This window comes from Pocillopora verrucosa, chromosome 11 (assembly GCF_036669915.1).
Source record: "Pocillopora verrucosa isolate sample1 chromosome 11, ASM3666991v2, whole genome shotgun sequence".
NCBI classification, from domain to species: domain Eukaryota; kingdom Metazoa; phylum Cnidaria; class Anthozoa; order Scleractinia; family Pocilloporidae; genus Pocillopora; species Pocillopora verrucosa.
Window position 1 is genome coordinate 9636089 of NC_089322.1, and position 144179 is coordinate 9780267.

The 144179-nt window shown below is 37.2% G+C and overlaps 6 protein-coding genes, 1 long non-coding RNA gene and 3 pseudogenes across 17 annotated transcripts in view; 7 read left to right on the plus strand and 3 right to left on the minus strand.

Moving 5' to 3' along the window:
* Window positions 1-19722: 19722 nt before the first annotated feature.
* LOC136284318 (uncharacterized) lies at window positions 19723-23986 on the plus strand. Its single transcript, XM_066174481.1, has 3 exons — window positions 19723-20095; window positions 22676-22897; window positions 23703-23986. Exons 1-3 carry the CDS (start codon window positions 20038-20040, stop codon window positions 23873-23875), a joined length of 453 nt encoding a protein of 150 aa, XP_066030578.1. The 5' UTR covers window positions 19723-20037; the 3' UTR covers window positions 23876-23986.
* Window positions 23987-24929: 943 nt separating this feature from the next.
* On the minus strand, window positions 24930-29165 carry LOC131780059 (uncharacterized). The gene is made up of 3 exons (XM_066174480.1): window positions 29008-29165; window positions 27387-27605; window positions 24930-26391 (listed from the first exon to the last, which is right to left on the minus strand). Exons 1-3 carry the CDS (start codon window positions 29066-29068, stop codon window positions 26132-26134), a joined length of 540 nt encoding a protein of 179 aa, XP_066030577.1. The 5' UTR covers window positions 29069-29165; the 3' UTR covers window positions 24930-26131.
* A 3861-nt stretch (window positions 29166-33026) lies between these two features.
* Window positions 33027-34050, minus strand: LOC131796959 (uncharacterized; annotated as a pseudogene).
* Window positions 34051-38026: 3976 nt separating this feature from the next.
* Window positions 38027-47663, plus strand: LOC136276975 (uncharacterized). Its single transcript, XM_066158507.1, has 2 exons — window positions 38027-38276; window positions 46044-47663. Exon 2 carries the CDS (start codon window positions 46081-46083, stop codon window positions 47083-47085), a length of 1005 nt encoding a protein of 334 aa, XP_066014604.1. The 5' UTR covers window positions 38027-38276; window positions 46044-46080; the 3' UTR covers window positions 47086-47663.
* LOC136284430 (uncharacterized) lies at window positions 40296-41815 on the plus strand (annotated as a pseudogene).
* LOC136284431 (ATP-dependent DNA helicase pif1-like) lies at window positions 43552-45731 on the plus strand. Its single transcript, XM_066174769.1, has one exon. It carries the CDS (start codon window positions 43572-43574, stop codon window positions 45729-45731), a length of 2160 nt encoding a protein of 719 aa, XP_066030866.1. The 5' UTR covers window positions 43552-43571.
* Window positions 47664-49302: 1639 nt separating the features above from the next.
* On the plus strand, window positions 49303-79436 carry LOC131769221 (uncharacterized). Of its 5 annotated transcripts, none has more exons than XR_010719154.1 (7): window positions 49303-49437; window positions 55822-55905; window positions 65154-65197; window positions 65495-65535; window positions 69607-69670; window positions 70651-70761; window positions 77022-79436. It is a non-coding gene; the product is annotated as an uncharacterized lncRNA (long non-coding RNA). The 5 variants fall into 5 exon arrangements; XR_010719153.1 differs by lacking the exon at window positions 77022-79436 and adding an exon at window positions 71039-74046; XR_010719156.1 differs by lacking the exons at window positions 55822-55905; window positions 77022-79436 and adding an exon at window positions 71039-74046 and having other exon boundaries at window positions 49325-49437.
* Window positions 79437-110307: 30871 nt separating this feature from the next.
* LOC131789195 (fibroblast growth factor receptor 3-like) lies at window positions 110308-128756 on the plus strand. Of its 3 annotated transcripts, XM_066158539.1 has the most exons (25): window positions 110308-110700; window positions 111078-111119; window positions 111494-111736; window positions 111845-112093; window positions 112383-112628; window positions 115925-116197; window positions 116381-116662; window positions 117073-117318; window positions 118228-118500; window positions 118684-118965; window positions 119376-119621; window positions 120530-120802; window positions 121400-121681; window positions 122288-122410; window positions 122815-122824; window positions 123382-123572; window positions 124343-124459; window positions 124820-125004; window positions 125826-125945; window positions 126378-126454; window positions 126584-126624; window positions 127394-127490; window positions 127873-127969; window positions 128435-128488; window positions 128543-128756. In XM_066158539.1, exons 1-25 carry the CDS (start codon window positions 110640-110642, stop codon window positions 128639-128641), a joined length of 4209 nt encoding a protein of 1402 aa, XP_066014636.1. In that variant the 5' UTR covers window positions 110308-110639; the 3' UTR covers window positions 128642-128756. The 3 variants fall into 3 exon arrangements, with proteins under 3 accessions (XP_066014636.1, XP_066014635.1, XP_066014637.1); XM_066158538.1 differs by having other exon boundaries at window positions 128435-128756; XM_066158540.1 differs by lacking the exons at window positions 112383-112628; window positions 115925-116197; window positions 116381-116662 and having other exon boundaries at window positions 110309-110700; window positions 128435-128756.
* Window positions 128757-132373: 3617 nt separating this feature from the next.
* LOC136284146 (QRFP-like peptide receptor) lies at window positions 132374-133125 on the plus strand (annotated as a pseudogene).
* A 692-nt stretch (window positions 133126-133817) lies between these two features.
* The window catches only part of LOC131793279 (ATP-dependent RNA helicase DDX24), a 12359-nt gene continuing 1997 nt past the window's right edge, over window positions 133818-144179 (minus strand). Inside the window, exons 2-16 of one of the 5 annotated variants that reach the window (XM_066174411.1) lie at window positions 143604-143787; window positions 142910-143070; window positions 141982-142230; window positions 140924-141034; window positions 140451-140575; window positions 140149-140282; window positions 139761-139882; window positions 139358-139527; window positions 138740-138851; window positions 138015-138132; window positions 136794-136890; window positions 136421-136498; window positions 136095-136159; window positions 135703-135801; window positions 133823-135275 (exon numbers count right to left, since the gene is read on the minus strand). In XM_066174411.1, the coding sequence (XP_066030508.1) occupies window positions 135193-135275; window positions 135703-135801; window positions 136095-136159; window positions 136421-136498; window positions 136794-136890; window positions 138015-138132; window positions 138740-138851; window positions 139358-139527; window positions 139761-139882; window positions 140149-140282; window positions 140451-140575; window positions 140924-141034; window positions 141982-142230; window positions 142910-143070; window positions 143604-143787 (1908 nt within the window). In that variant the 3' untranslated portion in view covers window positions 133823-135192. Of the gene's footprint in view, window positions 135276-135702; window positions 135802-136094; window positions 136160-136420; window positions 136499-136793; window positions 136891-137455; window positions 137532-138014; window positions 138133-138739; window positions 138852-139357; window positions 139528-139760; window positions 139883-140148; window positions 140283-140450; window positions 140576-140923; window positions 141035-141981; window positions 142231-142909; window positions 143071-143603; window positions 143789-144179 lie in introns of those variants that run through there. The other 4 variants (XM_066174410.1, XR_010719123.1, XR_010719124.1 and 1 more) reach the window with 4 other exon arrangements.

Consider the following 144179-nt stretch of genomic DNA (forward strand, 5'->3'; position numbering starts at 1 on the left):
CTGCTAGCAAATTACTGGAAAAAATGGGTCAAATCCAAGGGGATGAGAAATTGGGTCTATGTGCAGCAGTAAGTGGGGGGTTTCGAGTTCGCCGGGTTCGAGTTACGGGGTTTCTAGTGACAGGATCTATTCACACCACCATGCAAAATTAGCAGAATTAGGGAAATATGCCGTTAGCCGAGAGCAACTCTAGCTTCTTGAGTGCTCTTCAAACTTAACCACTGGCTTCATCCGCGATGAACCACAGCTGACGTATCAATGTTTATAGTTAATATTTTTCAACCCAATGGAAAAATTTTTTTTCTCGAGCGATTTTGCGACGCTCGCTGCAATTGAATTTGATTAGGACAAATTTTACCAGCGATGTTATAATGAACACACGAAAGATCGTTCATAAACGATGTTGAATAAATAAGGGGCCGAGGATTAGATCCATTGTTACATCATTAGATATAGATGTGCCAATTCGAAAGTGTGTCCCTCACTGTCACTCTTTGGAATCGATTTGGATAAAGTGGTCTTTCAAATAAGAGTAGCTGTTGCTTCGTCAGCCCCTTATTCCCTCAAAGCAATCAGTTCGTGAGGTAAGTTTCAAAACGCCTTCGACAAGTCCAATAGAGACCAGTCCGATCGTTTCTGTGGTTATGCAATTTCTTTTTTCCGTTGTTCAGTTAAAGGATAAGAAGTGCCTATACAACAGTGATATTTCCTAAGCAAACACAAATAAATGGTCTTATTCGCAATGACTAAGGTTTTTCGCAAACTTTTTGATAAAGGTGGCTAACATAGCTGATTTATTTTTTAAGGAATATATACAAGGATTTTCTACGAATTTTACTGAAAAAAAAAGGTAACTCCAAAAAGTGTTCCACCTATTCGGAGTCAATTACCGCACTCGGCCAAATATGCGACGCACAATTATTAATTTTGATGAAAATATTCTCTAAGACCAAGAAAACAAAAGTCGGCATCACTATCGAGTATCTGGGCAACTTTTGTCCTAACAGCGTGATTAACAGATTCACGCCTTGTAACAAGAACAAACCATCGTAACTTATTGCAAAGTATGCTGAAAGATGATGGACCCACTGCGCCAAGTGAGCATTATTCGCAATATTTCACAGAGGCCTCGCTTGTGGTTTTGAACTTAAAGGAAGATTGAAAATAATATATTCTCTTTAAACGATACCTTTACGAACGTTACGCGCCAAAAAGAACGGTAAAGTTTCCGCACAGCCCCATACCTATCTGTAAAACAAATCTGTTTTCCCAACGGAATGTATTGTTTTTGTAATTGTTTTCTCTGTTCAAGACTGAATGCATATGTAGGATGGGGCTGTGCGGAAATTTTACCAAAATAACTTTTGGGTTAAAAGGTTTTAACTAAAAAAAATGGCTTTTAGTTTCTATTTTTATTTCTTGATTTTGTTATTACAACACTTAATGGTTTCACAGGTTACGCTGGATTCCGCGGTCCGCTGATCTGGTTTAAGAAATTCCATAAATGACTGTCATATGTTCACAGTCACCGATTCTTTACGTCACGTGTTAATTAAGAACCAACATCAATGTTGGCTTGTTAGCTCAGTTGGTAGAGCACTACACCGGTGTCGTAGAGGTCATGGTTTCAAATTCCGTACAGGCCTGAATTTTTTGTGTCAGGCCTAATTTTTACCACTGCCTAAGTAGTGTTCGGTAATGCGAAGATCGCGTTTTATATCAATTCTTAAATCGCAGTTCACACTTATGATTTTCCTATACATTCACAGGACTACTTAAAAAATTCAGGCCTAAAAAATGCAGTGAAACCGAGGTTGTTATGGTTCATTGAAGCCTTTAGTGGCTCCGCCTTCCGTAGGTATTTCTGCTCTCTTCTACAATGGGACACTGTGCATATTTCACATGGTGCGATGCCCTAATCCGATAAAATGGCGTTATTGTGGAATAATAACACTTGACTTGTACTCGTGTCATCTTTTCGCATTTCACTCTTTACTCGGCGGCGTGGTTACTCTAAATCCCCGCAAAAACGGCTTTGAAAAGAATATTAAAATGTTCGTGACAAAAGTACAGTACATTGCGCCGTGGTACAAAGGTCTTTAGAGGTCAGTAAAAATGTACTCACACTCTGCAACACATCAATTGCACCTCGAACATTGTTTCTTTCTGCATTCAGATCTTGTTTGTTGCCATTCAATTCATGCTGCTTACAGTCAAGTGAGCGCAACTAAGGTTAAAGAGTTTAGCCTTTTTACCGAACCTTTATTGATTTCCATAAAAGAGTGGTTTATTTTTATTTATCATTTAATGATCGACATTTTGACAGACGTCCATCAAAGTCAGCAGGTAAGCTCAGAAAGACTTCGCCGCACCTCAAATTGGGAGCTGTCTCCATTCTCCCGATCTGAATCTTTCCGCAAACTATCGAGGTTGACAAAGTAACCATGAATTCACTCTGCTCTGTTTGGCTTGTTATGTTGCTGCCATGTGGTAAGTAATTCAAGAAACCTTTGTTGAGCTTTGTAAAATTTCTGAGTTGCATGCAAATTTAGTTCACTTTAAAAATACGCACATATCCTTGACGAGCAATCGACTGCTTCTTCTTGGAATTCGATAGTGCTTTCCGAATGGATTTTTCACAGAAATATACCGACTGTAGAACATTACTTAACTGTCGTAAATCGTCATAACGTTCTTACATGTGATGATCTCTTTGAGCAAGCTCCTATATTGTTTGTGAGCAACCGATTACTAATAGCGGTGGAATTTTGAGGCATGGAACTCTCTTGCGCCTAATGAAATTCTGGCATTTTGTGAGTCTCTCTTCAGATGTTGATCACGGCCTCGATATTTTCTTGTTTTGTAATTTTTAAAGCTAACAGAAACATGAGTTCTTCCCAACGAGTCATTTATGAGTAAACTCTCCGCCCTGTACATGGTACGCACATGAGCACGCTATAAAACATTGCCGAATCAAACCACTTAATTTTTTAAGGAAAATAAAACGGTCTACCATGATCTATTAGCCATACAAAGGAAACAAAGAACTTGTAGCTTCTTTACTCACGAGAAATTCTTCTCTAATAAGAAGAAATGAAATTTAAAATTTCAAAGAGCATGTATTGAATATTTCACTCTTGGGTGCTTCAGGGCAAGCGCCTTGTGATGCAACTATCATGTGACAAATTCTTTCCCCCAAACGATAAGATTTTCCTACTGAAAATGCTCTGTATTGCAAAAAAAATATGTGGGTTAAGAGTTTGTGAATAGAATTACTTTTGCTATCTAGTGCACGAACTATCCGAACGTATGCATATTGTAGACTTACTCGCTAGGTTGTCGACGCCGTAATCTTAAGAATCGTCCAGATATTCAGACCAAAAAACATTGAACACTCTAATCAGGTTTGCACGAGGCACTTTTAGGATATTTCTGACTTCCGATCGATTTATTATTTGAGACCGTGCCCGTGCACACCAGAGAGGCGTTCATCGAGCAGGGGTTCTTTTGATAGATTGTGACTGTTGATAATTCTACTCTGAGTTAAATAGTCTTTGTTACACAAACCTGCCTACAAAATTAAGATATGTGACTTACAACTTAGTTGGCATATTCGTTGACTAGAGAAATATTCTTGTTGTGGATAAAGACATATATTGTCGCTCTGACGAAGGCTTACGACCTAAAGACTTAAACGCCTTAAACACCCTAAACACCTACGGAGCCATTTGACTAGCGATACAACTTGTGACGTTTTACATCGCACATGAGCCGTTTTCAGTCAATTTTTCAGGCCAATTTACGTTATCAACTCAGTTGATAATACTAAATTGCTCTAAATTACCCTGTTATACTCTCCCACCAACGCAGCACCACAGTTTCTTTAGAAACTTATTCCCTTATAAATCCAGTGACTCGCATGATGTTAGATTCTGATGGAAGATATATGCAAAGAATCTCAAATATGACTGCATGAATATTGACCCTTACCTTTCACTGTCGAGATCTCAATTTCAATTATTCTTTTTTTTTGCCGTACTTTCCTTATGATATTATAGGAAAATTCATTACCTGACGAGTTAATTCCGCGTTAAATCGCACGCGAGAACCGATATCGCACGAATCACGATTTACTTAATACTCGCTTCGTTGACCAAGCGGAATGTGAGATTTTTTCTAATCTGAACAATTCCTCGTAGTTTGTGGTCTTCTTTAGGGCCTGTTTACATGGATGTGGGAACCCCAGGTAGGTGAGGTAACCCACCTAGCCGTGGTCGAAAAATAAAACGTGTTTAAATGCAATCTTACAACCCCGGGGTGCTGGGGTGAGGTTTCTTGAGGTTGTTGTTGCGCTTGCAATTAGGGAGTTTGAACACTGACGTCCCAAGCTCACATCTCGAGAAAGACGAAAGATTAGCTCTCGGACATGTATATATTTATTCATGAAAGCGTCACGCGTTGTGTTACGCGGTGTTAGGTTACGCGAGGAATCGTAGACTTAATGCATTTTAAGGAATTGTTTGGTAAACGAAATATGGTCGATTTTCAACGCTAAATATTCCGAAATGTGAACATTTTACACTCCTTGTGTGTTCGTTGCGGTTTCTGGTGATTTCTGCCATGAGACGGCTAGGAAATGCATAAAGTTTTAAAACATTCGTGTTTAGCTTCTGCGCTTTTTGCCATAAGCATGGGCTAGGCGGGTTACTCCACCTTGAGACGTTTACATGGCAAATTTGTCACCTCGGCTGACGGGGTTACCCCACCTGGCAGACCGGGCAACCCGCCTTGGCGGGTTACCCCACCTATCTGTAAACGTGATCAAGATAAAATTAGAGATTATATGGAAAGGCGGGTTACCTCAACTACCTCCATGTAAACAGGCCCTTATTCTCGGTAACCTTCTCATTAGACGTGTCGATGTGTATTTTCCCTAGGTATTTTTCGAGTTTTGATGAAAAAACAACGCGTAAATGTACCCACAGACAGCCCAAGCTCACGCCACGAGAAAAAGTCAACGACTATTTCATGAAAGCGTCACGCGTTGTGTGACTCGGTGTTAAGTTACGAGGGTAAATATTTTGAAATATAAACATTTTACCCTCAAAATCTATGAAAATTTACTCACATCCTGTTTGCCTGTTGTAGTTTCTGGCGATATCTGCCGTTTTAAGCTTGCTTTTCCATCATTGTTATTCCTATCAGAAGTCTTTTGACAGGAATAACAGTGATGGAAAGAAAGCTTAAAACGGCAGAAATCGCCAGAAACTACAACGGACACAAGCGTTCTACAGCGATGCGTGAGCACAAATTTCCAATGAAACGCCTGTTTTCCAGATAATCTACGCGCTTGACGCCCTGAATGCCTGATCAGATACATCTGTGTGCACGAGCACAGTGACATATTTAAAAAAAAAGTAAATTTGAATTTTGGGATTTATTGTCGCAGTTGTAACGCTCTCATAGTGGACCGTTCTTCGCTTTTCGTAGAACAGACATGTCTTGCTGTCAACCGTACAGAGGCTAGAGTGAGTCGAAACGCGCTGGGGAAGGGGGAACTTTTCCACCCCTTGCCCAAAGCCGATAGCGCTTCGTCCCTAAAAAACGCATAAAATTTCACCTGTCTCGCCAGTTACGCTTTGCAGTAAATTTAATATGGCCGCGACTGTTGTTTGCCTATTTCGGGCACGTGACTAATCTATGACATACCGAGCTAAAGAGATCTATTTTTTCCATTTGCAAGCAAGTGTTACCTGCGTTTATTTAAGTTTCTAAAAGCTCAAAGCTAAAAGTGCCTCATAATATAAAACGAAGCCAGACTATATCGGACAAAGCTCAACTGCTTACCTTGCATTTGATTGGCCGAGGTAATCCAACAGCTTACATTTATACCCAAATACAATAGCCCTTGCATTTCACGGGGAATTAGTTCCCTGTAATATTTCGATCATTCTCTTGTCAACTCTCACAGCAAACCAACGAAGAACCATGGAAACTTTTTTCAGGTCAATTTTCGTTACTCTGTTCGCGTTATGTATCACACCATCTGGTGAGTACATTTTCCCAAGCATTATTTTTATTTCCACACCATGTGCGGTTTACGTGTTTATCTGTATGCCCGATTGAAAAGCTTTAGCGCTGCCAAAGTCACCGTAGAAACTTGAAAATCAAATGTTGCAATTCTTGAGAGAGGACAGATACAGAAAAAATTTTGTAGATGTAACAAAAGCAAAAACAAAATATATTTTTTGTTATGTAAACGATTTCGGTCCCTTCAACGCGGAGACGTTTATTTGGTTTGGTGGTCTGGCTTTACCAGGTTCGGGAAACCAGGTATAAATTCGCAGTTTCGACTTCTTAGTAAATATTACGCAGAAGAGAGGAAGGAAGGTTTTGAATTTCTTCTAATTTTCGTGAACGCAAGCAAATATATTTGCAGTTCCTAATCAGTCAGGTTAAAACAAAAGGATAAAACTCCTTACCGCAGCACTTAGAAAAACATATTTAGGCCCAGTTCGAACTTAACAGGAGACGAACTTAACCGTGCGATATAATTTCATGTTAAATTCGTTCAACTGAATTTTGACCAACCAACACCCACTGTCCGTCTGGTACAGAGATATAGAACGTGTTAAAATCAACTGTGGGATCTTTTGCTCTAAAATATCATTTGTTCGACGCAGCAAGTTCGACGATTGACCCAGCGGTCGAACTTAATCTGTTTGGGTCGACCAAAATTTCAATTTAATTCGTCTCATGTGAAGTGTGACGTTTTAACGGGGCCTTAGTTCCCGTCAAGATAATTTTTTCTGCTTTTCGTCTGTATTAATTTTGTTTTTCATTTTCGCTATGTAATCACATATTTATTTTCCAAGTTGAGCGACACGGTGAGCCAAACGCAATATGCAATGACCAAGTAGTGAATTGCATCACGGTGGCGTGTTCCAACCGAATTCTCGATAATAAATGCCACCGAAGTAAAATGTAAACAAAGACGGGAGGATAAATTACTCTTCTTATTCAAGAAAATGACTCGTATTCAACGGTCGCCTCTTTTATGCACTAAAATTTAGCCCTTTTGTAAACCAAAATTTACATTAAGCTGACTCTAAAGACATGTTAAAGTCGACCTTTTTACTTTTAAGAAAACTTTTGTAAAATCGTGAAAAAATTCGGCTCTTGAAATAGCGTTCAATGTCATTCTGCCAGATTTCTCTTTGAATTCTTGTCCAACATATCAGGTGGGTCTCTCTAAGGGTTGGTTTAGTTATTAGTGTTATAGACAATATGACTTGGTAAATAAATTCTTCTTCAAGTCAGCTCAAGGATTCATAAAACATGTTATTTGTGCCGGATTGATGGTAGACCCTGTAGTTGACTTGTTGTATCATTGCTTGGTGATAGAAGTTGGCAGAAATGTGACGAATTGCGAACATCGAAGCCACTCTAATTTTTTTCATCAAAAGTATCCTCTAAAGAAAACAAAGGAGGCTCTTAATGTTTAAGTGCGCATGTCTTCATTTGACTTGCAAACAAATATAATCGCGTGTTGTCAATACACTGTCATGCGGCTTCTCGTACGTTTGTGTGTCAGTCAGTGAATGTTATCGCGTGTTGTCAACTATATAGTACATATGCCCGTGTGTTGCGGGGGGTGGGGATGTTGAAGCTTCGTTCGAATTGATTGGCGGATGAAATCTGGGCCGATAAAGTCACGTATTCTCCTTTGTTGTGGGGATGTGGGTATGTACTGACTCAAAATTTTGAGTCTATTAGCCATTTTTGTTTGTAAATGGGAGTAGATTTTCATCAAATGTCAATGTTCAACTTAAGGACACATTCTCGAAAAAGATTTTTCAGTGAACAATACTATAAATAATTACAATAGATTTGATTTAAAAAATATATATATGTATATATATATATATATGTATATATATATATATATATATATATATATGTACATATATACAATGTGACAAATGTCTGAAAGTATGATACAACTTTTCTTGATTTAAAAACTCGTCAAACATCTTCATTTTAAAATTTTCTCAAAGTTTGCAGGACTCTTACGCAGTTTGATATGATTTCAAGGCAAATACGAGAGCGTATAAATGTATTTTCGAATTCGATTGAAAGATACAAAAGGAATCGTAGCAACCAAATGTCTTTCGCGTTACATTTCGAGTGAATTTTTGGAATTTTCGACTGATTTAGTTAATTTAAATGATTTCGGTGATATTGATTGATGTTGGATGTCGTTGGCGTGTTGGATGATATTGGACGATATCGCAAGATGTTAAATGATATTGCATGATGTTGGATAATATTGCATGATGTTAGATGAGATTGCATGATGTTGGATGATTCTGCTTGATGTTGGATGATATAGCATGATGTTGGATGATATTGGATGATACTTGATGATACTGCATTATGTTAGATGGTATTGGATAATGATGATGGTAAATAATTAAAGAAATACAAAAATAACCAAGGGACCTCTCAGAGTCTAATCTTCTCAACCTTATCCAACAGCACTAGCATTAAAATGTGACGTGTGTACCAACCTACCAGCGCAAGCGGGACTCTCGGGAAAACCCTGCACTGCTCCAGATGTTCATGGAGTGTCCCTTTGGTATGGATAGATGTATGACCATAAACGGTGAAATAGCGATTCTTGGTGCTGGTTCTGTGGAATTCACATTGAAAAACTGTTCAAACAGTGCACTCATGTGTGCACCGGACGGCGTAGCCAACTGTGAGTAAAACGTTTTTGTTAACAGTAAACGAGTTGCCAATAATCAGGTCATTGTGTTATGCGCAAGGGTTTCTGGGACCGCAAGGGGAGCAAACATAGCTAGTTTCCAGAAGGAAATGTACGGCGTAAAGTCCATGGTTTCGACGTCCGATAAATTTTCAAAACTCGAGGGGACAAGTCTATCAGTACATATTTCATCGATATTCAAATATAATCTTACACTTTCATAGTATCAACATTGTCTAAATCCATTTCTGAAAATAAGGCGGCGATTCCGATTCTTTTCCTCTAAAATCGTTTTTTTGGACGTCGAAACAGCTTGTTAATACTTGAAAATTTTGGTAAACACATAGATCCGACTACTGACAATTCACGTAGTAAGTGCATTAAACCGTAGTTAAATTCTCATCAAAGTAGATTTTTTTTTTACGTCTTGCCACCAGATTTGCACCCTTACACCCTAGCCGCTGCATGCATATTCTTCCTGCTCCTCTCCCTACATTTCATTTGGTACTGATCATTTCCTTTATTCTCATGACCTTAATGGTTGATTCAATCATCATACCGTGAGGAGAAATAAGACACTGGTCACTCTGACATTGTGAAAAGGTTACGTAGGGTCGCTAAGCTTTTCCTTGACGTTCCACGATAATTTTAAATCATATTTTGTTTCTTTTTTTTTTTTACAGTCTGCAAAATTTTCAACACGACCGGGCTTATGTCATCTTGTACAACGGATTGCTGTGAGGGAGACAATTGCAACGGAGTCTCTGGAGCTGAAGCCGCTGGTCTGTCAGTCTGGCTTGCAAGCTTCTCCGCCATTTTGATGGCCCTGCACAAGAACTTTCTCAATTGATTTGTGAACTCAAAGTAGTTAAATATTCGTTTTGTTTTCGAGTTTGGCAAGAAACTGTTGAGAACACGAGATAAAATCAATCTTTGAAAAATAACTTTTGTTACAGTTTTGTGCAGGATTTTTGATTACCTTACTAAGGGCCCTGGCGCACTAGGCAAATTTTGAGAAAAAAAATTTGTCATCAGTTCAGTGAGACAAGTGCACTTGGTGTTTTTTTATCCCACCAAAGTTACATATATTTTTCAGGCGTGAAATCTGACAGAGTTTTCAATTTACAAACCACCATTTTAAGGAATACGTCAATCAATGGGTCCTTCCCTCTTAAAAAAAAAATAGAACTTCTCGAGGAAATTCTTGACAAGTTTCAAGTTCCTGAGCCTCGGCTTGATCCTGTCACCCCTAAAGCAAACCTGAAAAGCTTTTCCCTGTTTTCCGTAGAAGAAGTTTGTAAGAATGTTCGAGAATCGTCTGAAAATCGTCTGGTGCTTCCAGTCTGTTAGTTCCTGTTTCCACACCCTATAATCAGTATGCATATTCTCCATACTGCTCTTTATACATTTCCTAAGGTGCTGACGAGGAGAATTTGTTTACAAATCAAAAGCTCCTTTCAGTGTGGATCATTTCCTTTATTCTCATGACCTTAATGTGTGATTCAGGGATGAAATTGTAGGGAGAAATTTGATGCCAGTCACTCTCAGGGGTTAAAGGGTTGGGTCCTTCCTTGGCACTATAGCACCCTCATTGAGATGGTCAATTTATCTCACCTCGGTGGTCATGTTCCTAAAAACTGGAAAACTGTTATGATCAACCTTCCACCAAACAAAGCCAATGTTGAACTGGTTTATAAGAACTTCCGTTCTCTCAGCAACCTGCCATTCATTTCCAAGGTATTGGAAAAGGCAGCTCTAAAACAACTCCTTTTCCTCCTCGATCACGGTGAAAAAATACTCCGCACCCCTAGAAAATATCCGGAAACTTGGATCCTGGTTTGCTGTTCGAATGCGGATGAATGTCAACATCGGTAAGATCCACAGCGAGGTTTTTCGTGGACTCTTAAGCATCACTCAAAGAAGAAAATTCCCTTCCATGCAATCGACAAAGACACGGGTCCATGCTTTTGTATCTTCTCGCCTTGATTATTGAAACTCACTTCTTTTTAGTCTACCTAAATATCAACTCGATCGTTTACAGAAAGTTCAGAACGCCGTAGCTAGGGTGATTCTTCAGATAACGAAATTTGACAGCATCACACCGGCTCTCGTCGATCTACACAGGCTTCCTGAATCATTTACAGTTGAATGTAAGTTGCTTTTTTTGTTTGTAATTCGTTACACAATCTAAGCCCGCCTTACATTAAAGATCTAATGCTTTCCAAACTATTTTGTGTTTTCCAAAATAGCATTTTCCGTGAAAAATGGACCTTTTAGACATATTTTTCATATCGATTCCGCAAAATATCGTGCTTTTTTTCAGACAAAGTGAAATGTTGGCTTCAAAGAAGCACTATTTAGGCAAAAAACACGGAAATTTCCCCTATTTGATAAAAGCAAAATGCTTCAGTTTTCACGGATTAAGAAAATGTGTTGCTTCAAAAGAGCAACATTTTGTATAATTCAACGGAAAGTTAAACTTAGGTACATTTTACTCATACAAATATTCATTTTTTTACTGCGTTGCTTGTTAAATCTGGTCAAAGTGCACATAATGCTCTGCACTTTTAAGAATGGAACGATAAAGTCTTTGATTTTAACCCTTAATATGTTTAAGCGGTTTTTTCGTTCATTTTTATTTTACATGGTATCGAGAACTGTAATGCAGAAATTCTGCAAAGTTCGACGGCCCAAGCGTGCAAAAATTCTGCACGCCTTGACGTCCAGTGCTGCAGAAATTCTGCATGGTATGGCGTCCAATGATGCAGAAATTCTGCAAGGTTTGACGTCCAGTGCTGCAGAAATTCTGCACGCCTTGACGTCCAGTGCTGCAGAAATTCTTCATGGTATGGCGTCCAATGATGCAGAAATTCTGCAAGGTTTGACGTCCAGTGCTGCAGAATTTCTGCACGCCTTGACGCCAGTGCTGCAGAAATTCTGCACGCCTTGACGTCCAGTGCTGCAGAAATTCTGCACGCCTTGACGTCCAGTGCTGCAGAAATTCTGCACGCTTTGACGTCCAGTGCTGCAGACATTCTGCATGGTATGGCGTCCAATGATGCAGAAATTCTGCACGCTTTTACGTCCAGTGCTGCAGAAATTCTGCACGCCTTGACGTCCAGTGCTGCAGAAATTCTGCACGCTTTTACGTCCAGTGCTGCAGAAATTCTGCACGCTTTTACGTCCAGTGCTGCAGAAATTCTGCACGCCTTGACGTCCAGTGCTGCAGGAATTCTGCACGCCTTGACGTCCAGTGCTGCAGGAATTCTGCACGCCTTGACGTCCAGGGCTGCAGAAATTCTGCGCGGTATGACGTTCGCAGCAGCAGAAATTCTGCAAGCAATGACATCCTGAGTTAAAGAAATTTTAAGTGTTGCAAGGTAAATGCTGCAGAAATTCTGAGTCGTTGCTTTTCCATTCTCAAAAAAGACAAATTGTAGAGGGCCCACGCATACCAACAGTTTCGATCAGTTTTCTATTTATGCTTTTTCTATTTTTCAGTGATCATAGTTGAAATAACAATACTCTGTATGCTGATTTTATTTTAATGATTGGATGAACTTGTGATAATAACTCCACGGTTGGAAACTAAAGGCTATTAACAGAGGCCCATACCCGCTTTATTAAACAGAACTATTCATAAATCATGCAGGCTTTTAATCAAATGCCAAAAGGTAAGTTGTTGAAAGGAAATTAATTTTCTCTTCCCTGCAAGAAAAAAAATCGTGTAATTGAATTTTTGTACACATTCAGGATGAGCTCATAACACATTTAAGATTCTTTTAAAAGTTTGTTTTAAAATTTTTTTAAAATTTCGTCTAATCAAAGAAAAGATGGAAGTAATCCTGTTTTGGCATAAAGAGAGCTCATCTGTTGCAGAATAAGATGATCTGTTCATTTTTAAAGAAATTTAAAATTAGATGACCTTGGAATGAGGACACTTAAAGTCGAATTTACATTACCATCACTGAGTGACGATATCGTCATTAATTCATATAAGATAAATGTTTTTCCTCGAAGTTACCCGTTCAGTAATTTTCATTTCAACTGACGATACAAGATTTAGATTTTTGACTCCTCTTCCTTCTGTTCTCAAGGCGATGCAGTACTGTTGATCCAATAGTATCCAAGAAAATTAGTCTTTCACTGCTCACACATAGATGTCTAGGTGTCATTTGCCTTGAAACAGACCAGTGTACAATTACGGGGGTTTGTAAGGCCTCCTTCTGTATGTATGGATCTGAAAAATTAAAAGAAAGTGAAGTTACATCACATGGACATTTCAAAACAGGATGTATGAATTCATCAACACTATCTTGACTATGATTTGAACAGGTCTTGGTGTAACTAGGCTAGCTTGGCTTTTGCGCAGATAATGTTTTACTGAAGTTTAGCTGTACTGAACCTTTCGTATAACCGTGGGTTTACTGAAGCAAATTGAAACGCATCCCTTCAGTGAATTCGTTGGAACTAATTTGTCCTGAGAGAGGACCAGCAAGATATTGCTGGCCTAAGACGAATTTTCAAAAAATCAGTTCACGCTTCTAATCTCTCCTCTTATGTTCATGGTTTCAGGGAAATCTTGAGGTTTTCACGTTATGAAAAAAAAAATTCAGGTTCAATTATACTTCAGGCCTCATACAATTTCGTAAATTCACGAATAACGTTAACCTTTCAGTAAAATTTTCGCGTCGCATTATAACTTTGGCCTTCATCACGCGTCACGAATAAACCTTAGTGATGCACCAGTTTATTCATACCTTAAGTTTCCTCTCAGAAAGTGATTCTCCACAGGGTCCAGCAAAGGAATGTGATGACTTTTGCAAAAAGTCCGCACCGATTATTTTTGGAGAAAAGGTAAACTCTTGTTCCTGTTCTGTAAAGATACGCAGCTCCTGATTGTATTATTTTGATGCACCATACTTCCAATACTCCCATTCCCCTTATCTTTCGGAGGCATCTAGCGTATGAAGAATTTAACGGACGCAAATGACATGTGAGTTAGTTCAAAGACCAACTATTTTCAAAGCCGACAGACCCATAAATCACGAACTCGTGTCTCCTCATCATTGCCTTTCTTGTAATAAAATTTAGGGCGTAATTAAGAGCGGCGAAGAGAAAGTCACAAACAACGACATTTTTTGTCTGAGGTTTTCACACCTTCAAATCAAAAAGAATATGACATTTTCCCGTGAGTGCTAATCTAATCAACTTAAAGCTTCCTTGGTTCTTTCTCTTGCTCGTTAACTGTTCGAAATGCCTTGCAATTGTAAGGCCTTGTCCACACTAAACCTTTTTAAGCTCAGAAATTTGAGGTTTTTTTTTTATAACCATACTAAGGAAACAGATCTATTTTTCTTCGTCTCGGCGGGCTATAAATACACTGGCGTCACATTGGGCATGCACGCAATTATGGTTTATTATAAAACTGAAGAGCCGCGACGCCGGCGGTTTTGAAGGCAGCGATTTCGCTCAATGAATACTGACCTTCACAGGCTTAGCGCTCACGGCAGGCCTAGTTAAAGATATGAAGTCTCCATTCGTTTGCATTATATACCTAATCGGCGAGCATAGGCCGGGTTAGTATTTCGATTAGAACTCGTAAGCTGTGCACTGTCCAATTTCACCAACGAGGGACAAAAGACCCTTCAACCTGTTGTTTTACAAACCGCCAACATCCGCTCGTAATATCCTAAAAATCGTAGAATTGGGCTTTAGTCAGTTTTGCTATGCGCTCTTGTCAGACTCTGAGTGGAGTTAACTTGTATCCGTCGAACAAAAATATTTCAACCGATGATGGCGAGGACACCGGAAACATATCCCAGTTCTACGAGCCATGATAATTCTTACAATTCGGGAATCACCATCAGAGGCCACTGTAAAGAATTTAAAGGCTGACGTTTCGAGCGTTCGCCCTTCGTCAGAGCGATTAAGTAACGATAAATGGTCTGAGTGAAACTTTATTTGCCAGGCACAAGTTTGCGATCTCATCGATATAAATACAATTTTACCAAAAGCGTATCGAATCGTCATCTCTACGTCTATCTCTTATTTATGAATTGTATGTTTTAAGTCCTCGATGGAGATGTAGAACCCACAAACATTTGATAAAAGCACATTATAGGCCAATTTTGTTGTTGCGAAAATTGATACGATGCATAAGTCACTTTTGTTGAATTACACTTCAATAAAAATTAGTAAATTATTTCAGATTTCTTGGATTCCGTCGTTGTTTTCAATGTAGAACCGGGCCAAAACCAGAAGGCGCCCTCACGATGGCTTTGTAGAGTGGTCTGCGGTACATTATCCCTTTCATTGGTTTGTGCCTTATTAGGCAACATTGCACGGTTTCATTTTTCTTATCCTAGAAACAGTTGCAGCTGACAGAGAGAGGGGATTGTTTTTCTAGAGGCTTATTTTGGCCCTCTTATTGAGATACACATGTAGCATTATTACCTACTGTAAACATTGGTGGAGATATTAATTAAAATCTGTGATACTGTTAATTTAGTTTTCCTCTGAATAGTGAACGTTTTAAGGTTTACATTAGAAGGTTGAGCATTAATTTCCCTGTAGTCTTTACAAGACAATGCAAGATTTAAATTGCTCTCAATTTATCACGTATACAGATATTTTAAAACAGGTCAAAGGATTGAAATCGTGACTAGTTAATATATTTGGCTAGAGTAGATTGCTTATTTGCTCAGTTTTTGCATCTGATCATAAAATAAAGTGATATGACTTAAATTGTATGTTGTATTGCTTACTTTTTTTTAACATTTTAATATTTAAATTTTATTATGTGGCATTAAGCCATGTGCTATTTTAGGTACATAATTCCTATTGAAAGTTAATTGACAGAATATTCGTGACATCTGTTATTGACTGGTCAGAGAAAGACTGTTATATTCCTGTATCCATGAGTGAATTTCTGCAACATCTAGTGAATGAGAGGATGCAGAATTTCTGCAACATCCAGTGTATGAGTGGTCACAGTGTTTCTGTGACATTCTGTGACATTCTGCGATATCTTGTGAATGAGTGGTTGCAGAATTTCTGCGACACTCAGTGAATGAGTTGTTGCAGAATTTCTGCAACACCCAGTGAATGAGTGGTTGCAGAATTTCTGCAACACCCAGCGCATGAGTTGTCACAGAATTTCTGCGACACCCAGTGTATGAGTGGTTGCAGAATTTCTGCGACACTCAGAGTATGAGTGGTCGTAGAATTTCTGCAACACCCAGTGTATAAATGGCTGCAGAATTTCTGCAACATCCAGTGTGTGAGTGGTAGCAGGGGACTAGTGGTTTCAGAATTTCTGCGACACACAGTGCATGAGAAGTTGCAGAATTTCTGCAACATTCAGTGACTGACTGTTAGCAGATTAGACGGATTACCTCTGCATCTTTTCATGATTGTCCATTAACACATAGTTTCTTACGGACACGCTAAATATTGCAGAGGAAAATTTAAATTTTCAATTTATTTTAAAATTTGTCCGCTAGATTTAATAATTTTTAAGTGATTACCAAAACTTGCAGAGGAAAATCATTAATTTATCCAAAAATGTGCTATTTTGGGAAATACAAAATAGATTGGAAAGCGTTATCTTTTAACTCTTAAACCTGCCTCTAACTATGCTCTTCGCTCGTCTACACAATCTCTTCTGTTCGTTCCATGGGTCAACACTTTAGGATCATGGAAATCGTTGCCGTAACCAATCAGATTGATTGATTACCATATTTAGTAACACACCTTCTTCCACAGCCGTCACGTGGTACGAAGAATGCACCGTGGTGGTATAGTGGTATTCTATACTTCTGACTGTAAGCGAAAGTTTCATGCGATTATTCCGGTTCAGCGGGGTACTAAAAGTTTTTTAAATTTTTGAATTTTAAACTGAACAATTGAGTTAAACTGAGAGACTGCAAAATGAAGGAGCAACATACGTTTCCGTCTTCAATCTGATATAATAATTTATCTTCTCCATTCTTAACAAGCCTTGTTCACGCTTGGTTTCCTATTCTCCAAAGGTTTCCGCATCTTACCGCAATAGCGTTTTGCTCTCCTCCAGTTCAAGCTCAAGGAAATTTTCAGGGTAAAAAATATATAAATAAATAATGGTTCAAGATGTGTGCCTCAAGTGTTTTCAAAGTTGTTACTTACAAGCGACCCGCCATTTTCTTCTTTAAGACATCTCTGTTCTCTCGTACTTTTTCTGCGTTGCATAATATCGCGTAACTCATCTGGGGTCATTGATATCGGTAGCAGTCACGCGAAGAGCAAAATATTCCGGCTATTCCGTTCATTTTCGTCTCTCTCGCATCCCTGGTTCTTTCTATGAAACCAACCGGTAAATAAGATGCTCGCAGTCTTCAAGGAATGAAGGGAATTAGTGAAAGGTATAGTTAAATTAGACGAAAAGACATCAATTTAACACGCAATTCCCCTCTAATCACAGCTCTAGTGTGTTCAAAAACTGAATACATCGCCTTTAGCAAAATTAGACAAATAAGTTAATTGCATCAGTTACATTTTCTCGTCTTTACTACTAGCTGCCGTTCTTTTGCGAAAACGTTGGCTCTTAGACGTAAGATTTTGCTCGGCTGTTCTTAGCTCAGTTGAATTGGGGGTAAGCCACATAGATAAGACTGAAAGGCAAATGGCACTGAGATTATTGTAAGAGCTTTCTCCAATAACGCTTCAGTTATCATCAATTCTAATCGATTTACGACTTCTGGCTAAATCGATGGCCAAACAAATGATTTGCTATTTTTTTTTTCTCAGAGCAGGGGACTACCACCCCGGATCGAATGTGAAATTACTCTCTGCACATTAATGACCTTACTCTTCGACGATAATAGCCAATTTTCCGTCGCTTTCGTCTTCACGCCGGCTTGTGCGGTCACTTAAAGAGAACAATGAAAAATGATGAGCTGATATATACTATAGTTGCTTTCCTGTGAAAAACGAGTCTCCTGGTTCTGCTATTGCTTTAACTTTGCAGTCGTTTGAAAATAGGAAATAAACAGGTACAGAAAATAAAGGAGTCATTAGGTTGAAGTGATAAGCTTCACTTAAAACAGTCCTATTCTATTAGTTTAATTAAGGATAAAAAACAAAACAAAAAAAGCTGCTGAAGGAGGAGGCGGGAGGGGGCTGTTAATCTCTCAACCCCTCCCAAGGAGCTATTCTATGCTCCTATAGAAATAATACACCGGACGTCAATTCCACATGCGTACAACAAAACCAACTTGTAAGCTTTGCTTCTCAGCTGGCATAATAATTTCAGCTCTAATTTCATTGTTAAATATGCCTATTAAAAAGATTTTTCAGTAGTTAATAAATTATTTGATGAGCTATTTGATCTAGGGCGAATTCAAGTACAGTGGGCACTAATGAGCTATTTATTACGTCGTGTCATCTGCATACAGCTGTACTGAAAAAGACAAAGATCATTAGCAAAGACGTTGAAAAGCATCGCTTTATAACCTTCCTTGTTGGACTCAAAAGCGTGTGGGCAACTAATGCTACACCATCCTGTTGCACTTAACAATATGGGTTAAAACAGCTTTGAGGCTGTGTTATGGACTACATAGCCTTTCAGATAATAAAAAATAGGGTAAAACGCATTAGATGAGTCAATCGGTACTTCATAATTTGTTTTCAAAAGAACGGCGCCATTCATTAGTTAACTTAGAATTAACTTACAGATGACTATCAGTTAACTAACAGTTCACGTATATTTCAATTAACAATACTCCAGAGAGCTTATAAGACTCGTGCAGCATTATAATCTGATAGCTGATAGGCATTGGTATATTTACTTCACACAATTTTGGAGACGATTGACCGTGGTGAGATGTATGTCAGGTTGTTTTTTTCTAACTTCTCTAAGGGATTTGATCTTGTGGATCATAATGCTCTACTGCATGAACTGGGTAACCTGGATGTGGACCCACATTTGATGAGGTGGATTGCTGCCTTCCTCACAAATAGGAAACAGTGGGTGAGGGTGGGGACGGTGCTGTCCCCAACAATACAGCTGAATGGCGGAATTCCCCAAGGAACTAAATTGGCCCCTATCTTGTTTTGTATTCTTGTGAACAGTATAGGCTAAAAATAGAGTCAAATATGTAGATGACGCTACAGTTATGGAGTTTGTCCCTAGGCTTTCTCCTTCATACTTGAATTTTATTGTGTCCGAAATTTACTCCTTTGCTTTCTCTAGGGGAATGGTTCTCAACAGCAAGAAGTGCAAAGAAATGTGCATTACGTTTTTACAGTATTGCCCGTTTTCGCCACCCCCTTTAGCTGTTGGTAATTCTATAATAGAAAAGGTTTCCTGTTACAAGTTGTTGGGGGTACACTTATCAGATAACTTAACGTGGAACGAGCATGTATTTCCTATTGTAAAGAAAGGAAACAAGAGGTTATATGCAGTACGTGCTCTTAAGAAGTGTGGTTTAACTGATGGGCAGCTTATCTTCTGACCTACTATGAAATTTAGTACCGCGATGTCAATTTTCAAGACCATATGTCCTTAGGGCAGGAAGAACCGTGTCTGTACCTACCTCCTCAAGATCTATTAGATTTGGAAATTTTTGTACCATTAAATATCAGAATCATGTGTAATATACTTAACTGCAATTTATGTTATTACTTATAGTATTTAATGTTTACACAATATTTAATATTTATATATAGTTGATATCTAAAATAGTTCTATGTATGCATAATGTAGAAGTATTTGTAAATTATGACCCGCCTTGTAATTCAGTTTCTACTGCAAGAAGGCTGAATAAACGATCATCATAATTGCAAACAATCTAATTGTGAATTAAATCTTTCGCTGTAGCCGGTGATGTCATTATCAACTCTCCATAGTGTTTACCATACTTTCCTCATAATGTTTGTTCGGAGAATTTGGTGTTAAATCCAAACAATTCATCTTAGTTGGAATTTTTTTCCATTTCCGCTACTTGTCGGCTTGATAATAAGTTTACACTGCAAGCTGGCAATAATTGCCCATTGATCACTTCTGTGAGCGGGTGGATCAGTCGAATTTTTGGTTTGCTCGCGGCCTGTAAGACGATGTTTTCCGCTTGAATGCCACTACCCGTTCGATTGGCTGAGTGCAACAATACCTAGCAACCAAGCCCAACTGCTGTCAGTTGTCATTGCAATTTACAGCGAATCGTGAGTTTCGTCTTGCAGTGCGTTTGTCATTTGATGATCAATTCTCACACCCTGATAGCAAAGTTGGAACCATGGAAACTTTTTCTGTCGCTTTTGTTGCTCTAGTGACTTTGTGCAGTGCATCATCTGGTGAGTTTATCTTCCTGAATTTTCCTATTTTAAAAAAGAATTTCCGTTGACATCTTCTAGCTCCTTATATCCGGCTCAAATGCATAGATGTTGAGTCACTGCGGAACTATTACACCAAGATCAGCTAAGATCACGGCTTTTTGGGAGCGCACAGATTCAAACGGATTTGATAGATGAAAGTAAAAGCGAAAAAACGAGATGTGCCTTCAGAATGTACGAAGTTGATATAAAATGGAGACGTCAATTTGTTTTCAATTTACTTAACCACGTTGGGATCCGAGCATAAAATATACGCCGCCTCCTTACTTGGAATTCCGTGAGTGACTTGCCCTTTAAAACTTTCTTGGAAAAAGTTCTCTTCCGCGTTTCAAATTAAGGTCCGATCAAGTTGAAACTGCAAACCCACCCAGAATTTAAAATCAGTAAAAGACGAATAGAAAGATCACATAGAAGCAGATTGAAAGTTATCAAAGTTCACGCGATGAAAGTGTTATAATTTTGTTGTTCGTTGATGTGTTTCTTGCATTTATTTATTTATTCATTCAATCGTCTTTTGAGCTACCGAGTCCGCGAAGCATGTTATCACCTGTTCAAGTTAAGTATAACATAACAAGTTTCGTAATTCAAAACGTATATGAAGGTGTTCTGTGCACCCCAAAAAAGCAGATGCCAACTCAATGCTTGATATCATTTGCCATGTTTAATGTGAAATGAGCTGTATTCCGCAAATACCTCTTTTAAGCGAACGCAGATCTCAAACTGGAGTCCTTTTGAGAGAGAAAGGGGTTTGTAAGAGATTATTCTATTGTTTTACCAGTATTAATCGTGTTCAATTCGACTCTCCAATGTTCAACAACATCAGAGTGCCAGATTTCTCTCACGTATTCTTGTATACGATATCAGTTGAACAGAAAGGTGTGCAGTACGTCTATGGGCTAGTTATTGGTGTTTAAACACAAAATAGCTTGGTTATCAAAGACTCCTGCAAGACAGCTTAAGCACTTGATGAAACAAAACCTACTGTTTTACGTTGCACCAGTCAATTAGTAGTGTTGTGTTATACCTCCCAGCTGTAAAATGGAACAAAATGGCTCGGTGATCAAAGGTTCCTGCCAGTAAGCAAGTTGAATTGTATTAGAAAAGAGAGACTTAGAGTTATTTAGCACTTAACAAATTGGCTTATTCGTGCATTGAATTATGTTTGAAAAGGGAGCTTAAGGACTTAATTCCTGCAACTCATCACAAGTATGTTTTGAATTGTATTAGATAAGAGAGCTTTTAGAGTTATTAGGCACTTACTTAATGGCCCTAAGGGAAACGAAGCTTACTTTCTGCCGTCGGGCCACTCAATAAATGTTTTGTTAAACCTTAAAAACTTAAAAAAGGGAACAAAATGGCCTGGCGATCAAATGCTCCTGCAAGCGAACTCTAGGATGTACTGAATTTTATTTTAAAAGAGAGCTTTTAGGGTTTCAAGCACTTTTAAAAACGACAGACCAGTGTGTTTGCGAATGCTCTCAACTGACCCAAAAAAAAAATCTTTGACGACGAAAAGCCCCCTGCAAGCCAACTCAAAGATGTCTTGAGTTTTATTTGAAAAGAGGGCTTTTAAGGCCTTTAAGGCTGTTAATGACAGGCCCTGTGGATAACAAAAGTCAACGATACCTCTTTACTCAAAAACATGACAAACTATATACAAATTACGTCTTAATTGCAAAATTAATATTATTTGTTTATGAAGGCGGGCCGGCGAACAAATGCGCCACGGTTTCGAGGTGCAGGACCTGATCAGGTGCTAGTCGAAGGTTCAAGTTATTTTTGGTACAAGTAATTAATGAGTTTTGACCCATGGTACGTGACAAATCCTCGTGCAATTAGAAAACGTATGTGATTTGGCAAGTACCACAAACTGACTTGTTGACCCTGCATTTTACTTCGAATTTTACTCGGTGATAAAATTATGCAAGAGAAGTGACAAATTTTTGAAAAGGAAGCTTGTCTTCGCAATTAAGTAGACATGAATATCTACAATGGAGCGATGGCTCCTTATCTCTTAACAGATCACATGTTCTCAATCGATTTGCAAACAAAAACTATTGCATGTTGCCCGTAAACTGTTTACCAGTAAAAAAATCCAGCGAGATGAAAAATAAACTAACGTCTTTGAAGTTCTGGAAGCAATGTGCACGAATCCAAATTAAAGCTTCTATTTTCTCTCGTAGATCCGGAATCGAGGGTGCTTTTATGCAAGAGTAAAACACAAAACTGGAAAATCTTATTGTTAAGACAAACATTGCATTGTTGTTAGTAAAGGAACAAAATTCCTTTCATTAAACAATTATTCGCCGAAGGTGAAGTGAATATTATTCGCAAATATTCACTGAGTCTGAGGCGAGTAGTTTTTTTAGTATAATCGCTTAGGTGCTTTCCAATTCTGTTGTAAATATGCGTTTTGAGTTTTAATTGTTTCGATTACTCAATAAACATTAGATTAAACAGAGATAAAAAGTTTCAATTGATTCGATGATTTTTGTGAAATAAGAGAGACTTAGAATCTGACCTTCTTACGCTACTTGACAGCATTCGCAATAAAGTGCGACGTATGCAGCAACTTACCACCCGAAACTGGATATACAGGTAAATCCTGCATTGAACCAGAAGTCTTGGAGTGTCCTGTAGGTTATGATAGATGCATGACCATCGACATTAAAGCAATGTTCCCTGACATTGGTCCGTTTGATATGAAATTGAAAAACTGCTCCATCAGCGCCTTAATGTGTGCACCGGACGGGCCAGCAAACAGTAAGTAAAATATTTGAGTAAAAGTTTCGTTTCCGGGAATGTTTTGGATTTGCTTCATCTCGCTCTATGCTTGGTCCAAAAAAAAAATTACGCCATCCTCTCATCCAATCAGATTCAAAAGCAAAAACAAACGTGACTGACGTTTTCCCTTGCTTTAGACAGCTTGCTGTCAGCTTGCTCTCATTTTGATTAGCTGTCATGATTAATTTGGTTTTGGTCTACGAAAATCAATCGAAATTCGCTCTAAAATGATCCTTCTGATGATAATTAGAAGCCTGGGAAATGCTCGCAATCAAAACACATAAACAAAAAAACAAGACATGAAAAACAACAAGAGCAAAGATGACTTCAACGTGTTTTGAATCTGATACTTTACGATGCCCATAAAGACTGGTTGGCTTGAATCTCAAGGTATTTTAAGAAGCTGACAGTTAGTCTTAGTCCCCCAAGATTGACTGGCATCTAAGTTCTCCTAACAGTATTACTGCTAAGTCAAACATTTAGGTTAAGAGAGCACAGAAAATGATCGCCAATTAAAGAAGCTCTAGATTGTCATGCAGATTCTCCTAACATGGGGAACGCATATGAGTATACGCCTGGTGATTTCAGGGTGTAAAGAGTTAATGCAGTGTTTCTTAAAATTGAGAACAAACTTTAACTATCGAGTCTTGGTGTCCCTTATTGGAAAGGGTCACTCATTCCGAAAATTTGAGGAGAAAAGTATCGAGCATAGGGTGTCCTGTTAGAAAGGAGCTTTTCTCTAGCTCTTATATTTAATTTTTCATCACATTTTCTTCTTTTATAGTCTGTAATCGTAGTACAATTAACATGACGTCTTGTTCAATGGATTGCTGTGAGGGAGACTTTTGCAACAGAGGTGAATCTGGTGGATCTGGGGCTGAAGCCGCTAATCTGTCAGTCTGGCTCCTAGGCTTCGCTGCCATTTTGATGGCTCTGCACCAGAAGTTCATCAGCTGATTTGTAAACCTCTATGTTGTCAATCAAGTCCACTGGAGGTATTATTTTTAGCTGCAGCCCTGTTCAAGAAGTGAGCAACATCAAAACCCCATGATGTCAGAAGAGGAGGGAAGGAGGAATGTGAGGGAACGGGAAGGGGAGGGAAGTGGGAAAAAATGGTATTTCCCTTTTTTTGAAGTGTAGTATTTTGATAAAAAACCTGAGGTGCCGGTAATTGTGTTTCAATCTCGGTATCAGCCAAAAGGAATAAATTTGTTAATTTTGATTTTTGAATTTAGAGTTTGGACTTGACATTACGTTGTGTGGAGCCCATTCTTTGGTGTTCACTATTTTTCACCTTTTTAAACAGACTTAGATTCTTTTCCCACCCATCGTCACTTTCTTACTTACAGCAGTTGTTTGGGTGATATTGACTCTGAATATCCAATGGCCAGAAGCAAATGAATAACTTGTCAAATTTTTCAGCCGTAACAAGTAAATACCATTCAGGGCTTCTTTCCTTATTTGTTTTCTCTATGAAAGAGCTGTCTATCGAGCACCTCAAGAAGCTCAGGTGCAAGGGTCATTAACTACTCGCATTTGCTGATGCAATATAATAAATGGGCTTGAAGCACACCCTGATCGAGGGTTACCCCTGCATTTCGCAAATAAGTTATGTACTTTTGTCATGCGTTCATACCTTCATCTTTGACTTCACCCCACCCAGTTGAAAAAAAGGTGATTTGTTGATTTGGACTTGTGGAACCCATGACTCAAACAGCGTTACGCAATAGAACCAAAAACATGGAAAGAAAAGTTTATTTTAATTTGAACAGATCTCTTAAGACCATGTGAAGGATTTAACCCTTTATATTTATTTGTTTTACTCTACGATTTTCATTAATGTAAAAAAATTAAAAATTGGTGAAGACAAAACAGATTAATGGCGAGGAAACCAAATATAAACCAATTACAAGCTCAGGTTCTCTCAAAATTAATTCAAGATATGTAAATTTAGACCACATACAAAATTAATTGCTCTAGAATTTTCTACATAACGCTACGCAATCTTATGACCGTGAGTCCTGTAAACATCGATTCCAGTATGATAAATCTATCACACGGGTATCGTAAATGCTAGAAATTCGTTCTTTTTTTGCTTCTGAACGGTCAATTTTGGCCCTTTTTTTGAATAAAGAGACATTTGTAGGTCATTTTTCGTTGCATTTTATTCAGTAATAGCTTCTGGTAACACGCGATTATCTGGTAAGCCCGACAAATTTGCATGTTGCATTTTCATTGATTTGTGTCTGAAATGTTTCAAGCTCTGAGGGAAACCAAAAGAGTAAAGCACTCTTTAAAAATCGGACCAAGAAGAGAAAAAAAAAACAGGCGGAATTGTGCCTCAAGAAAACACTGCCAAAGTTGTGATGGAAGCTGAAAATGACTTGAACTCAAGTTTTACCGCGAAGTGTAAATAAAAGATTTTCTAAAAGATTTTTTTATTTTCTAAAAGTTACGTAAAAGATTTACGTAACTTACGAGATGTCTTGGTTTGTTACATGTTCTCCTCGACCCATCATGGAGCGAAAGAAGGTCTGCAAACATACACTTTTTGAAACGTTTGAGAAGCTTTTCGAGATTATGACAAACAAGAGCAAGCCCGTACGAAACGGGATGGAACGGAAAGTGTAACAACGGACTTCTGTGCGAACCCACGAATTGGAAATAAAACATTTCGTTAGAATTTTTTACATTTCGGGTTGTCTATGATCATTTTTATTCCACCTCCATACCAGCAACTAATTTAAGGAACGATTTGAGAGGAAATCATTCAGAAAAAAAAGATACTTGCGGAGGTCATTGAAAAACATGCCTTGTAATTGATGAATACTTTGGCTAACTTATTTATCATCACATTCATGGAGCTTAACCTATTTCGTGACACAATTTCTTGGTGGGACGGTAATTTGAGAAAGACTTCCCTTGGATAATTTGAATTTTATACATTTTCCTAGAGATTGATTTAAAATTCTTTTTAAGGAACATACTGTTATCCCTTTGTTTCTGGCTTATATTTTTGAACCAAAAAATTCGTTAACAAAATCCTTTATTTAAAGCAGTACGCGTTTTCACCCAGGATGAAATCAGTTACACTCTAAATCCTTACAAGTAATAAAACTAACATTGGTAACAAACAGTGTATCATATTTTTCTAGAACTAGCGAGCTTTAAGTGGCAAAATGTATGAAATGAAATAGCAAGAGATAGCTGGTCTTAGTTAAATCCCACAATCTTTGGTAGAACTACGGCAGACAAAATGCTGGCGATGCTCACAGCTGGTCCCAGTACTGCGCCGCATGGTTTAGATGTAGTGGACTGGACCACACTTGCAGTGGACTGGATGCCTTTTTTAGTTGAGCCCTCCCCAGCTGTAGATGGCTTTGAAGTGGACCCTCCAGTATTACACAATTCGCCCTGGCAACAGTCCATTGTACAGTTGGAGACTAGACCGCCATCACTGAGCATTTTGCACGCTGTTGAATTAAAAAAAAATAGTTTTCAATCAATGTGAAATCACATGTAATAACTTAACAACACAGGAGCTTTTCTGGTGTTCTGCATGAAAGCAGATACTTCTTTTAGTAGCTTGGAGATAAATAAGCACTCACAAGGATTTTATCCACAGGATCAAAAGATTGAAAGAAGGTATCTAGCACACCGTTTAACATGGGACTGCAGCTCCGTAACGTTCTTAGGAATGGTCACTGAGATTTTATCTATACTCCCAAAAGTCAGAAGCACTTAGTACAGCATGAAAAATTAGCACGTGACCATAGCAGCACGAACTGAATAACAGCTTTTACATGAGTAGTTCTCGGTTAGAGATTCAACCACAGAGGTGAGAGTTTCAACGACCTTAAAAATCCCCAAATGCTATTTCCACTCAGCAACATATGAAATAAACTGATTTACAAATATTACCCTTGAAAGGTAGAAACTTAACTGCATGCACAACCCTTGTTTGTTTGTTTTTTTTTTGGCTGCATACACCAAACCTGACTAGCAGGGCATGTCACGCATGATATAAACCATGTCTCCTGCTTATCAGCTTTTTCCTTTAAATAGTGTCATAACAAATCTCCCTTGGCGCTTTCCTCACGGAATTTCATTTTTGCCTTCACGGACTATTTCAGTTTTCATAATTCATCATCTAATTAACAAATAAATTCCAAGTTGCCGTGCGTCTGTTCAGTAATAATGATACGACAATTGAAGACTTAAATATATTATATCGCTTGGATGCACTTGGATGGTAGGCCACAATGGAAATTTTACGAAATTGGAGGGCATAGAAAATGGAGGACTAAGCGCGTAATGATTTGTGGTTGACTAAGATCCTTTAGCAGAAAGAAATACGTGGTGTAATACCGCTAGTAAAATCAAACTAAGACTTTGGTTTAACAAGAACAAAGAAGAATCGTCATGTTATGCGATTTAAGTGAAGATGGAGAGGAAATTCTTTCTTTACAATTAAAGTCAGACTGGGGATCACAGGCTGCGCTAACTGAGTAGTTTCTAAGCTCGACGAATTGCGGTGCACCAATGCCGATAGACATGTCATACTTCATCTTCATACATCTGTCGTAAAAAGGAGGACAAATGAGCTTTTTCACATTGTCGAGGTTACAACTAGTTCCGCCAAGAACTTGTGGAAGGTTGTAACATTCGTAACACTGAAGAGACATAGCTGTTGGGTAAAAAGAAATACAAAGGTTAGCATATGATTCTTACGACTCAATACAGAATGTATAAAGGGGTAAGTTTCTAAAGAAACTGTGGTTCTGCGTCGGTGGGAGAGTATAGAAGGTAATTAAGTGTTAACAACTGAGTTTAAAACGTAAATTAGCCACTGTAAAGGGTAAAAAAGCAGACGTTTCGGGCGTTAGCCCTTCGTCAGAGCGATTGGCTCTGACGAAGGGCTAACTCTTGAAACGTCAGCTTTTTTACCCTCTACGGTGGCTAATTTACGTTTTCAACTCAGTTGTTAACACTAAATTACCTTCAACACAGAATGTATGTTGGCGATTGATTAATATTATAACAATTTTTAAATATTGGTACGAACTTTAGTTCTCTGTTTTGGGAGGACACCTAGCTTTGCACAAGCCTTCTAGCGATTCTAGAGGTAGCATTCCTTCACTTCTTCTTTGCTTATGGACTACAATGCTTTTACCAAAATAAAAAAGGAAAACTTAATCGTTGCGATCAACAAAAAGCCCGACGCGTTGTGCTAAAGCTGGAAAAACAATAATCAAAATCATCCTGTGTCAGGTATGTGTGTGCGAGGCGCATTTAGCTAGTTTCTTGCTTTTCATTTGAGTCTCTAATAAAACAGAAATTTTCCAATTGAAGGTTACAAAAGGCTTTATCAAAGCATTAGAAGTATCATAATGCAACTTATAGACAGGAAAGAGACCAGTATACGTCATCCTGCTTAAATTTAGCTCCAATAGCCATGATTTCGTAGAAGACATGTGAAAGTGACTACAAAGATTTCGTTGTTACGATATACGCATCTTGATTTAACTACAGCAAATGAAAAACCAAAGAAAGCAAAGTTAAAGTGTTCTGAGGCAATATTCTAGCCTAATTTTTCGGAAGAACAAGTTCAATAAATGTGCAAAGCAGTCAGCTTTCCTGTTTGAGCTGAGGTGACAGTCCTCTGCTTTGAGGATAAAAAATGAGACCATTTACTAATTCCAATAACTAATTTGTTATGACATCGATTCCATCGAATAGAATGAAAGATGACTGTACGATTAGCGGACAAATCACTTGCTATGATCTGCTGCTGGCCTTTCAGTCTAAACCATCTGGCTCACTCCGAATTCAATCATGCAAAAGAGAGTGTGGCCTTATCCAACGTTTTCGCAAAAGAGCTGCAGCTAGCAATCAAGACGAGCAAATTTAACAGATGCAAGACACATGCTTGGTTTATTTGCTTGTATAACTGTGATTGGAAAAGGGTTTAGTGTTGAACTGATCTATTTTCAGATATTCAACCCATAACTTTCACTAATTTCCTTCATTTTATTTATGGCAACTACAAACATGTTATGCATGAAACAAAGATTATGAATCTTACTTACCGGTTGGTATCATAAGAAGAACCATGGAAGCGACAGAGACGAAAAGGAACGGAATAGCCATGACTCATGGACGAGAGAGTTGAAGTAGACCTCTATGGAGGAAACCTGGGTGTGATTTTGCCGCTACTGCAAACAGCCAATTTAAAGGCAAGGCAAGGCAAGGCTGTGCTATTTATATGAACTCAGGCATTTCACGTGACTAGAGTGTACACGCTATCTGTGAGAATTATGTTCTGTGCGTGTCTTATATCGATATCAATGACCCAAGATGAGTTGCATGACAGTGCTCTGAGTTGTTCTTCGTGACACGGAAAAAGTACGTGGGAACAGGAGCGTTTGTGGAAAGATGGAGAATATTACAACGGGTAGCATGCAAGTGACAGATTTTAAAAAAATTTGAGGCACACGTCTTTATATTTCGAACTATTAAATTATTTTTCCTCCAAAGCCCAAGAAGGGGTCTCAATAAATTCTTGCGGTAAGATACGAAATCGTAGGAGATGCAACAAGAAATCAAGCGTAAACAGGGCTGGTTATATTTATAGACACGATTAAAACAAGTTGCGGATGACCATCTTGCTACTTCAATTTACATCCCTCCGTCATCAACTGTTCAGGCTAAAACCAATTTAAGTTATAATTTGACGAATTGTGAGAGAATAAGCCACCCTATTCAATGTGAGGACAAGACACGACCGATTTACGCCAACATAACTCCTAATTCAAGCCACCAAGCGAGTTCACAAATATGTACATTCTCGAAGTTTAAAATATCAATACCTTGCTGAACCGGAACTCCCGTTTACACCCAGCTCACTTTTCAACGTAAAACAGAACAGCGAAAAGCTTAGACATTTAAAAGAAACGGAGGGGGGGGGGGGAATTAGGGAGTGATAACGTTTTCAAGGGGAGCTGGGAGGAAAGTCAGCGCTAACATAGTTAAAAGAAGGGACCATGGCAAATTGGATGTTTCTTTTATCCCATACACCCACTCGCCCATCTACTGTTCTCTTCTTTTAGGGGCCTCGGTGAGCAGGCTACCGTTTTCTGATAGAATCATTGACATTACAATTGTCAATGATGGGGGATTATTAGAATGCTAGAAATCCTTCCGGGGGATCAGGTAAAGTTTTTAGGACCCTTTCCCCCCTCTTCGCCTCTTCGTTGGAGTGTGCCATTCGAATTTAGTTTTTGTGGAGGAAAGACCAGATTTACATACGCCATTGCAGCAAACAAACGAGCAAACTCTCACAACTTCAAAATAAAAAATTTGAATTTACTCACAATTACTTTCCTCGCCGTTTACTTAATGAACAGAGGTAAATCTTCGTACATGAATGAATCGTCGATGAGAGTGAATAATACTTTCCGTTAGATCATTGAATGTTTTTGAAGGAAACATTACCGTGACAGTCCTTGCCACACTAGTTCCGTTGTTTTTCAAATGTTCTTGCGCTTTTTTTTTTCTTACGCACTCTCTAATTGACAGGTGTCAGATTGTGACAGATACTTGTAAAATAATGTTTCAAAGTTTGTTTGGAAGCCTTTTAAATCACTTTTATTCTCACGCAAATGAAAATGTTTCGGTGAGGTATCTCTCTTTAATTTGCATCACCTCTATTTTACCTACCTTTTACTCGCTCAAAAATTGTTCATTTTATGGAGGATCTTGCCGTATTTACAGCCCTAAATCATTCGGGATCCTTTCGGAAAGAATTTCGTCAAGTTTAAAAAAAACAAACATGTTACTTACCGGCTGGGAGCTTTTTTTATTATTTGTGTCATCACGGAACGAGGTTTATATCTAGCGACTCTCCACTTTGTTTGGGAATAATTTTTTTCAACCGAAGGAAAACGTTGAGAAAGGTATTATTATCATATTATTTGTTTTCTGCCGGTATCCTTCGGATCATTAAAACGTTTCATTCGAGGCCTATTAGTTGTTTAACTGAGTTGTTGAATTGTTGATGAAAGCTGTGTATAATCAATTTTCGTTGAGGATCATCATCCGTCTTATTTCAATTCAGCCGATTGAATTTACCATGATGCACTTTGGTTAATTACATTGTGGGTTTTTTAGCTCATTTAGACTGAAAGCAATGGATGAGGTATCTTGGTGGAGCAGATGTTGACGGAAGTTGTATCCGTGGACGGAAGTTGCATTGTAGACCGTGAACAATGACAACCTCAAATCACATTTCTAAACTTCTAAAAATGCAACTTGAATCGAAAAGCCAAAATGTTCACACCTAGGGGACCTTTAGCGGGTTCATTTCAAATCACACCGTTACCACGCAGAAGAGCATCATCATCAGAGACAGTCATATTGGCAAGCCACGCATTTGCGTTCGTCTTCATTTGGTATATAGTAATCATTACTCTATCATTGTGCTTGTGCTCGGGAGCTCTTCAACATACAGTGAACACATCAATTATAGCGGCCAAGATGGTCTAAATATTTTTTTTCGAGCTCCATTATTTCGGTCCGGACTTGAGGCTCGCTCAAACAAAAACAGCAATACCAATCCGGTCAGTACAAAATGCAGACTGCAGGCAGCAGACCGGGTACAAAATGCAGACTAGGTATAAAATGTAGACTGAGAATTTATACCGGTTTTTTCGTCTGATACGTGATAAAATATCATATTAAAACTTACCGAGCGTCACGCAGTCGCTTTTCCGCGATCATCTTTTACGAACATTAGCAATATTGGGGAAAATTCCTTGCCCGTTTCTTGATCACAGACGTTCTGAAAATAATTTCAAGCCTTCCAAGAGTCTTCTCACTTTGCGCGCGAGTTACTTGGTGTGACGTCGGCACAGAATTTACCAACTTAATAAAAGTGGATGTAGATGTAAATGAGGTGTCACTATCGAATATTTAACACGCGCAATATTCGAGAAAAAATTGACAGCTTTGCACGTGGTCCATACGTCTCATCTTTTTAATCAATATGTTCACTTTGTTGGCAAAAATCCGGGCCGGGACCAAAACTGTTCCCTCGACTTGATATATTTTTAACGTTCAGGGCTGTTCGCGGACTGATTTTCACATATGTGCCTTATATTGTTATTGGCTTACATGAGGAACCGGCGAATTTTTATAGGGAAAAGCGAAGCGTTGCTTTCGTGACTGGCCATTTGTTTACTTTTCTGATGGTTTTATCTCTCATCTGTTTGGGGATTACGCAAATATTGATATGTGAAAATCAGACTATATGGGGGCTTGAAATTCTATTAAGAACGATTGTGGCCGCTTTGTTAAATACCAAATGCAACGACCGCTTTATTAAAAACAAAAGATATCAAGAAACGAGCAAGGAATATTTCACAATAGTGCAAATGATCGTGAAAGATGAGGGTTATAAATATTTTGCTGCTTGAGCAACATTTGATGCCTGATCATGCCCACCCAGCCCACCCTCCGCCCCACAAACACACACACGCACCAACAAAAAGGACACTGTCTGCCTAATGACCTCTGCCCATCCCACCTCCAGCCCACATAACCTTATTTCCAATTCCCATCACGACAAACGAACAAGTTTTCTTATCACACAACTGCCCAAAAAGAAAAGGAAAATTTGTTCCATTAGTCTTGAAATTTCACATAAACTGAACTCAACTGTACCTATATTAAACAAGTCCAAGATATCAATACAAACTTAAGCCATAACATGAATGAGCTGGCTCCAAGAGCCCTTTGATTAATTATATTTGCTGTTGGTCGCTGAAAATAGCTAAACACTTCTCAGTTGCTAAAAACTGCTAAAAAAAAAAACCAAAACAAAACAAAACAAAACATTATAAAAACAGGTACCGAAAAAATAGAGCGAGAGGGAAAACTCGGCATAAAAAAGATAAACTAAATAATGTAATGTCTGTAATGCTAAATCTCCGAAGTTTGTAAAAGCACCAATTTCGACAGCTCTGGTTTACAACAGTCCAGTGATGCTAGTAAAATAATTACGTTATTCGTTACACGATGGTTGCAAGCGTTAACGATCTCTTACTTAATAATGACAATCTTTAATGAGGAAACTTTTTCACTAAAAAGTGGTTTACAAAAAGGACCTCGAAAATTAAAAATTAAAAATTTACAATGAATAAAAATGCTAAAAGATGCTACTAAAAACTAATGTATCTTATGTGTAATACAAAACTTAAATCAATGAATTAAAAATCTGACGCTTCAAAATATTTACATTATCAGAGGCTCGTATAGTTTTGTCCAGCGAGTTAAAATCACTTACAGCATGATAGCCAGTTCTTTGTTTGCCCCAGTTTCTTTTAACGGATGGAATTTTGAGGTTTGCTTTATTTCTTGTGTTGTAACTATGCTGTTCTTGCTGAGTGACTAATGTTAGTTCGTGATGCGTGAGACCATTAAGACATTTATATACATGTACGCATCGGCGCTGGAAGCGCCTTTTTTCTAGTGTTAACCACTTCAGTGTAGTTAACGCATCAGACGCAGAGGAATACAGTGGTCGATCTAATATTATTTTAGCCGCCTTATTTTGAAGCACTTGCAAACTAGACATTAAAGTTACATTATGTTTGTCTCCCCAAACTAAATCAGCATACTCGACTGAATAAGGGCATAACAAGGCTTTTATAAAAAAGGATGCGCGCCTTAAACGGTAACAAATGCTTAATGCGTCTAAGTAGGCCAAGCCTTTGATTAACTTTCCCTGCCATGTATTCGACATGATTTGTCCACGAAAAATCAGACGATATTAAGATTCCAAGATATTTAAAACAAGTAACATTGTTTATACAATGATCAAAGATTGAAACAGTTAGAGCTATTTTCCTCTGTAACTTCTTGTTACTGCCTATAAGCATGCATTTGGTTTTGTCCAGATTCAGTGTTAACTTATGTTCATTCAGCCATTTCGCCACAGCCAGGAGGTCTTGGTTGAGCTTTTCAGTCAGCTCCTGAGAGGAAGACCCATAGCAGTAGATCACCGTGTCATCTGCATAAAGTGATGCTTGACAGGCATCTAGAACGCTTGGCAAATCGTTAATGTAGATGACAAATAGCAGAGGACCCAGAATACTTCCCTGAAGGACCCCATGGGTAACTGGCAATTCATCAGACAACTCATTCCCACAACATGTACGCTGTTTCCTGTCAGTAATGTAAGAGCGGAACCACTGAAGCGAGTTCTCACATAAACCAATTTTGGAGAGCTTGCGTAACAAAATCCGATGGTCCACAGTGTCGAAAGCCTTGGTTAAATCCAAAAACACGGCCCCACATAGTTTACCTTGTTCCTTGTTCAATAAGACTTCATCAGCAAATGATTTCAAAGCAGATTCAGTAGAGAGACCCTTCCTGAATCCAAACTGTTTCCTTGTGAGAAGGTTGTTAATAACCAAGTGCTGGTACAGCTGGGAGTGTACGGCTTTCTCGAGAATTTTACTGAGTGTCGGTAAAATAGAGATAGGTCGATAGTTCGATGCATTTGACCGGTCGCCTGATTTAAACAAGGCTGTAATTTTCCACAATATAGGAAATTTACCAGTAAGAATCGATCGATTCAACAGCTTAGTGATGGAGGGAGTGATTGTATTAGCAGAGCTCTTGAGTAGTCTAGCACTAATTTTGTCCAAACCAATTGCTTTATTTTTCTTCAAAGAGGTAAGCTGCTGAAGCACAAACGATTCCTCTAGTTCAGTTAACTGGAACTGAAACAACGGTTGTTCTAAAACCAAGTTGCAATTCGACCAGGTAGTCGTTATTTTGTCAGCTAGGCGCTTGCCTATGGATGCAAAGAAGCTATTCAAAGCAACAGCAATGGATTTGGAAGTGGTGTGCTGAATGCCATCGGAAATGATGCACTGAACCTTTTCTGAGGATGAATTACGATTGCAAGCTTCGTTTACAGCTTTCCACATTTTGCCGTGATCTCCTCTGGCTTCCTCGATCATTTCGCAGTAATATTTCGACTTAGCAGATTTTACTAAGCGGTTTACTTTGTTCCTCAGTTTCCTGTAAGTGTTCCAGTGCTTTTCTGAGTTCGATTTACGTGCTTTACGATGATACCAGTCTCGATCTCTCATTGATTCGCTAATTTTGCTATTCATCCAAGGAATAGGTGTTCCCTTCACACGTCGTCGTTTGACAGGTGCATGATCGTCTGCAACTTCTGAAAACAGTTTGTTCCAAGTTAATAAAGCGTCATCGATATTGTTTTCATTGTCAACGACGTGCCAAGGAACATTCCTAAGATCTTCGTTAAATGAATTCGCATCGAAATTCTTGTAAGAGCGATACTCAAACATTCTTGGATGTGCTTTTGTGTGCACACCAGTCTTTAGAATGCAAAACACCAGGTAATGGTCACTCAATGGAAACGGAACAACACCAGATTTAACAATGCGATGTTCATTATTGACAAAAATCAGGTCAATCAAGGTCCGTGAGGTGTCAGATATTCGAGTAGGCTCTTTTATCAGCTGTGTGAAGTCAAAAGCGCGCGAGAAGTTGAGAAGTAGTTGTTTGTCTTTCTTGGGCAATTTTGAATTAGGCATCATGTTTGCGTTTAGATCTCCTAAAATGATCACATCCGATTTTTCAAGATCAACAGCAGGCATACTATCTCGCAGAGACGAAATAAAAGTGCGGAGATCGGCATCTGGTGCTCTATAAGCGCAACATAATAACGTTGGCTTACATTTATCTCGAATTAACTCAATCCATAAACATTCCTGTCCACCAGTATTGATATCATTCCGCAAACGAAACGCCAAATCTTCTCTTACATACATAGCAACTCCGCCATATCCCTCTTTATTGCCAGTGCGATCTAACCTTATGCACACAAATCCAGGGAGTTTTATTTCAGCATCACTTGTTGAGGAATCCAGCCAGGTCTCGGACAGAGTTAGCACGTCAAAAGTTTTGTTGTTAATTCCCTCAAGACGCAGAGAGTCGGTTTTGTTTGTGAGACTTCGTATATTCAAGTGAGCAATCTTGAGACCTCTAGTGGACTTGATATCAGCAAATGTCTGGTAGCCGGGATTAACCTCAATGTCACCAGCAAGAGCAATAAGAGTCAAAGCAAAACAGGCACGATGAAAAAGCTTACAAAGCATAACACTCTTCAGTCGTCCATTAGACTCTTGCCTCCGGGTCGGTTCGTTTCGATGAATGAAGCACCAGCAACTTCAGCCCTGCAATTCATCTGGGAAACAAAATACGTCTCTCTATCGTTAAGCAAAGTGTTCTCATATACATCTGAGAACCTGAAGAACTCCAAAGTGATGTAAATACAGAGAAACACACATAAATTTGCGGAGAGCTTGAAGCCGCGTCCGAACGCCATGATAAAAGTATCACCTGATCACTTGATTGACTCATTTGAAATAATGATGATGCCCAAAGACATGTTTTTTTTCGGCACGATTATGGCAAATTTATTCAACAGTAGTTTTAATTTGCGCATAAAAAACAATGGAGATCTTAGGATTCAGCGGTGTCACTAAAACATAGTGATTGAAACAAAAAAATTCAGTTTTTCATAAGCTTTGGCAGTGAGTTGAAATCAATTTAAAATCAACTCAGAACTGTTTAGAAGGGAATAGTCAACACTTACTTAATTCCACACCTGATGGTTGCAATGGGACAATTTTGATGTCCTCTTATTGGCTCCCTTCGACGTGAACACATAAACATATAAAGATAATAGTTATTGGATTGTGAAATACATCCTTATGCAAAATACTCGTCATATTCTTCCTTTTTATTGTTTGTGTCATCACGGATCGTGGTTTTATATCTAGCGACTCTCCATTTACTTTGGAAATAATCAAATTTTCAACAGAAGGAAAAAGGTGAGAAAGACATTATCATCATTAGTTGTTTTCTTCTGGTCTTGTTCGGATCACTAAAACGAGTTTCATTCTAGGCCTGTTAGTTGTTTGATTCAATTGTTAAATTGTTGATGATTCGCTGTCAATTTTCGTTGACGATCTTCACTCATTTTATTTCGATTCTGCCGATGCACTTTATTCAGTTCCATTATAGGCTTTTTAAATTATATTTTCTGTCGGTCGCTGAAAATAGCTCAACGCTTCTCAATTGTAAATAACTGTTAAAAAAACAAAACAAAACAAAAGAACACGAAATAAAAACAGGTACGAAAAAAAAGCGAGAAGCAAAACTCGACAGAACAGAGAAAAACCAAATTTTTAACTGTTCGTAATACTAAATTCTCCAGAGTTTTTAAAAAGGACCAATTTTTGACAGCAATCGGTTACACAGACCGATGACGCTGGTAAAATAGTTAGGTCATTTGTCACCACGAAATAAACACGAAATAGAAATAGGTACGAAAAAAAAATGCGAGAAGCAAAACTCTACAGAACAGAGAAAAAACAAATTTTAAACTCTTCGTAATACTAAAATCTCCGGAGTTTTTAAAAGGACCAATTTTAACTGCAATCGGTAATACAGTTACGTTATTCGTCACCAGATGGTTGCAAGCGTTAACGATCTCTTATTTGATTGACTCATTTGAAATAATCATGATGCCCAAAGAGATGTTTTTTTGGCACGATTGTAGCAAATAAACTCAAAAGTAGCTTTTAATTTTCGCATTTAAAAGAAAGGAGATCTTAGGATTCAGCGGTGTCACTAAAAAGGTAATGATTAAAACAAAATATAAGTTTTCCATTAGCTTTGGCAGTAAGTTGAAATTAATTTACAATGAGCTCAAAACTGTTCAGAAGGGAAAACTATTTAAATAAACTACTTTTCACTCTAGGCTTAGTAAATGTTTAATTCAGTTGTTAAAATGTTGATGATTCGCTGTCAATTTTCGTTGACGATCTTCACCCATTTTATTTCGATTCTGCCGATGCACTTTATTCAGTTGCATTATAGGCTTTTTGTGTCTAGTGCGTTAGCACGCAGACACAATAGAAGAGCGTGCGGAATTCGAAAAGTACTTTATATACGCCACATTTGAGCACGAAATATGTTTTACTCATAGTTTACCTTACGTGACAAATAACATGAAGTGTACACTGATTTTCAACCAGTGGAATGTGTAACCATGTCGATATTTTATCGTTATAATTTCGGAAACTGTCGGTTGACCAATTGGATTCAAGTAGAAAACCGCAAGGAAGAGTCGGGAGCAATTGAATTCGGGGACGAAAATATGATGATGACTCTGATCTTTGACCACCATGTGCTTTTACCCGTGCCTTGAGGAAAGGAGGAATTTCACAATTGTGGATCACACTTCGGAAAGTTGGTGAGTGTCCTTTTGCTCTTGTAAACTTTATGATGAACTTCTATAACGTTGGTTTCTCAGTATGCCACAGCTTTCGAAGTTTGAGTCAATGTGGTCGAGTAAAAGACTTTAAAGGATGTTTTCAAGTGTTCGATCGATGCTCTCCACGCCAACAGAATAGTCATGCTGCGGTGTTGTTTACGATGCGTAAAGGAAAGAACTTCAGCTTCGTGAGTCCCATTTGAGTAAAAGAAAAGGCCGTAAAGGCAAACATTGAGCTCCTTTTGGGGAAAATTGAGCCCCTTGTGGGGATTATTGAACCTGCCCGTTTGGAGATTACACAAAATGTATATCGAAGAGCGAGAAACCTGACTGATGTTAAAGGAAAGACTCCTTTGACTGACGAAACATCTGCGAAAGCTGTGGTATATATGAACAAAAAAAGTTATGTTATCAGCAGTATAAATGCGATTAAACGTAATGTAAGCGATTTCTCGAAAACAACTGATGTGGATATGTTGTGTTCACGTGGAACAGATGAAATTGATACACATTTCAAAACAGCTGACCAAAAACAAAAGAAACGACGTGGAGACCGAGAGCCGTCGAAGGTCTCGATAAAACGGATTGTGCAGTTTATGAAAAAAAGAAAAACAAGATATAAACTTAAGTTCATCATTAGGAAATATATTCCTAAGTCTTCAAGGTTATACAACTTTGCTACTGACTATAAGTTGTGTTACATAAGATATCTTAAGAGATGTGACAGTTTTTTCACCAGCTTTGTTAATCTAAGCAAACCAACAGTAAATAAGCTTTTAAAGAAATCAAGCAGCCATTCTAGAAGATTTCTGTATCAAGAATGAAGCTTATGACTTCAGGTGATATTGAATTAATTCCAGGCCCTCAACTACATGTAAATGTCAACACTGAAACTACAGTATCAGTTGTTTCCACCATATTGTTAAACTTTTGGTTACATCAGCTGGGATTTAGACCCCTAGATGTTGGGGGTGCGGGTGACTGTTTTCTTAGAGCTGTTTCTCATCAGTTATATGGTGATCCATGCCATCACTTGCATGTTAGGCAAACTGGTATTGATTATCTAAGAGCAAACCCAGAACGTTTCATTGAAAGCAATACCCAGAATTCATGGAATGAATATTCGACCAACATGTCATTACAAGGTACATGATGTAATGCACTCATTGTTCAAGCAGTTGCAGAGTCACATTATTTGAGAATTCACATCATAGAATCCCATGAAAATTTTGGTCACACAACTATAGTACAGCCTGTTCAGTTATTAGAAGAGCCAGTTACATCAATATATTTAGGTCATGCAAGTGAAGTACATTATGTGTCAACAGTGCCTTGTATGTTTGGCAGTAGCTCATCAGAAAGCCAGCAAAGTCATAGTGATTTAAATATGATAGAAGAAAGTGTTGTCTCTGGGAATTCACATATCAGCACTTCAAAAAGGAAGCGCAGCAGTTACATGAGGGAATATAGAAAAAGAAAGAAAGTTGATGAAAGAAGAAATTTACCATCTAAAGGAAGCAAACCTAATGATGCAAGCACAAAACGCAACTGCAGTGCTTACATGGGGGAATATTATTGCAAGAAAAGAAAAGCAGTGACAATAACAAGGGGAAATCGAATGAAAATAATCCCAGCCATAGATGTGAAACTGCAAAACAAAATTCTTATCTTGGCGAAAATCAAAATACAGAATGTCCCATTAAAATAGGAACAACTCTTGAAAAAGGTAACAATACAAACCACAAAAAAGTGGACTATTTCATTTCATTGTTTCATGAACTGGTGTCCAATGGTCCTGTATATGTCTGTAGCTGTTGTGATCAGTTATGGTATAAACACAGTGTTTCTCTTGCTGATAAAATAAGAAAGGAATATCCTTCATCAGCTGAAAAATATTTATCTAATCGAAAAAGTGTGAAAAATATGGAGTGGTTGTGTAGAACATACCATAATTATGTAGTAAAAAATAAAGTTCCCCCTTCTGCTGTTTTGAATGGAATGCAATTTGCAACAAAACCAGACTTTTTTTACTTGAATGAATTGGAAAGCAGACTTTTAGCTCCAAGACTTGCTTTTTTAAAATTAATGCAGGCGCCAAGAGGTAGACAATTCAAAATACATGGAAATGTTGTAAATGTACCAGCAGAAGTGTCTGAGACTGTGAATATGTTACCAAGGTTACCATCAGAAACAGGTACAATTAAGGTAAATTTAAAAAGAAGATTGCAATACAGAAGTTCAGCATTGTCCCTTAACATAAGACCTCATAAAGTTGTCCAAGCAGTAAACTGGCTTGTCACTAACAGTGCCCTGTATAGACAAGAAGGAATAACAGTTAATCAGGCCTGAGGAGAGAATGCACATCAAACTTTCTATTTGATGACAGAAATATTGAAAATGAACCTGAAGAACTGCAAAATATTCACAACAGTACTAGTAATACCACAAATAATACATGTACTTCCTCTAGAGAAGTTATTGAGACTGAAGATCAGTGGAGTGAGGATGAAGCAGAAATACCTGCTGGAGTTATTGACACTATGTTAACTAACACAGATTTTGTTGAAGACAATGGGAGTCAATGTATTCTAAGTGTTGCAGCAGGTGAAGGAAAGAAACCATGAAGCATATTTCAAGATCAGTATTCTGAAGAATTAGCATATCCTGGTATATTCCTTGGTCAAAAATGACCAGAAAATAATGATAGACTTGTTAATGTTCACTACAGTGACGTTTGTAAATCTGAATTACGACGATCAGATAAAAGAGCTGCAATGTGTGTTGAAAACATATTCTTCAAAGCAAAGAAACTGCAAATGAAAATATTACAAGGAAAATCACAAGTTGCTCTTAGAAAGTGCAAAGGAAATAGCAGAACTTTAAATGCAGCACAATTCAAACAAGAAGGGGCAATAGAAAATTTGATTCATCATGATAAAGGATTTCAGTTCCTCATGGCATTAAGAGGCTCTCCACCTTATTTTGAAAAAGCAAAAAAGGACTTGTTTGCCATGATAAGACAGTTAGGACCAGCATCATTATTTTGAAGTTTCTCTTCAGCAGAAACTCAGTGGATCCATTTGCTTAGAATACTTGGTGAATTAGTTGACCACAAACAGTACACAGATACTGATTTAGAAAATATGAATTGGAATGAAAAATGCAGGTTAATTCAAAGTAACCCGGTAACATATGCAAGGCATTTTGATTATCAAGTTAGTCAGTTTCTGACTAACTTTCTCTTGAAAGGAGCTCAACCTCTGGGAAAAATATCTGACTGGTTCTATAGAGTGGAATACCAGCAGCGAGGCTCACCTCACATCCACATGCTTATATGGCTAGACAGTGCACCAGTATTTGGAGTTGATGATGAAGCTATTGTTACAGACTTCATTGATCAGATCATTAGTTGTAAATGGCCAGTTGATGATCTAGAACTGCAGAAATTGGTGAACCGGCAAATTCACAGGCACTCTCACACATGTAGAAAGAAGAATTGTTCATTTATCTTTGCCTGAATGTAGCAAAGCGTAATGAAGCAAAAGATAAATGGTTTCTTGAATTCCCGAGCACGAGTGCATTTGTCGGCAGTGTGTTTTAAGTGCCGGCGTGAGATTATGGGAAAGAAGTGTGATATGTAAACTAGCAAGTATATATTCGCTGAACAGTAAACAAGTTTCATTGTGGATTTTTACAAGCGGACAGTTAAATTTTGTTCTTCTTTATTTTTTGGTTGGAATCCTGTAGTCCATTTCCTCATAACGGGTTTTTATTTGTGCTTTCCTGATGATTGACAGTCATTATAAGTGGTTTTGTTTATTCAATTTACTTTGGCCGCATCGAACGTATAGAGTTTGTTTAATTTTTTGGTGTCTAAACAGTGTAAACAGTTGTTTTTGTCTTGTGATTAGTTGGTTAGTTCAATAAATGGGCTAAGAATTATCTGCTTATCCCACACCGCATTTCTGGTTGTCAGTTTGTTGGGTGCGGGGAATTCAAGAATAAGAATGAATGTTGATTTAATTACCCACAGCCTCCTATGAGGGCAACTGAGATTTTATATCCTTTAGATTCAGATATACCACTGCATGAAATGAAACAACGCAAAGAAAATTGGAAAACTATCCAGAAACAATTGAATGATTACCTTTAATGAGCTGCTTGTCAAGTTAGGTGTCACTGAAAATAACTATAGATTGGCTATCAGGTCAACTTTAAATTCTCCGTCTATCTTTTTCAAAAGAGAACCAAATGGGTAAAGAATTAACAATTACAACCCAGCTTGCCATAAGGCATGGAGAGCAAATATGGTTATTCAATTTGTTCTTGATGTGTATGCATGTGCTATGTATATAGTGTCTTATATTTCTAAAGCTCAATAAGGAATGAGTAAACTTTTGCGACAAGCATGTGCTGGAGCTAGGAAAGGAAATTCTAACATCAAACAACAAGTCGGAGATATCGGAAACAAATTTTTGAACAATGTTGAGATAAGTGCACAAGAAGCTGTTTACATTGTTCTACAGCTTCCTATGAAGAAATCATCACGCTAAGTGACATTTATAAATACTGCACCTCCTAATGAAAGAGTACAGCTTCTTAAGCCTACTAATGACATTTTAGAAATGGAAGATGATTGTGAGGGAGTATACACAGGTGGTCTTTTGCAAAGATATGCAAAACATCCTTTTACACTTGGATTGGATAGCTTGGTATGACTCATCAGGAAAACCCTATATCAAAAAATCATTTCAAAATGACACTGATAACCTTCCCTTTGAAACAGCAAGTGAAAACAATGATGATGACCTTTGTAATGAACTTAGTAATGAAAAGAAGAACAAAAAAAGATCAATAGCTAGAGTTATTAGAAGTGTTTGGTTTAATAAAGAAAAAGATCCAGAAAAACATTATCGAGAACTTATTATGCTCTTTACACCATGGAGAAATGAGGAAACTGACTTGCTAGCAAATAGTTCTTCCTACAAAGCACGTTTCTTACTTATGAAAGATGCCATAAGTGAACAAATGAAAGAATATGCTGTGTGTGGTAGTGATATGGATAAAATCCAGGAACACGTGAATGGTAGTGAAGATACAGGTGATCATAATCAGTATGATTCAATAGCACCATTTACACAAGATATAGAATACCAAGATGAGGCTGTGGGTGATAAAGATCTACACCCTGATTTTAATGAAAACTATGATTTATCAGATGATGTTGGAATTCCTTCTACTGTATCAAGTAGTGAACCACTTATACTAAATGAAATGCAAGATCAAGAGTACAGGCAGTTGATTCAAACACTAAACAAGAAGCAAAAGGAATTTTTTTATCACATTTTGCATCTTATTAAAACATCTGACAAACCATTCTTCTATTTTCTCTCTGGGGGAGCTGGAGTGGGCAAGTCCCATCTTATCAGAGCTCTATATCAAGCAGCAGTAAAACATTATAATTCCAGAGCAGGCGAAAACTTTAATGAAGTTAAAATATTATTGCTTGCCCCTACTGGAAAAGCTGCTTATGGTATCAAAGGGAACACAGTACATAGTGCCTTGGCAATACCAGCATGCCAGTCTCTAAATACATATATACCTCTTGACTCAAGCAGACTAAATACCCTCAGATGTAAACTTCGTGCTGTTCAGCTTGATGAAATATCAATGATAGGCAATACTATGTTAAATGTCCAAATAAATAATAGACTTAAGGATATCAAGGGTAGTAAAGAGGTATTTGGAGGTATTAGCATAATTGCATTGGGTGATTTGTTTCAACTAGAACCTGTTATGGACAGTTATGTGTTCAAAGATATGAAGAACTCAGATTATGGATCTCTTGCCCCTAATTTATGGCAAGAACATTTTACAATGTTTGAACTGGACGAAATTATGAGACAAAGGGAAAGTAGAGAATTTGCTCAAATTCTAAATAGATTGAGAGAAGGTAATATCACCCAAGATGATATTGCAAAACTGAAAGAAAGATGCATTTCAGAACACTGTATGAATTACCCAATTGACGTTCCTCATTTGTTCATTCAAAACTCAAAAGTTGACAAGTTTAATATTAGAGTTCACAGGGCAGCTACTGGTGACAAATATACCATCAAAGCATTGGATAGTGTTATAGGTGCAAATTCTCCAGAACTCAGAGTTAAAATCTTCAAGCAAATACCACTGGATCCCAGGAAAATGAAGCAATTAGCTTCAAATCTTCAACTTGCTGAAGGGGAAAGAATAGAAATAGCCATAAATGTAAGAACTGATGATGGTATCACAAATGGTGCTGGCGGCGTCATCAAGATGATAAAATTGTATGACACAAATATACCATCTGGTATAATTTGGGTTCAATTTGACCTTATGGATGTTGGTGAGAAAACAAGACATGACAACAGACATGTGTATGTCAATGGCATTGAATGCACGTGGACCCCCATCAAACCTGTTGCTGCACAATTTGCAGTTGGAAGAAATAGAACAGCTCAAGTTGTAAGAAAGCAGTTTCCACTTAGACCTGCAGAAGCAAAAACAATACATAGATCACAGGGTGACACTGAAACTAGAATAGTTGTTAACTTTAACACCAGAAGAGCAATACCTCATGTACATTATGTAGGACTGAGCAGAGTAACAACCATTGAGGGATTGTATATTACTGACTTTTGTGAAAGCAAAATAGTCGTTAATCCTGAAGTAAAAGCAGAAATGCAACATTTAAGAAAAGACCGGCACCTCAAGCTTTCCATAATTCCAATTTATAAAACAGATCCAACAGCCTTTAAGATATGTTTTCTTAATTCAAGGTCATTGCATAGACATATTGAGGACATACGAAAAGACTTAAACTACTCAAACATGGATGTAAATGTATTCTCAGAAACACGGTTATGTTACTTAGACAGTGATACTGACTACAGCATTACTGGGTACACCCTATTTAGAAATGACAGTCAACTTGACGTTTTCAATACAAGACCTTATGGTGGAACCGCAGTGTACAGTAAAATTCCTTTTCTACCTGGATATCCAGTTTGCAACAACACTGGTGGTGTTGAAATAACTATCATTAAGGTTACAACAGTTCCACATATTACCATAATAGGCATATATCAGTCACTAAGAGTGCCAATTAGACAAATGTGTATAGCATTGATCGGACTTCTTACCCTTGATATTTCAGGTTTCAAAGTTTTCATTGGCGATTTCAATATCAATTGGTTAAATGAAAAAGACAAGATTCCTCTTTATAATCTATTTATAAGAGATCACAGTTCCAGACAACTGGTATCATGTTCTTCTACTGATAACAGAACCACTATAGACCATGTCTACACTAATTTACCTGAATCACAAATCCATGTACACATTTTAGAAACTTATTTTTCCGATCACAAAGCAATACGTGCATTGATTCAAAAATAGACCTTCGTGGTTTTCTTGTCACCTTCACTGTAACTTCCATGTGTTTTTCTTTTTGTCTGAAAGAGAATATTCATAGTTAATGAGTACAAAAAAATGAAATTAACTCAAATGTACACCTTAGATACCAATCATGCACTGTAATTGACATCTAAGGGGTAATCTGCAGATATGTGATATGCAACACATATCCAGGTATGTTTATTTTATGATTATTGCTTTTGTGCCCTGTAGTACATACAGATTGCAGTTTTCTTTGATACCTGTTCTACAACCCACAGTTACTGATACCATTTATTTCTGTTCGCTCTCCAGGTAGACACACCTCAGTTGTAATAGGACTTGAACGACAATGGACAACCTAACAGGATACATTCATAACGTATCCCCTGTTAAGCACTCCAACAAGACTTGCTATTTTGACATGCTTATTCAAACAGAAGCGACCAAAGTACGTGGAGTCTGTTTCTCTTCAAGCAAGCACCTTGACTTTGAAAGATGCAGCAAACAAAAGTCCCCAGTAAAGATTAGCAACTTCACCATTAAAAATGACAGTGTTCTCATGAATGCAAGAGTCCAAATAGAGGAACTGAAGGAGGTCACTTTTCTACGAGAAGAGATTCCATTGACTCTAAACATCTTGATGCTCTCGAATGTCACCAATAACCAACTTATTAATCTCAAAGCCAAAGTGGTCCACTTATCTGGAGTGAAGAAAATAATCACAAGAGATGGCACGAAGTCGAAAGCTGATTGTTGCCTCTTAGATCCATCTGGATCAATCAAACTAACCCTGTGGGAGGACCTGATTACAGAAGTTGCAGATGACAACGCATATAACTTCTGTAACCTTAAAGTGACGAAGGATAATGACGACTACTCCATTTACCTTACTACGCCAAAGCATGACTGTTCCATTTCACCAGCTGATCCCTTCCAAGAGGAAGTAGCTTCACCAGGTGATTTGCCAGACTACTTCACCCAAACATCAACAAATGCTGAAGTCCTTGGTGTTCAAAATTTCACGTGCTATCGTCAATGTTGCAAATGTAACAAAAAGCTTCCAGCAACACCAGGGAATGTGGTAAAGTGTGAAACATGTGGCCTCAGGCAGAAAGTGTCTGCTTGCAGCAGTCAGTACCACTTGCAAGCATTGCTGAGACATGATGACATTAACACCACTGTAACATTTTTTAATGATACTTTGCTCAGTGCCTTACAGTGGTTTAAAGTTGACACTAAGCAGTCATTAAGTGAAGATATTGTTGTTGAAGCATTCCTAAATACACCAATGCTCTTTGTTACCTTTGATAAGAAAACTAAAGTTGTGGCTATAGTCAGTCTTGCAGAGAACTAAACTGCAGCAAGAACCAAAATAATGGTAAGGATCAGAATGCATCCACCCTATATTATCATTTAACAGGATACCAAAGCCATTGTTGTATCTTTCACTAAAGACAAAAATGTTCATGTTATTATCACTGGGACAATGTTCTGTTATAGCATTCCCCTTCTCCCAAGTGACTTTTTGTATTTAAAAGTATTTAGATATGTATTTTATTGAGTTTGTACATTCAATTGAAAACTGCAACCGAAGTACATTTATGAACAGTCTTTTTAATGCTTATACATTGAGAAGAGAAAGTTTCAACAGGAACTCGAGGCTTTTAATGCAGATTACTAATGTTGCCACTTAAAATTTTCAATTACAACAGTAACCCGTCTCAGTTGAAACCTTCAGTAATTCCCAAGTAGTAGAGCTGTTCGCATTTCTTCATACTCTCCTGTTGTTAAACTTTCTATCTATTTTTTATATGACAGTTATATGTTCATTAAACTGTCTGATGTAAAAGAAAAAAATCACAATTCCTAACTTGAATCATGTTTTGTTCTTTCTTATTGTATCAAATACATACAGTTACAGTTCCTTTTGTAATGCAGGCTGTTTTTTTACAATAAACTTGTTCATCCCTGATGTCTATGTTCCAGTCTCTGTATTCCAGATTTTAGCCACCTAACCTTGCAGCTAAAATTATTTTAATCAATTCTTGTTCAAATTGTTGAATTGAACTCGAACCAAACCTACTCAAAACAAGACCTCAAGGAAGTACCGCTAAAACTCAGTACTAGACACACGTACGCATTGCGGACCTATTTTTTCGTCCGATACGTGATAACATATCTTGTTAAAACTTACCGAGCGTCACGCAATCGCTTTTCCGCGATCATCTTTTACGATCATTCGCACTATTGGGGAAAATTCCTTGCCCGTTTCTTGATCACAGACGTTCTTAAAATAATTTCAAGCCTTCCTAGAGTCTTCTCACTTTGCGCGTGAGTTGGTTGGTGTGATGTCTGTATAGAATTTACCAACTTAATAAAAGTGGATCTAGATGTAAATGAGATGTCACTATCGAATATTTAACACGCGCAATATTCGAGAAACAAGGGACAGCTTTGCACGTGGTCCATACGTGTCATCTTTTTAACCGATATGTGTTCACTTTGTTGACAAAAATAGGGGCTGAGACCAAAACTGTTCCCTCGACTTGATATATTTTTAACGTTTAGGGGTGTTCGCGCACTGATTTTTACATATGTGCCTTATATTGTTATTGGCTTACATGAGGAACCGGCGAATTTTTATAGGGAAAAGCGAAGCGTGGCTTTTGTGACTGGCCATTTGATTACTTTTCTGACTGTTTTATCTCTCATCTGTTTGGGGATTACGCAAATATTGATATGTGAAAATCAGACTATCTGGGGGCTTGAAATTCTATTAAGAACGATTGTAGCCGCTTTGTTAAATACCAAATGCAACGATCGCTTTATTAAAAACAAAAGATATTAAGAAACAAGCAAGGAATATTTCACAATAGTGCAAATGATCATGAAAGATGAGGGTTATAAATGTTTTGTTACTTGAGCAACATTTGATGCTTGATCATGCCCATCCAGCCCACCCTCCGCCCCACAAACACACACACACACCAACAAAAAGGACACTATATGCCTAATGACCTCTGCCCATCCCACCTCCAGCCCACATAACCTTATTTCCAATTCCCATCACGACAAATGAACAAGTTTTCTTATTACACAACTGCCCAAAAGTCTTGAAATTTCACATAAACTGAATTCAACTGTACCTTATTCAAACAGTCCAAGATATCAATACAAACTTAAGCCATAACATGATTGAGCTGGCTCCAAGAGCCCTTTAATTGACTATATTTGCTGTCGGTCGCTGAAAATAGCTAAACACTTCTCAGTTACTAATAGTTTTAATTTGCGCATAAAAAAATCATTGGAGATCTTAGGATTCAGCGGTGTCACTAAAACATAGTGATTGAAACAAAAAATTCAGTTTTTGATAAGCTTTGGCAGTGAGTTGAAATTAATTTAAAATCAACTCAGAACTCTTTAGAAGGGAAAAACCATCAAAATAAACTATATTTGGTCAACACTTACTTAATTCCACACCAGATGGTTGCACTGAGACAATTTTGATGTCCTCTTATTGGCTCCCTTCGAAGTGAGGTCATAAACATATAAAGATAGTAGTTATTGGATTCTGAAATACATCCTTCTGCAAAATACTCGTCATTTTCTTCCTTTTTACTGTTTGTGTCTTCACGGATCGTGGTGTTATATCTAGCGACCCTCCATTTACTTTGGAAATAATCAAATTTTCAACAGAAGGAAAAAGGTGAGAAAGACATTATCATAATTAGTTGTTTTCTTCTGGTATTGTTCGGATCACCAAAACGAGTTTCATTCTAGGCCTCTTAGTTGTTTGATTCAATTGTTAAATCGTTGATGATACGCTGTCAACTTTCGTTGACGATCTTTACCCATTTTTATTTCGATTCTGCTGACTGAGTTTACCATGATACACTATATTCAGTTGCATTGTAGGCGTTTTTAACAATATTTGCTGCCGGTCGCTGAAATCGGCTAAACGCTTCTCAATTGCCAATAACTGCAAAAAAACAAACTAAATTAAAAGAACACGAAATAAAAACAGGTACGAAAAAAGAAGCGAGAAGCAAAACTCGACAGAACGGAGAAAAACCAAATTTTAAACTGTTCGTAATACTAAGATCTCCGGAGTTTTTAAAAGGACCAATTTTGACAACAATCGGTAATGGATTTACGTTATTCGTCACCAGATGGTGGCAAGCGTTAACGATCTCTTACTTGACTGACTCATTTGAAATAATAATAATGCCCAAAGAGATGTTTTTTTGGCACGATTATGGCAAATAAATTCAAAAGCAGTTTTAAATTTTCGCGTTAAAAAGAAAGGAGATCTTAGGATTCAGCAGTGTCACTAAATGGTAAAGTTTAAAACAAAAGATAAGTTTTCCATGAGCCTTGGCAGTGACTTGAAGTTAATTTACAATGAACTCAAAACTATTTAGAAGGGAAAAACTGTTTAAATAAACTACTTTTCACTCTAGGCCTACTAAATGTTTAATTCAGTTGTAAAAATGTTGATGATTCGCTTTCAATTTTCGTTGACGATCTTCACTCATTTTATTTCGATTCTGCCGATGCACTTTATTCAGTTGCATTATAGGCTTTTTTAGTGATATCTGTTGTCGGTCGCTGAAAATAGCTCAACGCTCTTCAATTGTAAATAACTGTTAAAAAAAACGAAACAAACTAAAAGAACACGAAATAAAAACAGGTACGAAAAAAAAGAGCGAGAAGCAAAACTAGACAGAACAGAGAAAACCAAATTTTAAACTGTTCGTAATTCTAAATTCTCCAGAGGTTTTAAAAGAACCGATTTTTGACAGCAATCGGTTCTATAGATCGATGACGCTGGTAAAATAGTTATGTCATTCGTCGCCACGAAATAAACACGAAATAAAAACAGGTACGAAAAAAACAAATAGGCGAGAAGTTGAACGCGACAGAACAGAGAAAAACCAAATTTTATTTTATTTTGTGTCATCGCGGATTGTGGCTTTATATCTGGCGACTCTCTATTTACTTTGGAAATAATCAAATTTTCAACAGAAGGAAAAAGGTGAGAAAGACATTATCATCATTACTTTTTTCTTCTGGTATTGTTCGGATCAACAAAACAAGTTTCATTCTAGGCCTATCAGTTGTTTAATGCAATCGTTAAATTGTTGATGATTCGCTGTCAATTTTCGTTGACGATCTTCACCCATTTTATTTCGATTCTGCCGATTGACTTTACCATGATTCACTTTATTCAGTTGCATTGTAGGCGTTTTTAACAATATTTGCTGCCGGTCGCTGAAATCGGCTAAACGCTTCTCAATTGCCAATAACTGCAAAAAAACAAACCAAATGAAAAGAACACGAAATTAAAACAGACACGGAAAAAAAAGCGAGAAGCAAAACTCGACAGAACAGAGAAGAACCAAATTTTAAACTGTTCGTAATGCTAAAATCTCCGCAGTTTTTCAGCCGGTCGCTGAAATCGGCTAAACGCTTCTCAATTGCCAGTAGCTACTTAAAACGAAACAAAACAAAAGAACACGAAATAAAAACAGGTACGAAAAAAAGCGAGAAGTGAGAAAGCCTATTATTTGTTTAATTCACTTATTAAATTGTCGATGATTCGATATCAATTTTCGTTGACGATCTTCGCCCATTTTATTTCGATTCTGCCCATTTAGTTTACCATGATGCCCTTTAGTCAATCGCATTGTAGGCGTTTTTAATGATATTTGCCGTCGGTCGCTGAAAATAGGTAAACGCTTCTCAATTGCCAATAACGGCAAAAAACAAACCAAATCAAAAGAACATGAAATTAAAACCAGTACAAAAAAAGCAAGAAGCAAAACCCGACAGAACAGAGAAAAACCAAATTTTGATAACTGTTCGTAATACTAAAATCTCCGGAGTTTTTGAAAAGGACCAATTTTGACAGCAATCGGTAAAAGAGGTACGTTATTCGCAACCAGATGGTTGCAAGTGGTAACGATCTCTTACTTGACTGACTCATTTGAAATAATAATAATAATGCCCAAAGAGATGTTTTTTATCACGATTATGGCAAATAAATTCAAAAGTAGTTTTTATTTTCGCATTAAAAGAAAGGAGATCTTAGGATTCAGCGGTGTCACTAAAAGGGAATGATTAAAACAAAAGATAAGTTTACCATTAGCTTTGGCAGTGAGTTGAAAAACCTGTTTAAATAAACTTCTTTTCACTCTAGGCCTACTAAATGTTTAATTCAGTTGTTAAAATGTGGATGATTCGCTTGCAATTTTCGTTGACGATCTTCATCAATTTTATTTCGATTCTGCCGATGCACTTTATTCAGTTGCATTATAGGCTTTTTTAATGATATTTGCTGTCGGTCGCTGAAAAAAGCTCAACGCTTCTCAAGTGTAAATAACTGTTGAAAAAAACGAAACGAACCAAAAGAACACGAAATAAAAACAGGTACGAAATAAAAAGCGAGAAGCAAAACTCGACAGAACAGAGAAAAACCAAATTTTAAACTGTTCACGGTGATACTAAATTCTCCAGAGCTTTTAAAAGGACCAATTTTTGACAGCAATCGGTTATACAGATCGATGACGCTGGTAAAATAGTTATGTCATTCGTCACCACGAAATAAACACGAAATAAAAACAGGTACGAAAAAAACAAATAGGCGAAAAGCCGAACTCGACAGAACAGAGAAAAACCAAATTTTAAACTCTTTGTAATATTCAAATCTCCAGAGTTTTTAACGTGGTTTTATATTTAGCGACTCTCCATTTACTTTGGAAATGATCAATTTTTCAACAGAAGGAAAAAGGTGAGAAAGACACTATTATAATTAGTTGTTTTCTTCTGGTAGTGTTCGGATCACTAAAACGAGTTTCATTCTAGGCTTATTAGTAGTTTGATTCAATTGTTAAATCGTTGATGATACGCTATCGATTTTCGTTGACGATCTTCACCCATTTTATTTCGATTCTGCCGATTGAGTTTACCATGATACACTTTATTCAGTTGCATTGTAGGCGTTTTTAACAATATTTGCTGCCGGTCGCTGTAATCAGCTAAACGCTTCTCAATTGCCAATAACTGCAAAAAAACAAACCAAATTAAAAGAATACGAAATAAAAACAGGTACGAAAAAAAAAGCGAGAAGCAAAACTCGACAGAACGGAGAAAAACCCAATTTTTAACTGTTCGTAATACTAAAATCTCCGAAGTTTTTAAAAGGACCAATTTTGACAGCAATCGGTAATGGAGTTACGTTATTCGTCACCAGATGGTGGCAAGCGTTAACGATCTCTTACTTGACTGACTCATTTGAAATAATATTAATGCCCAAAGAGATGCTTTTTTTTGACACGATTATGGCAAATAAATTTAAAAGTAGTTTTTAATTTTCGCATTTAAAAGAAAGGAGATCTTAGGATTCAGCGGTGCCACTAAAAGGTAATGATTAAAACAAAAGATAAGTTTTCCATTAGCTTTGGCAGTGAGTTGAAATTAATGTACAATTAACTCAAAACTATTCAGAAGGGAAAAACTGTTTAAATAAACTACTTTTCACTCTAGGCCTACTAAATGTTTAATTCAGTTGTTAAAATGTGGATGATTCGCTTGCAATTTTCGTTGACGATCTTCATCCATTTTATTTCGATTCTGCCGATGCACTTTATTCAGTTGCATTATAGGCTTTTTTAATGATATTTGCTGTCGGTCGCTGAAAAAAGCTCAACGCTTCTCAATTGTAAATAACTGTTAAAAAAAAAACGAAACAAACCGAAAGAACACGAAATAAAAACAGGTGCGAAATAAAAAACGAGAAGCAAAACTCGACAGAACAGAGAAAAAACTGTTCTTGATACTAAAATCTCCAGAGGTTTTAAAAGGACCAATTTTTGACAGCAATCGGTTATACAGATCGATGAAGCTGGTAAAATAGTAATGTCATTCGTCTAAGAAATAAACACGAAATAAAAACAGGTACGAAAAAAACAAATAGGCGAGAAGCTGAACTCGACAGAACAGAGGAAATCAAAATTTTAAACTTTTGGTAATATTCAAATCTCCAGAGTTTTTAACGTGGTTTTATATCTAGCGACTCTCCATTTACTTTGGAAATGATCAATTTTTCAACAGAAGGAAAAAGGTGAGAAAGACATTATCATCATTAGTTGTTTTCTTCTGGTCTTGTTCGGATCACTAAAACGAGTTTCACTCTAGGCCTATAAGTTGTTTGATTCAATTGTTAAATCGTTGATGATACGCTATCGATTTTCGTTGACGATCTTTACCCATTTTTATTTCGATTCTGCCGACTGAGTTTACCATGATACACTTTATTCAGTTGCATTGTAGGCGTTTTTAACAATATTTGCTGCCGGTCGCTGAAATCGGCTAAACGCTTCTCAATTGCCAATAACTGCAAAAAAACAAACTAAATTAAAAGAACACGAAATAAAAACAGGTACGACAAAAAAAAGCGAGAAGCAAAACTCGACAGAACGGAGAAAAACCAAATTTTTAACTGTTCGCAATACTAAAATCTCCGAAGTTTTTAAAAGGACCAATTTTGACAGCAATCGGTAATGGAGTTACGTTATTCGTCACCAGATGGTGGCAAGCGTTAACGATCTCTTACTTGACTGACTCATTTGAAATAATAATAATGCCCAAAGAGATGTTTTTTTGGCACGATTATGGCAAATAAATTCAAAAGCAGTTTTAAATTTTCGCGTTAAAAAGAAAGGAGATCTTAGGATTCAGCAGTGTCACTAAAAGGTAATGATTAAAACAAAAGATAAGTTTTTCATGAGCTTTGGCAGTGACTTGAAGTTAATTTACAATGAACTCAGAACTATTCAGAAGGGAAAAACAGTTAAATAAACTACTTTTCACTCTAGGCCTACTAAATGTTTAATTCAGTTGTAAAAATGTTGATGATTCGCTTTCAATTTTCGTTGACGATCTTCACTCATTTTATTTCGATTCTGTCGATGCACTTTATTCAGTTGCATTATAGGCTTTTTTAGTGATATCTGCTGTCGGTCGCTGAAAATAGCTGAACGCTTTTCAATTGTAAATAACTGTTAAAAAAAACGAAACAAACTAAAAGAACACGAAATAAAAACAGGTACGAAAAAAAAGAGCGAGAAGCAAAACTAGACAGAACAGAGAAAAACCAAATTTTAAACTGCTCGTAATACTAAATTCTCCAGAGGTTCTAAAAGGACTAATTTTTGGCAACAATCGGTTATACAGATCGATGACGCTGGTAAAATAGTTATGTCATTCGTCACCACGAAATAAACTCGAAATAAAACAGGTGCGGAAAAAAAAAGGCGAGAAGCAGAACTCGAAGTAACAGAGAAAAACCAAATTTTAAACCCTTCGTAAGACTAAATTCTCTTGAGTTTTTAAAAGGACCAATTTTGACAGCAATCAGTTTACAGTCTGATGACGCTAGTCATGTAATTCGTCACTGCTGAAAAAAAAAACACGAAAACGAAAAGAAAATAAGTACGAAAAAAATAGAGCAAGAGGGAAAACTCGGCTGAAAAAAGATAAACTAAATATTGAAATGTTCGTAATGCTAAATCCCTGAAGTTAGTAAAAGCACCAATTTCAACAGCTCTCGTTTATAACAGTTCAGTGACGCTAGTAAAATAATTACTTGCCAGCGTTAACTATCTCTTACTTGACTGGCTCGTTTGATATAATGATGATGCCCAAAGACGTTTTTTGTCGACACGATTATGGCAAATTTATTCAACAGTAGTTTTAATTTGTGCGTTAAAAACAAAGGAGATCTTAAGATTCAGCGGTGTCACTAAAACATAATGATTGAAACAAAAAATTCAGTTTTTCATTAGCTTGGCAGTGAACTGAAATAAATTTACAATAAACTCACAACTGTTTAGAAGGGAAAAACTGTTTAAATAAACTATTTTTAGTTAACACGCACTTAATTCTACACCAGATGGTTGCAATGGAACAATTTTAATGTCCTCTTATTGGCTCGCTTCGAAGTGAGGTCATAAACATATAAAGGTAATAGCTATTGGATTGTGAAATACATCCTCATGCAAAATATTCGTCCTATTCTTCCTTTTTATAGTTTTTGTCATCGTGGTCGTGGCTTTATATCTAGCAACTCTCCATTTACTTTGGAAGTAATCAAATTTTCAACAGAAGGAAAAAGGTGAGAAAGACCTTATCATCATTAGCTGTTTTCTTCTGGTATTGTTCGGATCACTCAAAAGAGTTTCATTCTAGGCTTATTAGTTGTTTGATTCAATTGCTAAATTGTTGATGTTTCGCTGTCAATTTTCGCTGACGATCTTCACCCATTTTGTTTCGATTCTGCCGATTGAGTTTACCACGATGCTCTTTATTTAGTTGCATTGTAGGCGTTTTTACAAATATTTGCTGTTGGTCGCTGAAATCGGCTAAACGCTTCTCAATTGCCAGTAACTGCTGAGAAAAACAAAACAAAACACTAAACAAAAACAGGTACGAAAAAAAAAGGAGAATTAAAACTCGACAGAACAGAGAAAAACCAAATTTTCAACTGTTCGTAATACTGCAATCTCCAGAGTTTTTATAAGGACCAATTTTGACAGAAATCGGTTTTACAGTCCGATGACGCTAGGAAAATAGTTATGTTATTCGTCACCAGATGGTTGCAAGAGTTAACGATCTCTTATTTTATTGACTCATTTGAAATATTAATAATGCCCAAAGAGATGTGTTTTTTGGCACCATTATGGCAAATACATTAAAAAGTAGTTTTTAATTTTGGCATTAAAAAGAAAGGAGATCTTAGGATTCAGCGGTATCACTAAAAGGTGACGATTAAAACAAAAGATACGTTTACCATTAGCTTTGGCAGTGAGTTGAAAGACTTTCCAGAAGGGAAAACTGTTTAAATAAACTACTTTTTACTCTAGGCCTACTAAATGTTTAATTCAGTTGTTAAAATGTTGATGATTCGCTGTCAATTTTAGTCGACGATCTTCATCCATTTTATTTCGATTCTGCCGATGGCATTAACCATGATGCACTTTATTCAGTTGCATTATAGGCCTTTTTTTTTTAATGATATTTGCTGTCGGCCAGTGAGAATAGCCAAACGCTTCTCAATTGCTAATAACTGTTGACAAAAAAACAAAGAAAATAAGGTAGGAAAAAATAAGCGAGATGCAAAACTCAACAAAACAGAGAAAAACCAAATTTCAAACATTTCGCAATGCTTAATTCTCCAGAGGTTCAAAAGGACCAATTTTTGACAGCACTCGGTTATACAGACCGATGACGCTGGTAAAATAGTTATGTCACTCGTCACTACGAAATAAACACGAAATAAAAACAGATACGAAAAAAAAAAGGGCGAGAAGCAAAACTCTACTGAACAGAGAAAACCAAATTTTAAACTCTTCGTAATATTCAAATCTCCAGAGTTTTAAAAACGACCAATTTTGACAGAAATCGGTTATACAGTCTGATGACGCTACTCATGTCATTCGTCACTGCTGAAAAAAAAACCAAAACAAATGAAAACGAAACACGAAAAGAAAACAAGTACGAAAAAAATAGAGCGAGAGGAAAAACTCGGCAGAAAAAAGGTAAACTGAACATTGAAATGTTTGTAATGCTAAATCTCCAAAGTTAGTAAAAGGACCAATTTTGACAGCAATCGGTAATGGAGTTACGTTATTCGTCACCAGATGGTGGCAAGCGTTAACGATCTCTTACTTGACTGACTCATTTGAAATAATAATAATGCCCAAATAGATGTGTTTTTGCACGATTATGGCAAATAAATTCAAAAGTAGTTTTTTTAATTTTCGCGTTAAAAAGAAAGGAGATCTTAGGATTCAGCGGTGTCACTAAAAGGTAATGATTAAATCAAAAGATAAATTTTCCATGAGCTTTGGCAGTGAGTTGAAATTAATTTACAAGGAACTCAAAACTGTTCAGAAGGGAAAACTGTTTAAATAGACTACTTTTCACTCTAGGCCAACTAAATATTTAATTCAGTTGTAAAAATGTTGATAATTCGCTGTCAATTTTCGTTGACGATCTTTACCCATTTTTATTTCGATTCTGCCGACGGCATTTACCATGATGCACTTTATTCAGTTGCATTATAGGCCTTTTTAATGATATTTGCTGGCGGTCAAAGATAATAGCCAGATGCTTCTCAATTGTTAATAACTGCTGAGAAAAAAAAAACAAAGAAAACAAAAGAACAGGAAGTAAAAACAGGTAGGAAAAAATAAGCTACATGCAAAACTCAACAGAACAGAGAAAAAACCAAATTTTAAACAGTTCGTAATACTAAATTCTCCAGAGCTTCTAAAGGACCCATTTTTGACAGCACTGGGTCATACAGATCGATGAGACTGGTAAAATAGTTATGTCATTCGTCACTACGAAATAAATATGAAATAAAAACAGGTGCGAAAAAAAAGGGCGAGAAGCAAAACTCTACAGAACAGAGAAAATCAAATTTTAAACTCTTCGTAATATTCAAATCTCCAGAGTTTTTAAAAGAACCAATTTTGACAGAAATCAATTATACAGTCTAATGATGGTAGTCGTGTCATTCGTCATTTCTGAAAAAAAACCAAAACAAATGAAAACAAAGCACAAAATGAAAACAAGTACGAAAAAAATAGAACGAGAGGGAAAACTCGGCAGAAAAAAGATAAACTGAATATTGAAATCTTCGTAATGCTAAATCTCCGAAGTTAGTAAAAGCGCCAATTTCGACACATCTCGTTTACAACAGTCCAGTGACGCTAGTAAAATAATTACGTTATTCGTTACCCGATGGTTGCGAGCGTTAACAATCTCTTACTTGATTGGCTCATTTGAAATAATGATGATGTCACACCACATGTTTTTGGCACGATTACGGCAAATTTATTCAACAGTAGTTTCAATTTGCGCATAAAAAACAACGGAGATCTTAGGATTCAGCGGTGTTACTAAAACATAATGATTTAAACAAAAAATTCAGTTTTTCATAAGCTTTGGTAGTGAATTGAAATTAATTTAAAATCAGCTCAGAACTGTTTAGATGGGAAAAACCATTAAAATAAACTATATTTAGTCAACACTTACTTAATTCCACACCAGATGGTTGCAATGGGACAATCTGGATGTCCTCTTATTGGCTCCCTTCGAAGTGAGGTCATAAAGATATAAAGATAATAAGACCAATTTTGACAGCAATCGATCATACAGTCCGATGACGCTAGTAAAATAGTTACGTTATTCGTCACCAGATGGTTGCAAGCGTTAACGATCTCTTACTTGATTGACTCATTTGAAAGAATAATGATGTCCAAAAAAACAGGTACGAAAAAAATAGAGCGAGAGGGAAAACTCGGCAGAAAAAGATAAACTAAATATTGAAATGTTCGTAATGCAAAATCTCCGAAGTTAGTAAAAGTGCCAATTTCGATACATCTCGTTTACAACAGTCCAGTGACGCTGGTAAAATAATTAAGTTATTCGTTACCCGATGGTTGCAAGCGTTAACGATCTCTTACTTGATTGGCTGATTTGAGATAATGATGATGCCCAAACTCATGTTTCTTTTGCACGATTATGGTAAATTTATTCGACAGTACTTTTAATTAGCGCATAAAAACTAGAGAGATCTTAGGATTCAGCGGTGTCACTAAAACATATCATTAAAACAAAACATTCAGTTTTTCATAAGCTTTCGCAGTGAGTTGAAATTAATTTACAATTAACTCAGAACTGTTTAGAAGGGAAAAACTGTTTAAATAAACTATATTTAGTTAACACGCACTTAATTCTACACCAGATGGGACAATTTCGATGTGCTCTTATTGGCTCCCTTCGAAGTGAGGTCATAAACATATAAAGATAATAGTTATTGGATTCTGAAATATATCCTTATGCAAAATACTCGTCATATTCTTTCTTTTTATTGTTTGTGTCATCACGGATCGTGGTTTCATATCTAGCGACTCTCCTTTTACTTTGGAAATAATCAAATTTTCAACAGAAGGAAAAAGGTGAGAAAGACATTATCATGTTTAGTTGTTTTGTTCTGGTATTGTTCGGATCACTAAAACGAGTTTCATTCTAGGCCTATTAGTTGTTTGATCCAATTGTTAAATTGTTGATGATTCGCTGTCAATTTTCGTTGACGATCTTCACCCATTTTATTTCGATTCTGACGATTGAGTCAACCATGGTGCACTTTAGTCAATCGTATTGTTGGCGTTTTTAATTATATTTGCTATCGATCGCTGAAAATAGCTAAACGCTTCTAAATTGCTAATAACTTCAAAAAGAACAAACGAAATCAAAAGAAAACGAAATAAAAACAGGTACGAAAAAAAAAGCGAGAAGCAAAACTTTAAAGAACACAGAAAAACCAAGTTTTAAACTATTCGTAATACTTAATTTTCCCGAGCTTTTAAAAAAACCAATTTTTGACAGCAATCCGTTATACAGGCCGATGATGCTAGTAAAATAGTTATGTAGTTCGTCACCTCGAAATAAACACAAAATAAAAACGGGTACGAAAAAAAAAAAAAAAAATGAGAAGCAAAACTCCACAGAACAGAGAAAAACAAAATTTTAAACTCTTCTGATATTCAAATCTCCATAGTTTTTGAAAGGACCAATTTTGATGACGTTACTCATGTCATTCGTCACTCCTGAAAAAAAAACCAAAACAAATAAAAACAAAACACGAAATGAAAACAAGTAAGAAAAAAATAGAGCGAGAGGGAAAACTCGAAAGAAAAAAGATAAACTAAATATTGAACTGTTCGTAATGCAAAATCTCCGAAGTTAGTAAAAGCACCAATTTCGACACGTCTCGTTTACAACAGTCCAGTGACGCTAGTAAAATAATTTCGTTATTTGTTACCCGATGGTTGCAAGCGTTAACGATCTCTAACTTGATTGGCTCATTTAAAATAATGACGATGTCCAAAGACATGTTTTTTTTCGGCACGATTATGGCAAATTTATTCAACAGTAGTTTTAATTTGCGCATTAAAAACAAAGGAGATCTTAAGATTCAGCGGTGTCACTCAAGCAAAATGATTAAAACAGAGAATTCCGCTTTTCATTAGCTTTGGCAGGGAGTTGAAATTAATTTACAATTAACTCAGAACTGTTTAGCAGGGAAAAACTGTTTAAATAAACTATTTTTTGTTAACACGCACTTAATTCTACACCAGATGGTTGGACAATTTTGATGTGCTCTTATTGGCTCCCTTCGAAGTGAGGTCATGAACGTATAAAGATAATAGTTATTGGATTCTGAAATACTTCCTTATGCAAAATACTCGTCATAGTCTTCCTTTTTAAAGAAAACAAAAGAACACGAAATAAAAACAGGTACGAAAAAAAGCGAGAAGCAAAACTCTACAGAACAGAGAAAAACCAAATTAAAAAACTGTTCGTAATACTAAATTCTCCAGAGGTTTTAAACGCCGGTAAAATAGTTATGTCATTTGTCACCACGAAATAAACACAAAATAAAAACAGGTGCGAAAAAAAAAAGGCATAGGGTAAAATATGGACTGGACTATTTTTTGGACCAATTTTTAGGACCATTTTAAAGGGGGGAGCACACCATTAGTACTGAGGGAGGGGTGGGATGAAGTCTATCAGTACTGAGGGAGGGGTGGGAGACAGAGTGTTATTACCCAGGGTGGGGCGAGAGAAGGACTATTACTGCGCAGGGAAGAGCGGAAGGTGGTTGTAATAGTAAACACTACTGGTTAATGGAGCTTTTACTCGATCGTACAAAGTATTTTAATTGTATTTTCGACTGAATTTTGTTTGTCTAAATTTTAGCGTTTAGCCGCGGCGTTTCTTCATTTTTTTGTCATGCGAAAGCGAAAGTGCCACGTAAACACTGGACTTTAATTTTAATTGAAAATATTGCGTTTACGAACCTCCACTGTTGAGTTATGTGTGCGCCTTTTGAGTCAACTTGGGCACCATCAGTTGCTTCACGTTTCACTTTGTGTATTCAGTATGTAATTACTAAATTTATCTATCTTTCTTTTGTCATTGATCTTATCAAACGAGATCACGGAATTTCTGGTCCTTAGCCCTTAACTTAGCAGCATATAGAATTCACAAGCGCTACTGCAATTTTTAAGTTTATAGCTTTACTAAATAAAATCATCAGCGAACGATTTCGTAGAGGAATCCGTGTTCTCGAATCGACCAAAAACACTGCTTTACTTGCAAAATGGGAAAGCGCAAATATCGATTTCATCTGTTTCGCAAACAAAGGAGTTAATCACCGGCACCGAAAATCGCGACCAGGTATTCCTCGCGACTCCCTTAGGTTTGTTTTCCAATTTTCCCGGGCCGCTGCCGATCACTTCTTGCGTGAAAACCTACGAAACCTGCGAAGTGGAACTATGATGGCTACTGTTGCTTGCCGATATTTTCCGTCGGCAAAACGTAAAGTCCAGTGTTTACGTGACAGTTTCGCTTTCGCATGACGAAAAAATGAAGAAACGCCGCGGCCCAGCGCTAAAATTTAGACAAACAAAAATTCAGTCGAAAAACCAATTAAACCAGTAGTGTTTACGATAACAACCACCTCCCACCCTTCCCTGCCTAGTAATAGTCCTTCTCTCGCCCCTCCCTGGGTAATAACACTCTTTTTCCCACCCCTCCCTCAGTACTGATAGGCTTCATCCAACCCCTTCCTCAGTACTAATGTTGTGCTCCCCCCCCTTTAAAATGGTCCAAAAAATGGCAAATTTGTTCAAAAGTAGTTTTAATTTGCGCATTAAAAACAAAGGAGATCTTAAGATTCAGTGGTGTTACTAAAACATAATGATTAAAACAAAACATTCAGTTTTCCATTAGCTTTGGCAGTGAGTTGGAATTAATTTACAATTAACTCAGAACTGTTTAGCAGGGAAAAACTGTTTAAATAAACTATTCTTAGTCAACACTTACTTAATTCTACACCAGATGGTTGCAATGGAACAATTGTTATATCCTCTTATTGGCTCGCTTCAAAGTGAAGTCATAAACATTTAAAGAATATAGTAATTGGATTCTGAAATGCATTCTTATGCAAAATCAATCCTTTTCATTTTTTGTGTCATCACGTCACGAGGTTTTATATTTAGCGCCTCTCCACTTTTTGGGAATAACCAACTTTTTTAACAGAAGGAAAAAGTTGAGAAAGGTATTATTATGATATTACTTGTTTTCTTCTGGTATCGTTCGGATCATTAAAACATGTTTCATTCTAGGCCTATCAGTTGTTTAATTCAATTGTCAAATTGTTGGTGATACGCTGTGTATAATCAATTTTCGTTGACGATCATCACCTATTTTTTTTTATTCTGCCGATTGAATTTACCATGATGCACTTGGGACAATTACATCGTAGGGTTTTTAATTTTATCCGTTGTTGGTCGTTGAAAATAGCTAAACGCATCTCAATTGCTAATAACTGCGAAAAAACAAAACAAAACACGAAATGAAAACAGGTACGCAAAAAAGACAAACAAACAAACAAACAAACAAAAAATGCCAGAAGAAAAACTCGACAGAAAAAAGATAAACTAAATATGAATCGTTCGTAAATTTGCTAAATCTCCAGAGTTTCTAAAGCACCAGTTTTGTCAGCTATTGGTTACAACAGTCCAGGGACGCTAGTAAAACAATTATGTTATTTGTGACCGGATGATTGCAAGCGTTAACGATCTCTTACTTGACTGGCTCATTTGAAATAATGATGATGCCCCAAGACATGTTTTTTTTGGTACGACTGTGGCAAATAAAAGCAAAATTAGTTTTCCATTAGCTTTGGCAGTGAGTTGAAATTAATTTACAACAAACTCAGAATTGTTTAAAAAGGAAAAACTGTTTGAATAAACTATTTTTAGTTAACACTCACTTAGTTCTACACCAGATGGTTGCAATGGGACAATTTTGATGTTCTCTTATTGGCTCGCTTCAAAGTGAAGTCGTCAAAATTTACAGAAAATAGTCATTGTATTCTAAAATGCATTCTTATGCAAATTCCATGTCCTCTTCTTTTTTATTGTTTGTGTTACCACGTAACGAGGTTTTATATCCAGCAAATAACCACTTCGTTTCGAAATGATCAATTTTTCAACAGAAGGAAAAGTTGAAAAAGGCATTATTACCATATTATTTGTTTTCTTCTGCAAGTAGCAAAACTCGAGAGAAAAAAGATAAACGAAATATTAAACTGGTCGTGATACTAGAATCTCCAGAGTTTCCAAAAGGACCAATTTTGACAGCCATCGGTTTCAACAGTCTAATGACGCTAGTAAAATAATTATGCTACTCGTCACCAGATGGTTGCAAGCGTTAACAATCTCTTACTTGATTGGCTTATTTGAAATAATGATAATGCTTAAAGAAATATTTTTTTGGCACGATTACGGCAAATAAATTTATCGGTAGTTTTATTTTGCGCATTAAAAATAAAGGAGATCTTAGCGGTGTCACTGAAAGGTAATGATTAAAATAAAAAATAAGTTGTCCATTAGCTTTGGCAGTGAGTTGAAATTAATTTACAATTAACTCAAAACTATTCAAAAGGAAAAATTGTTTAAATAAACTACTTTTCATTCTAGGCAATAGCTTTGGCAGTGAACTGAAATTTATTTACCATTAGTTTAAAACTGTTTCGAAGGGAAAAAACTGTTTAAATAAACTACTTTTCATTCTAAGCAATAGCTTTGGCAGTGAACTGAAATTTATTTACAATAAGTTTAAACTGTTTCGAAGGGAAAAGCTACTTTTAACTAAACTACTTTTAGTTAACACTAAATTCTACACCAGATGGTTGCCGTGGGACGATTTTGCTGTCCTCTTATTGGCTCACTTCGAAGCGAAGTCATAAACATTCAAAGAATATAGTTATTGGTTCTGAAATACATTCTTATACAAAATATTCGTCATCTTCATCCTTTTTATCGTTTGTGTCATCACAGAACGAAGTTTTATATCTGGCGAATCTCCACTTTGTTTGGGAAGGTTTTTTAATTTTATGTGTTGTTGGTCGCTAGAAATAAATGAACGCTTCTCAATTGCTGATAACTGCTGAAAAAACAGTCCAGTGACGTTAGTGAGCTAATCATGGTATTTGTTACCAGATGGTTGCACGCACTAAAGATGTATTACTTGATTGGCTTTTTTTAAAATAATAATGATGTCACAAGTTTAAATTGTGATGAACAGAAAGAATAACATGCTTATTTGAAGATTGCTCGTCGAGCTAGGAAAAAATTAAAGCTACATGATTATTTATATGTCTATAAATCATTACTATTTGTATCATCCTCATAAATGATATTTTTTTCATTATTACCAATATCCTCATCATTATAATTATATAAATTCTCATGATCACCATTGTCTTTTCTACCTCAACAGAACAGTAACTGAGGATTTCTTTTAAGAAGTATGTAGCGCCAGAGGTAAATGCTCATTTGAAACGCGTCGAACTTTTACATTGATGTTCAACGGTGCTTTATCAAGTTTCGTTATAAATGTCTCTGTTATTTTCTTTATGATGAGTTTTTATTTTTACACCGAATAAATTGGTTATAAAATTCCAGTGGAACTTGTCTAATTAGAATTTACTATAGATGGCTTTGACGAACAAATAACACAACCAATCAAAGCATGACTAATTGAATTCCTATTCTTAAGTGTTCCAGTTCCGTTTGAAAAACGCTCCGATTTCATCGTTGACAATGTTTTTATTCTTGCAGATTGTGCCAGCGTTTTGAGTCACTGCCAAGGTGCAAGAAAGGTGAGGTGCTCCTTTTTCATCGCCACTTACAAGTTTATCAGAAGCGCTACAATATCACCATAGGTGGTCATAAATTAGTGACAAATTAATAACCCAGCGTACTAGAAAATGAAAGAGAGAGAGAAATTCGTACTACGCAGATCACACATTAAATTGATAAAGTTTCCAAAAATTTTTCGGATGTTTGAAATGTGTTTTTTGGTTCTTTTTCCTCTAAATTTGTTCCAAGAAAATTCAATCACATAGCATTGGGTTATGGAGCAAAGTGGTTTCGAAGATATGGGAGTGGGAGAGGACAAAGTTCTGATTCAGTACCTATTTCGTGTTATTAGGTGTGGTCCGAGAATATATCTTAGACACACCCAAAAAAATTTAATAGCCTCCTTGGTGCTTACATGCGGGTTCTGCCTACATAAAATCTCGACTAAAATGGGAGGGGGGGGGAGAGGGTAGTTAGAAAAGAGGGATTCACACGGACTTTGAAAACAACCTTGATCTTTAAGGCAACTCATGAAATTGAACCTTGATTTCAAGTCAATCAACTTTGATTTAAAAAAACACTTCTTGCACATTTTGGAGACAACCTCGATTTCAAGGAAACTGAGGAGGATGCAAATATTATAATCTCGAATGATCCTCATGTCACGCCATCGGGGTGTCGAGTTAGGGTTCCAGCGTAAAAGTCTGTTGCATTTATCGCGCTGTTTTCCTTACCAAATCTTCTGAAGACCTCTTCCCACATATTCCCTCCATTCCTTGGCTGTTAACCTTATTTGGGATTCAATCGACAATCACCTTCACTTCAGTGATGTCAGGATTGAATCCCCTCTCACTGCCTCTCTCACCAGCGGCATCGCAGTCCCTTCATTGACTTCCTTGGAACATTGATGCCCTAATTGATGATTGTGTCTAATCCCTTATCTACTAAGATTGTCTTGAGCGACATGCTCACACATGAATCTCTTTCCGATTTTTGTGGTTAGACGAGGCCTCATCAGCGAGTTCTTGACTGCGAATGACTTCATACTCAACCTAATTTTATTCAGTTCATAGGCAAGCTGCGTCTTGTCAGATCCTATTACAGCATTGCTGGCAGGTGCAAGTCTCAACTCGAAAAGAAGCTCATCAGAAAGAGCTCTTGGGAAGACTCCATGATCCTTCAGAATCTCATGATGAATCCTATATTTGTTCTGATAAACGATTGAGCTTATTCTCATTGTCAGCTCCTGATTTCTTCTTATCTTCAGCATTGCATCTGATCTTTCAAAGATCAAGAGACTGAATAACTTCTCTGAACATGCTCGCCCTCTCATTTTCCGTCAAGGAGAGGTCCTCATAGAACTTGTATAGATCATAAACATCATTGTCCTGTGCGATCATTTCTGCGAATTTAACAGTCAAGCTGCCAACAAGAGCTCTTGAAACATTGTTCACGATATAACCGTTTGCGTGACCACAAACTGCAGAGTCAAAGATAGGTTGAAAAGGTCCTGGAACAAGGGCATCTCTTTTATTATGCTTTGGAACTGGGACTCTAAGGAATTCAGCTGAAGATGCCCTATTAGGGTTCAATGTTACTCTGTGAATTGCACGGTCAGCCTTGAGGGTGTTTGACGTCTTTTTTATTTCAAAATTTGGGTTGGTTTTTTTCACTGACTTTCATTTTAAAATAAAAGATATTTTACTTTAAAATAGATGAGTTTGGAGATACTGATCCTCTTTTGAGGCACAGTGACGGTGATGATGATGATGATGAGGTCTGACCTCAAGTCAAGGCGGAGTCAAGTCAAGTCCCGGCGGAGGTCTGGATGCAGGCTAAACGTATATCTCTCTCGTGTTCTTTTCTCCTCTCTCGCATAAGTCTTCCCATTCCACCAATGCAGGGAATCATGTAAACCACACTGTCCTATCTGGCTGGATTGACAATGTCCTTTGGTCGTACTAAATGTAATGGTCGTCTCGGACTTGAAGACTGCGCGGATGCCTTGTTGTTGTAGGCAACGGCGACGAAGCTCTGATGCACCTTTTACATAGGGCAAAAACGCTGTGGACTTGAACTACGTCACAGGCCCTCGGCTCGGGAAGGAGTTTCTTGTTTTCGTGACCTTCTCTACAAAGGAAGAGGGAAAACCGTTAGAAACACGTAGGCGCAGGCGCAGGTATAGACGTAGGCGCAGGCGCAGGTATAGACGTAGGCGCAGGTGTCAGGCGTCTGTATGGTTCCCTCGTAACTGACGAGTCGAGAAAGACGATGTTGTTGTCTTTCTCAGTTTCCATGGTGAATCGGATGGTAGGTTGCTGGCTGTTGAGATGCTGTAAGAGACAGCCGACATAACTGCGATCTAGGATGGTGATGGTTTCATCAACGTAGTGCTTCCAGATCTTGGGTTTCTGTGTTGTGGATTCTATTGCTTGTTCTTCAAATACCTTCATGTAGAGGTTTGCAATAACTGCCGAAATCGGGCTGTGCGCCCATACTTCAGGTCAATATCCGGTAAAAGAGGTTATTGCTCATCGTGGTGGCAAGTAATAATAAACTGTTTAATAGTTTGTCTCTCGATGTAGTCACTTGAGATGTAGATGGCGACGTTTCGATCGCCGTGATACAAATGGTAACGCGTGAGCAGTCGACCCCATCGCCTGATGAAGACCAGCAGGAAGCAGCCGAAACGTCGCGATCTACACCTCAAGCGATTACAACGTGAGACAAACGATTATTAAAATCAAGGTTTTTTTCAAATACGTCAGAATCCCCATTTTCTGTGTACGGGGGGGGGGGGGGGAAGGGGGGGAAGTGCTTATTTGAAGAAAGGCGCTTAATCGAGAGGAGCGCTTATGCAGTTTTTTTTTCAACGTTATTGTAACTTTATATGGCTAAGTCTTAAATAGAAATACAACAAGAAGTATGCCACATAATCCACGAAGACGTTATGTCGATATCAACATCTTTCAAGGGGAAAGACTTATTTGCTTAAAAAAAGATGACAGATGATAATGTAACTGGAACTTACAAATTGAAGCAGTTTAAAGCCTGTTGGTCACATTTTTGATTGAGCTATAATTCCTCATCAACTGTTTTATCTAAACGCATACCAATAACTTTATAATCGTAGAAGTTACTGATCCTCGAGAATGGTCTGGTTGTGCCTGGGAAGTTAAGACCATTTACTAAGAGCAGAGCAATAGAAAAAAAATTCAAGCGCATTGATAATGCAAATAGAGGAACTCTGGAAGAACACGGATATAAGGATAACTGGAGTGTAAAAGACACTATTATTCTTACTGTTTCCGCTTTAAATGAGGGTTAAAAATAAATAAATTGGCAATAGAAAAAGCCTTTTTTTTTGTATCCCTATTAATTAAGAAAGTGAGGAGGGGAGTGGGAGGGGCACATATTTGAGGGTATGGGTCTTATTTGACATTTTGGCCTAAAGGGTGGGGGCTTATTCGGGGGAGAGCTCTTATGCAAGAGAATATGGTACTTGAAAAATTCCAAAGAGTGTTGATCAAACATTGCACCTTTGCAATCTTTAGTTACTTTAAGATAATTACAAGGGAACTTGTCGGAGATGGTATTACCATGATCCTTAGAAACTGCCGCAAATGTGTTTAAATTCGTTTTCAGCTATAAGCTTTGTTTGAGTCCTTGTCAATTCTACACACTTTTGGTCCGTTCAGCTTATAACAAGATGGATTTTGAAAACGGAACAACATTCATTTCCTTCAAATAAATATGCTAATGTGAACAGTTTCAAGCTGAAAATTGGAGCTTTCTGTCGGCCACATTCATCTAAATTTGAATACGTGTTTTCTTGGTAACTATTCGTTGGAAATTTGATTTCTCAAGGAAATAATATCTTTTAAAAAAATTGAAATTACTCTAAGAATTCTATAATTTCAATTATTTTTATTACCAGTTGTTCTTTTCTGTTATCGGTGGGGATGATTGATTTGGTAACCCAACAGTCGGAGAATTACTTAATTTATTCCTTTCCTAAACAAGGAACGATTTGACGCCCTACAATCCCTTTTTTTTAATTAATTTTTTTATTACTTTTTGTTTCCATGAAGATTGTCATGAATCCTCGAGCTGTTCTATTGCTCACACTGGTGGCTGTTCCATGCACATCTGCGAGTACGTTACCCCGTTGTTTTGTATGTTAAATTACTACTTTAATCATTTCCAAGGAAGTTTTTCAAAAAAGCACAGTCTAACGGTGATGTTCTGGTTGGCTAAGGCATCATTAAACATAAAAGTTTCACTAATGTTATCGGCAAATTGACAGAACGAAAGCATAACAGCATACTACAGAGGATAGCTTTATTTTAGAATGTCATGAAAAATACATGTAGGTCAGTACATTTAGGGAAAACCATTTTGCAATAAAGCAAACTCAGGAGTATGGGGTCATTAAGAAAATATATCCGGCAAAGTCCACTCTAAACCTTCGTGGGAGCCTTCGAGAGAAAAGAAAGAAAACCATGGAAAACTATATCTCAATAAGAAGTTTATTTGATGACAATTTAATAAAATTAAATGGGTAAACAGAAAAAAAAATGACCGAACGCCACTCCGTCGAAGTTAAAAAGTTAACAAACGTGATCTCTAATGAAATGTAACTGCACAGTGTCAATCACAAAAAAAAAATATATATATATATATATATATATATAGGAAGTCTGCAAGTCGATTTTCGCGTGGAACAGTGCTCAATACGTTGAAGCAGAGCGGAATAAATATTATGAGAGGAAAAAACGACGCAACTACATATCCCGACAAGCCTGTTTCGTGAATCGCTTCACTCTTTAAACCCCTGAAGAGTGAAGCGATTCACGAAACAGGCTTGTCGGGATATGTAGTTGCGTCGTTTTTTCCTCTCATAATATTTATATATATATATATATATATATATATATATATATAAAGCAAAACAAAAAAAATCTTTAAAAGTAAGCTGCGAACTGCCCTTTCATATCACAAGATTCTCAATACTTACAGCGCGAGCGCGAGATGTGACGCAGCCTTCACAATCAAAGTGATAGTGTAAAGATATATAGTTAGTGTCAAATATTGTTCATGATTCGTGCGATTCTTTTGATCTTTTGATCATCTAGTAACTTGTAGAGCCGATCAGTTTGCTTGTGCAAATCAAGAACAGTGTATCCTTGCGTCTGAACGCTGCGACCCCTACAGGGACTGTAGAGATGGATCAGACGAACAATGCAGTGAGTATTGTACATTTTTGTTTGTTTTTTGTGGGCTTAGCCTATCCCACTCCTAAAGTAATGTCAAAATAAGTTATAATAACAAATGCTTTTTTTAAAAGAAAAAAAGAAAAAAGAAAAAAAAGGAAAGGAAAAGAAATTGTCTACTCCTTCATTAACGACATGTAAATTTATACGAAAAAAAAAAAAATTACAGAGCTTAGTGGTATTGTCATAATACTAGTAGACGATTTCAATAAGGTTTCGTTTTCTTTCATGTTTCACCTGGACGAATCAGCTGGCCGTAAGTACTTTAAATTCAGACTGTGATCTATTTGTGTGTTGTCTCAATATGTACTAATACAATAACAACATTAAGCAATTGTCGTATAATTGATTCGCCATTCCAAGTTGTCTTTAGTTTCTTTAAGTGGTTCATATGTAGTCATCAGGGACAATTAAACATGATTGAAGTATGAAAAAGGGTTTTTAGAGGAATAATGAAAAAGAATGAGGCATAACAAAAGAAAATTCAGCTGATTTCCTCCTGCTGATAGGGAGGATAAAAACAAGAAAATTGAATTCATCAAGTTTTCCTTAGATTTCATTTTTTTTAATGATTATTTCCTTTGCCTTCTGTCAAGAGAGCTGATCGAATAAACCCTATAGAACGTAGTATCGTGTCCCTTCCTTTTTCCTTATCAACCCTCCTATAATTCCCTAATGCCCGTTTTCAAATTTCTTGCGTTTTCCTAACAAATGTAATGATTTTAAGCCCTTAAACCTAGGTTAAAGTTCATTCATTTTTAAACAGAATAGGCTATTAGCCGTGGTAAATAACACTTCAAAGGGAAATATAATTGTTTGTCTCACGATGTGGTCACCTCGGTGTGGATCGCGACGTTGTGACTGCATTCTGCCAGTTTTTTTCCAAGAGATGAGGTCGATTGAGTACGCGTCCCCTATATGCTGTTAAGCGCAGCAAAACTATTTAACGGATAATAAACTCAGTAGCCTTCATTTTTCTCCAAACAAATATGATAATCTATTTGTCCCTGGAAATCGTTGTTCTTCGAAGCTAACATTTTTCGAGCTTTGCTTCCAGAAATTTGTTTATTCTCGAACAGACTATGTCCGCGGACTAATATCCAAGACTATTTTAGCAACAAAAAGAGGTTAATGGTTATTAATAATCGGGGAGTCAAACTGAACGTTGTAATGTGCACTACCATGTCTTAACTTCCAGTTTTTGGTTGTTCATTTCCTTTGTCTTACGAGCGGAGGCTAAATGTTGCATGTCTTTCAATACGCAATCATTGGGTGAGCTTGAACAGGATAAAATAGATTATGAAAACGAAAACCGATCGAGGTCTGAGTTATTAACACAGAAACAAGGTTCGATGATTTATGATCTCATGCGAAAACCAAATAACCCATTTCAGAATCGTTAAGTGGCTGCATCGCATTCTCGCGTGGGAGCGAGGCTAGGTGCTCACTTAGCGGCGCGAAAATATGTGTTCTTAAGAATTTCTAGAAGTTGAAACACAAAAAATAAGAAAAAAAATAAGACTAACCACAATATGGTTCGTTGCTCAGAAGCTTTGTATTGGTAGACTAATCGTAACCTGGAAGACCTGTCTTTCTTCGATTTCCTATGGACAAACGATTTTCTGTTTTTAATTGAAATTCTGCCGTAAAGCTAATAGCAAGTTCGAAGAAGAGCAAAGGGAGGCAATAACTGGCGAGGAACACAACTTAAAGAATTATAACGAGTACTCTGCTAATGATTCTCATCGAAAACGCTCAACGGTTGACGTGTCTTAAATGGTTACGCAACACCAGCAACATTTCAAATCCACGAAAAAACTGAAAAAAGAATGAACGTTGAGATAAAGATACTGAAAAACCGTCTTCACCGAAAGGGTCCTATGTCAAATAAAAAAAATTTAATAAAAATGTAAAGCGCAGCACCACTGATCCTGTATAACATAATGCGGTCACATATATGCCAAAACGCTAAGTAGTCATCATGGCCGCATTGTGGAGAAGACAATTTCCATCCGAACACAAATCGATGTTTCTTTAAACGATATCCAACAGCGCCAAAACGACTAAGAGGAGTTAACTCAGTTACGTCAAGAAATGAAGCAATGCAGCATAAACTGCAAGAAAAGCCTACTACAAACGAAAATTGTTTGTGAAGGATGTTTTTAAAAAACCGTGAATCAGTTAGGTTCCGTAATGGTATATCAAACATCTAATAAAATATACTAGGACGAAAGAAACTTTTGAGACTTGAATAGGAATCTGTTATGACTCTTGTGAGTTTAAGACTTGGGTAAAATGGGGAAGCGCATGGCCGAAATATTTCCTCGTCACAAATTACTCGTTCTTTCATTACCCAGTCGTGCTCTTTATGTAACATTCATATTACTCCTCTGGAAAATTAAAGAGGAAATAAGAAAATATCGTTCTCACTCTACCCAGGAAAGTTGATCGTAATATATTGTAATGAGATGTTGATCAAAGAGCTATCCTCACTCTAAGTATGGAGAGCCACCTTGAGTGAGTAAAAAGAGCACAGTACAAGTATAATTTTGAAGTATAATTTTGCAGTTGAAATCTCCTTCTCATGACCCCATTCCAATGGTTCTGAAATATTTTCCGTAGGGTAACAATTAACTGAAGCTTTGATGGAACTAGTCTTGTCTGATGTTTCTTTCAAATCGTAGACTTTGTAGAAATATGATGCTGCAGATATCTGCATTTTTTTCTGATCAATCCAAAACTGACTGCCTCCTTGATGTTTAGTTTTGTGTCACTTTGAGTTTGGACCAGGTTAAAAAAGTTAGTAAAATATTCCACTAGCTCATCATCACAACCAAAATCTTCGGCAAAACTGAGATCTTCCACTTTAATGGCATAGTCAGTCACTTCTTCTATTTGTACGTTTCCAGAGACATTTCTCAGAGAGACATGTGTTTGTAAGGTTATTTGATACTGTAGAACGGCTGTATGTCAAAACGTGCATTGGTGATATGTTTGCCAGAGCCATTGTTGCTTCCCTTACACGGACAAAAGGCTGCGTGCACTTCGGCGCTCGATTTCAAAATAAAAAGTCACTATAAGTTGACATTCCATCTTCTGTTTTTTGTCGGCGCAGTTGGCTTAGCTTCATACTGAAATAAGGAATACGCTTTGTTTACCAATGGACAGCACTGTAAATCTTCTACGTGTCCATTATGGAAAAACTTGCATCCGAATAGACGTTTACATGTTTTAAGTGCCGCTCCCGCTAGGAGTTCAGGACACATGTTTCAAAAGTAGTTTAGTTGCTCTCCAATTCTCTTTTTTTGCGTCGCCACGAGCCAAAAATGATTTTTGGCCAGACCACCTCTGTGAACAGCGATCGAAAGTGTAAATTTCAAAGATTTTGTCCAGCGCACAGCGACTGCAACAATGTAGCTCACGGAATTCTATCTTGCTACAAGTTACAAGGTGTATTCAGTTAGTTCACAGACAAAATATGGAAACTTCAGCTGAAATATTTTTCATACCAGCGTGATCAGAGGAGACCCTTCTCTTCGACCTTAATTTGCATATCAAAAAATTCACTACTTTGTACGAAAGAATTCTCAAAATCCAGGCGTTAATCGGGCCGGAAAAGCATATCAGTGCATAGTTTATACACCAATGAGGTCACGGATTGCCTCAAATCCACGGGTATATCTCTAGCTTCCATCCACCAACTTCTTAAAAACAACGCAAATCCATGTGTTTGCTCAATTGCGCTCGTCTCAAAGATCATTTGCATGATTCTTGGAATTGACCAAGATCTCCTTTTGACAGTTCAAACTTCGTTCGTTTATCTTCTACGTTGAGGATTTTAGGTTTTCACAGCAACTGAATGGAGATTAGATGCCGAGTTGTCCTAGGACGTTGCGTAAACGTGATCGGTCGTAACGCTTGCGCGCTTGCGTGACTTACAAAGTAGACAAAGGTGATCGGAAGGCGCCTTCTCAATAATTTACGTCGAAATATCAGGTCATGAACTATGCACAGTGTGGAGAAGATCAAAATTAAAGAATAAAATTTGGCACTCTGGTCATAACAGACATATCGCGTTGCTTAAAAGGACACAAAAACAAGTTAAAATAGGTTGCAGTGTTTATATTTACAAAACAACACGCATACACTCTGAAATAATTCTTGCAGTTTCTCCCGAGATTTAGTATACGGAACCCGATGAACTAACCCTCCTTTCCGCAGATTTGTTTCCATAACTAATGGTGTTATGTTGTTATGGACCACAACGGTTTTGAGCGACAAACTCGACATTTCTCTGCGACTATCAAACTCAACTGGACAAACCCAGCTTGATATATTGCGTGACGTGATTGTGCAAATTTTTCCCCTCGCCATATGGCCTGTTTCGCGGGTACTACACTGATTGAAACCAAAATTAGTTAGTGTAACGAATTAGAATCGAAAGTTATTAAAATGGACTGAATTACATTTTAATATAATTTCATTTTTTGTCTCGATTTTTGCATCCGCTTAATACTTCAAAACCGTCAAATTTCGTTAGAGCTTGATCTGCTCGTGAGACCAGCTGGCATAGTTTACCAATGGACTCAAACTCCAGTTTCAGGACTCATTGGACGTCGTTTCAAAGTTTTAAAATCCACGAGTTTCGCGACAAAAAAAGTCAATGCCTTCCAGGTAAATTTTAGTGAGTTCAATAACAAGCTGGTGGCAGCTTTTACGACAAATGGCGTTGAAAACTCAGTCTCCTTTCACTGCCTCACATTCTTGTTTTTGCTCTGGATGCTAAAAAATACATTTACTACATTTCCAGTGTCCTCTAAGGTGTTCTGGTGTTAGAACATACCACTAACTGTTTTATCTTTTCCAAATCAGGGCTGAAATACCCAAAGCCACTCCAATCTTTGCTTTCCGTGAATCAAGTTAACATTTAAACGATAAAATTCTCATTAAAATGTAAAATTCTTTAGTCCATTTGAATAACTTTCGATTCTAATTCGTTACATTAACTAATTTTGGTTCCAACTCGTAGAACCTGCGAAACAGGTCGTATGACAAAGAGAAAAGTTTGCACGATACGTCACGCAATATATCAAGCTGGGTTTGTCCAGTTGATTTTGATGGTCGCAGGGAAATGTCGAGTTTGTCGCTCAAAACCGTTGTGGTCCATAAGAGCGTGACATCATTAATGACGGAAACAAATTTGCAGAAAGAGGGTTAGTTCATCTTAATTTCATGCAAATTAAGGTCGAAGAGAAGGGTCTCCTCTGATCACGCTGGTATGAAAAATATTTCAGCTGAAGTTTCCATATTTTGTCTGTGAACTAACTGAATACACCTTGTAACTTTTAGCAAGATAGAATCCCGTGAGCTACATTGTTGCAGTCGGTGCGCGCTGGACAAAATCTTTGAAATTTACACTTTCGATGGCTGTTCACAGAGGTGGTCTGGCCAAAAATCATTTTTGGCTCGTGGTGACGCAAAAAAAGAGAATTGGAGAACAACTAAACTATTTTTGAAACATGTGTCCTAAACCCTTATCACGGGCAAAAAATAAAAGTCTTAGCGAGAGTGGCACTGAGTGGTCATCTTTCGCAACATACAAATGTGAACTCTGGTATTTTGACAAATTTTTGAGATCAAGAACCCAAAAAAAAAAAGGGATAAGGAGGTTGCCCCTCGTTTGTGTGGAGCTTTTTCTCCAACTTCCACTCAAAAGATTCCACGACCTCTTCGATTTTTTACACATTTTTACACAACTTTAAAACTTTCAGCCCTTCTCTCTCCTCTTATCACTCAGCTGAATTCCCCGATCGAAAAGATATTTCCTCAGTCTGTCTACCTTAATCGCGGAGAAGTTCGAAGTTTCTCCGGACGGTACTGCTATGTTCACCAAGCCTCTTTGGGATTTGATAAATTCGGTACCAGTTACACGCGCTTAACAATTCGGAAATGAGTTATTTAATAATTGCTGTATTACATGCATTTTTCGAATAATCTGCAAAAAGAGGATATTTCTCTCTAAGTTTGCAGAAAATTTGAGGACACTAAACGGACGAAGGTCTAGGAAACTAGGCAGTATGTAATATCCTGAATGGAATATCCGTTGCAGAGATTGCATTTATTATGCCAAATAAGCACGCTATCGTATATTGATTGAGTTAGCTCTCGACCAATCAGACTTTTCATAGTCATTCTAATGTATAATTATTGACGTTACTCGCATATCTATACAGGAAAGTGTGAGAACTATGAGTTCACCTGTGGAAATGGAACGTGTCTCAGCAAATTTTTTCGTTGTTGGAGGGGAAATGACTGTGGTGATAATTCAGATGAACAACAGTGTCGTAAGTGTGTTTTTACTAACACTTCTGTCTTATATTGCAATCACCTTTCCTCTGGGCTAATGGCTAACAGTACTTTTATTCAAGTCAGCCTGTACTTACCATGTCAAGATACAAACAGATACTCTCTTTCAATCTCTCCATTTTTTCTTTACATATCAACGAAATCATAATAGCAACTTTAATGTGGACCAAATAGGGAAAATGATTTTTGTTCTTACTGTTGTTACTACTGACTACATAGTATGCCTTGCTCCACTTTCCATTTGAGTTGTTCTTTGTTTTGTTTTGTTTTGTTTTCCTTTCCCTTTTTCTAAATACTATTTTGTGTGTGTTTATTTCTGACTGCAATTGCAATGACCAAGTCCTGGTCACTCAATGTTGTATTAATTTGGGAATGTTTTTCTTCTTTTCTCAATTTTCAAAACATTTACACGGAAACACTAGCTCCGCGTAAGTATCTTTTGGATATATTATTGACTTCTTCCCCTTAGAGACCAATCATTTTACTTGCCTTGTGGGGGAAGGGGAAGAGAGAGGGGGGTAGGGTGTGGATATTTTTTTTGTGTCATTTCAAATTCAGTTTTAATTTACAATTTTCATTTTCCCTTTCCCATAGTGGTTGTGTCCAAATACCAAAAATCTTTGCAGGTGTTGAGGGTCCTCAATAGGTTTTCTGGGATCCGGGATTGGGCTTATTTGCAGGAGCGAGAGCGGAATTATCACTATGAACGGCACATGAGAATCGGCAATTTTTAGGGGCGGGATTCGGGAAACAATAACTCAAACGCACCGAGAACTGGGCAATCTGTTGAAGAGAATTTATAAAGAGATTGATCTACGTGAAAGTCCTGAAAAGCATAGCTTCCCACGCAGCCGTTTTTATGAGATCATGTTTCATTTCTTTCCACAAATAAGTTTATAACCTGGTGAGTCGTATGACAATAGAGGTGGAGCGTGCTCACTTAGTTGTGCATTTATTACAAAGATCCACTTTGCACGGTGTTAATTTACGCAAGAAACTTTGGAAATACAGCCAAAGAAGCCTTAAAGAGGACAACCCAGTAAAGGATGTATTATTTTTACAAATTCAAAGTCTTGATATCCTGTACCCGAACGTGCCATGATCCTGTCGGCCATACTGGTATTCAAATGTTATCACCTGTACCGATAGCACCGTAGAACATACAGAAGATGAAGGACTGGGCGCAAACATTTTGGTGTTGCGGTGCGTCAGATGGCAAAAGCTTGAACTCTCCTGTCGTACCTCGATTAGAGAGAAATTCAGCCAGGTCAACCACTCAGCACTTGTTGACATTGTTATTCGTTTCCATGATACTGACCTGTCTTTACTAATATGTTTATCCGTGATCGAAGTTAAAACGGAAGGAAATCGTCACTTTGACTAGCGTACGTTATTCGTGAAAAACTTTAAAAACTTCTAAAATTAACGGTATTGCTTGGGTGAAAAAAGATAAAATTACGCCTTGCGGTGAGCAAAGACTTCAACAGATCAATGCTGGTAGAGAAGATCATCACCCACCGAAAAGGCCCTTTACAGTTGAGCAAATGGACGAAGAACAAACATTTATGATCGGGATCAAGATTAGCCGTTATAAACCGTCGGGATTACGGGACTTAAGTCTGGATCGCGCGTTTAAAGAACCCTTTTGGGGACCCCAATAGTGTTGGCTCATGATATGTAAATCAGAATTCGAAGTATTAAAGTTTGACATTAAGCATAACATCCAGTTCATTTTAAAACTGAACTTATTCAAGGGAGATTTTAGCTTTAATTACATGTTTTGCATCAATGCAATAAATATTTTGACTCCTTTAGAGAACTGTAATGTGCATAGCCAGGTTCCCAAAAGAACGAAGGAAAGAAGGGAAGAAGGGGGAGAGGGAGGGGGGAGGGGTAAGTGGAGATGGGATAAATGAAAAACTCAAATTTCAACAGTCCCTTCTTTCATCTCCGTTATTGACGACTGACCCTTCCTACGTTCTCCATGACAAAAGCATGTGAAACCCCCAGAATTCTCCCCTCATCCCTCTTTCCCCACAGATGAGTGATGGTGAATGGTCCCTGATGTGTGGTTAACGGTAAACTCGCATCCGAAAAACCCCTATGTGTTCACTTAGTTAATCATTTATTCATTGTTTGTCCTTCATGCTTTCCTGTAACTTTTTCGGGACAAAGGTAATTGAACTTTTGTCCAAGCGTAGGGGCTACTTGCTTGGAGAATTTAGGCGTGTGGGATTCACATTTGTTTTACAATCTCTTTTTATCTGTCTTTATAAGCAGAGTCTTGAGTACGAAGTATCTATTAAAAATGACTGATTTCATTCTATTTTGATTTGTTTTTTTAACGTTTCCCCTATATCATACATTTAACGTTGAAATTAAGTTTCAAAAGATGAGGGAAGTTTAACATGTTTATATTGGCCTGTTCCGTTTATAGTGACCTTGCTTTTAACTACCTGGGCCGACGATCAGGACAATAATATTTTCCCAGGTTTAAAGCAAGAAGAGAAGTTCTGGCAACAAAACTTACATAAATTCTCCCTTCTCTAAAGTAGAAGCCAAAACGTTTGAAACAACATGCTCCTCTGTTGCTAAGGCGTTGATATCGACTGTGTACTAACTGGTGATTTTCCTTTTCTTTCCTCTTTCTACGTTTTTAATGAACTACTCCTTGGAAACTACAGGAAGTAAGTGGTCCTACAATTTCATAATTTAGATGTTATCTCTTGCATGTCATAATTATAACAAAAAAGCTGTTAACCACATTCTAGCCGCAACCTTTCTTTGCCAACTAAACACTTCTAGCGGCATAAGAGAAGATCGGGAAGAGGAATCTGCCTTTCGGTCTGGAAAAAACCCATGGTATGAGATAATATGCCCCGGCCAATACCTTTATTGATGGAGAATTATATTTCACGCACTACTCAGGAATCTTTCAATTTTGCATTTCACCTGTTTTGAACAATGGAACAATAGATCTTTTTATTTTTCGCTGCAAGGAAAATCTCATAACACCACGATCATGGGGAAAAAAACTGTGGTTATAATCCATCAATTGTTTTTTGTACCTTTATTAACATTTGCATCCGTTTTACATGGGAGACACTCTTTCCTTGCCAATTAGAACTGAGTCATTTTGTTACGCGAGTAATCTTTTAGAGGAAGGGTAGCTCGGAGACCAAAATGAACTCAGGGTTGTCGGAACAGCAACAAGAAGATTTATTCTAGAGAATAAACGTAGTTTCCACGAAGTAAAACTCTTACTTACTCGGCCACCGCTAAACTGCACTTAATCTTAATAAATTCACACGAACACCGCCAACTTCAATAAATACTGCTTCGTCACACTTGAATGAACACGCCAGATTCAAGCTCTCTTCGCCTGTGAAAACTGGTTCAATCTTCGCTTGAACTTTCCTACTTATATACTTACTACAATTACAACAATTTTTCGTAAAACATTTTTGTTTCCTTTTACATCATTAATCGAGTAATTCATTTTTTTGCTCACTAGTTATCAATATTTTTATTTTTTTTTTAAATTTACTCTCCCTGAATTAATTGTCATTATTTTCTTTCTCTATTCATGCACTGCCTTTGTCAAATTCAACAGCCTGTAAGTGATGAACTCAATTTAATGAGGCAACTGAAATAAATAACTTACTTGTTCAGAATTGTTTCTGACTCACTTGTTAGAACATAGTAATACAACACAAACATGTATAGTAAGCAGAACACAGTGACTGATATAATATATGTGACCCCCCGCGGGATTCGGGGAATAAGATGAACGCACGCACACGGTACGCTCGCACGCTAAAAGAAAAGAACAAGCTTTTAACACGTTAGCAGCGTGTTAGTTACTCGCCTCATTAAATTCGCAGCCATTGTCTGCTTCGCATGGTAGAAACAAAGGAACGTGTTGAGATCTTGATCGCAACTTTGCACGATACAACACAGTGACCGTGCCAATTTTAGAACACGCCTCTTAAAAGTTAACGTTTTTTTTTTTTTTTTTGAAGGGTTTATTAAAAGTATTCAAAAATAGCACCCCAGTGGTGAAATACATGTGAATTTACAAGTATACTTTAAATATTTAAAAAATACGAAAATCTTACATTTGACTTTAAAATTAAGAGTCTAAGGGGACTGGGAATTACAAGAGTCAGTAGTTATATACCAATGAAAAACGCTTAGGTTTGCTTGACTACAAGAACTGGGCGTTAGACGCCATTGTTGGAAAGAAAGATTTTTTAAATCTTTCGGTCCGGCATTTAAAGAGTGATACATGGTTTTTGTTGCGCAACTCATAAACGTGGCAATCGGCGCGCTTTGGTGGAATAAGGTGGTACAGCCGTGACCCAGGCACACAGATACCGTCCCAAACTTTCTTGCAGAGTTCGTCTCTTCTCACATTTAAGCGAGTGGAGTTTGCAGCCACAATGGCGTCTTTGTAGCTCAGCGCCGGAAATAATATACGCAGAGCTCTTTTCTGAACTCTTTCGATCATGTCCTTGAGGTAAATTGGTAGGCTAGTAGACCAAGTGACGCAGGCGTATTCGAGGACCGATCGTACCAAGGCATAAAATATGTTAATAAGGTCTTCGGGTGGAATTCCGGACCGCTTGAGCACTCTTAAGATGTAAAGACGTTTTGAGGCTTTGGAGACAATCTCACGCACGTGCTCATTCCACCCAAGAGTGTCGCTGATAGTGACTCCAAGGACCTTGTGTGAGGAGACCCGTTCTAAGGGACGTCCATTGACGCACAAAGGGCCAAGATCTGACCGTGTTCTAAGCGAACAAATCACAAGTTCCTTGCACTTCTTTGGGTTGAGGTTCATATTATTTCGCGACGACCACTGTGCAATGGCGTCAAGATCTTTCTGAAGGGACGATGTACCGCCTGATGGGATGACCTCGGATATTGTTAGGTCATCTACATATTTCCAGTGGCTCGATAGTAATGGAGTTTCAATCGCGAGATCGTTAATCATCAGGAGGAACAGGATGGGGCCAAGCTTAGTGCCCTGCGGGACACCAGCGTGCACGGGCAACCAAGGGGATACAATGTTCTTAATCTTAACAGCTTGGCGACGGCCATAAAGAAAACTGCAAATCCAACGGATAATAAAACCACGGACCCCAAGGTGGATGAGTTTATTGACTAAGATAGTGTGGTCAATATGGTCAAAAGCCTTACTAAAATCCAGGAAGCAGACCCTTAAGAAGATACCTGGTTTGTCAATAGAGGACAACCAGTTGTGCATCATATCCAACAGGCAATAGATGGTTGAAGTTCCTTTGAGGCAGCCGAATTGGCTGAAATCGATGAGGTGCACAACATCCTCAATTAGCCATTCAACTACGAAATCCTCCAGGACTTTAGAGACGATTGCAGTTAGGGAGATAGGTCTTAAATCTTCCCTACCGGTTATGGGCGTAACCTTGGGTACCGGTGTGACATTAGAGTCTTTCCATGCAGTAGGGAAGGAGCCTGATGCAATAGAGGTGTTGAATATTCGCGTGATCGGCTCAGCGAGCTCAGCAGCATATTCTTTCCAGATACGAGTCGGAATCCCATCAGGCCCAAGGGCCTTAAAGGCGCTGATGGCAAGTAGCTTTTTGTAGACCCTTTGTGTCTCGATTACGGGCGGTTGAGGGGATGGTAAGTAGCAGGGCAGTGCACTTGTATCAAGTGGCTTAATGTCAGATATTACAGATACAAAAAACTCATTAAGGCGTGTTGCGAGAGTCGCGCCAGAGATAATTCTGCCTTCCTCGTCAGTATAACTGAGTTCGTTAGGGCTGCTAGCCTTCCCTGCAAGCTTATTCACCATACTCCACCATTTCCTCGGGTCAGTGCTCTTGAGGTTATTAACTTTGTTTTTATAGAACTCGCATTTCCGGCGGGTGATAACCTCTCTGACCTTATTTCTAAGGCGACGCCATTTCTCCTCCGGGCCATTTAGATAGGCGCGTTGGCGCTCTAATATGAGAGCCTTAATCTCAGGTGACATCCAAGGCTTGTCCATTGGATGAATCTTCACGTATTTGGACGGAAAGTAGATATCACTGGCTGATGAAAGATCCTTAGTAAATGAGTCAGTGAGAGAGTCAACTGATGGTGAGTCACCGTCTACTTCTAAATCACTGAACCAACGGTGTGAACACGCCCACCTCCCAAAAGCGCTTATTGCCGACTGAGGAAAGCGACGCATCGGGATCCTTTTCTTTTCAACGCACAGCGGGTTTAGTTGGTTCATTGAAAGCGGATTCCAGTGAACAGAGCTATGGTCCGAAGATCCTAATTGTGCGCTGACAATTGGTTCGCTATAGTATTCACTAAAATCCGTTAAAATAAGGTCTAGTATGCTATTGCCCCGAGTGGGTCTGATAACTACTTGTTTTAGGTTATGATTGGCTAACATGTACGAGATGTCCTGGGTGTTAAAATCGCCTAATAACACTACACCACAGTCTGGATAAGAAGTCTTTACGGAGTCTAGTGTTTCTATGATGTACATTGTGCGATCTCGCTGCACTTGCGCAGAGGCCACAGGAAAATACACCACCCCACATATAATACCAGATAGTGGGCGTGGTAGACGATGAGGGCGTAACCATAGCCACAAACACTCGTGTTCTGGAGACTCCAAGTCAGATCTACGCTTGAAAGGTATCTCTGAAGACACGAACGCGCACACGCCACCCCCTATTCGGTTGTGGCGATCACGTCTCGCGATGTTGTAACCTGGAATGGTAAGGATGTTATTATCGATGTAGTCATGCAGCCAAGTCTCCGTAATAATTGCAATATCCATGTGAAACGTTAAAAGCTGAGCAGTCAACTCGTCCAGTTTGTCCCTGACCGATCGAGCATTTGCCATGTAGAAACTTGGGAAGCTGTAATTGGGGCGTTTTTGAGAAGTAATCTTAGTTAGATTGATTACTTTCACTGCTCGTTGACGATTTACTGGTTTACTGGGTCCACGCACTGCGCTGCGAGGTGTGATCCTGACCGGAATCGATCGTGCGTCCTCTCCTATTGTTCGCGGAACAAAAGGACAGCTACGAGAATTAACATAATCACCAGTAAAGATGGAGACACAATTATTTAAATTTCTTGATCTTGAGTTGTAAATATTCCTGGATTGACAGGGTCTTGAAATCACAGGAATCGGCATGTGTTTTTGAGTGAAGGTTTTGGATTGCGACGACGACGTTGCTTTTTTTGTACCTGGAGCCAGAAATATGTTGCTAAAGGATTCACAAAGATTCGTTACTGAGCTTATTAACACTTTAACTCCCAGATGTGGTTAACATGAAACTTCTCCCTATAACGCCCATACATTATTCAGCAAACAGTTAATGAGAATATTCGAGCTTATCAGGTAGAAGCGGCTATCTTGATCTAACACCACGTCCTCATAACTAATTTACAAGGAAATGCGTAGCAGCTGGAGGGGAGAATTAATAATCAGATCTTGGGAGCTAAAGGGTCAACTGTGGGAAGCGATAAGGATTTATATTTTACAAGGTAAGAATTAAGTTTTAAAAAAGTAATTCGTGTGTTCAAACTGAGCTCCTTTGGACCTTGTGAAACACGTTGTGCTCACTGAATTCCCCGTGAAAATCCTGAGGGAAAGAGCCGTGATTTGCCGGGAATGTTTCATTTTTTTATTACAACTTTCGGATAGGACAGAATATCTTCTGCATTTCCGCTTACATTCTGTAAGTAATATACTTTACAAACACCATTCTCACGATTAAGAAGCTGACAAACACAAGTAACAAAGTGAGCTGGGTTGTACAAGATAGGCTGGTGTGTTAAGGAACAAAGGAACTTAGCGTGTTAAGAAAAACAAAAAAAATCTAGCGTGTTACAGAAACAAAGCTCTTCCGTGTTAGCCAGATATGAACAATATCTACGGACACGCTTTCCAAAATCAATTGTTTTTGTGCGCATTTCTGCACGGTAAGCGTGTCATGCCATTAGCGTGCGAGCGTGTTATAACGGGCCGTGTGCGTGCTTTCACCTTATTCCCTGAGACCCCGTGGAGGGTCACACATGGTATGAGAGTTTGACTTTCTAATATCAGTTGTTGTATCATATCTATATACAATAGCATCATTGAAGAACGAGGGCCAGTTTTCAGTCTGTAGTGATGATCAGTAGGAAGCTTCTTAATACTACTTTGATTTACTGAATTTTCCTTGAACCGATCAAGTGTTTTAACGCCTGAACTCTGCTTATCCCAATCTTTTTCTCTGCTGTCTATGTCAACCATGCTGGATGAAATAATCACATCAGGTGGTAAGTGAAAACGTAAAAATAATTGTTTGCAGAATCATAATGATACATCGAGTCCTCCTTGGTATTTACAATGTTTTCTACGTTGTTCTCTCTCTCTAAGCTAGGATTCTGACAGACAATTTTTGGACTGGAAACTCATGTTGTTTTCGTCCTTTTACTTTTTGTTGATAACGATGACTATTATCAGGAAGTACTCATCGATTATAGAATTGGATGTATATGCAAATTTTCTTATGTAGGAAGGTGATAAACTCTAAGTTATTGATTCAATTTCATAACTTGGGATAGAATATAATAGATTGTCTGATCTTGAAAATACGTTAGCGAGGTGACCATCAGTTCGGTATCATTAAGTAGTTTTGAGAGAAGGATTTAAATTTGCAGCCAAATGAAAATCAACTTTAGATATAGCCTCGCTTGAATGCGCCCCTCTAAAGGCATTGGTATCGCGAAACTAACATATTGAAACAAGTGTCAACTAGATTTTCTGATGAAACGATTTGTTATTAAACTCTAGAATTCGTAGATGTTTGAATTACAAGTGAGTTAATGTTGGGTTAGGGGAGGGGTAGGTGGGCAGTTGCCCAGATGCTGATATTGATCCAATCATTTCTTAGGCACGAACTCTATCAACAGTAAACAAGAATGGCAACCGAGCGCCATGTTCATTTAAACACTGAATAGAAATGATCGTGTGTTAAAGTTTATGATGAGATTATCTTTCCGCAATTTCTCCCTCAACACTCGCTGCCAAGTACCTTTTACGATTATGACGGTTATTATTATGATCATCATTCCTGGATAACTATGAAATTTACTTACTTGAACACATGTTGAAGTAACATGACATCAGTTAAGATGACTTAACACGCCAACCCTACATGATTATCGCTGGTCACCATTATTTTATTTCTTTGATCTGTCCATCAAAGTTCTCGTCTTAGAACCAGTTTCATGGCTGGCAGTGAAAAACATAGGTAGCTTACATCGTGCGGTAGATTTGCTGTTTTGTGTATTGCGATAACCGGTGAAATTTGACGTAATCGTTGCTCTTAAGTCCACGAACAGTCAAAAATATGTTATTCATCGATCATACGTAAATTTCTGGCATATAAAAGTATCATCATCGATTGCTATAAGTCAATTGGTTTTCGTAATAACCATTCGCGAACTTAACAGAACTGGAAAACTGATTTATTCGCTGTAAAAACTCCGTTTACAATTCGCAGTGGAGTAAAACAGTCACGTTAAAGTCGCGCACCGAAAAAAAGCTAAAGTTAGCAATTGCTATCAATTGATAGAATCAAATTGGTTTCCGTAATAACCAGTCGGGAATGATTTATTCGCTGTCGGTGACCATTGACAAACTTCAATGAACGCCTCAGAACCACTGTTGTGGAGTATTTGTAAGGAGCAGAAAAGAATGCAGGGTCGAGGTTGATTTGATGTAAATTATCTCGGAAAATTTTCACTGCTTTGTTGCAACTTTAAACAAGTTCACTGAAACAACATAATGTCCTTATGTAGAAGATAAATATACATATCTAAATATCGCGTGACATGGCTCGTTTATTTACTTATTTAGTATAATCATTGATTTTATTATCATTTTTTTCTATCATAATCATTAGAATTATTAATTGTTATCACAATTATTATTGTCTTTTTTCGTGATCGAGGATAGTATCGTACGTTGATGCAAAAAATAATTTCGGTATGTCAAGAAAATTAAAGTTTGTTAGGCAACAATATGTTTTAGTAAACCAGTTATATGTACATGTTAGGCATCAATGTTTGAAGTTTAAGGTGGACTAGTTTTGTAAATAATCCTCTTTATGTAAGTTATGTCATTAGGTATGTTAGTAACTTTTTAATATGTTTTTGATTGCCGTTCATTGATCTCTAGCCCAATAATCTAAAATAAAGGGGAATGTTTCAACGGTCTGAAACAATTTCTTAGGTCATGAACTTAACCAAGTTACATTAATTTGTATTTGACATAAATTTTCTACTTATTTTTTAACTAACACTTTTTGCTACTTTTCTTTTCCCCTTTGCTGCTCCATACAGCATGTGAGTACTGTTTTAATAATCTAATCGAGTTGGAAAAATATTGAATAATTACAATTTTCAAATCAATTTAGTTCATTTCCTCATCATTATCTATTTATCCTTTTATTGTCTTTCCAATTGTTCCTCATTACCTTCCTGACCCGGTTACAATCAGGCTGTAAGTAACCATTATTTTTTATTATCCATCTTGGGTATTTTAGCTTAGATTGTTTATAAAAGTTTACTTGGACAATGTTATTACCAGTTATTTTTTTAATCGAAGTATTTGATTCGATTTAATCTCAGATCCTGATCACACACAATTAAGACAGGTTAAGGTGCAGAAGATCATCTGTTGGAAAGTGAAATTGATTTGACCAATTAAAGAACGTTTTTTTTTTTTCATAATGCGTGCGTAGCACCATTCGGTTGTGACTTATACAGATTTCTTGGAGACTAAGTCAATATTTAGCATTATTTTTTTTTAGAGGGCACGGTAACGAATCCTGCAATCTAATTGGTTCGTTACCCGGTCAGTATTTTCCTACCTCTGCCCACAAGCCACGGTAACGCTTTCGTGAGTCGTCTTTCGTGAGTGGAAACGTGAGGTATTTGGTTACAGTCAGACTAAACGATGGAACTTTCATTCATTTAATATCTGAATTTTTTCAAATAATTTGTGCGTAGTGAAAGAGCGAGTGAGTCTTTCCAAGTCCGTTTAATTTGGACATTTGTACCGTAAATTACACAACAGAAACTGAAGGAATTCAATGAGAGAAGGCCGCATTAAATCCTCTTGTGTCTCGTTGGAGTGTATCATTCAAATTTAGTTTTTGTGGAGGAAAGACCAATTTACACACGCCATTGCAGCAAACAAACGAGCAGACTCACAACTATTACTAAAAAAATATTTACTTACAATTACTTTCCTCGCCGTTTGCCTAATGAACAGAGGTAAATCTTCGTACATGAATTAATCGTCGATGAGAGTGAATAATACTTTCCGTTCGATCATCGACTGTTTTTGAAGAAAATATTGTCGTGACAGTCCTTGCCAAACTAGTTTCGTTGTTTTTTAAAAGTGTACATGCGCTCTTTTTTTCTCTTACGCACTCTCTAATTGACAGGTGTCAGATTATGACAGATACTCGTAAAAATAATGTTTCAAAGTTTGTTTGGAAGCCTTACCGACCCTTAGCCGACAAATAACATATATATTTATTCAGGTTACAATCAAACTCATCAGGGCGTTATAACCTATTCATTGTAGAGCGTTTGTTTGGTTGTTACTGTTTAATCTCAACCCATTTGAATTTACCAAGGCCTCTGAATCGTGTTTTCTTCCATTTCAATTCGTATATATCTGGTATAACACCATTACTCCGTTCCTTTCTTCTGATCACATAGGGTCAGGCTGAAGAATATTGCGCATGATGCTTGATATTTTTTTGTTAATCCATGAAAGACCCCCTATTAATTTAGTTCTCAAAGCTCCAGTGCTAACAAAATAAGCCACAACGTATTTTAAGGAATTAACTAATAAACAACGCGGGATGTTGGGAGAACACGCCGGCCATATGAACGAAGACTGCAATTAATTTATAGCTGAATTAAAGTAACGGCATTGAAATTGTGCAGAAATTGTAAAGAAAACTAACGAGACACAGCCATATGCAAACAAAGGACACAAACAATAACGTCCAGTGATGAATATTTCAATTTGGCCATCGACAACGCGATCTTTGCCGCAAGAATTTTCCTACAAATGCGATTGCGATCTGATAATTTTTACGGAAAAATTTTAAGGTTTGCAAGGCTAAGAAGCAGTATTTTAATATTACCCGAAGCTTTCTCAGTGAATAAAGGTCATTGGCAGAATTTTAACTTGTGAAATTAATTCCTCAGAGAGGAGTTAACTCAGTTAACTCCCATAACAAAAGTGGAAAATAAAAAGACAATGACATCGATCGAGTCGTGAGCACTGAATCAAATTCCATCCTGGTTTCGTTCCCTTTTTTTTTTTTTTTTTTTTTCACACGGTACACTATTTTCCCATAAGCAAATTTGTGTCTATTGCATCAGCTTACATTAAAGCTTTCCTTGAGTCCTAGTTAAAATTAACAGAGAGTGCTTAAAACACTTAGACTTGGCAAAACTATCAAATGAAACCTGAAATAGCGGACAACAAACGGAATTACTATAAAATCTTGAGTGCACATGCACTTTTGCGAGTAGTTTTTGTTCTTATGCAAAAAGTCCGATTAGTTTGTCGTTAAAATTTTCTTGAAGCAAAAACATGCCAACTTCTCCTTCACTACGAGCAGCTTAGAGAATTCTAGTCGAACACGCAGCGGAAATTAGGGCTTGAAAAGGGAGCAGCCAGTTGGTAAACTGCATTTTAAATAAAAAGTTTCAATTAATAGAATCTTTCTTATTATTAAAATCCGTGAGTTCGCCCCTTGAGGCGCCATTCTATAGGAAAGGAAGATGATTTAGTTTTCAATGGGTATACAGGCAAATATACAATAGTTTTTTGACCAATCAAAGAGCGCTTTTTGTATCAGTTAAGCTTTGACATAGTTTCCTTAAAGTATGAAGAACTGTCTGCCTCATTCAATCATTACTTAAATGAAAGTACCAAGTGTCTTTCAAGAGCCAAATGAACTTTAATTCGACTAGGTTTGGACTTGTGCACCATAACTTAAATGTAGTAGCTGTTGTTTTTTTTTTTTAAATTTTGTTTAATTTTTTTTCAACTGTACTCAATATTTTGATATAGAGGTATTTGTCACAGCACTTTTCAAGTGGCAAAATAAGAAGCCCGGTTGTAGCCCAATCAGATCAGATCAGCGGAACGCGCAAACCGTAGCGCAACTTCCTTGGCCTCCTTACCGAGAGTAAAATTAGTTATGATTTCCCCAATAATATCGCTAACTAAGAGTGATCTGAAAACATGTTACTTTCTTTCTTTCTTTTATCACCCATCATGGTAACAACCAAACAATTGTGTTCTCTGCGTATTTTTCTAATTTTTTTTTCACGGAATCAATCAAAAATAATATTTGTGAAATAAAGTGGTTGACGTATCTATTTGCAAAATTTGCTTTAATAAAACGACATACATATAGTTCATTAACGTTGAAGATGTGAAAAAATAGATCACGATTGAGTTTTTTTCACGTAATCAGTCCAAAGTGATATTTGTGAGATAAAGTGGTGGAGAGTAATCCAATTTAATCAAAAGGGAACGAACAAACCTTAACTGGCCTCCTTTCCAGGAGTAACATGATTAAAAATTTCCAGTCTACCATTCTTGAGTGATGGTGCGCTTATAAGTGTTGTTTTCTTTCTTTTTTAACACACCTGCTGGTAACAAACAAACTCGTTAGGGAGTAAGTACTTACATACTTTGCTATCTATTTGCAAAATTTGTTTTAATAAAACGACATACATATAGGTCATTAACGTTCAAGTTGTGAGAAAATAGATCACGATTGAGTTTTTTTCACGTAATCAGTCCAAAGTAATATTTGTGAGATAAAGTGGTTGAGAGTAATCTAATTTAATCAAAAGGGAACGAGCAAAAACCCTAACTGGCCTCCTTTCCAAGAGTAACATGATTAAAAATTTCCAGTCTACCATTCTTGAGTGATGGTGCGCTTATAAGTGTTGTTTTCTTTCTTTTTTAACACACCTGCTGGTAACAAACTCGTTAGGCTGTAAGTACTTACATACTTTGCTACGTATCTATTTGCAAAATTTGTTTTAATAAAACGACATACATATATTAACGTTGAAGTTGTGAGAAAATAGATCGCGATTGAGTTTTTTTCACGTAATCAGCCCAAAGTAATATTTGTGAGATAAAGTGGTTGAGAGTAATCTAATTTAATCAAAAGGGAACGAACAAACCCTAACTGGCCTCCTTTCCAAGAGTAACATGATTAAAAATTTCCAGTCTACCATTCTTGAGTGATAGTGCGCTTAAAGTGTTGTTTTCTTTCTTTTTTAACACACCTGCTGGTAACAAACAAACTCGTTAGGGAGTAAGTACTTACATACTTTGCTACGTATCTATTTGCAAAATTTGCTTTAATAAAACGACATACATATAGGTCATTAACGTTGAAGATGTGAAAAAATAGATCACGATTGAGTTTTTTTCACGTAATCAGTCCAAAGTGATATTTGTGAGATAAAGTGGTTGAGAGTAATCTAGTTTAATCAAAAGGGAACGAACAAACCCGAACTGGCCTCCTTTCCAAGAGTAACATGATTAAAAATTTCCAGTCTACCATTCTTGAGTGATGGTGCGCTTATAAGTGTTGTTTTCATTCTTTTTTAACACACCTGCTTGTAACAAACAAACTCGTTAGACTGTAAGTACTTACATATTTTGCTACGTATCTATTTGCAAAATTTGTTTTAATAAAACGACATACATATAGGTCATTAACGTTGAAGATGTGAGAAAATAGATCACGATTGAGTTCTTTTCACGTAATCATTCCAAAGTAATATTTGTGAGATAAAGTGGTTGAGAGTAATCTAATTTAATCAAAAGGGAACGAACAAACCCTAACTGGCCTCATTTCCAAGAGTAACATGATTAAAAATTTCCATTCTACCATTCTTGAGTGATGGTGCGCTTATAAGTGTTGTTTTCTTTCTTTTTTAACGCACCTGCTGGTAACAAACAAATTCGTTAGACGGTAAGTACTTACAAACTTTGCTACATATCTATTTGCAAAATTTGTTTTAAAAAAACGACATACATATAGGTCATCAACGTTGAAGTTGTGAGAAAATAGATCACGATTGAGTTTTTTTTCACGTAATCAGCCCAAAGTAATATTTGTGAGATAAAGTGGTTGAGAGTAATCTAATTTAATCAAAAGGGAACGAACAAACCCTTACTGGCCTCCTTTCCAAGAGTAACATGATTAAAAATTTCCAGTCTACCATTCTTGAGTGATAGTGCGCTTAAAGTGTTGTTTTCTTTCTTTTTTAACACACCTGCTGGTAACAAACAAACTCGTTAGGGAGTAAGTACTTACATACTTTGCTACGTATCTATTTGCAAAATTTGTTTTAATAAAACGACATACATACAGGTCATCAACGTTGAAGTTGTGAGAAAATAGATCACCATGGAGTTTTTTTCACGTAATCAGTACAAAGTAATATTTGTGAGATAAAGTGGTTGAGAGTAATCTAATTTAATCAAAAGGGAACGAACAAACCCTAACTGGCCTCCTTTCCAAGAGTAACATGATTAAAAATTTCCAGTCTACCATTCTTGAGTGATGGTACACTTATAAGTGTTGTTTTCTTTCTTTTTTAACACACCTGCTGGTAACAAACAAACTTGTTAGGGGGTAAGTACTCACATACTTTGCTACGTATCTTTTTGCAAAATTTGTTTTAATAAAACGACATACATATAGGTCATTAACAATGAAGTTGTGAGAAAATAGATCGCGATTGAGTTTTTTTCACGTAATCAGTACAAAGTAATATTTGTGAGATAAAGTAGTGGAGAGTAATCTAATTTAATCAAAAGGGAACGAACAAACCCTAACTGGCCTCCTTTCCAAGAGTAAAATGATTAAAAATTTCCAGTCTACCATTCTTGAGTGATGGTGCGCTTATAAGTGTTGTTTTCTTTCTTTTTTAACACACCTGCTGGTAACAAACAAACTCGTTAGACTGTAAGTACTTACATATTTTGCTACGTATCTATTTGCAAAATTTGTTTTAAAAAACGACATACATATAGGTCATTAACGTTGAAGTTGTAAGAAAATAGATCACAATTGAGTTTTTTTCACGTAATCAGTTCAAAGTAATATTTGTGAGATAAAGTGGTTGAGAGTAATCTAATTTAATCAAAAGGGAACAAACAAACCCTAACTGGCATCCTTTCCAAGAGTAACATGATTAAAAATTTCCAGTCTACCATTCTTGAGTGATGGTGCGCTTATAAGTGTTGTTTTCTTTCTTTTTTAACACACCTGCTGGTAACAAACAAACTCGTTAGACGGTAAGTACTCACATACTTTGCTACGTATCTATTTGGAAAATTTGTTTTAATAAAACGACATACATATAGGTCATTAACGTTGAAGATGTGAGAAAATAGATCACGATTGAGTTTTTTTCACGTAATCAGTCCAAAGTAATATTTGTGAGATAAAGTGGTTGAGAGTAATCTAATTTAATCAAAAGGGAACGAAGAATCCCTAACTGGCCTCCTTTCCGTAAGTAACATGATTAAAAATTTCCAGTCTACCATTCTTGAGTGATGGTGCGCTTATAAGTGTTGTTTTCTTTCTTTTTTAACACACAAACAAACTCGTTAGGGGGTAAGTACTTATATACTTTGCTACGTATCTATTTGTAAAATTTGTTTTAATAAAACGACATACATATATTAACGTTGAAGTTGTGAGAAAATAGATCGCGATTGAGTTTTTTTCACGTAATCAGTACAAAGTAATATTTGTGAGACAAAGTGGTTGAGAGTAATCTAATTTAATCAAAAGGGAACGAACAAACCCTAACTGGCTTCCTTTCCAAGAGAAACATGATTAAAAATTTCCAGTCTACCATTCTTGAGTGGTGGTGCGCTTAGCCTTTAAGTACTTACCATTTAACTTACCATTCTTGAGTGATGGTGTTGTTTTCTTTCAACGTTCCTGGCCTCCTCTCCAATATAAACATGATTACTTTTTTTATTATCATCATTATTTCTTTCATCTTTTTTTTTTAAGGGTAGTCGACATCTAGTTATGAGTTATATGGATATTTGTACTTACCGAGAGTAACATTAGTTATGGTGTCCCTGTATATATCCTTATGTGAGAGTGGTATTAAGACATGTTTCTTGCTTTCTTGCTTTTATCATTTAACATGGTGGCAAAAAAATTCATAAATGAAATGAAGCAGGGTTTTGTTGTTGTTTTTTTTAAATTTTATTTTGTATTGTTTTCATTCTTTTATCACACATGATGGTAACAAATTAACTCATCGGGTGGTATTTTGCTACGTATTTATTTACATAATTTTTCAGAAGAAAAGCAAATCGAAACATGATCTTGTACATTTAGAAGACAGATAACGATTAATTCATTTATTCATTAGTTTGTTTGTTTACTACACTTAATGATAAACTGATGAGAATTGTTTGACCGCTGTATTTTACCATAGTATCAAAATAATATGGATTCTTTTTGGTGTTACTAAACTATGGATCAGCAGACCGTCGAACCTTCGAAACCTCCGGAACCTCCGAAACCCATATGTTTTCTTAAAAAAAAGTAATCAGCTAAAAGAAAACTAAAAAGACCTGAACGCTGTCGGAAAGTTCGTTTTCGGGTATAAAAAAGAAAACTTTAAAAGATAAATATTTTTTAATTGTGCTGGACCTTCAACTTTAATTGTGACGACATTTACAGTACTAGTACAAGGGTATGTAATGTCATGAGGAGTGATCAGGAGTCACCTACCTGAGCTATAACGCTTTGGTACCGCGATATCCGAATATCACATCATCCGAAGGCTCTCAGCAAACCTTTAGGCTGGAATTCATTGTCCATTGCGCATGATAAATTTTTCCTCACTCAAAAATAGTCCAGAACTTTTTAAGGTTGAGAGCGCGACTGTTTATTGCCATGCAAATCCTTATATCTCACTCATTGCGCAACGTGAACATATTTGTATATTCACAAATGCTCACTGTATGAGCTTGGGTTTCCTGTGTTGGACGTCAAGGTAGATAAAAAAAATCATTTTTCTTTTTTAACGTTACCTTCTTTACACCTGAAATCGAAATCTCGAACAGTGTTCAGGTATTTTTAGTTTTAATTTCATTTCATTACTATTTTTATGTACAAAAAAAAGAAATGGTTCCACAGGTTCTGTTGGTTCCGCAGGTTCCAAAGGTTCTACCAGTTCCACTGGTTCTGGAGTGTAGCAAATCTCTTTCGTTTCCAAATTTCAAGTAACAATTTTCCTCTTCCTCTCCTTCCTTTGTTTTTTTTTTGTATTCACGCGCAGCGCGCAGTATTTCAAAAATTAGCCAATCATGTCAAAGAACTCTAACCTTGACATTGGAAAACTGATATTTCTCGCGTACTTTTTATTTTATTTTATTCAATTAAATCAGATTTGAGCTTAGCATCCTCACCGAGAATAAGGATCAATCTAGGAGGATTAATCTAAGGATTAATCCCTCGCTCATATCCTTATTAGGAGAACATTGAAATACAAACAAACAAACAAACAAACAAAAACCAAAGACAGACCAGATTAGAAAAAAAAACTGTAACTTAGCTTTCCTGGCCTTTCTTTCTTTTTGTCTGGTCTTTCTTTCTTGTCTGAAAATGAAGATTAACGATATCCACGCTAAGATCCTTTAGGGAATGTGCACTAATTAATCTTGTTTACTTCCTTTTATCACTCCGGATGGTAACAAACAAACCTATCAGATTGTAAGTACCCATTTGTTTTAATAACTTAATTTTGATATTGCCTTTTGAGCGGCCTCCGGTTGTATTTACATAAAGTTGAATTTGGATATTTCCAGTTCTCTATGTAATTAAAATTGATATATCCAAATTAAATCATACACAAAAACTACAACCAACGGCCTATTCTTTTTAAAATTATATTAAGATAACTCAATATCTTCATACTGGGGAACTTATCTTCAAAAGATTATCCATTAAAAAAGTAACAAAAATGCGGAACAGAATAGGATTACGTTGGACGCTAGTCACATCATTCTTGGGCAGTTGAATACTGTCGCAATAGCGTGGAATTTCTCGAAAGAAATTTTCTACCTGTATTTTAAAAATTTTTTAGTTACATGCGCACACAGCCGTCATTCCAAGTTGTTATAGCGCTGGCAGTGCCCGTGGGCAATCTGAAGCCCTTAGTTCTGATTGGTTACCCGAGCGGGCAAGATAGGCCCATCTTGCTCCCTTGGGATTGCCCGACTAATAAAGCTCGTAAATTTTAGACAATGTTGGTGATGGAGTCGCAAAAAAGTGGCAGAACGTAATCAAAACAAAGGAAGTAAAAACGGCTGTGGTGTGTTCATTGTGCTGCAAACATAGTTGGCTTCCTTTCCCACCTCTCGAAATCAACGAGTTATTCTTGACTTTTAGTAGACCCAAAGTTATCGCAAAAAAAATGTGGGGCCCTTTGAACATGGGTGCACCGGATAAGTTTTGAATTCTTTTTGTATCTCTATGGGTGGTAACAAACAAACTTATCATAACAAAAGTACCCATTTATTGTGCTATTTATTTTTGTAACTTCTTGGTCTACTTGGTATTTCTGTAAGTTGAGCCCATCCAGCAAAATTTATTTTAAGAGCTAATGTCAGCATGCATCAAACAAAGAGCGGCAAGTCACCCAAATTTGTTTTCACTCCTACTTTCATATTTTGTAGCCCAATGTGTTCTAATAATTGTGGTGATTGTTTTTGGAAAAATTTATTTTAGTTTTCTTAAAATAATTTTTTTCGTTCGACCACTCAAATATGCAAATTTCCACCGTGAATATTACCCGAGTTGTGTGACCTCATGTAACGAATGTACTTTGTTTTATCATCTAAACTTAATCCCCTGTTGTTATTGAAACTGGCAAAGAAATATTTATTTTTTGGTGAATATTTTTGTTCGACATACGTTTCCTATGTCGAAAAGTAGCATCAAATCAAAGACAGTTTAACAATGACCGATATGACAAAATCTACTGAGCTTCAAGCTTTTATAAGTCAAAAGGATGGTTATAAAGTTACTGTAAAAATTTCCTTGTGTATTTGTGTTGTTCTATCTTGAGACGAACTCAAAGTCTGGCAAAATTTACTTGACAGCGACTATGAAATATACATGATGCGCCTACTTGTCGCCACTGTTAACTGGCATTAATCACTACAATTTGCAAAAAAATCTAACATTAACACTCTTACCTTGTTTATAAGCTGTTTCGATGATCACGTTAATTATACTCCACCACATTCTAGCCAGATTTGAGTTCCAGTTTATATATCTTCCCTATCTCATTACGCGGGTATCAGCGGCCATCCCGAGGGGTCGACCCCCGGGCACCCAGGGGCATTTGTCACAGCTGCCGTGACAAATACATGCTAAAGCCCCTCGGGTAGGGCAAAAATGGGACAAATACCCCCACCCCTGGAGCAACACGGGCAACATATAGGCGGTGTTGCCTGTTCCTCGATGCAAAAGTACGAGTGATCATGGTTTACTGAAGCCACATCAGCACTAAAATCCACACAAGTCTCTATGGAGTCCTCAAATTCGAGCTTTCTGGGGCAAATTTTCTTGGCTTGCGGTTGTTCAACACACTGTCTCTTCCTATCGGCAAGACGCTTCATAACCGTATGATATGGAAATCTCGATGTCGCTTTCCTTGAAATGCAATGAACAGATTCTTGGATCGCCGAGTGTCTTGAATTTTTTATCCGCTCGCTTACAGAAAACCTCCCACTTCTTACGCTCATTGGGCCTTGTAGGAAAGCAAAAATAACTGAGATCAGGTCGTTTCTTACACCCATTACGGCACAGAGCAACAGCACAATACAATACAGCAGATTACGTGCAAATTCCGTGGGTATGGCCCCGGGGTATTTTGCCATAAACGCAAAAGCGCTCTAATGCCCCGCGTGCGGGGCATGCCTTTGCTACAAATCCCCTGCTAAGCCCGTGGGTTGCCCTTGGGTTGCCCGGGGGTCGACCCCTCGGGATGGCCGCTGATACCCGCATTATATCAGTTGCGTGACAAGCGTGACACAGAAATATAAAGATGAATCAACCTCCGAAGTACCAAGAGATGGGTTTTTTTTCCTCTTTGCATGACATCTAGAAAAACCTTTCAGGAATTACTGCATTCAGAAAACTAAAATGTCCAGATCCATCAAAAAAGTCATCTTTTGCCGGCTGAAGTCAAAGTAATATTGGTTACAATAGTCAATTTGATTGACAAGTACATACTGATTTAGCTAACTGATCTGTTTCATAAGCGTCTCATCTTACATGCTAACATGGAGATTTGCTGTTTAGTTAAATCGTTCGCTGGTGGAACTTGTAGGTTTAGTTATCGAAAAGACAAAGTCGTTCCCTTGCGTGATTGTTAAAAAGACATTTCAAGTCACTTGTGGAGTTGCAAGTTTCAGATCCAGAAAATGAAGTTGATCTTGTTTTGTCGCGTGCCGGCATCTTTGAGACGCAAAAAGTTATCAATGATTTTACAAATTGCCCCACTCACAGATCAAATTGCAGTGTTGGGTGGAATCGTGGTTCCAATAGCAGATGTAGGGTGCCAAAAGAAATGTCCGGCCATAGTAAAGGTAGGGTTAAGTCGATTCCAAAAGCCGATAGGGGAATTGGCAAGCGTGTATCCCAGATAGTACTCAAGATGTCTGGAAAATTCGTACAATCTGGCTTCGGTAAGTAGGCTACTTACCACCGTGAGCAAAATTACGCGTGACGTCAGACTTAAGTTTCGATTGGGAATTGGTCAATAGGCTACCAAAAATTCATTCAGAGGCGGAGTTTTCTGAAGTAATGTCTGAACACTTTGTTGGCTCTCCGCCGTCTGGGGGGACGCGTAATTATGCACACGGTGGTAAAGGGCCCTTCCGCCCTAGCGACTAGACGCTGGCAAAACATGTTTCTCTTCGCCAAAATCACATCAGAATTTTTCCTTGCTAAATGTCAAGTGTGCTGCACGTATTAGCACCCCCGGGGGACTATTTACATAAGAGGTGCGCGCCTGGAATTTCGAAAACGACCGCTGTAAAATTATAAAAAGTGCTTAAGTCTTATCCGTGTGGGAGTGGCAACAATAAGCCTGTAAAAACAAGTCCTTATGACCCTTTCTGTCTTTTTCAACGCTTCCCTCGCTCCTACAGAGGATTCATACAAATATGAGAGCCGTGCCGCGTTTACATTGTACAGGTAGAAAAGGTCGTCCAGAATGAGTGTTTCCTTCTGTAATGAAAACCCCAACAAAACTCACTCAGAAATGACTCATTTCGAATAAATTTTACGCTGGTTATCATGTGGCAACCGGTATGAACTCGTTCTTGTACAAAACTCATTCGGATATCATGTAAAAGGCCCTTAAAAGTTTTTATTCCCAGAGCATCACGCTTTGCTCGCCTGTCTGAATACTAAAAATTTCAGTAGCGTTGAAGCAACAACCCGCTTCTAACTGCTTCGCTGCCGCTGAAACAACGATTAGTGAAGACGTAAACAAAAATCTTCATTAATGGTAAATATTCACTTGTGTCGGTATCAACTATTGCGTGACTAGCTTATGATATAAATGAGGGAGGGGAAAACATAACACAAAACTTGAGCTCCTTTCAAAAAGTAATACCCAGTCGTAACATAATAATCGAAACGGCTAATAAAATCATAAATAAACAAGGTTAGAGTATTATGTTAGACTTTTGTACAAATTGTAGTGATTTATGCCAAATAACGGTGGCGACAAGCAGGCGCACCATGTACATTTCATAGTCGCTATCAAGTAAATTTTGCCAGACTTTGAGTTCGTCCAAGATAGAACAACACAAATACACAAGGAAATTTTTACAGTAACTTTATAACCATCCTTTGGTCTTTTAAAAGCTTGAAGCTCAGTAGATTGTGTCATATCGGTCATTGTTAAAACTGTCTTTGTTTTGATGCTACTTTTCGACATAGGAAACGTATGTCGGACAAAAATATTCACCAAAAAATAAATATTTCTTTGGCAGCTTCAATAACGACAGGGGATTAAGGTTAAATGATAAAACAAAGGATTATGTTCACAGAAATACCGTAGGTCTAGTACATTCGTTACATGAGGTCACACAAGTTGGGTAATATTCACGGTGAAAATTTGCATATTTGAGCGGTCGAACGAAAAAAGGCACTTCTCGAAAACTGAAATATATTTTTGCAAAAAAACTTCACCACAATTATTAGAACATATTGGGCTACAAAATATGAAAGTAGGAGAGAAAACGAATTTTGGGCGACTTGCCACAATATTTCAAATTTGTTCGATGGATGTTGACATCCTCTCTTAACTTTGGGTTGTATTTTTTAAATGTAAAATTGAATTTCATCGACTATCAGTTCAGTTTATAACTTGACACATTACATTCGGTCATGCTAAAGAATGTTATATAACATACTAAGGTATTCTCTGTAAGAGAGTTCTTTAAGCATAGGTTTAACTATATCACAACAACGTTCCACTGATAAGTCGTTGAGCCATGTCATGATTAATAGATGCTCTCTATCACCCAAATTTGTATCATTGCTGAATAAGTTGCAAAAGTTATTCGAATCAATTACGGTTCTGGCAGCCTTACTGGAGCAACACAGAGAGTTGGTAAAATGCGGGGACTTAAGCAACTCTAAGAAGAGACTGTGCAGTTCTATATTAAACGCTAGGATCGAAAAAGATGATGATCAAAACGTCCATATGTTGGAAATTGGATAAAAGGGCAATGTGCTTTAACAGTCGATTTTCTTTTTCAACACTTACAACAAATCTTTGTTTTTTCTTTTTCTTTTACCGGCATTCTTCAAAATCAATCGATCTCCAGGCTGTAAGTAACATTCAATGTATTTAGTTACACAAATGGCAGAAATTTTATGTAATTACAGGCCAGAAAGTATTTTGAATTGAGCTATAACTTTAAACTGTTAATTTCTTACTTCTTTAAACTTTTTTTCCCCATTTGTTACCGGATAAATCAGATGGTAAGTTTTTACTTTCATTATTCAAACAAGTTTTAATCGATGACACTTTTTACTCATTTACTCAGGCGCTCAAAGTTGGTGTCGGCTCAGTTCCAAATCGCCGTCAGAGCTCATAAGCATATGCATAGGGCAAGCTTTTTACACATTTCACATAGAGGCCTAAAGAGCTAGTCATAAACCATGTGAAAATGCTTTCTTAGATAGCTAGCAGTGCCCATTGGTGAGATGGAATCCTGTCAGTCGACAATGGAATCATAAAATAAAGAGCGCTAGTGACCCGTCAAAACCAAGAAAACTTAGTCGAGCACACGCCATTATTGTTGGCATTCTTGATTCTTGTTGAAGTGAATATTTTTCTGTAAAATAAATACTTTATTGACCAAGCTTGTTCAGTAATGATGGCTGGATATTAGCCTCGTTTTTGGCCTTATCAGCCCTCATGTCCTCCCGCTAGGTCAATAAAGCATGTGTGGAGTGGATAACATTTTTGCGTGCCTTGCAACTGCCTCTCATTTTCTCTATGTAATCCATATGTTAAATACCGGTGAATGTTGCAAGAAAGTGACTAGCATCATTACCATCGCCTGAACTCCCGAACTTTTGGACAGCCAGAGAAGAAAGCAATTTTGATTTCGGCAATGCAATTTATCAGTAATTTGTAGACGGTGATCACAATTCCAGAAGTGGTTAGACTATACTTAAGGTCCATTCGATCATTGTTCGCCAAGAGGAGTTTTACACTTACTTAAAAATAAATTTGTTCCTGGCTGTTATTGCTATAACTTCAAGCTTGGTAGTTTTACTTACCTCGATCGCATTAATTTACTTTTCTGAATACCAGTCGTATTGAGGAATAAATTTTCTTCGAATTATTTAAAGTGTATTCAGTACAAATGTCATAAAAGATTCAAATTATTTTGATTTGCACAACGTGTCCTGTGGAAGTTTAATATTTTTTGGTTAGTACTAGTAAACATAATCAGTTGCCCACAATTGCCTTTTATTTATTATATTTTTTTCGGAAAGGGTGGGGGGGGGGTAAATTTTGAAAAGGAAAAAGATTGAATTATAAAATCGTTCCCTAAAGTAACAGTAACGATTTACGAATTGTTGTGCTCTTGATTGCATATTATCATTAATGTCTTTAATACCGTATCTGGTAAAATAATTAAGCAAGCTGAGTATCAACAGTAATGTTAATCGAAAATTAACATTTTTTCCTTTGATCTTTGTTTCTCTAAAATCTGCGATGGATTAAAGAGCGTAAGTATTTTATCTTCTTTTTATGTAGTCTTGCCCTATTTTGAGTATTTCTGTCAGAAAGTCCAGCTCATTACTCGCCCACCAGCCTTCTCCTACGGCCTTCCATGCCTGGTGTGGGAGTGGAATGGTTTAAGGTGTAGAGGAAAATTCGGTTGATCTTTATCACAATTTCTTTTAGCTGTATACACCTTAGCTTTGTCTTTTGATCTATGTTTGCCAACGCCTTATAGGCGGTAATTTCCCTGCACGCGGTGAAGATATCATATTTTTAATCCCCTTACTGTGCTTATGAATTCAGCTGGCTTGCTTCTGTCAGTTGTTCCCGGCTCAAAAGGGACAAAATGAATTATCTTATTGAACCTCTCTACGCCCGTCTGTGACTCCATCGCACAGCAATCACCACGATAAACAGTAATGTTGAACGTGCAGCCTTCAAACTTGTCAGTTTGTAGAGAAAAAATAAAATGTTGAGTAAATCGGCGTAATAAACCACTTAGTATTTTGGGAGAACACGACAGTACTTTGTAAACCATAAGCCAGAGAAAAGTAACAAATTATTTCAACGTTTTGACGTAAGAGAAAAAATTGAAATGTTAAGTTGCATTCTTCTTGCGTTGTAAATGAGAACTGTTTCTTATGAGTTAATCCATTTGCGTTTTTTTCTCTTTTCAATTTTCTTTTAATCTGTTGCACTGACCCACATTTGACAAATCAGGGCGTAAGTAACGTTTTCTTTGCTTAATAGCGATCAAACCACACTTTCTATCGGTTAATCGGCGTATTAAACCACTTAGTATGTTGGGAGAACACGACAGTACTTTGTAAACCATAAGCCAGAGAAAAGTAACAAATTATTTCAACGTTTTGACGTAAGAGAAAAAGTTAAAATGTTAAGTTGCATTCTTCTTGCGTTGTAAATGAGAACTGTATCTTATGAGTTAATGGTAGTTTGTGTGTTAATCCATTTGCTTTTTTTCTCTTTTCAATTTTCTTTTAATCTATTGCACTGACCCACATTTGACAAATCAGCAAGTAAGTAACGTTTTCTTTGCTTAATAGCAATCAAACCACTCTTTCTATCGGTTAATCATGTTGGGAGAACACGACAGTACTTTGTAAACCATAAGCCAGAGAAAAGTAACAAATTATTTCAACGTTTTGACGTAAGAGAAAAAATTAAAATGCTAAGTTACATGCTTCTTGCGTTGTAAATGAGAACTGTGTCTTATGAGTTAATGGTAGTTTGTGTGTTAATCCATTTGCTTTTTTTCTCTTTTCAATTTTCTTTTAATCTATTGCACTGACCCACATTTGACAAATCAGCAAGTAAGTAACGTTTTCTTTGCTTAATAGCAATCAAACCACTCTTTCTATCGGTTAATCATGTTGGGAGAACACGACAGTACTTTGTAAACCATAAGCCAGAGAAAAGTAACAAATTATTTCAACGTTTTGACGTAAGAGAAAAAATTAAAATGCTAAGTTACATGCTTCTTGCGTTGTAAATGAGAACTGTGTCTTATGAGTTAATGGTAGTTTGTGTGTTAATCCATTTGCTTTTTTTCTCTTTTCAATTTTCTTTTAATCTATTGCACTGACCCACATTTGACAAATCAGCAAGTAAGTAACGTTTTCTTTGCTTAATAGCAATCAAACCACTCTTTCTATCGGTTAATCATGTTGGGAGAACACGACAGTACTTTGTAAACCATAAGCCAGAGAAAAGTAACAAATTATTTCAACGTTTTGACGTAAGAGAAAAAATTAAAATGCTAAGTTACATGCTTCTTGCGTTGTAAATGAGAACTGTGTCTTATGAGTTAATGGTAGTTTGTGTGTTAATCCATTTGCTTTTTTTCTCTTTTCAATTTTCTTTTAATCTATTGCACTGACCCACATTTGACAAATCAGCAAGTAAGTAACGTTTTCTTTGCTTAATAGCAATCAAACCACTCTTTCTATCGGTTAATCATGTTGGGAGAACACGACAGTACTTTGTAAACCATAAGCCAGAGAAAAGTAACAAATTATTTCAACGTTTTGACGTAAGAGAAAAAATTAAAATGCTAAGTTACATGCTTCTTGCGTTGTAAATGAGAACTGTGTCTTATGAGTTAATGGTTGTTTGTGTGTTAATCCATTTGCTTTTTTTCCCTTTTCAATTTTCTTTTAATCTGTTGCACGGACCCACATTTGACAAATCAGGGCGTAAGTAACGTTTTCTTTGCTTTATAGCGATCAAACCACTCTTTCTATCGGTTAATCAGCGTATTAAACCACTTAGTATGTTGGGAGAACACGACAGTACTTTTTAAACCATATGCCAGAGAAAAGTAACAAATTATTTCAACGTTTTGACGTAAGAGAAAAAAAATCTTAAAATGCTAAGTTACATTCTTCTTGCGTTGTAAATGAGAACTGTGTCTTATGAGTTAATGATAGTTTGTGTGTCTATCCATTTGCTTTTTTTCTCTTCTCAATTTTCTTTTAATATGTTGCACTGACCCACATTTGACAAATCAGGGAGTAAGTAACGTTTTCTTTGCTTAATAGCGATCAAACCACACTTTCTATCAGTTAATCGGCATGTTAAACCACTTAGTATGTTGGGAGAACACGACAGTACTTTGTAAACCATATGCCAGAGAAAAGTAACAAATTATTTCAACGTTTTGACGTAAGAGAAAAAAAATATTAAAATGCTAAGTTTCCTTCTTCTTGCGTTGTAAATGAGAACTGTGTCTTATGAGTTAATGATAGTTTGTGTGTTAATCCATTTGCTTTTTTTCTCTTCTCAATTTTCTTTTAATCTGTTGCACTGACCCACATTTGACAAATCAGCAAGTAAGTAACGTTTTCTTTGCTTAATAGCGATCAAACCACACTTTCTATCGGTTAATCGGCGTATTAAACCACTTAGTATGTTGGGAGAACACGACAGTACTTTGTAAACCATAAGCCAGAGAAAAGTAACAAATTATTTCAACGTTTTGACGTAAGAGAAAAAATTAAAATGCTAAGTTTCATTCTTCTTGCGTTGTAAATGAGAACTGTGTCTTATGAGTTAATGGTTGTTTGTGTGTTAATCCATTCGCTTTTTTTTCTCTTTTCAATTTTCTTTTAATCTGTTGCACTGACCCACATTTGACAAATCAGCAAGTAAGTAACGTTTTCTTTGCTTAATAGCGATCAAACCACACTTTCTATCGGTTAATCGGCATGTTAAATCACTTAGTATGTTGGGAGAACACGACAGTACTTTGTAAACCATATGCCAGAGAAAAGTAACAAATTATTTCAACGTTTTGACGTAAGAGAAAAAATTAAAATGTTTATTTACATTCTTCTTGCGTTGTAAATGAGAACTGTGTCTTATGAGTTAAATAAGGACTGTCTCATAAATTAATGATTGTTTGTGAGCTAATCTATTCATTTTGTTTTCTCTCTTTTCATTTTCCTTTTGATGTTACACTGACTCACATTTGACAAACCAGAGCGTAAGTATCGTTTTCTTTGCTTCATAGCGATTAAACCACCACACTTTCTATCGGTTTATCGGTGCAATAAACCACTAAGCATGTTGAGAGGCACCGTCCCCCTCCCTCGAATTTGTGTTACACAACAGGCGCCCCTCTTGAGTAAGCACTCTCATACCAATAAGCGCCCATTCTCAATTCCCAGTACAAAAACAACCATCTGCATTTTCTCAAGAAATAAATAAGCGCCCTCTTTCAAATAAGCGGCCACCTCTGAGGTAACAAAGGTGAATACACACCCGGGCGCTAATTCGAATCATTACGATACTTAACCTTAGCAACACGTGAGATAAGAAGCGATAAAACAAAACAAAAAATACATTTGTCTGTTAGCGATGACAACTTTAAGGAATGTGCATTTCTAACCGATACATATTTTTTTGGACATGGTTTGATGCTACCCTGGTTTAAAGATTTTATAAATGTAACCGAGAAATGACAATTCATAGACCCAAAGTTTCGACACTCGCGTCTCGTGCCTTCATCAGGGTTGATCTAATCGCTGCGACAAGAGGTCCTTTTATATTCTCACTAATTACCTGCCTGAATGAAGGCACTAGACTGGGGTGTCGAAACATAGGGTCTATGGATTGTAACTTCACGGTTACATTCATTAAATCTTTTAACCAGAGTAGCATCAAACCATGTCTGATTGTCCATCTGGTTGCCTTGTGAACTTTAATATAATATATGTTTGTTTTTTTTTCTTGTTACCTACCTTAACTGGCAAACAGATCGTAAGTATGATTTTTTAATAGTAATTTGGAGGGTTTCAGTTGTCATTTGCCTGCCTACAACAGCAATAAAAATCATGTAGCACAACGTTATTTAGTCTTGGCAATGGTTTAAATTGCATTTTTTTTACTATCATTATTAAGAATAAATATATGAATGTGAAATCATAATACATGTCCTTTATATATATATACATATTTTTCGTTTTGCTTCCGAACCTATGATTGGAAATTGAATTACGTTGTCTTTAACTGGGCTCTAATAAAGATTAATATTCAAGGTGGAAGTTAAGCAATAAAAGATCCTGTATGATCCCGTTGTCCAATTTGGTTAAAGCTTTAATGCTATGTGTAGTAAACCACAAAACTGAGATTTCATCGCTTTGAAACTAAGAGTTAAGGTCATAATTAGATAAATGTTTTTGCACTAAACCAATCTGTTGATCAGAAGTTCTGGACGACTTACAAATGAATATAAACCCACTCGTTACTGAACTAATTTAATTCATTTGTTTTTCTGTTGACTTTTTTCATTTCACTCCTTGGCCTTGGTATTTGACGAAAACGATTAGGACGTAAGTACAAATTTTTATTTTAATCTGTAAGGATAATTTATTCCTGGTTTATGTCTTGATATGTTAATAGACTTTGACAGACATTTGGTACGTCGAAAGAGCATGTGTTCCGAGATCGTCCATTCACTAGTGTCCAAATAAACGCCTTGCTTTATGGGTTAGGTTTCTGGACATCATTTGGCCATGTATCGGATAAACTAGAGCCATGGCTTGTGGTTAGCTGTGATAAGAGTAATCATCCAAACACAGAGGAGCCGGTAATACCCATGGGAATTGTAAATTATATATTGCTTATAGTTTTGAGATTATTGAATGTGTATTTTCGCCTCATTTTCCGTTCTCTCGACCCGCTTATTTTAAAGTTTGTTGGTCTTCCCACACATGTAACTAAAATCACTTATTTCTCTTTCCCTACAATGCTGAAAACTTAGCGGGTAAGTTTCCTTGGTTGGTTGTAGAAATAGCTACAACATACATATATACGTAATGCATTTCCCTTATACCGTGCTGATAAACCGAAAAAAGGAGCAAAGTTTATAGACGTAGTCTCTGTCTAAAGATTTGAAAAGGATCATTTCCTGCATTTTCTTGGATAAAATCAAAATAAATTTTAAATCTTCGGCAACGTTTATTTACCAAAGGATAAATTTTTTCTACACGTAAAGTAGAAACTATCAGCACAAAATGGTGCCGCATAGAGTGCATCATGTCTCCAGTTCTTGCTGTAGGTGAGGCTCTTTAGGGATTGTCCGCCATTTTTTTCTTTTTCCATGCCTAAAACAATTGACCTGTCACATGTTTACATGTTTATCTGGGGCACAGGTGATGAATGAAAAAAGAAATGCGCAACATCGGCATGATAGGGCTTTAAGTGCCGCTCTCGCCAAGAGCGGTCCTCTCGACTTCCCGTCGGAAAAAAGTTTTCTTTTATTTTTTGCCCATGAAAAGCGTTTAGGGCACATGTTTCAAAAATAGTTTAGTTGTTCTCCAATTCTCTTTTTTTGCGTCGCCACAAGTCAAAAATGATTTTTGGCCAGACCACCCCTGTGGACAGCGATCGAAAGTGTAAATTTCAAAGATTTTGTCCAGCGCGCGGCGACTGCAACAATGTAGCTCACGGAATTCTATCTTGATAAAAGTTACAAGATGTATTCAGTTAGTTCACAGACAAAATATGGAAACTTCAGCTGAAATATTTTTCATACCAGCGTCAGCGGATCAGAGGAGACCCTTCTCTTCGAGCTCAATTTGCATATCAAAAATTTACCACTTTGTACGAAAGAATTCTCAAAATGCAGGCGTTAATCGGGCTGATAAAGCATATCAGTGCATAGTTTATACACCAATGAGGTCACGGATTGCCTCAAACCCGCGGTTATATTTCTAGCTTCCATCCACCAACTTCTTAAAAACAACGCAAATCTATGTCGTGTTTCCTCAATTGCGCTGGTGTCAAAGATCATTTACATGATTCTAGAAATTGACTAAGATCTCCTTTTGACCGTTCTATTGAACTAACAGTTCTGTGAACTAACTGAATACATCTTGTAACTTTTATCAAGATAGAATTCCGTGAGCTACATTGTTGCAGTCGCCGCGCGCTGGACGAAATCTTTGAAATTTACACTTTCGATCGCTGTCCACAGGGGTGGTCTGGCCAAAAATCATTTTTGACTTGTGGCGACGCAAAAAAAGAGAATTGGAGAACAACTAAACTATTTTTGAAACATGTGCCCTAAACGCTTTTCATGGGCAAAAAATAAAATAAAACTTTTTTCCGACGGGAAGTCGAGAGGACCGCTCTTAGCGAGAGAGGCACTTAAGTGTTTTAAAATTTCGGTGTAAAACTGAAATTTAGAAATGCACCCTATCCTTGACAAAATTTCGCGTTTATTTTTGAAAGACTTATTGTCTTACGTAGGATCCTGCTCTGGGAAATAGACGCTAATACTCTCTTCCAATGAGAAAATAGAGTACTTGAAAACGATTCTTTCTAAGAAGTGAGTTAAAAATTTAGATGTAGCGCTGCATTTGAGCTACGCCATTTGTATAGTTAATTGCACATCTTTTCTTATCTCTTCCTTTTTGCCTAGAAAAAGCTGAAGGTAACTATCAATATCACCGTTCCCGTGACTGAAGTGTACTCCGGTGTGTCAATATAAACTCAATGATCACCGATCTGTTACTATTGAAATATTTTCATTCAAAACGATATTAGTTTTGTGGGCAGCTGTGTCAGCATAATAACAGTGACTGTTGTCTGTCTGCCAATATCAAGGTCCCCTAATGAAAGATGTTTGTGCGATCATCACCAGATGTCATTGATATTGGAGCCAATTGTTTGTTTGATTTAACAAAACCTGTTGTATAATTATTTACTTTAACAGAGAGCATTGACATAACGAACAAAGTGCTAAGGTCAAAATAAATAAATAAATGATTAGATTAATAAATGACTTTGTTTGAATTATTTTTCCCTTTCATGGTATTCTTTCCGGATTTATAAGCGGGTGAGTGCATGTTCAGTCAATTACATGTATGAAGAGTATGGTGTGTGTAGCCTATTGATGCATGGTTAAGCTATTCATCTCCTAACTGAGTGTGCAATCTTTCTTTTCATGTTCACCTAACATCCTCATCCTAACAGATTGTAAGTAGGCATATTTTAACTGTTATTTATAGGTAATAAAGATGGTTAATCAAACGAATAGTTCCCACTCAGAAAACGGAGACAAGCTAAAGTGTTTTTCTGTGGATCAGTACACGAGTGTACAAAGATGCAGCATTGAAGCAAACTCTTAACTGTTATAACGATCAAATTCCGATGTTTCAGGCCTCAGCCATCTTCTGGTGGGGCTTTAAAAGCAAAAGTTGAGAATTCAAAACTGACACCACTAAAATCCAAGTTTCTTTCTTTGAAAATTTTTCCGTAGTCATCTATTTGAGCAATCGAAAACAGTGTCATTTTCCAGGGCTGAAATGATAAATTCCTGCAGGATGTTGGGAAAACACGAATGAGACGGGATCGGGAGCGGCAAGGCATCAATCTTTTCAACTTGGAGACTTTGGTTTGAGGCCTCCTTATAGATTAGGAAGTGACGATATCGACAAAAATAATTGTTTGTTTAGTATCCTTTACGGCAAGCTTCAGATTGATGCAACAGGGAAACGATTTCTCATATCGCTTTTTTCACTCAACTGATTGTTTTCAAAGGTTGCATGGCCTGGTCATCGTGGAGCGCTGGTTGCAAAGGGTGCGTCCAGACTAGGCAAAGAGTCGGTAAGTGACAAGACGAAACTTTTAAAAGCGCATTTGTAGGTTTTCATCATTGTTTACAGCTTCAAAAAACTGCATGACGTAAATAAGCTGTTATTTAAATAAGTGAATTCTTATGTATTGATGGCAAAATAGATGGCAATCAAAGTCATGGGCATTACACCATGAATAATGGATTGATAACCAGACTTTTATATATTTTTAAGCTATATTTAAGCAAAATTCAATGCTTATTTCTTAAGCGGATAATTTGGCGGGAATTTCGATACTTCTCAATAAATGGCTTCTCTGAATGAAAAAAAAAATAATAATAAATAAAAGCTGACTAAGGCCTAACTATTATCACTTTTGAAAGATTATATGGATAACCTTACTTCTAGAATTCAACTGCTCAAGAACTCAGGAAACACGACCTTGTAAATGTAAGTGGTTTCATGTATGAGGAAAAAGTAAAGCACTCATGCTCTGGATGAAAATGTTGCAAAATATTACTCAGCTGTCCTATTATTACCTTCCACAATCTAAAGGATCATGGCGAGTACGGAATTGGAAACTTTTTTTTTTGTTGGACCTTTATTTCTTTCCGATTAGATCCGTCGAAATGAGAAAAGACTACGGTTGCAGTCTTTTCTTAACAAACATTTTAGTTGCCATTTTTTTCATTTTTACAGCAGCAGGAAGCTGAGGAAAAGAAGGAATTTCACCAAGGGGGTGGGCGACGGTTGAAAGGAAGGAGAAGGGAGGGAATGGGCCATTAGTTATACATTAATCATTACTTTCCTTTTCAAAAATAAAGGTCCTCCTGAAATTAATTCTCGGCGAGAGAAGTCTGTCAAATTTAATTCAACCCTTCAAATGGATTGTCTTGTGAAGGGTTTTCCTAAACCAGAGGTGAATTGGACAAGAGATGGAAAGCTACTTAATACCACGAACAAGCTCACCATTAAACAAGTAACTTATGGAGACGCTGGTCAATATACATGCAGCGCTAAGAACAGTGAAGGGAAACGTGAAGCAGCTTTTCGGGTTACAGTTACAGGTAAATGTTAAATTACTTTTTCTTTTCTAGTTACTCTTTTCATTTTCTGTTCTTTTTTCCCCCCTTTTTTCACCTCTTTTGAATTGTGCTTCTTAATTCCATGCTCAGGTCCTCCTGAAATTAATCCTCAGCTCATCAATCAGTCGGTCACATACAATTCACCTCTTCAGTTTAATTGCTCTCTAAGAGGTTTTCCTACACCTGAGGTACACTGGACTAAGGATGGGATGCATCTTGGAAAAAAGAACACTCTCACGATTCATCAAGCGAGGTTTGAAGACTCCGGCGAATACACATGTAGCGCTAAAAACCCCATTGGAAGCAAGAAATCAACTTTTTGGATTGAAGTGAAAAAAGGTACAGTTCTCATTCATATAAATGAGAAAGAGTTATGGTTCATGATTGAAACAAATGCTCAATTTTATTACTACAAAGATTAAAAAATAAAGACGATTCTCACTTTCCGAATCACAGAAAAGAAGAAGAAAGTTGATTAAACAGACAAAAAAATCTTCTTCCTTTTTTTTTCAATTTTTCTTATTTAATTTTTTTTTCTTTTTGCGTGTGAGAAGGGGGGAGGGGGCTGGGTGGCTTCTAATCTAAAACTGCCATATTTGTAATTTGTGTTTATATGCTTGCTTTGCAGTTCCACCCCGCGTTAATAATGAGTTTCTGAATTTCACCATTGCATTCAACTCCACATTTACAAAAGAGTGTTATTTGAGAGGTGACCCACAAATATCTGTCAACTGGACCAAGGATGGAGTGCTACTTAGTAAAAACAACACCTTGATTATTAGACAAGCGACGCTTAAAGATAAAGGCCATTATGAATGTACTGCTAAAAATGATTATGGCAAAGCTAACTCTTCCTTCTGGATCGATGTCACAGGTAAACTCTAGACTGTAGTTTATGTCATTTATCGGACTTGTAATTTAACAAAGCGTTTGATTTTGAAGTTTAAGCCAAATTTAATAGACCTATTTTGTTCTCTCTCCTCGTCCATTTCCTAAAAAATATCGACGACCAAGGGACTAAGAAGTCATGATCTTATGACACATTTTCATTAGTGTTAAAGGTAGTTCATCAACTTGGCTATGAGTTTGTCATTACCTAAATATTGATGTTGAAGTTGGAAAGAGATTTTAAAGGAACATTCATATAATTTGTTTCAAATTGTAGCGGCCGACACAAGCGAAACAAATTTTCAACGACAATTATGAGTTTCGCAAATGAAGACACACTATGAAGCGAGGATATATATTACGGGCAAGCCTTCAATCGTTTATTTAACGTAGTCGAGGTATCCAAATATGAAATTATAAGGAAGAAGCTAAGCTAAATTCTAATATAGGAACCAACATTTCAATCATTCCGATATAAAGGCAAGGATAAAGGAGAACCACTTGAAAACGATAAGTAAAATGACAGATTTCTTTTCTTTTTTTAATTACAGAATGCAAATGTTTGATGTTATTTTGATCATCATTGCCTAATAACTTTTGGAATTCAATATATACTCTTAAAAAAATTAAACTGATAGTCATTGAACATGTATTGGTATTAATTTTCGCTTCGCTTTAATTTCGCGATTTTCGCGAGTTAAAAAAAATCGAGAACTTAAAGCGACGCGAAAGAAAATCCCACGAACTTTAATGTCGCGAAATTTAATACCCTCCTACATCTTTTATTTTTACGATTTAATGAAGAAACATATGTCTACGTATTGTGTATAATGTGTAAAAGCTTTATGGCATGCCTACAGATGACGAATAACAGGAAATTTCCAATCCTCTTTGCACTAGTGGAGATCTTCTGTGGTTCTTGCCGATGACTTTAGCACAAACAACCCCTCCTCCGAGTAGAAAAAAGCGTGTTGCTCTGGAAATTTCCCAGGGCAAGTGACCAACAGTAAAGTCGGCAAGACGGCCTCGAAGGCGCTTGGTCTCGGCAATAGCATGGCGATCGTAACAGTTATTTATTTCGTAGCAGTATTTCAATTGCTCTCCAATAATCGGACTCCAAACCTCTTTATAAACGTGAGACCTGCGGAGACCGCACTTAAACGAATACATGATAGACCCACTGTGATCTCTGCTCGCCATTTCAAGATCTGGTGTGTTTGCTGTTCCTCTCAATGTGGGTGTTCTGTTGTAGTCCATTGTATTGTGACAGCTAAAGGTAACACGTGGTGTTTGTACACTGAGATTGGAAACCAACAACAACAAAAAAACACAACAGTCTCTCTGTTCCCTTTATTAGCGCTACAGCGCTGCGAAGACGCACCACATTCTGGTTTTAGTTTCTTTGGCAAAATGTCCTTGTTTCGTTGCGGTTTCTCGGTTCAAAAGAAAAAAGTAACAGAACGTCCAAAAAATCCTGACGCCTCTAAAGATCTGGAAATTGCTGTTCCGGCCTACTTCCCGAGCCAAGAAAGCACTCCCCTGGACAATTTCGAATATTATGCAGTGGAATCGTCCGTTGCGAGCTTGGTGAATCCTAACTCGACTGAAGGTTCCTCGGGTACTTCAGCAGCAAGAAAACTTGGAATACACCAACACTATTCGGCTGAAACGCACGCCAAGGTTGGGAAATATGCCAGTGAGAATGGTAATTCGAAAGCCATCAATCATTTCAAGGAGGACCTCCCAACATTAAAGGAAAGCACTGCAAGAACTTTCAAGCGGGCTTATGAGAAGAGACTACGCGCGGAGAAGAAAAAAAGTAACACAGACGCGAATGTCATTGCTATCCCGAGTGACACATGTAGGTGACCGCCAATACTCCGTGACCTGGACAGTAAATTAATCTCTCTTCTTAAGAGTATTAGAAGCAGAGGTGGAGTAGTTAATTTCTGTCTTGTGAAGGAAACAGCGCTGGCGCTTCTTGATAGTAATAAGACGCCATATTTAAGAGAATTTGAGCCTACAGTGACTTGAGTGAAGTCCATTTATAGGCGTTGCAATTTTACTTGCCGGGCTGAAAATCCACTCGTCCTCCAGTTCCCAGAGGGATGTTTGAAGAATGTAAACTTACATATCTCACTGACATTAACAAGATGATTACAGAGGACAAGATTCCTCCTGCATGAAGAGCATCGTCAGTTCCAATTAAAGGTTTGACTGATAAGATAAGAGAAGCATCACTTTCACCTTCGTCATCACTTTATCAGGAGAATTATTACCCATGCAAGTCATATACCAAGGGAAAACATCAGCCAGCCAACCAAGAGGTTTTAAATTCCCCAGAGGATTCGCGATTTCCCAGAATCCGAAACATTACTCTAATGAAGATGAAACTCTAACATTGATGGATAAAGTAATCGTCCCCTTTGTCGAGAGGAAAAGAAAGGAGCTCAAATTGGTGCCAACTCAAAAACCTCTGTTGATCTGGGATGTGTTTAGGGGCCAAAAACCACCTGATTAGTCCTGTTGGTGTGCGACACATTGCAAAAGAGTGGGAGAAAGTCGGGATCTCCAGCCTCTTAGATGGATAGACGGATCTCCCTCCAGAAACCCGTTCACTGACATTGAACTCGCCCTAGAAATTGATTAGAGGCCCAGGACCTCCTGCCGATGGTAGACATTGCTTTAGTCTAATTTACCGCTACGGTGTAAATATGTATTATACAATAACAAAGAACGTTATGAATAAGGATAATGTTTTTGACTATGCCTATGGTACACGATGCGGTTTCTATAATTTGGTTTTGTTATGAGTTGCTGATTTTTAGCAATAAGAAGTGTAAGATAATAATAAAATTCACGATATAAATTTTTTTTTCATTTTCGCGAAAATTGATTCCCTAAAAAAATAATTTGCACCCAAATCGCGAAAATAAAGACCCGCGAAATATGCAGATCATTTTTTCGCGAAATTCAGTGCCCGCGAAAACTAGTACCAATAAAAGTATGTTTTTAACATCACACTCAACAACCAAACAGAAAAGGATGAATATTACTGAGACAACTGGGACAACTTAAGGGCAAACAATATCTTCATATGCTAAACGCAAAGAAAACCTTTGGAAAAAAATTGACCTTGGTCAAAAATAGACTTGAACATCGCATTTTTTGTTTTGAGTTTGTTGTTGTTGTTTCGTCGTTTTATCAAAGGTTGGGTAAATGAGGTTAAACTGGACTATACAAACCTTATTAACTTTGTTTGTTTGTTTGTTTTAAATCAAGCATCTCCCCAGATTATAGAGCCTCCGATAAACCAGTCTGTAACCGAGGGCAACTCTGTGAACTTTAGTTGCCGAGCCTCAGGTGTGCCAACACCAACATTGGTCTGGGTTTTTAATAATGCTGACCTGCCATCTGGTATCAATCAATTCAATCACGAGGGGGAATCATTTCTGGAATTTTTAAGCGTCACAAAAGGCATGGAAGGGACTTACAAGTGTGAAGCGAAAAATAAAGAAAATACAACTAGTTCTTCTGCATCCCTGCGTGTTTACGGTAAGTTTAATGATAATTACGATAACTATAAAGATGACGATAATGATGACGCTAACCGTGACGATGACGTCGACAATAACTATGGCGATGACCATGACATGACGCTGACTCTGAACTGATGCTGACGATGAGGGTGACGAATGTGGGCCAGGATTTTAATCAATTGCCTTTTTCTTAACGTAGGAAAAGCCTCTGCTCAAGTTGTTCCAGGTCAGTATTCAGCACTCATATCAGGAGACAACTTCACATTGACCTGCATCGTCAACGAAGAAACAATCAATGTAACTTGGAAGAAAAAAGGAAGCGCACCACCCGAAAGAGCAAAGATTGATACACGATTGGATGACAAAAAGAGTAAACTTGTTATAACTGAAGTTGTGAAGGAGGACAGTGGTGTGTATTCTTGTGAGGCACGTAACAAGCTCGGTTTTGTTGCCCGTTCCTTTGTAAAAATAAACGTCAAAGGTAAGCTGGTGTTATCGTTGTGTCTCCAAAAAACATACAACTTTACAGATTAAAAAATATATTTCCAAATCGATTAAAAATATTTTTTTAGTTAAAGACGAAACGATTATGGGTCACACGACCTAATTACACGATACTACCTCTCATCGCTCTACGAACTTCAGATATTTCGCTTTAAGAGCAGGTGTCGATCACGGGTCAAATAATGTGCCAAGCTATACCAAAGCTACTCCAAACAACTTGAATTTTGTTATTACTTTTACTACCGTCGAGATTGTCTAATGGCCATATATTTATCTTACACAATAAACTAAGCAAGTGCCACGAGTTATGCAAAGTTTCAACACTTTGTGGTAATACATTGGGTGGCTTCTAATTTTGTAATTTGTGTTTATATGCTTAATTTGCAGTTCCACCCCGTGTTAGTAATGAGTTTAGAAATCTCACCATTGCATTTAACTCCACATTTACAAAAGAGTGTTACTTGAGAGGTGATCCAGAAGTATCTGTCAACTGGACCAAGGATGGAGTGCTACTTAGTAAAAACAACACCTTGATTATTAGACAAGCTACATTGAAAGACAGAGGCAATTATGAATGTACTGCTAAAAATGATTATGGCGAAGCAAACTCTTCCTTCTGGATCGATGTCACAGGTAAACTCTGTATTGTAGTTTACGTCATTTAGCAAATTGGAACTTAAAAAAGCGTTTGTTTTTGAAGTTTAAGCCAAATTTAAATGGACCTCTCTTTTACTCTCTTTTCATCCATTTCCTTTAAAAATATCAATGACCAAGGAACTAAGGAGTCATGATCTTATGATACATTTTCATTAGTGTTAAAGGTAGTACATCAACTTCGATAGGAGTGTATCATTACGTCAATATTAATGATTGAAGTTGGAAAGAGATTTCAAACGAACATTCATATAACTCGTTTCAAATTACCAACATAGTACTCTTTTTTCTAGAAAAGGGTTCCTTGTCACGTGCAGTTTATTCTGACTTACAGACACCCAGATTGCAAATGAAGCTAAATCCGTGACCAAATAAATAAATAAAATACCTCCCGCTATTGAGAAATTCCAAATGCTGTGGTCCACTCTAACATTTTATCCGTGAACTCATGTTAAAATACGCAATTTGGATACATCAAATGACAGATTTCCTTTCTTTTTTTATTTCAGAATGCAAATGTTTTACATTGTTTTGATCATCATCGCCTAATAGCTTTTGGAATTCAATATATACTGTTAAAAAAGAGAAACTGATAGTCATTGAACATTTGTGTTTTTAACATCACACTCAACAACCAACAAGAAAAGGATGAATGTTATTGGGACAACTGGGACAACTTAAGGCTAAACAATATCTTTTTATTCTGAAATCGAAGCAAACCTTTGGAAAAATTGACCTTGGTCAAAAATAGGCTTGAATATCACGTGTTTTGTTTTGATTTTGTTGTTGTTGATGTTTCGTCGTTTTATCAAAGGTTGGATAAATAGGGTTAAACTGGACTATGCAAACCTTATTAATTTTGTTTGTTTGTTTGTTTTGTAATTTAAGCATCTCCCCAGATCACAGAGCCTCCGATAAACCAGTCTGTTACCGAGGGCAACTCTGTGAACTTTAGTTGCCGAGCCTCAGGTGTGCCAACACCAACATTAGTCTGGGTTTTTAATAATGCTGACCTGCCATCTGGTATCAATCAATTCAATCACGAGGGGGAATCATTTCTGGAATTTTTAAGCGTCACAAAAGGCATGGAAGGGACTTACAAGTGTGAAGCGAAAAATAAAGAAAATACAACTAGTTCTTCTGCATCCCTGCGTGTTTACGGTAAGTTTAATGATAATTACGATAACTATAACGATGACGATAATGATGACGCTGACCGTGGCGATGACGTCAACAATAACCATGGCGATGACCATGACATGACGCTGGCTCTGAACTGATGCTGACGATGAGGGTGACGAATGTGGGCCAGGATTTTAATCAATTGCCTTTTTCTTAACGTAGGAAAAGCCTCTGCTCAAGTTATTCCAGGTCAGTATTCAGCACTCATATCAGGAGACAACTTCACATTGACCTGCATCGTCAACGAAGAAACAATCAATGTAACTTGGAAGAAAAAAGGAAGCGCACCACCCGAAAGAGCAAAGATTGATACACAATTGGATGACAAAAAGAGTAAACTTGTTATAACTGAAGTTGTGAAGGTGGACAGTGGTGTGTATTCTTGTGAGGCACGTAACAAGCTCGGTTTTGTTGCCCGTTCCTTTGTAAAAATAAACGTCAAAGGTAAGCTGGTGTTATCGTTGTGTCTCCAAAAAACATACAACTTTACAGATTAAAAAATATATTTCCAAATCGATTAAAAATATTTTTTTAGTTAAAGACGAAACGAATATGGGTCACACGACCTAATTACACGATACTACCTCTCATCGCTCTACGAACTTCAGGTATTTCGCTTTAAGAGCAGGTGTCGATCACGGGTCAAATAATGTGCCAAGCTATACCAAAGCTACTCCAAACAACTTGAATTTTGTTATTACTTTTACTACCGTCGAGATTGTCTAATGGCCATATATTTATCTTACACAATAAACTAAGCAAGTGCCACGAGTTATGCAAAGTTTCAACACTTTGTAGTATTACATTGGGTGGCTTCTAATTTTGTAATTTGTGTTTATATGCTTAATTTGCAGTTCCACCCCGTGTTAGTAATGAGTTTAGAAATCTCACCATTGCATTTAACTCCACATTTACAAAAGAGTGTTACTTGAGAGGTGATCCAGAAGTATCTGTCAACTGGACCAAGGATGGAGTGCTACTTAGTAAAAACAACACCTTGATTATTAGACAAGCTACATTGAAAGACAGAGGCAATTATGAATGTACTGCTAAAAATGATTATGGCGAAGCAAACTCTTCCTTCTGGATCGATGTCACAGGTAAACTCTGTATTGTAGTTTACGTCATTTAGCAAACTTGTAACTTAAAAAAGCGTTTGTTTTTGAAGTTTAAGCCAAATTTAAATAGACCTCCCTTTTACTCTCTTTTTATCCATCTCCTTTAAAAATATCAATGACCAAGGAACTAAGGAGTCATGATCTTATGATACATTTTCATTAGTGTTAAAGGTAGTACATCAACTTCGATAGGAGTGTATCATTACGTCAATATTAATGATTGAAGTTGGAAAGAGATTTCAAACGAACATTCATATAACTCGTTTCAAATTACCAACATAGTACTCTTTTTCCTAAAAAAGGGTTCCTGGTCACGTGCAATTGATTCTGACTTACAGACACCCAGATTGCAAATGAAGCTAAATCCGTGACCAAATAAATAAATAAAATACCTCCTGCTATAGAGAAATTGCAAATGCTGTGGTCCACTCTAACATTTTTATTCGTGAACTCATGTTAAAATACGCAATTTGGATACATCAAATGACAGATTTCCTTTCTTTTTTTTATTTCAGAATGCAAATGTTTTACATTGTTTCGGTCATCATCGCCTAATAGCTTTTGGAATTCAATATATACTGTTAAAAAAGAGAAACTGATAGTCATTGAACATTTTTTTTTTTTACATCACACTCAACAACCAACAAGAAAAGGATGAATGTTATTGGGACAACTGGGACAACTTAAGGCTAAACAATATCTTTTTATTCTGAAATCGAAGCAAACCTTTGGAAAAATTGACCTTGGTCAAAAATAGGCTTGAATATCACGTGTTTTGTTTTGATTTTGTTGTTGTTGATGTTTCGTCGTTTTATCAAAGGTTGGATAAATAGGGTTAAACTGGACTATGCAAACCTTATTAATTTTGTTTGTTTGTTTTGTAATTTAAGCATCTCCCCAGATCAGAAAGCCTCCGATAAACCAGTCTGTTACCGAGGGCAACTCTGTGAACTTTAGTTGCCGAGCCTCAGGTGTGCCAACACCAACATTAGTCTGGGTTTTTAATAATGCTGACCTGCCATCTGGTATCAATCAATTCAATCACGAGGGGGAATCATTTCTGGAATTTTTAAGCGTCACAAAAGGCATGGAAGGGACTTACAAGTGTGAAGCGAAAAATAAAGAAAATACAACTAGTTCTTCTGCATCCCTGCGTGTTTACGGTAAGTTTAATGATAATTACGATAACGATAACGATAACGATAACGATAACGATGACGATGACGATGACGATGACGCTGACCGTAACGATGACGCTGACCGTAACGATAATGCTAAATATTAATGATTAAAGTTGGAAAGAGATTTCAAATGAACATTCATATAACTTTAAAATTTTAAATCACCAACATCAGTACTCTTTTTTTATCCAGAAAAGGGTTCCTGGTCACGTACAATTTGATTCTGACTTTCAAACACCCAGATTGTAAATGAAGCTAAACCCGTGACCAAAGAAATAATTAAAACATATCCCGCTATTAAGAAATTGCAAATCTTGTGTTCCACTTTAACATTTTTATACGTGAACTCATGTAAAACGTGGATATTTCTGGAGCAAGCAATCTCATCATAGAAGGAGACAGTTTGGACCTGACGTGTACTTTTTCTCTTACATTTACTCTTCTCATTTTCTGTTCTTTTTAACGCCGACGATAACCATGGCGATGAAGATGACGTGACGCTGACACTGAACTGATGCTGACGATGAGGGTGACGAATATGGACCAGGATTTTAATCAATTGCTTTTTTCTTGATGCAGGAAAAGCCTCTGCTCAAGTTGTTCCAGATCAGTATCCAGCACTCACAGCAGGAGACAACCTCACATTGACCTGCATCGTCAACGAAGAAACAATGAATGTAACGTGGAAAAAAGATGGAGACTCACCACCCGAAAGAGCAAAGATCGATACACGATTCGATGACAAAAAGAGTAAATTTGTCATAACTGAAGTTGTGAAGGAGCACAGTGGTGTGTATTCTTGTGAGGCACGTAACAAGCTCGGTTTTGTTGCCCGTTCCTTTGTAAAAATAAACGTCAAAGGTAAGCTGGTGTCACCGTTGTGTCTCAAAAAAACAACAACAACAACTTCACCGATTAAAAAATATAATTCCAAATCGACTAAAACTATTTTTTAGTTAAAGACGAGACGAATATGAGTCACACGACCTAATTACTTCAAATTACCTCTCATCGCTCTATGAACATCAGGTATTTCGTTTTCAAGAGCAGGTGTCAATCACGGTTTAAATAATGTGCCAAGCTATTCCAAAACTACTTCAAACAACTTGAATTTTACTAATACTGTTACAACCGGTGATATTTGTCGAAAAAAGCGTCAAAGGTAAGCTGGCGTTACCGTTGTGTTTTAAAAAAAATCATGCAACTTTACCGATTAGATTTCCAAATAGAGTAATCCTATTTTTCAGTTAAAGACGAAACGAAAATGGGTCACACGACCTATTTACATGAAATTACCTTGCATCGCTCTATGAACATCAGGTATTTCGTTTTTTGAGCAGGTGTCAATCACGGTATAAATAATGTACCAAGCTATTCCAAAGCTACCCCAAACAACTTGAATTTTATTAGCACTGTTACAATCGTCGAGATTTGTCTAATGGCCGCATATTTATCCTACACAATTAGCTAAGCAAGTGCCACGAGCTATGCAAAGTTTCAACACTTTGTGGTATTACATTGGTGGAACAGTGGCGGCAGCGATTATCATTTCGCTGATTGCCTGGTATTTCTGCAAGCGTCGAAGGACAGGTGACGTCCATTTTTCTGTTATTTCAGATTTCTCTGACTGAAAGTAAAAGAAGGAAATATTTAAACTTATTTAACATGTCCACTAGGGCGGGGGGGATGGGGAACACTGAGCTAAGAGTCTAAAAGTAGAGATGTTTTTATAAGAATAACTCGCGTGCGGCCAAAAAATGCCAATTGTAGAGTTTTTTCACATCTGTATATGGTATCATCATTATTATTGCCATTATTGATAACGGTGTTTTGATAATAATTATAAATTCAGCAAATATCACGTCCCTCCTAATTTGTGCAAATTCACACTATACTGCCATTACACAGAAATTTTATTGGAACTTTCGATTTAATAAATTAATGCAAAGTTTTACCTTCTTCGTCCCCTTTAATTCATCATTTTGGAATTGCAGTTACGGCTCTGTAAGTCAACTATTTTATCTTTATTCATCAAATTCATCGAGAAAAGGAAAAAAACTACACCATTGCATGATGACGATAACAAAAATTCTATCGTAGTGACTTTACTTTTATCTTGTTTACGATGCATTATGAACATTCATCAAGTGTTGTTAGAATCAGCTTCATTAGTTCCTTTGTTTAATTTTTAATCTCATTAGTATCTTCCAACTATTTTCGGTTTGATTAATTCATAGATTTCATACTTTGAAACAAAATTGAAATGCGCGTAAAATTTTCTGGTTTTGAAACCAACTGTTTCTTGTTTAATTTTAACAAACGACGAAGCTATTGTTGGACTTCATCCGATTGACAAAGTGTACTTAAATAACAATAATTACTGATATGTTTTGTAATAATTTATTAAAAACATTGTTCTCTCACTATCGGCAAGAGAGATTATCTCGCCAATCAAGTTATCCTGGCAAATCAATTTTTTTACTCTCTGATTTCTCTTTTCTTTTTATCACTTTTCTTTGTTTTGAACTTGAAAGTATACAATGTTAATTTCCAATATTTAGTCCTGACCAAGAGCAGGCAATTAAGATGGAGCCATTTAATGCAGAAGTAGATGAATGGGAGGTTGCGGTCAACCGTGTCCTGCTTCAGGACGTCATTGGACGAGGGGCGTTCGGAGCCGTGTGGAGAGCTCTCCTGAGTTCACCAAATGGACAACCTGGAAATCGGACAGTGGCCGCTAAATGTTTCACGCGTAAGCCTTCTTCGATTTGTTCAATTAATACATATGTTAATCGCAGGGGTGGTTATCAAAATGTTTTATTTGGGGAGGGGGGGGGGAGGTGGTCCAAAATTTCTTCTCGACCAACGCACACCCTCCTCTTCTTCACTCAAGGTTACGCGAGGAAAAAAAAAGTTGGCGGGGAGGGGAGCAAACAAACAAAGAAAATAATCAACCAGTTTGGACGTAAAAGTTATCCTGCAATAATTCTTGTTTCCAACAAGTAGTGTAAAAGGTCACAGGCATAGGTTAGAAGGGGTTTAGTGTGGGTTAGTATCCGCCACACCTCACTCCCCCCGGGAGGGGGAGGTGTTGTGGATACGCTGGATCCTCCCTCTAGAGTAGGGTTTTTTTTCTCCCTTTGGACCTATTCCCCACTTACTAGTGAATGATTATCCCGGGTTGAAGTTGGCAGTCTAACAGACTGACTACGCGGTGCTTTTCGCTGGCAAATGATATTTACCGAACGAAAGATGTGAAGCATCTGCAGTGATGGTAAAACTAAAGAAAGCAAGAACTATTTGCAGGATTCAAACTTCCAGTTCGGTCTTTATACTCACAGTCAACTCAGCCATGGCTGAAGTCAGTGAGTTGGGCAATCTGCTAGCTGCGAAAATTATCATCCAAACGGTAATAAGAAGATGCAAGGTTTGTAACTCTACCGGATTCTTTTTGGCTTGAACTTGCATGCAATAAATATATTAATCAGAATGTGTCTCTGTCAATGTATACTTTTGTTGTAGCCACTGCTGGAGAGGAAGGAAGGAAATGTTTGATGAGAGAAATTGAGCTGGGGAAACTTATCAATAAAAACGTTTCGCCAAACATTGTAAAGTTCATGGGCTGCGTTACGACAGAAAGTAAGTACTAAGCGTACAGCACCTTTTCTGAGTACATGTTATTAACGATACTATAAATGCTGAATGAACCCTCTTGAGAGCTCTTAACATGAGATCCGTAACTAGGATGTTAATGGAGCCAAGTTCGTCTTTTTTTTTGTTTTGTGGCAAACAGACTCCATCGACAGTTCATTAAGATTTCGGTTGGATAGCTTGAAATCTCGTTAACGGGGCTAACCGGCTTTCTCCCTTTAACCTGTAGCAAATTTTTGAAAGTAAATTCTGATGAAGGTAGATCCTAAAAGAATGAGTCCTTCATGTAAGCTAAACTGCTTTATGAAGAAAGCCATCGGTAATTTTATCTTTGATACGTCACTTAAGTTCACCCTATACTCATCATGGAGTACATGCCATGTGGTGACCTACTTGGTTACCTCAGAAAATGCCGAGGAGTGAGGGATCGGTTTTATCTTGGTGAGGGAAGAGCTCAGAATTTGAACAACTACGATCTCGTCTTGTTTGCCAAACAAATCGCCGCCGGCATGGTGTTCCTTGGAACGCGAGGTGTAAGTAGAATACTTGTCACATGTTAATTCTAATTCAGAAAAATCTTTCAGAGATTTAAACTTTTTATTTTTCAATAGCTCGGATTTTGGCCAACATTTATGAGTGCTTTTTAATTAGATAAACCTCTTTGTTGACATTAGTAGGTCAGTGCAGATGTCAAAAAAAAAAAAGAGCCAAAAGAAACGCCTGCGCCTCAAAAAATCCCAGCTATGATTATCTGGGATGGTGTAAAATTAAGCGTAAAAAAACAGACCCATGCAGTTGTCAAAGGTCGCGTATGCACTGATAGCGTATATATATATGTGTGTGTGTGTGTAAAATTTTGACTTTCGTAAAACTGTGCTCAATACATAGGAGTAGAGCGATGTATATATATATATATATATATAAAACCTTATTGCGACACCTAAAAAAAAAAAAACAAAGGTAAAAATGGAACTCCTTGGAAATCTGTTAGAGAAACAAAGATAAAGGTAAAACCATTTTGTCTTTTTCTTTTTTGGAACACAAAGGGTCCTCTGTTGGTTTACTACTTCTAAATTTCATTTTATTATCATAATTATTATGATTATTAGCATGGTTATGACTATAATCTTTATCATTATTATCATTATCGTTATTTTCGCTGTCGTAAAAGAATCCAATTTTTTTGATAAAGAAAGTAGAAATCTTGGTTTTGTCAGCATTACAACATTATATAGGGCTACCTTAGTTTGAGCCTTTTTTTCGTTCAAACATACTCAGATGTTTGATTCGCCGCTGTACTATAAAAACCTATCGTTTCTTAACCTTTATATTCTGGCTTCTTATCTTCTGGTAGATTATCCATCGTGATCTGGCGGCTCGAAATATTCTCCTCGATAACAACTATGTTTGCAAAGTGACGGACTTTGGTATGGCATATCAAAGCTTCAAGTATGGTCATGGAAATGCCAAAAAGGTAGAAAACACTTTTTTTGTTGCTTCAGTGCGGTTATTTTTGGAAACGAGTTGTAAGCGTTAGCATATTCTCTATATAAAGTTAATGTACATGGACTATCAACAGGGTTTCATAGCTCACTTTGACTTACAAGAAAAAAGCAAAACGAAACAGAGTTAGTTATTTAACAGGATAGGTACTCCGGGCATCGGGATTTGTCAATTTCACTAATTTTTTTCGTAGAAAGTCTCGCGAAAGAAGGTAAATTTTCTGTTTTCCGTGACCGCTTTACGAAGGCTAACCTTGGATTGACCGATAAGGGAACGACAAATGTAGCTTTATTTTCACATTTTAACATATTTACGTTATGTAGCTTCATATTTTTTAAAGATGGCTTTGAAAAAAAAGGGAAACAAGTTTTGTACGGAAATCATTTATCGGTTGATTTTCCAGGGACGTTTGCCAATCAAATGGACTGCACCAGAGATTCTGCTAGGAGAGCTTGCTGGACTTTCCGCCTTGAGTGACGTGTATGTATAGTTATGTATATCAACCCGCCAACCTAACGAACCTATCACCTTTGGATTTTTCTTTATCATTTCACGTCCGAAGTTCTCTCAGCGATTAATTGTAGAATATTTCTGATATGCTCCCGTCAGGTGGTCCTATGGAATCGTTCTGTATGAGATAGTTACCCTTGGTAAGCTAAGTTATGTTCAATCAATACCATTAACGCTTAGAACAGCAATGTGCATGCGCTATAGAAGTGATGCTATTTTAATTATTGTTATTTTAATAAAGATTTGTTTTCACATACTACTTGGCCATACATACATACATATATATATATATAAATGTCGGAGTAGAGTCTACCTTGGCATAAAGTGCTCAATTCTGTGGTAGCAGAGCTGAGTATATATAAGTGAAAGAATCAAAGAGGACGCATCGATTCTCTGTTACACAGAGTTTCGCGCCTAAGCGCTCGTCAGATAGAACTTAGACAGACAGAACTGACGAGCGCCTAGGCGCGAAACTCTGAGTAACAGAGAACCGATGCGTATATATATATATACATACATATACGTGTATATATATATATATATTTATATATATGGCCAAGTAGTATGTTAAAACAAATCTTATATATATACATATATATATAGATTAATATGTAACAAGCTATTTTGATTGTTAATCTCAGTAAATGCAAAGCAAACGATAAGTCTATGGCTTAAGCATTATTCAATTATCAGAGACTAACATCAACTCGGACCGAAAAAAGGAAACATTAAACTGCAGTACTGCATTCAGCAAAATTTGATTTGAGCATCATCAAGCTATGTAAATGTACATGCAGATGGCTTCCCTCATACAAAGAGGTCGAGAAGGAACAATGTTTCTCAGCCACAGTCATTGTAGAGTTGATACATTCAGAAATGTGACATACACTCGTCCTTATGCATTGACAGGAGGAATTCCGTACGACAGATGGTCAGAAGCCATGGTGATTGCAGAGGTCACAAAGGGATATCAGATGCCAAAGCCCGACCATGTTGACAACAAACTGTGAGTCCCACTTTTCTAGTATGATACCATCGTGTTCCTAAAAATAACCTTAGATCGAAGACAACACATTTAGCGCTCTCATTGCTGAAATCTTTCCAATAAAACAATTGGGTTACAATCAGAAGCTTTCTGTTACGTGAATGTCAACCAGGAGCATACCGCATTCAGCTGAGATACGGCGTAGACAATTATGACATCAAAATGTATTTAAAAAACATTAGAGCGAGTGAAGTAGTGCAGATATGTTCGACTTCCCAAAAAAAATCTGAACTATTGCCTATACTATTTTCAACAACAGTTTCCTGTAGGAGGACCTTATTGGTATTCTTCGCATAGTCCATTAGTAAGTAGTTAAGAGTAGATCATCGTTTTTAAATTTCAGGTATGATATAATGAAAAGGTGCTGGAATCGAAATCCTGACTTCCGTCCTCCTTTTGAAAACCTGCGACAAAGAATGGACAAATACATTCGTGAAGAGGTTTGTCTCTAGAATTGACAAATTCCCAATATTTTATGCATTTTAAAGACTATACAACTTTTCAAACTTCTTACCTTGCCCCCATATGTTGGAAGCAATATTTGCTAGCATTGGTTTTATTTCCATTCGCTCTATGAAAGCTTCAGCTGAGACCTTTCATACTCCTGGTGAGAGACATTTTGCAGCCCGTAAGGCTATTCACGAGTAATTCAACTTTTTGGCTGCTTCTGATATCTACGTCGGTTGTGATCGTCCCCAGGGCATAAATCGGCTCAGTTCTATTCACCTACTTGCAACTTCACTATTTTCAGAGAGGAAATAAGAAACTCGCTTAGTATATCCGCGACTTTAAACCACAGAGATTCTCAGTACGCCGGGGAAGTGATCGCACTTTTCAGCACGACTTTACTGTATTTTAACGCTGTGCGGCTAATGTGTAACTCTCATTTGTTACTTCCTTTTCAGACATATTTGGAACTTCTTGACATGGGCGCTTATGACAAGGCAAAATACTCCAGGGTTGAAGATCTCGGAGATGAAGATGCAGAACCAAGTGAGGAAGTTGCAAAGAAGGTTGAAGATCTCGGAGATGAAGATGCAGAACCAAGTGAGGAAGTTGCAAAGAAGGCCTCAGCTAAGGGATTGGGAAGAAGTGCCAGTGACCGTCGTTAGGGTAAATAATCGTCACCTCTCGGTGCTAAACTAAGTGTAGGTTTGTTTTAGTTAAATTTCTCTCAATATTAATATTAGAAGAATATGTGAAAGCTTTGTCCTTGATTAACAAAATGATAATAATAAAAGCACAAAACCCAATTAATTAATTCTTAAAGGATGCCAATAATAAATAATTTAATCGGTTTCAGAATAACAAAATTTGGATAGATATGAATTAAACTTCCGTAATCGATTAAATCAGAAGAGAAACAAAGAAAGAAACAAAAAACAACGTACTTGAAAAACGGCTCGTTTATGCCGATAGCTGTACTTGGCGAGCTTTTCATTGTTGTATTGTGAAACCATTTAGTAAATTTGTTTGTAGCAGACGTAGTAAAAGATCTCCTAACGGCGATTTGAAATTTGGTAAAATTTTGTAGTTTGGTAATGAATTAGTCGTGAGGTATTAACTAGCACTTATCACTTAACGAAGTATCTTCTTTAAATAACATATTGCATCACTTCTAGTGATTTGTTTAACTTTCAAGTTACCTTTATTTGAAAACAAGCGAGAGCATTGTTATTGACATTTACCGTTTTGCTGCTAGTATCAAATGCTTTTGTCATAAACGGAGAGAACAGTCTTAATAGAGTGTGAGTTATTTTCTTAAGTGTTTTCGATTCGTATGAGAAAAAAAAACGCCATCTACTGTGGTAGACGGAAACAATTTTACTTTGGTAAATGGAATGCTTTTTTAAAAACTGGACGAAATGAGAGCACGTATGAGCGTTTAATTTATACGTTATCCAAACACAATAAGTTGTATTTAAGATAATGTAAAGCACTCTATTTAACATCTGCAATAAAAATATTAGAGGCTTATCTTATGACTATTTATTGATTATCTAGTCAGTTTAGATTGAAACCATTCCGTATCCTCATTAAGCTTTTGGATGACGTCATCAGACTTAGGCGATGGCTGCATCTATGAAATAGCATCTTCATGATATCACTAAATGAGATATCCACATTCTCAACTTTTCACAATTACGGACGAAGCTATAGCTGGTCGCGTCTTTGACGCATGCTTTATGGGTCTGTTTAGAACTGCGTGTTTGTCTAGGGGAACCTTCGAGTTTGTCATCACGATAACAAAGGAGTCAGTTAGGATTTGTCGATGTTTTGCAGTTGTAAAATACACCAGCGCTCGAGGAAACAACATTTTTTTAACTGAATCGATAATTTCAAGATGCAACAGAAGGATAAGTTGTAAATGCCTCTGTTATCAATGTTCTGATCCACTGTATTGCTGAAGTGTTTCAATCCAGATTGACTGACCATGGCATATATCTCCCCGATTTATCTTTCCACTGATATAATACTATGCCGGCTAAAAAAAAGCGGTGTTCTTGTTAGTCTATTTTATAGCCCCACATTATGATAAAAAAGTGTTAAAACTCTTCAGCACTGGCTGTAGAAGAGTTTCTTCAAGGGGATTAAGAGAACAGTCCAGGTGTGGGGAGGGAAGGGAAGAATTGGCGAGGTCTGGAACCTGGGGACGACGTTCTCACAACTGGCGATAAGACGCATGCTAGTCAGCGGTATCTTCAAGCAGCTGAGAACCTTCGTTGTTGTTCCTGATGTTTTGAGCAAATTTTCGAAGATAGAGAATCTTTTCTTCTTCAGAGGAAGTGTGCGATATCAGCATCAGTTGAAATTATACTCTTTTGAGCGTGACTGATAATTTTTAACTACTTCGAGTTTAGACATCAGCAGTCGATAGTGTACACGTGATAACAGTGAATTAGTAAATCAAGACGCCAGAATCGTATGGGCTTCTCTTATATCTTCTCTTGAAGTTGCCAGGTATGACTGCTTGCCCTACCATTTTTCCCCTAATGTTTCAACCTCCTCTGTTTCGCGTAAAAATGAAAAAGAAAAGTCATTTTCAACTCGTGTTTGAACCTGTCATTTCCTAAAACTTTTAGTCTTTTGGCTATTATTCTTTCATGATTGTCCTCTGGCTGGAAATACACGGCGTCTTTTTGAGATTCTTTTTGTTATTTAAAGCCCCCACGGACAAACGTCTTTGTAATGAAGTGATCATGCTTTAGCCATGTTAGCAGCCGAAGGGACGAGATGTAAACGTGGAATGCGAACTCTTGCATCTGCGGGATTATAATTGAATCAATATATCTTTGAAGGTGGAAAACCACTTTCCCATTTTTTCTTTAGTCAATCTTGTAAATGTTTCTTTTCAAGAGTTGCAATCTCGATTCCCGGGTTGATACACGCGCATGCGATAAACACCAAACCAAATAGGATCTTTTCTTTCTTTATTCCTTTTCCTATTCCTTGGGGCGTTATTATATCGAAGCGGTCAACTGAAATTATTACGTAAAGAAATCACCTGAGTACTGTCATCATAGCTTAAGAATAATCTCGATTTTGGAAACCAGCACGTGGCAGTTAAAGGAACCAAAAGAAACGTAAAAACGAGCGATAAATTTCGCTTTGAGTAACGCCTACGAGCTAGATAACATAATCACAAAACAAGTTATTGCTTACCAACGTTCGCGGGTCTTGATTACTTTATCGAGGATTTCAGTCTAACTTGTCTTCTATTCAAAAACGATCTTGATCACACGGGGTCTTATCTTGAACTGAAACGCTAACTATAATTTTCTGTCTAAAAAGAACTAATCATGGATCGTCAACCTAACCAGAAAATATTTGGCAGCTTTTCTCGGAAGCGATAACACTTAGCTTCAACGGAAGCAGTTACAAATCTTAGTTTTCCCTTTTAGGAACGAATTTCACCACGTCAAACTGGGTTTTCAATAACACAAGGGAAGCTAAAGCATTGTGTTTTATTTGTCAATTTGATTATTTTTTAATTATTTTTATTGCCCAGGTGATTTTCATCATCTTTTTCTCTCGTTATGCAATAAATCCGCCGAAACCATCTTTCAAAATAGCTTAGATGAAGAAAAAAAGGTTAACACAAAATTTGCGCTTCCATCATTCGATATTTGGGTGGCAAATGCCTTCCCTAGGAGTAAGGTTTCTTAGCTAAGTTTTTATTTTCCATTTTCATTTCTTTAACTAAGCTCGGATCTCAGATTTTTTCCCTCATGATCGAAATAACCGATTGACACAATTTTAGTTCTGAAAAGAAGTGCAGCACATTTTTCACCAATAAAAAACAACAAAACAAAACAAGACAAAAACAAACAACAACAGAAAAAAATGAAAGAGGCTGCTAAGCAAGCTGGCTGAACTGCGCCGTTTTGTGCTAAACATCTAGATTTTTGTAATTTTGTAATTTTGACAAATTCACTTTTTTCCTGGCAGACCCAATATTCAAAGAACACAACGTTGCGTGAAATAAAGACTCAGCTTTTTTAGAGCTGAGCTTATCCCGTCAACCAAGTATTCAGATATTTTATGCTAACGCTACCATTGTTGCTGCGGCAATACTTGTGAAAAACGCAAAGCACAAACAGCTTTGACATTTTCCATCAATTAAGTGCATATCCCCTTATGACAGAAATAATGCACTTGTCAATGATGGAGAAAGCATGGGTTTAATGGATGTTTTTGCGATAATTATTATTGCATATTGTCACTATCTATGTCACCTTTCGGTGTACGCGCGCGTTGCAGACCCATTTCCTCTATTTTTGCTTTAACCATGGCACTTCATTCTCTTTCAGGCTCCACGGTGCAGCTTCCATTCTCGTATCCATCAAGAATTAAACTCACCTTCGCAATCTTATACACTGCAATCATTTCAATGGCCTTAGTTGGAAACATTTTGGTGATCTATATTCTGTACAAGAGGCCAGAAACAAGAAGATTAACAAGCTTCATGTACGTCAACCTCGCTGTGGCCGACCTGCTCGTAACAGCTGTTTTCATGCCTCAGTCGATGGAACTCATCATTTTGGATAATCGGTGAATCGATGGAACATTTGGTGAATTACTTGCCAAGCTCATCACGTTTGTTTTCTTCGTGGCGGTCACAGCGTCCGTCTTCTCTCTAACAGCCGTGGCTTTTGACTTCTTCTTCGGGACTGACCTTCCCATGCAAAAGTTCCCTCGCTTTAGGAACAAAAAGATCTTGGTTCCCACAATTTGGATCACTTCAATGTGTCTGATGACTCCATAGTTGATCACAATCAAAGTTAAGAACTCCAGGTTAGAATTTAAGTTTACTCAGTTTGGCGAAACTCAAGCAGCTTTGAGAGGTATCTTTCTTTACATCGTAGTCACCATCTACTTGTTGCCTCTAGTTATCATGTGCATTCTCTATGTACACGTCTGTCACACACTGCACAAGCACAAACTGCCGGGCATTGCCATCAACGATCACGCAAGAACTCGGGCCCATGCTACCAAGCGTCAAGTTATTCATATGTCGATCGCTGTCGTTGTTGCCTTTGCACGTTGTTGCCTTTGCACTTGGCTCCTGATATACCTTATTCCGTGCCGCATTTAAGAGAATGATAACTTATCCATTATCGTCACACACTGCACAAGCACAAACTGCCGGGCATTGCCATCAACGATCACGCAAGAACTCGGGCCCATGCTACCAAGCGTCAAGTTATTCATATGTCGATCGCTGTCGTTGTTGCCTTTGCACGTTGTTGCCTTTGCACTTGGCTCCTGATATACCTTATTCCGTGCCGCATTTAAGAGAATGATAACTTATCCATTATCGAGAATCTCATTTGCTAGCAAGAATAATGAGAGCGTAAGAAGTGTAACTAGACTGCCTATCAGAGACCCGATTGTCCAAGGAAGAGAACATTACCAGTCTGAAAGTTCTGTGTGAGGATTATTGTTAACTCTTCATAGCTTTTATTATATTCAAGTTGTAACTTTTGCAAGCACCAGCAGGCCAAAGTAATTGAATTCAGCTCGATGGATTACGACTCTGCAGAACGTGATCCACTAAATTAAGGGTTGACTTAACCTGTTTTGTCTCCATGCTGCATTTGGCTCGCATAATGGTGTAATACATATAATAATATAAAATATAATCATTATCATAGAAAATGTAGATTTTTACCGCCTTGATGTGCAAGTGTTAAAATGAAGAATTGTGTAGAGATCTAGTTGCCTCCTTTTACGCACTTTTCTCTTCATTTCGGATGCCGTTTGTCAGTCATGTCATAAAAAAACCTTAGCAATACCCGGCATCTGTCTGGGAATCGAGATCTGGCCCGCACTCGACAGAATGGAGGAAGTAGAGCCTTCAAAAGAAACAAAACAAAACAAAACAACACAAAAAGATTCACTTTACCGTGACAATGCAAATTGCGTTCGAAATGAAATAGCTCGTAAAGATGGAAGGCAATGCAGCACAGCGTCACGGCTCATAAAAGCGTACAGTGTAGACCGAGCCATAAGTTAAAACTGGTGCTTTGTGGATTAGTCTGTCCTAATGGAATTAAGATCGCAAATCAAGCCACCTAACCACACCAGTCTTGGCTTACAGTTTGGGATGTTGATCGGTCATCAGGACCGAGAGAGACAAGGTAGAATCGGGTCATCAGATTTCACATACGACTAAGCCCTGCGCGTACTCACGTCAAATCGCCAATTTCACCCAATTTCACACATATTCTCATAGCATTGATACCAAAACAACATTCACGCATAAACTAAACGGCAAAGATTCAAGGGAAGTTTAGTGTGAACGAGTCTTAGAGTGAATTCTCAGAAAATGACTTATTTATTGGAAAAGGGTTATTCTTCACGTCTCCTCAAGTAACGTCATGCACACCTACGTATAGTTTAGCCCTCTTAATATTAAAATCTTAGCACAGCCTTCCAACGATTTCTCTCACATTCTGGGGTCTCAGTACATTTAAGTAGCTGCCGATGATGTAATGAGCAAATGTGCCAGAAAAGGCGTAAGATGAAACCTAAACACGAGTCCCTGCTCAACAAACGGCGGTAGACCGGCTTTTACTGAATCTCCTGCTTACTACACATCTACATATTTTTTAAAAATTTTTTTATATATATGAACTAGCGAAAGGTTTGCGGACAACATTTGTCAAGCATGTGAAAAATAATTTCCCTTTAAAACAGCGTTTTCAGTTCCTTTCCGACCCATTCTTGAAATCTTCATATCACCAACGGCAATATGTGACTGAAATAATCCTAGCTTTTAAATTCGGGCCACTGAGTAAAGAACAAAACATCTGTAAATCAATTCAAATCACAAATCAAGAAAATGCACAAAGTGGACATGTGTTGTCAGACTGTGACTAGTTGCTTTGTCCAGTCGTATTATACCGCGAGTCTGAAGGGTGGTGTCCCGAAGATATATGAACGCCATTGCTTCAAGTTACATTGTATCCATATAGCATCGGGGTCAAAGACTTTAAGACGAAATTTTAGTTTAATCTACCACTGACTAGTCAACCTTGCTCAAATTAACTCTTTCTCTTCCAGTCCAGTTGTTACAAGTAAGAATCTTTCTCCATTTCGTGTTTTTTAATCTCCCTTCTTCTTTCACGATCAGTTGTCGACCTCGTTTGAAGAATGCAAGTTACGTTTTGCTTTTCTTGTTTCTTTTCTTTCTTCTTACATCTTCAACAGCCACTTTTTCATTATCTTCCAAATTCGTTTCGGCTGTGTATACCAAAATAAAACGAACATTTAGACAGTTGGCACATAACGAGGAAAAGAAAAAAGCATTTACTTAAAGGACAAGAAAACCAGCGGATGGCAGCAGGACGAGAGAAGATAAAAGACAAACTAACAAACAAACAAAACAGTAACATAAAGGAAAAGAAAAGGAAAGAAGAAAAAAAGGTGCCTAGCCTAAAAACTTTTCTTCTATTTCACTAGGGGAAAACTTTTGTCCCCTTGAGGTAATTTTGACTTCTTTTAAATTCCTCCGCTATTTTTCTTATTTTTTTCTTTCTAAGGTTGCCCAGTTGACACTAAGTCTCTTAAATCATTAACAATACTCTTCACTAAAGATCACAAAACGATGTGTTTAGCAACACATTATTTTGTCCCTCAAAATACTCTTGTTTCTCTACTCACTTAATACCTTTGATCCCTGGCATCATAAGGGATCCAGTTTTAGTCGGGTACTTTCCACTAAAACCAGCAGGAATCAGAGGTGTCTTCAGCAAACCAGTAAGTTCCGCTGTAAAATAAAACGGCACTGATATAGATCCTATAAAAAAATTTACCAATAAATGAAAGGAGCACTCGACTCAGGCTAAGCTAACGCTAACCCACACAAGGCTGGAAATCAAGACTGTTTACTACCTTTTCATACTTTCCTTTCACATAGAACTCAAACATAAGAACCATAGGGACAATAATCCCCACCCCACCCATTTTGATTTCACTAAGATATTATCAGCCTGCAAGATCCATTATTTTTGGTGGGACTGTCAGTACAACCATTGTCTGCCTTAACTAAAGGTTGATTACCTTTCGATTGCTTCAGCTTTACTTGTCGCTCTTTCCTTTCTCCCTGATCTCCGAGATCTTCCAGTCTGTAAAAAACTGTTTTAAGGAAAATAAACTGAACAGGACAGTTTATAAAATGTGACATCAAACCTTCAAGACAGTAAAGTTCCAGAACACCAGTTCCGCCCGTTCCGTTAAAATGTTTTCTGACAATAAATGCATTCAAGCCCAAACCACCTAAGACTGATGTTGAGGCTGGTAGTCTAGTTAGTCCCAGACCATGTGATAGCACACAGGAGCTAAGAATGTGCATGTAAATGTATGAATTATCTCATCGAAAAAGATACAAATTTTCGTCAACTTCAATGTCCATGGCTTTGGCAGAGGCAAGTATCCAGTCATTACTTGACTTTTTGCGCCTAAATCTGTGAATATGGTTCGATGGCTTTCATTAAAGGGGGAGTTTAGACAAAGAGAAAGGGAGGGGAGGGGGGGGGAGGGTTGGAAGGAATTGAGAATGAAGGAGAGAACATCCGTAATTGCGTGAACAATTCTTTGTACGAAAAATGCTGCGCTGTCAAGCTCGATTATCAATTTGGGCCTTTTTCTTACGCGAAAAGACAAACAAACAAAACAAAAAACGAAGGGCTAACCAAAAGATAATTGCCATATTTCTCTTTTCCTTTCTTTCTTTTTTTTTTTTTTTTTATCTTCACCTACTTGTGTTCTTCTTTGTCAATTTGCTTGGCGAGAGAAATTCTTTTCCTAATGGAGGACATAAAAGACACATCAACTGGAAAGGAGTCTAGCTCGTTTCCTGCAACACAAAATTTTAAAAAGAATAAAATCAAGAAAACAAATCTGAACAAAAAAATGAAACAAACAAACGAACGACACGAGAGACTGTAAGTTAACCCTTAAACGCCTATTAATGACTGGCATCTAGTTTCTTCTGACAGCATCACTCCTGAATCAAACATAAAGGTCACGAGAATACAGGGAACGACCACCTAAAGAAACTCTTGATTGTTAAACAAATTCTCTTTGTTAGTTCCATAGAAAATTCGTGGAAAATGGTGTGGAGAAAATGCAAACTGATTTTTAAGGGTGTAAAGGGTTAAATTGTCGTCGGGCTCAGTAAACTCCTAGAGTCGATTGCGATGTACCTTTTCCTCCTAAAATATTGGTTGCAGCTAAAAGAAATATTTATCATCTAGAGGGGTATCATCTTCGTGCCATGACAAATTTTCTTAACCATGTGATCCATAAGAGTGACCAGCCTCCAACTTCTCCTAACGACTGTCACCCCCAAGTAAATATTTTTAAAAAGGTTATAAATGTATCAAACACAAGATATTGGGTACTTAAAATTAACTTCTAACCTTGTTATCAAATGGGTATCCAATCATTCTCCTGTTAACAAAGCTATCCGTACTCGCATTAGGTAGGATAACCCAACTACGAATGAACGGAGCAACCATTACACGTCATCAACCCAAAATGCCTTGCGTACCTAACAAGATGGCGAAGGGGGGTAGTTCGAACTTGCCGTGAAGGCCAGTTTTGAAAGCGGAAAAAAAAATTAACAAGGTTACAGGTATGGTTTTAAGGACCAGATATCTTGAGTTGATATATTTTGAGCTCTTTTACCAGTATTTGCTTTAAAACTGCAGGTTCCCTTTAAAGTCACGAGAATAGGGGACATGATCACCAACTAAAGAAGCTCTTGATTGTTACACGAAATCTCCATGTTAACACCTTAAGAAATATATAGAGAACAGTATGCATGGAGAATATGCATACTGATGTTAAGGAGTAAAGATTTATCTAACTAAAAAGGAAATTTAGACGAATGGCACCTCAAACTGAGGGGGATTTCCAAATAACCTTTTAGAGTTTAACTGTTAAAGAGATACGTTGGAGATAATAAAGACACATCACCTCCATTAAGCGTCTTCATAATTTTCTTGTATGATCCCATTTCTTCTGGGCCAACAAGAACGACACTCAGACCTTCTCTGCTCGCTTTAGCTGTCCGTCCACTGCGGTGAATGTAAAGCTGTTAACGAACACAGAGAAAGAATTTAGGAACGCAGGATCACATGAGATGGTTGCGCTAAAGTTAATACTTACATTGTGGTTACATCATTACACAACAGTTCATTATTAAACGAGATACAACTCAGGACGATAAACGAAAACAAACTGATCCTTCCATATAAACTGCATTTGGAGAACAGAGTCAATTTTTTTTCTAAATCAAAAATCATTAACTGAAATGAATTATGTTTTGATTTCGGTAGGTAAACCTCACACATTAACTCAAATTGGAAACAAAACAAAAACGTAGAAAATGAAGTTTTAAAAAGAATTAAAGAAATACAATAAAATAAATTTAGAGAAAGAATTTGGGCGTCAACTGCGTTCGAACTTTGCTATCCACATTCTGGTTGAGCTTCTCTTATAGTTGAGACTTGTAGCCCACACCTTGATCAACGCATGGTCGGTTGAAGCAGCGTGCCTCCCAAAGCCTTTTGTCAAGGTAGAGTTTCGCGGAGAATGAAAGCACTGCCGCCAAAAAGCAATCGTTTCCGTTCCCGCCTACGGCACAGGCTAACCACCGACACAAGCTAACCAACCGTACACACATACTTGCACGTACTAACATCAGGGTCCTTCGGGACTTGATAGTGAATTACATGCTCAACAGCTGGTATGTCCAAACCTCTCGCGGCAACATCTGTAGCCAGAAGTAAGCCACTCGCACTTTGCTTAAATCTAACAGGCAAGAAAAAAAATTAGCCAAAAGTCTATGCTGGTGTAAAATAAGTCCTATCCAGCTTTAAATATTCTCTAAGGGGGGAGAGGGGCGGGTTTTAATCAGTCAAGGCGATCCAGTTATAGTCTACGTATAAAGGAAATTCCATTGTCAATCAAGATTGGTTTAATAGGTCAGTCAGGTCGTAAACTAAACTCACTGTTTTGATGAAAAAAAAAAATAGTAATAAGATCATGATGATTCTGATCCAAGGCCACATAACACGCGTGTCGCCTAGTGTTTTGCGCAAAGCAAGTTGCAGAATAAAGAACGTGAAAGACGCAACAGGAAAAAAACGTTATCTACAAAATTAGGTTCTTAATTGTTGCTTTGATCTGTTTTGCTGTTTTTTTTTTTCCTTTGTTTCGTGGTTTTTTTTTTGTTCTTGGTTTTTATTCTTCTTTTTGTTTGTTTCGTTTGTTTCATTGTTTTTTGTATTTTCCATTTCAATCAGTTTTCACCTGACCTGTCTAAATTCTTTAATCTTTGCCTTTGTTGCATGCTGGCGTGAAGAACCCACGGGTCACAGTCCAGTAGCCTAAACAAAGAGCCCAGTCTCCTCACACAGTCCACGGTGTTGGAGAAAACCAAAGTACGGCCTGGGTACTGGGAAAGGAAATAGTAGAGATATAGGTCCTAGAAAGAAAATTCAAAATAAATTTTAATGAGGTGATTTTTACAGCAACTGTATGTTTCGTAGTTCTCCTTCGATTTCACTTGGTACACCTCTGTGGCTCCGTGGATCATGTTCCTAGACAGTGCGGTGTACATGTAGATGCATTTGGCTCAAAATAATAATAAAAAGTAATAAAAAGTGTATCCTGGATCTTAAAGTGTTTCGCTTCCTTGTCAGCTCAACTATTACAAACCTTCTCTTCAATTGCACACGAGATCTTTGCTTCCGTCAGGGTTTCTACGGTTCCTCTCTTGTTACTGACATCGATAATTTTACAACTGTTCTTCTGCAGCCCAACTTTGTCCATCAGCGACACTAAAAATGTAAAATGCAAAGAGTATTGCTGTTGACAGAAGAACACAAGCCGATCAACTTAATCATGTTTAACTAAGATGTTAGATAACAAAGACAAAAGCAAAAACAACACAATAAAAACTTCGACACACTTGATAAAGCCGCAAATTTTTGGGTTTTAAATGATGGATAATTTAAATCATTTCATTCCTTCAGTAATAGCTGATAAAATACGTTGATGCTATCTCTAGCTTCTATTACTCTGAGTCAAATATGCCGTGATTTACCTAAGCCTTCTTCACTTGTGATCTTCTTTTCTTTTCCTTTCCTCTTAAACGACTTTGGAAGAGTTAAAGTTGCAGAGAAAATAAACTTCTGTAGATGTCTTCGCTTTGCAGTTCCTTCATCTTCATCATTATCACTGCGAAAAAGAAACACTAAAGTTAAAAGTTTATAAAAAGAGAGTCATTTACCTCAGCTTACAGGTTGGCTGTCAAGAAAACCATTTCAGAAAGAGAAGCCTGAAAAAATTAAAGTTTCAATGGAAATTGAAGTCCATTTCTAATATAAATGTAGATGTGGTATGTACCTCTTTCTATGAATGAGCTCCAATATTGAAGACAATTCTTGAAAGTGGCCTTGCTCCACCATTCTGTCTGCCTCGTCAATTACAAGATATCTCAAGTGCTCCAAGCGGCAGACATGCTCTTCCCCCTGAAATTAAACGCCGCGAGCAGATATCTCTAGAATCATCCATTTGATATAAAGAGGCTACACTCCAATTTGACTGTTGGTTATTGAAAAAAAAAGAAAGAAAAAAAAACACGCCAGGTAATGATGTTTACATAGCAGTGGAAAATGCTTACAGCTGTGCTCATTATTTTTACGGCGTTTTACGAACGGAAAAACTTACGCGACATTGGAAATCCAACTTTATGCTGAAAACTACACAGGTCAACCGATCTCAAGAGAAACATACCTACATGTACAAGTGTGTGTCGACTGTTTCAGATCTCTAAAAGAAAGTGAATCAGTACAACTTATGATACATGAGGTACTTACATCGGAAATCAAATCCCACAGTCTTCCCGGGGTGGCTACTATTATCTCAGGACACTTGCTTAAAAGTCTCTGTTGTTTTTGAGGTGCCATTCCTCCAACCACAGCAACAATCTTGGAAAAATAAATTTCAGTTTCAATTGTTTATTGATTCAAATAATTTTGAGGGACTTTGCTTGCTGGGTATTTCTCTGATAAAAGATACACGTTGAAACAGGACTAGAAGGGGTGGCAAGGGAGGGGAGGTTAGGGGGTAAATGGTACATCATAAGGGGTAGGATTGTAATTCTCTGAACAAAAGGGTTTTTATATACTTTGCTGATGAAGGGGCGAAGATAACATAAATATTTCAGCCCAGAATATGATACCACAAAACAATACAGCAAGGCGTGAAATTGCACCTAATACAGGCGCCAATACGATTAAATTTTTCTCTTTGGTGACCAAATCCTGAAAATTAGTCGCCAAATTGGCGAATGAGTTAAAAAGATTTGTAAAGATAAATCCGCGGCAAACTTCCTCGTTAAGTTTGTTTCCAAAACAGGTGAGCTTGAACGTTGTATATCATCCATCCCAGTGTCCACTTTGTGGCACGTAAAATATCTTTTTCCTAACATAATTTTGGAGGGTCTATCTAGAACGCTGACAGCGGAGAAAAATAGCTTTTGTTTGTCTTTAAAAATGGCGACCAACTCTTTTTTGAACTGGCTACCACTTTGAAAAATTTAAGAGCCAAGTGGCCAGCAGGAAAAAAAAACTACATGCCCTGTACAGTTTATGTTTATGTTTATGTCAGCACTGAACTTTGTCAATTTAAGTTGCTTTAGCTTATTGAGGCTACAAATTGATGTTTCCAAAAGAAAATGTAAAAAACACTTTCCAAACAAGAGATAGGTTTGCCTTCTGCTCTACTGAAAAAAATAGTATTAAATAAAGGCTATCAAGACAAAATTGACTTATGCCAATAAAAATAAAGTGATAATTGAGTTTCTAACAATGGAAAACAGAATCTAACTGTGGAGGTAACTTCCAAATTGTCAATTTAAGTACATAAAGTTTACCACTAAAGATGTATGTTTTGCAGCCTGTTTGAGATGATTTTTTATTTGTATAGCTAATTCTCTGGTTGGTGTCATTATCAATGCCAGGAGTGGTTTCTTGAGCTTGGATGTTCCAGTACCAGTTTCTGTGGCTTCTGTAGCATTATTTTTGGTAGCATTTTCTGTAGTTTCTCCTGCTTCTTGACTGGTCTTGTGGCCAAGGATGTGGGTGAGAATTGGAATCCCAAAGGCTTGTGTTTTACCTGAACCCTTGTAAAAACATATTTTAAAATTAATACACTTAAATAACATCCTCCTTAAAAACCAGCCATTCTTGAAATCAAAACTTCTCTCAAGTGATTTTATCATAACTTCAACAGAGAATTTCAGAGCATCATCCTACGTATGATATGAGAACTAAGAAACTTACAGCAATGTTATTGTAATGCACATTCTTGCATAAAGAATATTCTGCCAACCAACTATAGTATTATAACACCTACATATTGAGGGAAGAACTATCAAATTATTTCTTAAGAGATTAAAATTTAACTTTCAATCCATCTGTCAGTCAGTCTGAGTTCTTTCAAGAGGTACACTATAAACATACTTTCAGCTCAACGGCTCTCCTCAAGAGTGCTTTTACAAAAGTCATATTTGTAATTATTCAACACTCTCTTAGTACTTAGACATTAATTCAGGTCAAAGACCAGCTCTAAAGTAACAGAAACTGTTTGCTATAATGTGTGAGAAAGTCTTCTAACGTGTAAATGAGCAAGGTGTACATCATAGTAAATACATGTACATGTTGAAAAAGTATTTTTCCACTCTCTCTCTCCCTCTCAAAAAAATAAAAATAATTATTTAAAAAAGTTGTGGAACCAAGTAAACAAACAATGGATATAGCAAAAGAGACCTCTACCAATCCAACTACTCTGATTCAACTCACTGTTTCTGCTGCACCAATGATGTCCCTGTGGTGGAATATTGCAGGTGGAAGGGAGAGAGTCTGTATAGGGGTTGGTGTAGTAAAACTTTGTTCACTGAGTCCTCTCTGAACTTCTTTGGGAACACCAAGGACTTCCCAAGCACTCATATCTGCCATGGGCTCTAAAGTTTAGTTCATTCAAAATGAACAATTTAGCTATAAAATATGACTGCATCTCAACCTCATACTGTAGTGTTGGTGGGAAATATCATATTATTACAGCTGTGTGTGTTGTGGTTCAATTTTATCCTTGCTTCAAATTTTATTTTGTTTTGTTTTTGTTTTTTGGGTATTGCAATGTATGATAACGAGTTTGAAACAAAGGAAATTAAAATTTGAACCAAGGATAAAATTGAACCACAATATATGCAATGAGTTATTTGTACCTGGCTGAATATGAAATATGTCAATGAAGGTTACATAATCTAAATCAATGAATACTTTATTAATAAATAATAACAATCATAATAATAACCAACTTATTGGTAAAATTACATAATTTATAGAAAATTATATCTTTGCCAACACAATATTATCTACACAAAATGTGTCTGATTCTCTTGTTTATAGAACATTTCACGTACAATCATAGGGGTAAAATATTGTACTTTGTTTTGTGCATTTTCCATCCATAATTCCAGAAAGTAATTCTTACCTGGAGGATCTTCCATCAGTCTATTGTCAGTGACCATTTCTACTCTGTTTTGCTCTTCTGACTGGGCTTTACTTTGGGCCTTGTTTTTCTTTTTCCTCTTCTTTTTTCCCTTTGTCTGTTGGTAATTCTTTGTGCTTTTTTCAAGTTGTGTGAGTGGTGTGGTATCTGTTTGTTCCTGATTATCCTGAAGATATAAAATCAAAGGAGAATACTGTGTAGCTTTTTTGCGTATTTTTTTTTTTCTGTGAGCCAAAATTTTAGAGAAAACCAAAAAAAAGCCTGTATCCTTAAATACAAATAATTGTACATGTATGTGTAAAGACTGAAAAAATGCATGAGCATGAACCCTTGGGCCAGTGCAGTCTGCTGTCTTTGAAAAATTAAGGACAAATTGCTCTCAAAATGATTTTGATGACTTGATGTATTTTCATGTAGTTCTTGTGGAGAGTGTTACTGTTGTTTCTTTTTGCTTGTTTGTTTGTTTGTTTTTTTCATTTAAGGTACAACTAGCAGTTATCTTTAGTTTGTTTTGTTTCTGATGTCAAACACACCCAATCTAACTCAGGAGTCAAGTAA

Bases quoted from the DNA above. Each gene is read 5' to 3' on its own strand.
- LOC131789195 (XM_066158538.1), top strand. From the start codon at position 110,640: ATGGCCTGGTCATCGTGGAGCGCTGGTTGCAAAGGGTGCGTCCAGACT. The intron at 119,622-120,529 runs GTAAACTCTGTA...TTGTAATTTAAG, and splicing joins CTTCTGGATCGATGTCACAG to CATCTCCCCAGATCAGAAAG. The intron at 127,491-127,872 runs GTGAGTCCCACT...TTTAAATTTCAG, and splicing joins GACCATGTTGACAACAAACT to GTATGATATAATGAAAAGGT.
- LOC136284431 (XM_066174769.1), top strand. From the start codon at position 43,572: ATGCAAGATCAAGAGTACAGGCAGTTGATTCAAACACTAAACAAGAAG.
- LOC131780059 (XM_066174480.1), bottom strand. From the start codon at position 29,068: ATGGCTATTCCGTTCCTTTTCGTCTCTGTCGCTTCCATGGTTCTTCTT. The intron at 27,606-29,007 runs GTAAGTAAGATT...TTTACCCAACAG, and splicing joins TCTTCTTATGATACCAACCG to CTATGTCTCTTCAGTGTTAC. The intron at 26,392-27,386 runs GTAAAGAAAGAA...TTAATTCAACAG, and splicing joins TCCCCAGTCTGACTTTAATT to CGTGCAAAATGCTCAGTGAT.
- LOC136276975 (XM_066158507.1), top strand. From the start codon at position 46,081: ATGGACAACCTAACAGGATACATTCATAACGTATCCCCTGTTAAGCAC.
- LOC136284318 (XM_066174481.1), top strand. From the start codon at position 20,038: ATGGAAACTTTTTCTGTCGCTTTTGTTGCTCTAGTGACTTTGTGCAGT. The intron at 20,096-22,675 runs GTGAGTTTATCT...GCTACTTGACAG, and splicing joins TTTGTGCAGTGCATCATCTG to CATTCGCAATAAAGTGCGAC. The intron at 22,898-23,702 runs GTAAGTAAAATA...CTTCTTTTATAG, and splicing joins ACCGGACGGGCCAGCAAACA to TCTGTAATCGTAGTACAATT.